Source organism: Hemiscyllium ocellatum, chromosome 17, assembly GCF_020745735.1.
Source record: "Hemiscyllium ocellatum isolate sHemOce1 chromosome 17, sHemOce1.pat.X.cur, whole genome shotgun sequence".
Taxonomy (NCBI): domain Eukaryota; kingdom Metazoa; phylum Chordata; class Chondrichthyes; order Orectolobiformes; family Hemiscylliidae; genus Hemiscyllium; species Hemiscyllium ocellatum.
In genome coordinates this window covers 17161950-17306128 of record NC_083417.1, presented here as the reverse complement: position 1 = coordinate 17306128, position 144179 = coordinate 17161950, and the positions used below count along the sequence as shown (strand labels likewise).

The 144179-nt window shown below is 41.7% G+C and overlaps 1 protein-coding gene across 1 annotated transcript; it reads right to left on the bottom strand.

Annotated features, from left to right (window-relative positions):
* Window positions 1–23526: 23526 nt before the first annotated feature.
* On the bottom strand, window positions 23527–136449 carry dusp22a (dual specificity phosphatase 22a). Its single transcript, XM_060837972.1, has 7 exons — window positions 136207–136449; window positions 119186–119219; window positions 111735–111817; window positions 92121–92170; window positions 61350–61424; window positions 61042–61213; window positions 23527–24232 (listed from the first exon to the last, which is right to left on the bottom strand). Exons 1-7 carry the CDS (start codon window positions 136225–136227, stop codon window positions 24026–24028), a joined length of 642 nt encoding a protein of 213 aa, XP_060693955.1. The 5' UTR covers window positions 136228–136449; the 3' UTR covers window positions 23527–24025.
* Window positions 136450–144179: the final 7730 nt, after the last annotated feature.

The following is a 144179-nucleotide window of genomic DNA, read 5'->3' as shown; positions in this document are numbered from 1 at the left end:
GTTATCTGGCTGTCTGTGGTTCCCAGATTTTAAAATAATCACACTTCTTACTTGAAAAGGTTAAAGCTCTTTGATTTTAATCGAATTTGCCGCACAATCTCCTTAGAACCTTTGGCCAATGCCCAGTTACACATAACCTGATGCTCTACTGCAGTCATGAATGTGCACCTCGAGAAAGTTAAAAATCACACAGCACCAGGTTATAGTCCAACAGGTTTACTTAGAAGCACTAGCTTTTGGAGCGCTACTCCTTTGTCAGGTGGTTGTGAAGTCTTATACTCAGTTTTCTTATACTCAGTCTTATACTCCACAACCACCTGATGAAGAAGCAGCGCTCCGAAAGCTCGTGTTTTTAAATAAACCTGTTGGGCTATCACCTGGTGTTGTTTGATTTTTAACTTTGTACACCCCAGCCCAACACTGGCATCTCCAAATCATCCTCTCCACAACCCTTGCACATACAGTTAGTTCCTGGCTAATTAGTTTCCAACTCTTTTACAGACAGTAAGACAATGTATAATAATTATATAATCTATTGAACATTCTCCAGAGTTAAAGGGTTAACTCAATTGTGGCTTCTATCTGTAATGCAGTTAATCTCAATAGCTACTGGCAAAATTACGTCACATATTTAACCAGTATGAACCTGCTCTGTAACTTTGCACAAATGGCAGCATCGAAGAAATATTTGATCATTGATTAGATAACTGAGAAAGAAACAAACAATAACATGCTGTTACAGGTTACAGCATGACTGAAAAGCAGAATTTAAGTTCTTTTTTAAGAAAGTAAACTATTTTTCTTGGAGGCTGAGAGCACTAGTGCCAGAACTTTCAGTCAAGCTTGGCAGAAGGATACCCTTGACCTTCACTATAGCCTGAAAGCATCTAACATCTAAAGGAAGCAAAAAGGAAATACAAGGTTCTTCGGTTCAAATGAGTTGCACTCAGCAGGTAATTCTTACCCAGTCTCAGTAGCACTACACGATTCAACATGTTCCCATGCTAAGGTTCCCTACTCCCAGGCTTACTCAGCCCTAGCCCTAGCCATGAGCGTTCCTCGACTGTTTCTCCAAAATAATCCCTGACCATCTCTGTGACAACAGCCAGGCCAAGTCCCTTCCTATCCATCCCATGCCATTATTCCTCCCTTGCATTCCCTCAAGCACCCCAACTTGAATGCCTTGCTTGTTCCTGGTTTAATCCTCTCCAGATTCATTGGAATGCATCCTGTATATTAGTGCTTCTTGGCATGATACCGACGTGTTTGTTGCTCTGCCTTTGTTTATTCAGCCACACCACCCAGTTCTCGTAATCATAATATCCCTGTTATCTTCTATCCAAACCAATGGAAAGAGCACGTATGAAAGTCATGGAAAGTGTAGCAAGATAGAGGGAAGGGAAATCTGACACAAAGACTAAGCAAAGAAATAAGCAAGAGAATACAATGACAGACAGCCTGAATGGATGGCAGAGGCGGAAACCATCATAAATTAGTAATTAGATGAACACTTGAAACACTGTAGCATGCAAGGCTATGAACCAAGTGTTGGGAAATGGGACTATAATAGACTGGTGTTTGATGACCAGCGCAGACACAGTCCCTTTCCACTCTGTAAAAGAGAGAAGGGAATAGGATGACAAATAGAAAGACACATAGTGAACTTAAGTGGGGAACAAAGTTGCAAGAAGGCTATGATGCAATAGTTGGAATCTTGTGCCTTTTAATACTAATCTCATTCCTTGCCATGGCACGACAGCCCTGGTAACAGCCCACCTGCCTCCCAGGCGAGAAAATGCAGTAAAACTGGTCAATGGGGGCATATTGGTTCAACTTGTTTCATATACTTCAAAATGAGGGTTCAGGATCACACATTCAATGCCAAGTATTGGATTTTCTGACTGTGTTGTTTTTCCCTCAGGGTTGTCGGGTCTTCCCAGAGGAAGTCAATGAATAGGACTTTGTGAATCAACCTCATTTGTTAAATAATTAATCAGCTCTGAATGCATACACCAGGTCTCTGGCACTGCTGATCCCTGCTGCTGAGGTGCTCGGAGTTGGGAAGGGGTGGAAGAAGGGGATGGGAGGACTGAATGCATTTCCAGACCCCAAGCCTGCCATCTCTTGGATGCCAACTGTGGGCACCCTGCTCAGCGAAAGGCCAATTCATTGTCGTCGCAATCTGCCTCCAAATCACTCAACACAAACAAATGTCTGCAGATGAAAATCTGAAACAAAAACAGCAGTTGGGTGGAGAAACTTAGCAAGTCTGGCAACATCCATGCAGAGAGAAGCAAAGTTAACATTTCGAGTCCAGTACTGATGAAGCATCACTGTACTTGAAACAATAACTCCGTTTTCTGTCTGCACAGATCTGCCAGAACTGCTGAGTTTCTCCAATAGTTTCACTTTGCGTTTCACTTAATCACTCAAGTGCTTTTGGGCAGGTAACCATTGTTGGTCATGTTCACCTCTGGTAGGATTCTCTGGAGGCAGAACATGTTGAGCCAGTTAACCAATTCAGAGCTTCCTGCATTTCCTGACATCAAGCTCCTTCAGTAGGATTGGGAAGATCTTACCTTATTCTTTTTGTCTAGGATCTATTCATCTATTTCCTAAAATTTATTGCAAAAGACAATAGAGACTGAATCAGAAAGTTTCATATTTCAGATGCAAAATGTTGATAATTTCTAATCAACCTATTCAGAAATGCTGTGAATAAAAGTCTCGAACTATTGAATTGGTTTTTGACAAGCAAACAGTACAGCCTAAATACAAAACTAGAGGCAATTCTTTTTTTAAAGAAAGCATTTCACAAGTTCTGTGGATGTTCAGTATTAATTAACTATCATATTCGCACAAATTTAATAGCTACAACAAGGTTGGACATTAATACTTCTCAGATCTGTTACTAATCATCCACTACTTTTTATAACAGAAAGGTTATAGTGTCAGTAATAAAAAACAAAAGATGCCAGTAATGAAGATCAGATCATGATTTCCAGTAAGCATTACATGTACATTTATATTGTACTCCACCCACCTACCTTTGGGCGCCTTTAGTTGTAAATCACTTCAAATAAAATGCTGTAAGTCAACAGCATAAGAAAAGATAAAGTGTAACTTTAGCTTTATAGAGACTGGGTAGGGCAGTGGACTAGTGCAGCTTTAGTATGCAGGAAACGATTTGAATTCAGTCCAAACTGTTGGGATGCCTGCCACCAATCCAATCAGTCATCAGGACTTTAAAACTCAAGGAATGTCAGCAGGATAAATACTGATGCCCACCTGAATAGATTAGATTAGATTCCCTACAGTATGGAAACAGCCCTTCAGCCCAACAAGTCCACACCGATCCTCCGAAGAGTAACCCACCCAGACCTATTCCCCTACCCTATATTTACTCCTGACTAACACAATGGGCAGGGTAAAAACAAGGACTGCAGATGCTGGATTTTTCTCTCGATTAGAATGGTGCTGGAAAAGCACAGCAGGTCAGGCAGCATCCGAGGAGCAGGAAAATTGATGTTTCGGGCAAAAGTCCTGATGAAGGAGTTTTGCCCGAAACGTTGATTTTCCTGCTCCTCGGATTTGCCTGACCTGCTGTGCTTTTCTAACACAATGAGTAATTTAGTATGGCCAATTCACCTGACCTGCACACCATTGGATTATGGGAGGAAACCCATGCAGACACAGGGAGACAACCTCCACACAGGCAGTCACCTGAGGTGGAAATTGAACCCAGGTCCTTGGTGCTGTGACAGCACCACCCACTTGGCACTTATTATCATTTTGACTCAGAGAAGTCACAAGGTGTCTGTTGGAGACCTGCAAAGATTTATACTGGTGGGCTGGATATGAACTTGGTCCAAAAGCATTTTGTTGACATAAAATACAGAATTACAACTAACCCATGCAAAATGTATCCAACTTAATTCATCAGGTGCCGGACATAAAGAAGTGTCTCATATATTTTAAGGTTGACAACTTTCACATGATCAATGCAATCAAATAATGTTTTATTTAATGTCTTTACTTGTGATTAGCAAAGTAAATAAGGAGCAATACAGTCCTCAGCAGAATCTTTTGGGACAGAGTTTATGTGTAATGGCTCACAGTGTGATCACTTCCACATTACTTGCTCAAACACCTCCACTCTATCTATAAGTGTAACATTGGTCAGCCTGTGACCTCCCCCACATTGACCTGCCCATCTATATTCATCCCCAACTCTGATCTTCGACCAGCTCCACCAAGCTCAGTGTGAGTTGCAGGAACAGAAACTTCAGTAACTTCAGACTGCAGCGACATTCACAGCTTTCTGTCTAGCCAGGAAGCTGCTGGACTTGTGGAGTTGGTTTTGTTGACATTTCGTTGAAACTCCTGACATGGATCTTTTTGTGGCAGGAGCCGTGCTCTTGGACGGCGACCTCTCCTTTTTTGCCCCCACTTTGAGAGTAGTGCTTCCAGTCTTAATTTTGGACTCAATCCCTCGCTGTGGTGTTCACATAAGACCATAAGACATAGAAGCAGGAATTAGGCCATTCAGCCCATCGTGTCTGCTCTGCCATTCTATCACGGCTGATAAATTTCTCAACCTCATTCTCCCACTTTTTCCCCATAACCCTTGATTCCCTTGATACTGAAGGACCTATCTATCTCAGTCTTAAATATACTCAATGACCTGGCCTCTACAGCCTTCTGTGACAATGAATTCCATAGATTCACCACTCTCTGACTGAATAAGTTTCTCCTTATCTCTGTTCTAAATGGTCTTACCTTTACTCTAAGGCTATGCCCTAGGGTCCTAGTCTCTCCTACCAAGAGAAGCATCTTCCCAACATCTACTCTGCCCAGGCTGTTCAGTGTTCTGTATGCTTCAATTAGATTCCCCCCTCACCCTTCTGAACGTCATCGAGTAAAGATCCAAAGAGTAGTGAATCTATGGAATTCTCTGCCCAAGGAAGCAGTAGAGGCAGCTTTATTAAATATATTCAAGACACAGTTGATGAGTTTTTGCATGGTAGGGATATTACAGGTTATGGGATATTGCAGGTAGGAGGAGCTGAGACGATGGATAGATCAGACACGATCTTACTGAATGGCGGAGCAGGCTAGATGGGTCAAATAGTCTACTCCTGCTTTCATTACAATGAAACTATGAAAGTAGGCTCCTTTGTCTTTCAACAAGATCCTTGAATTTCTGGTATGCCCAGTTACAACCCTGTTGCACCCCTGGTCCTTGGAGGAATGCAGTCTCATTTTTACTGTATCCGTTTTACATGGTAAAATAAAAAGCTACTCTGTCTCCACTCTCCACTGAGTGGATTTCCTCGGCAGCAGCATCACTGGGCACTGTTGTACAATCCATGTTGTACCATTACCATTAACATGCAGATTTTCCTCTCTGATAAAACAGGATCCTGCAGTTTGTCAAGTACATTTGAGCCTATAGAAAGAAATGTGGTTGATAACTGTCATTTATTAGTTATTTTATTGTGCAAGATGTCTTCTTGAAAAATCATCACATCTTTCGAAGATCTTCATGAAGCAATCACCAGCTTTCTGAGTATTGCAATTTTCCTTTGAGTATTTGTGGTTTCTATCCATGCCAGATAATGAGCTAAACTGACAATGAGATGTAGAACTGAGTTGCACAATGTATCTAGATATACAGTGCAGAGTCATAGATCAATATGCATTACATCATCCCAGTGGTCAAACTAAAATGCTGGAAATTAGTCATAATACATAGTCATAAGTACAGTACTACAATTCAGCATTGGCACAGTGTTCCTTGCATTTTCAATTACATTAGCACATTAGAGAACTAATTCAATCTTCAAATCAAATTGTCATTGTTTCAAGTTTACTGCCACCTGTTTGAGCTTCTCCAAAATATTATTTACTAATATTGAGTCAGAGAGTCATAGGGATGAACAGCACAGAAAAAGACCCTTCAGTCCAACTCATCCATGCCGACCAGATATCCTAACCTAATCTAGTCTCATTTCCCATCATTTGGTCCATATCCCTCTAAATCCTTCCTATTCATATACCCATCCAGATGCCTTTTAAATGTCATGAGGTGGGGGTGCTGGTGTCAGACTGGGGTGGACAAAGTTAAAAATCGCACAACAGCAGAATATAGATCAACAGGTTTATTTGGAAGTACAAGCTTTCAGAGTGCTGCTCCTTCATCAAGTAGTTGGTGGAACAGGATCATAGGACACAGAATATACATCAAAAACTTTGATCTTTTACTATAAATTCTATGTTCTATGGTCTTCTCCTTTACATTCAATGGCAGTACCATCACTGAATCACTCACCATTTACACCCTCAGGGCTAGTATTGACCAGGAATTGTACTGGACCATCCACTTAAATACTGGTGCTATAAGAATGGGTTTGATGCTGAGAATTCTACAGCTACTGACTTTCAAATTTCAATGAAACTTAGTAGACATGTAGGAAATGGCCTAAAAAAGAACTTTGCTTAATTTTCACTGACAATGCAGATCTGGTCTTGATGCTGTAATCTTTAAGATACATTAACGTTGGCAGATAGGGAAAATTGACTTTTTCTTAGAGTGTTAGACACTATTTGATTTAGAATGCTGTTGATTATTTTAGGGTGTTGTAGATTGTCTCAGCTGTCTAATGGAATTTGTCAGTCGTCTATCTGTGAGCAGAGTTTTTAGGGCAGTTTGTTGGACATGGATTGGCCTGAGACCTTCTTGGTGAAATGTATGTAGTTAACATGATTATTTTATTTTTAAACTTTGTGGGAACAGCCCCAAGAAAGAACTACATATTTGTAATAACATTGAGTTAATGTAGCATGGCAAAGGGATACACTCCACTGAATCCCCACTCCATTTGTTTTCGTTATTTTACATTGTTAGTTACTTAGCAGCACGGCACGCACCACTTAATTTTCACACAGTTGTTGCCTATATACGGCCTGACCACCAAATAGAGGAAGTTTCGGTGTGTTGTCAGGAGATGCTCAGAGTCACAAGCTCACACAATAAGCCATAGCTATCAGAAATATCTTCCAACACTCAGATTAGAATTTCAATGGCCAATGTGTAAGACACAACAGTGGCTAAAGCCTAATGTTGACTGTTTGGTATGGAAAGCAATTGATGGAGCTAAAATAATTGAAAACACAAGCTTTTAGAGCCTTGCTCCCTCTTCAGGTGGTAGTGAGAGAGGAGACATCTGACCCAGAATGTATAAGTAAAAGATCAAAGGATCACACAACTGATGCAAATGTATTGAACATATTTCAGATGGGTGTTAAACCTTTTATCAGTTAGAATAGAGATGCAGGTTTCGACTGATTAATATGCAAATCCCAGATTTTGTTTCAAGTCACTGCCCCGAGATAACTTAAAAGTTTTATCAGTATGAAAGCGGTGACATCTCAGGTCAGACAATGCATTTTCCATGTGAGATCTTGTATAAGTCTGTCTGTGTCTTAACCTGAAGACAGACTGATTTATTTCCTAAGTAGGAATTTATAAAATGCCACATATACTGACTGCTTACAGATTTGTGTGCTTTTGGAACAAAATAGAATATATCTACAAATACAAATCTGTGAATTTATAAATTCCTACTTTGGAAATAGATCAATCTGACTCCAGGTTAAGACACAGACAGACTCTAAACAAGGCCTCACACCTAAAATGCATTGTCTGACCTGAGATGTCACCTCTTTTATGCTGATAAAACCTTCTGTTATCTCGGGGCAGTGACTTGAAAGAAAATCTGGGATTTGTGTATTAATCAATCAAAACCTGCATCACCATTCTAACTAATTAAAGATTTAACAACCATTTTAGGTATATTAAATAAATTTGCGTCAGTTGTATGACCCTTTGATCTTTAGTTATAAATTCTGTGTCGAATGTCTCCTCTCTAATTAGCACCTGAAGAAGGAGCAAGGATTTGAAAGCTTGTGTTTCCAAATAAATCTATTGGACTATACCCTGGCGTCATGTGATTTTTTTTTATCTTGTCCAACCCAGTCCAACATTGGCACCTCCATATCATGGCTAATATAATTGAAAAAGCTTTGGAATTGAAATCCAGATTGGCACAATTGCATGACCCTCCTGTTTTTGAATAAGTTTGAGCCCATTTATTTTGTCGAGCTTATCGTTTGCACAACAAAGCACAAGCTGAAATATACCATTACTGCATAGCCCATTCCTACAGGCAGTTTGTCAATGGTAATCTCTCATCTCATGAGCTAGCATGATGTTCAGGTAAAGTGACTGAAGTAGATCAGCAACTCCTGGTTGTATTTCTCTCATACCAATCACCACATGTTTCATTATTGTATTGTAAGTGTATCAGCTAGGGCCTGTGCAAAACAACGCACGCAGAACAAAAGGTTCCAGCTTTGTGTCATTGTCTTGTGTCTTCAAAGGAGCATAAGATTTTAAAAAAATGAAGAATTTGCCATGTTTAGAGTCATAGAGTCATAGAGGTGCACTGCACAGAAACAGACCCTTCTGTGCATCTTGTCCATGCTAACCAGATATCCCAACCCAATCTACTCCCACCTGCCAGCACCCTGCCCATATCCCTCCAAACCCTTCCTGTTCATATACCCATCCAAATGCCTTTGAAATGTTGCAATTGCACCAGCCTCCACCATTTCCTCTGGCAGCTTATTCCATACACGTTCCACCCTCTGCATGAAAAGAATCCCCTATTATATCTTTCCCCTCCCACCCTAAATCTGTGCTCTCTAGTTCTGGACTCCCCACCCAAGGAAGACTTTGTCTATCCTATCTATGCCCCCTCATGATTTTATGAATCTCTATAAGGTCACCCCTCAGCCTCCAACACTCCAGCGAAAACAGCCTCAACCTCTGCAGCCTTTCCTTATAGCGCTGATCTTTCAAATCTAGCAACTTCCTTGTAAATCTTTTCTAAACCCTTTCAAGTTTAACAACATCCTTGCAATAAGAAGGAGACCAAAACTGCACGCAATATTCCAACAGTGGCCTAACCAATGTCCTGTCCAGCCACAACATGATCTCCCAACTCCTGTACTCAATACTCTGACCAGTAAAGGAAAGCATACCAAATGCTTTCTTCACTATCCTATCTACCTGCAACTCCACTTTCAAGGAGCTATGAACCAGCACTCCAAGCAGTACTCCAACACTCCGTAGGATCTTACCATTAAGTGTATTAGTCCTGCTAAGATTTGCTTTCCCAAAATGCAGTACCTCGCATTTATCTAAATTAAATTCTATCTCCCACTCTTCAGCCCATTGGCCCATCTGATCAAGATCCTGTTGTAATCTGACATAACCTTCTTCGCTGACAATTTTGGTGTCATCTGCAAACTTACCAACTGTACCTCTTATGCTCACATCCAAATCATTTGTACAAATGACGAAAAGTAGTGGACCCAGCACCAATTCTTGCAGCACTCCACTGGTCACAGGCCTCCAGTCTGAAAAACAACCCTCCACCACCACCCTCTGTCTTCTACCTTTGAGCCAGTTCTGTATCCAAATGGCTAGTTTTCCCTGTATTCCATGAGATCTAACCTTACTCACCAGTCTCCCATGGGGAACCTTGTCGAACACCTTATTGAAGTCCATATTGATCACTTCTACCGCTCTGTCCTTATCAATCCTCTTTGTTATTTTTTCAAAAAATTCAATCAAGTTCATGAGTTCTCACACATAAAGCCATATTGACTATCCCTCATCAGTCCTTGCCTTTCCAAATATATGTAGATCCTGTCCTTCAAGATTCCCTCCAACAACTCGCCCACCTTTGACATCAGGCTCACCGGTCTATAGTTCCCTGGCTTGTGCTTACCACCTTTCTTAAATAGTGGCACCACATTAGCCACTATTCCGGCACCTCACCTGTAACTATCAATGATACAAATATCTCAGCAAAGGGCCCAGCAATCACTTTGCTCACTTCCCACAGAGTTCTAGGGTACACCTGATCAGGTCCTGGGGATTTATCCACTTTTATGTGTTTCAAGACATCCAGCCTGTAATACTCACATTTTTCAAGATGTCAACATCTGTCTCCCCATATTCTATATCTTCCATATCCTTTTCCACAATGAACGCTGATGCAAAATATTCGTTCAGTATCTCCCCCATCTCCTGCGGCTCCACATGAAGGCTGCCTTGCTGATCTTTGAGGAGCCCTATTCTCTCCCTAGTTACCCTTTTGATCTTAATGTATTTGGAAAAGCCCTTTGGATTCTCCTTAACTCTGTTTACAAAAGCTATTTCATGTCCCCTTTTGCCCTCCTGATTTCCCTCTTAAATGTAAGCCTACTGCCTTTATGCTCTTGCAAGGACTCACTCAATCTCTCCCATCTATATCTGACATATGCTTCCTTCTTTTTCTTAAGCTAACCCTCAATTTCTCTAGTCATCCAGCATTAGCTACATCTACCAGCCTTTCCTTTCACCCTAATAGGAATATATTATGTTTGGAGTCTTAATATCTCATTTCTGAAGGCTTCCCATTTTCCAGTCGGCCCTTTACCTGCGAACATCCACCCCCAATCAGCTTTTGAAAGTTCTTGCCCTAATACTGTCAAAATTAGCTTTTGTCCAATTTAGAACTTCAACTGTTAGATCTGCTCTATCCTTTTCCTAATTTTTAGACTCTGAATTATGGTCACTGGTCCCAAAGTGCTCCCCAACTGACACCTCAGTCATCTGCCCTGTGTTATTGCCCAAGAGGAGGTCAGGTTTTGCATCTTCTCTAGTAGGTACATCACATACTGAGTCAGAAAGTTTTCTTGTGCACACTTAACAAATTCTTCTCTATCTAAACCTTTAACACTATGGCAGTCCCAGTCGATGTTTGGAAAGTTAAAACCTGCTACCATAACCACCCTATTATTCGTACAGATAACTGAGATCTCCTTACAAACTTGTTTCTCAATTTCCTGCTAATTATTGCGAGGCCTATAATACAATCCCAATAAGGTGACCATCCCTTTCTTATTTCTCAGTTCCAGCCAAGTAACTACCCTGGATGTATTTCTGGGAATATCCTCTCTCAGTACAGCTGTAATGCTATTTCTTATCAAAAATGCCACTCTCCCTCTTCTCTTGCCTCCCTTTCTGTCCTTCCTATAGCATTTGTATCCTGGAACATTAAGCTGGCATTCCTGTCCATCCCTGAGCTGCGTTTCTGTAATTGCTGTCATATCCCAGTCCCATGTTCCTAACCATGCCTGAGTTCATCTGTCTTCCCTGTCAGGCCTCTTGCATTGAAATAAATGCAGTTTAATTTACTAGTCATACCTTGTTCTCTGCTTTGTTCCTGCCTGCCCTGACAGTTTGGCTTATTTCTTTTCTCAACTGTACCAGTCTCAGATTGATCTCTTTCCTCACTGTCTCCCTGGGTCCCATCCCCACACCTTATTAGTTTAAATCCTCCCAAGCAGCTCTAGCAAATCTCCCTGCCTGTATATTAGTCCCCTTCCAATTTAGGTGCAATCCATCCTTCTTGTACAGGTCACTTCTATCCCAAAAGAGATTCCAATGATCCAAAAATGTGAATCCTTCTCCTTAGTCATGCATTCATCTGCTCTATCCTCCTATTCCTACTCTCACTAGATGTAGCATCGAGAGTAATCTATATATTACTACTCTCAAAGACTTCCTTTTTAAATTCCAGCCTAACTATCGATATCCTCTCTTCAGGATCTTATCCTTTTCCCTTCCTATGTCATTGGTTCTAATGGGTACAATGATCTCCTGCTGGTCACTCTCCCCTTTGAGAACATTCTGCACCCTCTCTGTGACATCCTTGATCCTGGCACCAGGGAGGCAACACACCATTCTGATTTTTTGCTGCTGGCCACAGAAACGTCTGCCTGTGCCTCGGAATAGAGTATCCCCTAACTCAATTGATCTCTTGGAACCCGAAGTACTCCTCATTGCACTAGGGCCAGTCTCAATACCGGAAACTTGGCTGTTCATGTTACAGTCCCCTGAGAATCCATCACCCCCTATATTTTCCAAAACAGCATATTTGTTGGAAATGAGAATAGCCACAGAAGACTCCTGCACTAACTGCCTACCTCTCTTACCTTTTCTGGAGTTAACCCATCTATCTGACTGTACCTGCAACTTTTCTCCTTTCCTACAACTGTCAACCATCAGTCCCCCTTGTTCTTGTAAATTCCTCATCGCCTCTATATGTATTTCCAACTAATCCATTCGATCTGATAGGATTCACACCCAACAGCATTTATTGCAGATATAAACTCTCCCTAAACTCCCACATCTGACAAGAAGAGCATATCACTCTTCTTCCAATCTACAGACCCAGAAAATAGCACCGTCTTATTCCTCTACAAAACACTGCTCCAGGCTAACTTAATACTTATGGCTTACATTTTTAAGTTTAATCAAGAGACATATATATTTCAAGAGACTTTGTCATGTGTTCAAAAACTGTCAATAAAAACACACACCAAAAACATACACTGTAACAAAGCGTTCATATTGAGACTGCTTCCATTTCCTATTATTTATTTAAAACTATTAAAGAAACAAATGAAAACTTACCACAATCACTCTTCAGATCCTTAAACTCTAACCAGTTAACATTTGAACATGGACTCATCACCTCTTAGCATCCTTTTTTTTGAAGTTTCTGAATGACAGTTTCAAACCACTCCATTAACCCTCTCCATCTGTTGAGACAGGATTAGCAGTTTTACATGCACGCTTAAATTTGAAAGCAATATTGGATTCGATGCATGTTATTCCATCCACCATTTCCTCACTCCTCATTGCAATCTTCCCCACTTTTCAAGTTTGATTAGAAATGCTTCAGCCTCATTTACAGGGGTCAAAGGTCTAATGTGTTTGCAAATTGTACTATAGGATAAAGAAAAAATCATCAACTAACCTCATTCAAGAGACACTGACCAATGTAATAGGGCTTTTCCAGATTGAAAATACTGGGTAGAAAGTAAAATATCAGGAAATACCTACCTGGAAAATTAGTATACTGAGTGCAGTGTTATCCATGGTAATAGAAATGGCATGCGTCAGTATTGAGTTGTAACTTCGTCAATTCTCTGGAAATATTTTATTTTGTTGCACGGTAACTTAGTTTAACAGGAAGCGAGTAAGAAATACGAGGTGTTTTGTTATCTATAAGGAATACATTTTATGATGCAAATATATATTCAAACATATGAGCAAATCTCACGATAGAATAAAAAAATTAAACCTGCCTGGCATTGGGATAATAACAAGTTTAGACAAATACCATATTCAACAGATGTCAGAAGTGATTTATTAAATATTCTTTCATCATTTCTTTGAGCTGATTGTAGGGCTTGATATTCTGGATTGCTTCATAAAAGTAGTTAGAAGTGGTTTCACCTCAATCTGAAATATTTTGTACTTGTGAATTGTGTGTGACAGAGGATTTAAAAACCAAGTTAACTGCAATAAATCTGTTCAGGTTGGAGAGACAAGGAGTACAAAAAGCAATGCATGGCCATGTCAAAATTGTCATATACCAGTGCCTGAGCACACGTAATTATCTTCTACAGGACAATAGCAATTACATTACAGAAGCACATAATTGGCAGTAAAAGAATTCGGGACACCCTAAATCATAAAAAGTGCAATATAAAACTTCTTCGTGCTTCTTCATGGGTTACATGTTAATATTTGTACGAAGCTTCTTATTATTTTAAATTTGCTAATGTGGTTTCAATGTTCCAAATCTTACATCAGTCCATAACTCTAAAGGGGGAATGAAACTGACTGAATTGCTCCATGACGTAGACTCAAGCAGTCAAATGGCCTCTTCTGTGCCATAAATGACTCTATGACCTTTTGCAGGATAAGGTACTCATAGATTTTCAGGCAAGCAATTGTCTCCTGTCCACCTGCAGTGAACCACTATTAGCACAATGTGGAATAAGTCATGCCGTTGCTCAATCTACCAAATGGTCAGCATAAACACAAAATTATTGCAGCTGGCAAACCTGATCTCACAGTCCAGTGAAATAAAATAGTTACAGTCAAGATGTTAAGTATTAATTTTATTTCAGGACTGGGTTCATGACATTGACCTCAGGTGTTTTGTGCTACATTTTCAAAGTGTGGTGCAACAGTGGTCATGTGCAAGTAGGTTAACCCATGGCCTGTGATTAAAATTGGCCTATCATTGACCATAGTTCAACATACACATCTGACCTAGTTACTGTTTGAGGGAACCGGTAGCTGGAGTTTCACAATTCACAGATCTTGTGTACTAAGAAGTGACGATACACTGGAATAATAGCATGAAAAATTTGTCCTGTCGCTACATCAGGGCAAGTGGCTTGTATAATTCAGGTAAGAAGTTTAATATTTGATGCTGATTGATGATTCCATAGTAGGCTATCTACTTAATTTTTTTTTAAAACATCTATCGGCATCCATATGCACTTGTTCTCTTCCCTTTTAAAAGTACCACAATCTACAAACCATTTCCCAGATGTAATAAAGGGTAAATTATTCACTCAGAATTCCTTCTAATATTTTCCTTGGCTAGCTGCTAGCAAAGTGTACAGAGATTATCAAATTCAATTGTTCTTTGAGATTTTCCAGACTAGGATCTGAATATGATTCCATCTGGGAATACAAATGCCAATCCATATTCCTGAGCAATATGCTTACTGCATCAGGATCTCAACAACATTTGCTTACTGCATCAGGATCTCAACTTGCACATTTTACTTCCTGATTGTTTCGTGAGGGTTGAGGGGGTGAGCAGGAGTCTCTTACCACAGTTGTTCAGACCCTGAGCTTTGGAGCCAGCTCACGGTAAGGAAGGAGCTGTGAAAGATGGTTGTGTTGCAACTCCACAGGGCTCAGCTCAATGTTTTTTACAGGAGGTTACCCACGACTGTGTGGAATGAAGAGAAAGAAGCACAACAAAAAAAGGACATTGTGAAACTTAAAAGGGTTCAGAAAACTTCTGCAAGGATGTTGCCAGGGTTGGAGGGTTTGAGCTACAGGGAGAGGCTGAATAGGCTGGGGCTGTTTTCCCTGGAATGTTGGAGGCTAAGGGGTGACCTTATATAAGTTTATAAAATCATGAGGGCCATGGATACGATTAAAAGATAAAGTCTTTTCCCCTTTGGGAAGGGGGAGTCCAGAGCTAGAGGGCATATGTTTAGAGTGAGATGGAAAAGATATAAAAGAGACCTAAGATGGTGGAGGTTGGCACAATTGCAACACTTAAAAGACATCTGGATGGGTACATGCATAGGAAGGACCTAGAGGGATATGGGTCAAATGCTGGCAAATGGGACTAAATTAATTTAGGATATCTGGTCAGCATGATGAGTTGGACTGAAGGGTTTGTTTCCATGCTGTACATCTCTATGAAAGGAGCAATAAATGGATTTTGAATAAAGCTAATTTAGAAATGGTAGTGATCAGGCAGAGTTTAAATGTAAAACAAACCTTACTAGATTTGAGTACATGTGTCTCTCTCAGTGCGCAGAACATAACAAGTATTCTTGGTGATTGTCAGCACCAGTAGTCACATGGAGTTGTGATATAGTGACAAATTGGAGACCTAGCTCCAAGTGAAGAGATGAGCTTTCAGTATTTCTGCCTATAAGAAAAAATATGGAAGAAAATAAAGTAAATGACTTTCATAGCCCCAGTTAAAATGTTCCAAAGTTCTTTTAATCCTAGAATCTTGAAAAATTGCAATGTAACACTGTTTTTTTAAGAAAATTGAAAGAAGGAATCCATGGAATTATCAATCACTTAGCCTAATATCTTTTAGCAGGAAATTGCTAGTGTCTCTAGCAAGGATAGAGTTATTGAAAACCTTGAAAACTGACCAGACAGACAAAGCATAGTTTTGTAACTGATAACTTGTGACTCATGCCTGAAGAACCGGGTTAAATTTTCTGAAGATGTGACAAAAGAGCCAGACAGGTCAGTGTCTAGTGAGACTACTTGTATTTATATCGGAAGGCTATCCTGGCTTCAGTGGACATGGAGCATAAATTTACCAGGGTGACACTTGGACTCCAGAGGCTAAAGTCTGAGGAGAAGTTATGCAAACTGGGGATGTATTCTTTGGAATCCAAAAACTTAGGGACTAATTTGCTGGAAGTTTCAGTAAATTAAGAGGAAGTGATCAGGTGGATTGAAACATTTTCTCTAAAATTGGAGCGTTAGAATTTAAATATAATTGAAGAATTAGTGACTTTTCAAGAGTGATATTAAGGAACATTTCTGTATTTGTTATTTTGTTTTGGTTGGAAGCGTTCTTCATGTTACATTTATCCTTTAAAAGTTAGACTTTTGCTGCCAAAAACAGACAATAGATGGACAAACTGACTGATATCCTGTCTAAACATCTTAAACACAATGCACAGTTTGGATGAGGGGCTCAGAAATAGCATATAGGATGCTACCCTCACTATGGACAAGTTTCACAACAACTAATTCACCAAGTTCAGTACTGCTACACTTGAAATTTAAAGTTTAAAGTGTAGGCAAAAAGAAGAGGAACATTCCAGTGTCGAGAATCAGTAAGAGGTGACACTGACAATGCAAGGAGGAGGAAGATCGACAAGGTACTTTTACTTTCCAATGCACATAATATCACTTCTCTAGCAGTATCATGTACCATTTACAATGAACTTCCACACATGCTGACCGCAATATCCTCCCCCAAAAAAAAATGATCTGAGAATTTAAGCTAAGCTCACAAAGTATTAGTTCAGCAGTGTTTATGAGAATGCAAAACACATCGTCCTTAATGGCCATGTCTACAAACTCAATTGAACCCTTTAGACCATAAGACAGTAAGGGCAGAAATAGCTCATTCAGATCATCTAGTCTGCTCTGCCAGTTAATTAGATCAGAGCTGACCTGATAAATTCACGGTTTCACTTTCCTGCTTTATCCCCATAACCCTTACTGATTAAAAGTCGAGGTGAAAGTGAGGACTGCAGATACTGGAGATCAGAGTCTAGATTAGAGTGGTGCTGGAAAAGCACAGCAGGTCAGGCAGCATCCAAGGAGCAGGAAAATCAAAGTTTCGGGCAAATGTCCTTCATCAGGAATGTGGCAGGAAGCCTCCGGGGTGGAGAGATAAATAGGAGGAGGGTGGGGTTGGGGTGAAGGTAGCTAAGAATACAGCAGGTGGATGGAGGTGGGGACGAAGGTGATAGGTCAGATAGGAGAGTGGAGCAGATAGGTGGGAAGGAAGACTGGCAGGTAGGACAGGTCATGAGAATGGTGCTGAGCTGGCAGGTTGGAACTGGGGTAAAGTGGGGGAAGAGGAAATGAGGAAACTGGAGGAAACCATATTGGTGCCCTGGGGTTGAAGTGTTCCGAGGCGGAAGATGAGGTGTTCTTCCTTCAGACCTTGGTGATGAGGGAGTGGTGGTGGAGAAGGCCCAGGACCTGCATGTCCTCGGCAGAGTGGGAGGGGGAGTTGGAGTGTTCGGCCACGGGGCGGTGGAGTTGATTGGTGTGGGTGTTCCGGAGATGTTCCCTAAAGCGCTCTGCCTATCCTGGCCTTGGATACACTTAACGACCCAGCCTCAATGTCCGTCAGTGGTATGGGTTTCTATAGATTTGCTGAAGACAGAAAGAAGAAATCCCTCCTCATCTCTGTCTTCAATGTGCAAACCCCTTATTATGAAGTTATTTCCTGGTCCTAGACTCTCCCTCAAGGGGAAATCAATCTTTCTGTATTTAGCCTGTCAAGTCCCCTAAGATTCATATACATTTCAATAAGGTCACCCCTCTTTTCTTCCAAGTTCTGATGAATACAGGTCCAACCTACTCAACCCTCTTCATAAGAAAATCCATCCACACCAGGATCAAATTAACGAATGTTCTCTGGACTATTGATTGAAAACTCCACCAACAGTCCCTTATCAACTTCTTGAAATCCAAATGTATCACATCCACATCCACACATCTTTCCATCTCATTAGATCCTCAAACAATTTTAATAAGTTTATCATGAAGACTCTGTTTGCTTATTTTCTGCATTTCTTAAATGATTTGCTACTACACCTTCAATCATAGTCTCTAACATTTTTCCAATAACTGATGTTAAGCCCAACTGGTCTTCAGTTATCTGTATTTTGTCCCCTTCCCTTTTTGAAAAATGCTTCACAAAGGCAGTCTTTCAATTCTCAGGCCCTTTTCCAGACCTGAATGATTTTTGGAAGTTACTGCCTTCTTTTACTTTTGGAAGTCCTTGACCTTTGTAGGCACTTCTTCTATTATCCTTAGGTCCAGGGATTTATCAATCTCTGGCACCATTAGTTTTCCTAGTTCTTTTTATCCCAGCAATAATTATTGTATTTCCTTCCTTTCCAATCTTACCCCTTGATTTCCCTGTTTAGTATCTTTGGAATGCTATTCGTATTGTCTGCAAAGTATTTATTCAACTCCCACTGCCATTTCCAAGGTCCCCATTATTATTTCCCCACCTCACTCTCTAAGTGGCTTCTCACTTCTTTTTATATATTTAAAGAAGGTCTTACTGTCAGTTTTGATATTACTTGCAAATTTACCCTCAAAATTTGTTTTCACATTTTTTTTTTGGTTGAGTTTCATATGGTTTTTAAAACTTTCCCAAACTCTGGCTTGCCACTAATCTTTGCCACATTATATGTGTTTTTCTCAGATTGATGATCCTGCATTGTTGGAAGGAGGTGAAAGCTTTGGAAAGGGTTCAGAGGAAATTTGCTAGGATGTTACCTGATGTGGAGGGAAGGTCTTACGAGGAAAGGCTGAGGGCCTTGAGGCTCTTTTTTTTGTTAGAGAGAAGAAAGTGGAGAGGTGAATTAATTGAGACATATGAGATAATCACAGGGTTAGCTAGGGTGGACAGTGAGAGCCTTTTACCTCAGATGGTGATGGCTAGCTCAAGGGGGGAATTGAGGGGTAATAGATACAGGACAGATGTCAGAGAGAGTTTCTTTACTCAGAGAGTAGTAGGGGCGTGGAACGCATTGCCTGCGACAGACTCGCCAACGTTAAAGGCATTTAAATGGTCATTGGATGAACATATGGATGAAAATGAAATAGTGTAATTAGATGGGCTTCAGATTGGTTTCACAGGTCGGCGCAACATCGAGGGCCAAAGGGCCTGTACTGCGCTGCAATGTTCTATGTTCTGTGATGCAATTCCTAACTTCTTTGGTTGATGGTGGTTACTATATCCTCTTCATAGATCCATCTTCCTCACCGGCATATATCTTTCTTCTAAGCCATGAACTGTTTTCTTAAGTTATTTTCAAGCTACCATTGTTAGGCAACCACCTTTGCTACTGAACACCTTTCTCAGTCCACCACAGCTAGCACTGCCTTCAGTCCTTTATAGTTATCTTTATTTAAGTTTAGCACAGTTATGGCTGGTCAAAGTTCCTCCATCTCAAGCCGAGTGCAAAATTCTAACACTGTTAAAGTTCATGTTTTTGACAAGATCTTTTAAACGTGCCTCATTACACAACACCATAGCCTGATCCTTTGTTGAATCATCAAAAAACTGTTGGAGGAACCTGTCCTGAAAATCTTCATTGAAATTTTCCTCATGACTATGTTTACCAATCTGACTTTCCAATCCACCCGAAAATTAAAAGTATGCTTGATTAAAGTAATCCCTTTTTTTAACGTGCCCTCATTATCTGTTAATTTATTCTTTGTCTTATCCTATAGCCGTTGATGGAGGTCGAGCAGGGGCAGTTATATTCTCCTACTAGTGCCTTTTTTCCCCTTGGTATTTGTTATCTCCACTCATATGGATTCTACATCTTAGTGTCAGAGGCTGAGGGGAGACCTTATAGAGGTTTACAAAATTATGAGGGGCATGGATAGGATAAATAGACAAAGTCTTTTCCTTGAGGTTGGGGAGTCCAGAACTAGAGGGCATAGGTTTAGGGTGAGAGGGGAAAGATATAAAAGAGACCTAAGGGGCAACTTTTTCACTCAGAGGGTGGTGTGTGTATGGAATGAGCTGCCAGAGGATGTGGTGGAGGCTGGTACAATTGCAACATTTAAGAGGCATTTGGATGGGTATATGAATAGGAAGGGTTTGGAGGGATATGGGCTTGATGCTGGCAGGTGGGACTAGATTGGATTGGGATATCTGGTCGTCATGAACGGGTTGGACTGAAGGGTCTGTTTCCATGCTGTACATCTCTATGACTCTATCAAATCTTGTCGCAGTGCTCATTCCAGTCCATATGAACAAAGCTACCCCACCTACCTTTTCCTTCCTTCCTGCCTGCCTGCCATCTCAGGAATCACATACTCTTCCTTATTGAGTTCCTAGCCTTGATCACTGTAGAGACAGAAAACCTGCAGATGCTGGAATCCAAAGTAGACAGGCAGGAGGCTGGAAGAACACAGCAAGCCAGGCAGCATCAGGAGGTGGAGAAGTCAATGTTTTGGATGTAACCCTTCTTCAGGACTAAGGGTGGGTGTTGGGGGCAGGGTGGTGGTGGGGATAGATGAAGACAGGCAGAACGAACGATCTGGTTGGTCAATGGGAGGAATTAATCTGGTTGGTGGCTGGGAGGAGTGGAAGGGAGAGGGAGGGGCTGAGAAGAGAGTTAGCGGATGGAGAGGAAAGTTAGTAGAAATTGGAGAACTCAATGTTGAGTCCTTCGGGCTGTATTCCTGGAGATTGTAGCTATGCTGTAGGGTGCCCAGAGGACTCAACATTGAGTTCTCCAATTTCAAATAACCTCCCTCCCCATCTCCCAACTCCTTTTCCAGACCCTCCTCCTCCCTTCCACTCCTCCCTGCCACCAACTGGATTCATTCCCCTCATTGACCAACTAGTTCATACCTTCATCCTGTCACCGCCATGAGGAAATCAAATGTCAACAATGCCCGACTTTAAAGTTGGGACAGGCACTTGATGACCTGTTCCTCTAGATCACCATCTTAGATACCAGATGTCATCATCTATGGTGACGCTCCAGTGTCCAAAGATGTGTGGTTTAGGTGGACTGATCATGCTAAATTGCCTACAGTGTCCAGGGATATGCAGGCTAGGTGGACTAGCCAAGGGAGTTACAAGGATGGTGTGGGACTAGGTGGGATGCTCATCAGAGGATTGGTGCAGACTTGATGGGTTGAGTGGTCTGTTTCTATAATGTAGGGATTCTATATAGCAGCTGCACACATCCCACATCCATGGACACTGGCATCTGATATGTGTCCACCTTCCCATGCCATTAGGGCATATCTCTGGTTCATTTACTGAACCTTGGCATGCAGTTGCGGCCATCATTGCAACTCTGCTGTGGGAACAGACTGTAAACAAGGGCAGGCACCAACTCGTGGATTGGACCGGTCGGATCGGTCAGATCTGCTGACTTGTTCTCTTGGCCACTAAAACACTTTGGACAGACCTAGGTGCTCACAGCCTCCCTGCCTTGCCGTGCCTGTGTTTGTGTGATATGTTCCCACAGCCAGAAGTACCAGGCTCAGAATACTCCAGTATCATCTTGCTGTTTAGTGCAGGCACAAAGCTGGGAAGTGTGCCCATGTTTGTCAGCAGCCCTCAGTCATGGGAGATAGTCTTCAGCCAGGTGACCCCAGCACAGTCCAGGCACTGACCAGGGTGGTCAGAGTCTGCATCCTCACCTTGTAAAGAGGTAAGGAGCTGAAAGGACAGGCTGTCATCTGTCTTGACTCTTTCTGCCCTGTTGGGGGCTGCTTCCTCGTGCGATGAGAGATAAGGTGTAATCAGGGAAGACAAAAGTGGCTGGTGCAGCTGTTACTATATGTGCAGGGGATAGGAGGAAATTTGGTGGAGTGTTTCAAGTGAGTGAATAGGCAATGTGTAGTTAGTAGCATGAGGGTGATGACAGTAGGTGAGAAAACTGAATGTATACATTGTGAGAGTGATGGAGAATAAGCCTTAGCAGAAAGTGTGTGCAGTCACAGAGATAGTGAGTGTGAGGTAACATTTATGCTGGTGGGAGTAGTAAAGGTCATTGACCTTCTTCCTGCATTGCTGGGTGTTCCTGTAGACAGCTGAGACTGCATTGACCTGAATGGTAACCTCAGACCAGACTGTCCAGTGGCATCACCTCCTCAGGCTGTCCTGAGGGAACAGGATATCCTCCACCCGTCAGGATGTCCAAGTCCTCACCCACAAAGTTCTCCACCATGTCTGCAGCAAATGACAGGAACAGTGCAGGGCAGATCCAGGTTAGCTGTGTTTGTCAGGATGCACAGTGGCCTTGTAAAGATGGCATCTGTGCCAGTACTGACAATTTATTCCAGGATATTCTAGTGGTGACGAGTTCTTCCAGCTACAGTGAGCAGTAGAATCAGTCTAGTATTGGACCAGATGGGTGCAATAGTGGGTGTTAGGTAGTTAATGAATTTGGGAAGACAGCATGAGAAAACTCACCAGGCCTTGTGGAGAGAAACCCACCATGACTTACACTTTACCAAAATATGACAAGATTCAGACCCACGTAAAGATAAGTTTTGTTCAGTTCTGTCACCAGTGACCCAGAAGGGTTTTAAAACAATAATTGTTTCATGGTCACCATTACTGACACTTGTTTTTAATTCAGAATTTATTAATTAACAAACAGTTTATCAACTGTGACTCTGGGATCTGAACCAGTGTCCCCAGATGATTAAAACTGAATGTCTGGATTGCTAGTCTAGGTCAGTATATTATAGTCACATCCCTGTGATAAGACTGTCTTGACAATGAGGAAGTACCCACGGTTTTTACATGGCACTTCAAGCACCTTTCAGAATCCATTTATGATGCCTTTGCACAAAACAATTCTTCCCATGATCAAATATACTGTTACTCTCAACATCTAACGTATAAGGACTGAGGGGGCAATTTAGGTCTTCCAGCAGAAAGGTATCCCATTGAGAGGAAAATTTCAGAAAAAATGTAGACTGCCAGTAAGGGTAGTAGAGGCAGAAATCCCTATAACACTTAAGAAGTATTTAGATGTGCACTTGAAATGTTAAGGCCGAGTATGGCCGAGTGCTAGAAAATGGGATTAAAATACGTTGGTGCTTGTCTTTGACCGGCATAGAATCAATGAACCAAAGGGCCTTTTGTTGTAGATACCTGCGACTCATGACTGTGCAATGATGAATCCCTGAGATATCACCCAGGAGTGAGAACCAATCCCCAAAGGCAGCACCAGTAAACTGACTGCAAACTGCAATAGCACCTTGAATATCGGGAAGCATTCCAAGGTATTCACATTCAGATTGCCTATTAATAAGGTCACAAGACATTGGGTCAAAGAGGTAGTTTCTAAGGAGATCTTTAAAAAAGGGGATGATCATTTGGGTTGGGATTCTGACACAGAGAAGTTTAGAAAAGGGATTCCAGACTAAAGGGGCTAAGTAACTGAGAGCGCGACTACCAATTGTGGACAAGAGGAAGTACCTGATGGGACAAGATGCAAACTCCACAACTTACTTAAAAAGGTACAACACTGTAAACCCAATTTTCCATTTTATTTAATCATTTTAAAATTCAATTAGCTTAATGAGTAAAAGTAAACATTTACTGACACATGCGGCACTGAAAAAACTTATATGGTTTCATGTCCACTTAACAACATTGTCAATGCTTGTAGGTAAAAGTAGCAACTTTATAGACTGTTAAATAATTTATAGCCCTAAATGGCACTGCCCAAAGTTACTGCAGCAAGCATCCATTCTGGATAAAAGGGAGGTGCCAAACAAATCCAAAGCAGCACAATTTAACACTGCAATCTTAATTAGGCACTTTAGTTTAAAGAAAGGCACAACTCGCACACTGTAGCCAATGAAAACACACTTGAAAATGATAAATAGGAAAAGAGAAAACAATGGTATATAAATTATATGCCGTTCTCCTGCTTCATATTGCACAGTTGGTACATATGGCTGTATATATTCTTGCTGATTCGCAAATGAATAAAATGATTCAGCAGTGTTTCTCTGGCAGTCCTCTTATCTGTTCACCCAGCTGCGACTAGTACTGCCATAGGCGTTGTAGGGAAGAGGATAGACCGACGATGCATGGTTTGTCCAGTGGCGCTCCCCGAGTCTCAACTGCTGTTGCTTTTGCTGTTCATTGTACTGAGACAGCAGCTTTTCTACCTCCTGCTTGTCATTAAATCGATTTTCACCATATTCTGCTCGAAGCCATCTCCGATACTGAAAATAAACAAGCACATGTCAAAATTCTGTATTTTTTTCCCCTGATGCCACGAGGACACATTTCTGAGAAGTCACCAATGATCTCCAGAAAGGTAGAATTTCTCATCCCGAACCAAAAGCTATAGTTCAGCCTATATATAAAAAAATAACAAAACCATGTGCCATTGCTTCAGCTGCCCCATCAGCTGGGCACATTCCTGATGAAGGGCTTGTGCCCGAAACGTCAAATTTCCTATTCCTTGGATGCTGCCTGACCTGCTGTGCTTTAACCAGCAACGCATTTTCAACTGTGATCTCCAGCATCTGCAGACCTCATTTTTTACCCCATGTTGTAACATGCCCACATGAAAGTTGGCAATCATTAAATCGAAGCTGACATTCTCGTGTATTTCTGAGGAAGTGTTGCACTGCCATAAGTGCTGTTTATTTTTCTTTAAGATGTTAAACCAGAGCCACACTGCACCCTCAGGTGTGCATTTAAAAAGTCCCATGGCATTACTGTAAAGAATAGTAGGTGAGTTGAAAAGAAAGGAAGCTTTGCATTTATATAGCACTTTTCACCATCCCTGGAACATCTCAAGGAGTTTTACAGCAGTTTTGACATGTCATAACTGTTATAATACAGGAAAACACAAAAGGCCAGTGCAGATGCAGCAAATTGACACTAACAGAAATTTGACAATGACCAGATAATCTGCTTGATTGAGAGAAAAATCTTGGCGAGAACAGGGTGCAGAATTACCATGCCCTTCTTCAAAATAACACAATAGAAATTGTTTACAGCTTCCCAAGCAGAAGCTGGAGACTTGGTCTGATATGGCTGCAAAGGTATCACCTCCAGCATTGTAGCATGCCCTTAAGACTGCACTGAAGTGTCAACTCAATCTCTACACTCAAACCCTGGAGAGACCTGAACCCAAAACCTTGTGACTCAGAGATAAGTATGTTAGCAACTGAGGTAACACTAGAAATTTAAATTCTTCAACCAATATTATTAACATTATAAGGTATTATAGTTATTATCATGACATAGCTGCTGCATTTCATTCATTAGAATAATGGCTACATTTGAAAAGGACTTCATTGGTTGCAAAGTGTTTTGAGATGTTCGGAGGTTTTCAAAAGTGAGTTCCTTCTTTATTTTGTCTGTGGATACATTGCACTGATAAGTGGCAGCATATTAAAGTATTGTGACCTGTCAGAACTCTTGAGACTGTGAGTTTTTGATTGGTGTCAGCAGCTAGAGAATCCCCATGACCTGTAGCTATCTAAGGGCCACAAAGCAATGGTAGAGGCTTGAATATAAAATTTCTTGGGATAGCATGGTGGCTCAGTGGTTAGCACTGCTACCTCACAGCACCAGGGTGTCAGGTTTGATTCCAGCCTCAGGTGACTGTCTGTGTGGAGTTTGCACATTCTCCCCGTGTCTGCGTGGGTTTCCTCCAGGCGCTTGGGTTTCCTCCCACAATCCAAAGATGTGTGGGTCAGGTGAATTGGCCATGCTAAATTGCCCATAGTGTAAGGTGCATTAATCAGGGGTAAATGTAGAGGAATGGGTCTGGGTGGGTTACTCTTCAGAGGGTTGGTGTGGACTTGTTGGGTCGAAGAGCCTGTTCCTATACTGTAGGGAATCTCATCTAAAAGCTGTTGTTATTGGTCGACCTTGGATCTTGCACAGAGCCTCCCCAGGTAGTTCATTTTCCATCCTAAGCCATAAGTTGGGCCTTTATCTGAGTGACTGGCGACCATTATCTCACTGGTCCTACAAGAATGTCCTGCATCATGCATGTTGCTCCCAAGGGAGAAAGTGAGGACTGCAGATGCTAGAGATGTAATCTTCAAAAACCCCAGAATCATCTTAAGGTAATAATTGCTGAATAAAGACTTGTAGTTCTGTGTTAGATAAAAATATAGCCTATTCTAATTAACTAAGAATTCCTGATGAAGGGCTTATGCTCCAAATGTTATTCGCCTGCTCCTCAGATGCTGCCTGACCTGCTGTGTTTTTCTAGCACCACACTCTCGACAGTGCTCCAATGGACATACAGCCAGTCAAGTGACCTCTAAATTAATAATTAAGACCAATCCTGTCTTCATTCCATATCTACACTTTCAACAGGATCACAGCATAACCTTTGGAGCAGCAATTAATTTGACTTTGCTTCTCTCTTTCCCCTGGCACCAGGGGCCTCTGCTCTTTGTAGTTTTTATAAATGACTGGGATGAGGAGATTGAGGGGTGGGTTAGTAAATTTGCAGATGACACAAAGATTGGAAGCGTCGTCGATAATATAGAGGGTTACTGCAGACTGCAGCGTGACATAGACAGGATGCAGAGCTAGGCTGAGAAATGGCAAATGGAGATCAACCTGGATAAATGCGAAGTGATGCATTTTGGAAGGTCGAACTCGAATGCTGAATATAGGATTAAAGACAGGATTCTTGGCAGTGTGGAGGAACAGAGGAATCTGGGTGTGCAAGTATATCGATCCCTCAAAGTTGTCACCCAAGTGGATAGTGTTGTTAAGAAAGCATATGGTGTTTTGGCTTTCATTAACAGGGGGATCGAGTTTAAGAGCCACGAGGTTTTGCTCGCTCTACAAGTCCCTGGTAAGAGCACACTTGGAATATTGTGTCCAGTTCTGGTCGCTCTACTATAGGAAAGAGGTTTTGGAGAGGATGCAAAGAAGGTTTACCAGGATGCTGCCTGGACTGGAGGGCTTGCCTTATGAAGAAAGCTTGAATAAGCTCAGACTTTTCTCTCTGGAGAAAAGGAGGAAGAGAGGAGACCTGATCGAGGTATACAAGATCATGAGAGGAATAGATAGAGTCAATAGCCAGAGACTTTTCCCCAGGGCAGGATTGGCTGGTACGAAGAGTCATAGTTTAAAGATATTAGGAGGAAAATATAAAGGAAATGTAAAGGTAGGTTCTTTACGCAGAGAGTTGTTTTGGATGCATGTAATGTGTTGCCAGCTGTGGTGGTAGAAGTAGATTCTGCTGTACATGCACATGGATAGCAGTGAGTTGAAGGGTGCATAGATTGTTATTATATTTTACATTATGATTAAACCTCGGCACAACATCGTGGGCCAAAGGGCCTGTTCTATGCTGTACTTTTCTATGTTCTATGTAGTATCACCACCACCACTTTGGCTAAGATTAACCATCAGCATCAATCTTGGCATTTCTCTGGTCTGCATGCCACACGGGGAAACATGCTCATCACGTAGTTAATTAGGACAGGCTATATTTTTATCTTACACAGAACTACAAGTCTTTATTCGGCAATTATTGCCTTGTGATAACTCTGGGATTTTTGAAGATTACATCTTCCAAAGTTTTTAAAAATTAAAGCTCATGGTTTGTGGTGCATGAAGAAGTCAATTTAATGATATAATACATTTCACAAGGCTCTTTGGAAAGCAAGTTCCAATCCAGATCGCTATCTAACTTATGTGTTTTGTTCATTAGATGTGGGAAACACTGGTTAGGTCAAGATTTACAGCCCATCTCTAATTGCCCTTGAAAAGATGGCAATGAGCTGTCTTCTTGAGTCACTGCAATCCCCGGAGAGCACCCCACCTGCAAGTTCTCCTCCAAACCACACACCACATTGATTTGGCACTATGTCACTGGTCCTTCATTGTCACTGGATCAATATGGTGGATCTCTCTTCCTAACAATACTGTGGGTGTCCCCACTTCGGTAGCAGTATATGAGGAAGGCTCACTACTGGCTTCACAAGGGTACTTAGGAATGGGCAATAAGTGTTGAACTGGACAGTAATACCCACAACTCATGAAAAAAACTTTAAATCTATTTTTCCGCAAAACCCTCAAATCAACAGTATTTTTTACAATGTCCATATTAATGGCGTGTTTGACAACAATGTCAGTAGTCTTCACAACTGCTCACCAAGGCAAAAGCACTCTACAGGTCTCCGAATATGGTTGCTCATGTGCCAAGTTTCCATAATCAGACAGGTATGGAAGGGCTCACATCAAATGATCTGCAGCAGCTATACCATTCTCAACTTAAATCTGGCCATGTTTGAAGCACTTACTTTGCCTCAAGGATAAATCTTTAAAAACAAATCCACAGAGTGGAGGAGACATACTTGGGGAGAGAGAAAAAGCAGCAGAGGCCATCACTCACTGCAGACAAACTAGTACCGTCAGGCCACATCCTCTTTCTGTGAGAATTATGATTAAGGTAGACTATGGGGAAGCGTTCTGCAGTACCTCCCATGCAGCATCCATTCCTATATTAAATGCAAATCTATCTGCAAATCCACATGAAGCTGTGGTCTCTGCACATAACAAAGAAGCCTCTTGTATTAGTCGTAAAGTTAACTTCTACTAATCTGGACCAGTAGCTCCTTGCCCTACTCCCACTCTATAACTTCACTCTAACACTCTGGATTCATATTTTACTCATCATCTACTTCCTTTACAAAATCACATGACTTTCCTCATTCATCTCATGCTTCCTTCCTACTCTTCCTCCAACCTTTGAAAATATTCAGCAATCTAAACCAGACCCACTCCTGAATAAGTGAGCTCATCAGCATTGTAGTTTAAGTTATAGCCTACTGTTTGATCTTTTTGAGTTTATCAATTCATTAATTGACTGGGTGAATTTCCCAAAGAAGTAGAGTCTACCCAGACTACTCTATCTCTTTCTGTTTTAGCACCATTCATTGTATGTACATATTGCCTGTTTTCCCATCCTATATACGGTACTTTGTAACTGTCTGTATTTAATACCGTTTTCCACTTTGTCCAACTCAGTTGAATATTCTAAGTTGCCTCTTCTGATTTTAGACTCTCCTCTAGTTTGATTTTATCAGCAAACCTGACCAAAATGTTAGTGCTACTGCCTGCCTTTTTCTCTTAACAAAACATCTATATTGCACATAGCCACCATCTGATGAAGGGTTGCACTCAAAGTGGGATGTTGCTGGGAATGGAGGGTTTGAGTTACAAGCAGAGGCTGGATAGGCTGAGACTTTCTTCATTGGAGCATAAAATGTTGAGGGGTGACCTTACAAGGGTCATAAAATCACAAGGGGCGTGGATAGGGTGAATAGTAAGGGTCATTTCCCTATCATGAGGTGTTCAAAACTAAAGGGCATAATTTGAAAGTAAATGGAGACAGATTTCAAAAGGGCATGAGGGACAACATTTTTACACAGTGAGTGGTTCATGCGTGGGATGAACTGTCAGAGGATGTGGTTGATGCAGGTACAGTTACCATGTTTAAAAGTACATGAATGGGAAAGGTTTGGAGGGATTAGGCCAAAGACAGGCATGTGGGAATTGGTTTGCTTTGGGAATATGGTCAGCATGGATTAGTTGGACTGAAGGGTCTGTTTACATGCTGTATGGCTCTATGACCTTGAATTGAGTTTCTGACTCCAAGTCATTTCGTTAAGTAAGAAACAGAAGTGAGAACAATACCAAATCTCAGAGCAGCCCATTCGTCCAACATGATACAGTGGCTAAAGTGCAGTATTTTTCAAGCAGGATTCTTTGGGAAGACAAAGATTCTGTCAGCACGTCTGAATGATTCAGGTTATTCAGAAACTGTACCATTTTCTTTTCAACATTCATTGTGATCACATTTAATGAAAAATAATCAGTTAAAGTGTTTCCATTTTCATTCATTTGTTTGTGCCTAATTTTGTCTTGGTTTTTGTTTTCAAATATATGCAGCAGGAATGGAGAAAGAACAGAAGGTTGGGGCTCTAACAAAATTTCACAATACATTGTAGTGTTACTTTATCAAAAACAAAATATTGAAAACCGCTGGTCTAACAAGGATTCACTCGTATCTACCTTTTGATAAGTTTCTTGTCTATTCCATGGATTTACCCTGAAACTGCGCTGCCTTCCTTTAGCATTTCATCAAATATTCTGTTGGGCTCCTAGTTCCTTAAAGTGAAGGGGTTTGGTTAAGCAGAATTTTCCCCTTCTGTATCCACGTTGCTATTGGTTTAATTCAGTTATTATTGCACAGTTACTCTTTAAACGTGCCCCTCAATCGATTCCACTGATGTCTCTGTGGTTCCCCATTTCCCTTTATTTGACTATGTGACAAAGTCCAAAGACTTCATCACAGAAAAGGACTTGACTTTTGTTTAAAAACTGAGCCAAAAGATAATGGTTGAAATGGAAATCTTTTTCTCAAAGCATTTATTTCATCAGAGAAAGATGGAACAGCATAAATAAACTGTCTTAGCTATATATTCTTGCAAAACTAGAAATGGAGCCATTTTCAATACAGAGGTATGGAGCTTTATGTTAAGGCAATTGAAAAATTAAATTGATCTGGCGATAGCTTGTGTATCTCTTGCTCCTTGTCCAATTTTTTTCCCCTGGATTCAGTCTGAGGAAAGATTTGTTTTCACAGAATCATGGAATCCCCGCAATGTGGAAGCAAGCCTTTCAGCCCATCGAGTCCACAGCATCCCTCCAAAGAGCAACCCACCCTCCTGCCCTATCCCTGTAACCCTGCATTTCCCATGGCTAATCCATCCAGCCTGCACATCCCTGGTCACTATGGGCAATTTTGCATGGCCAGTCTACACAACCTGAACATCTTTGGACTGTGGGAGGAAACGGAGCACCCAGAGGAACCCATGCAGACACAGAGAGAATGTCCAAACTCCACATAGACAGTGGCCTGAGGCTGGTATCGAACCCGGGTCCCTGGTGCTGTGAGGCTGCAGTGTTAGCCACTGAGCGAATATGGAGAAACTGAGTACTGCAGATGCTGGATATCAGAGTCGAGAGTGTGGTGCTGGAAAAGCACAGCAGGTCAGGCAGCATCTGAGGAGCAGGAGAATCGACATTTCGGGCAGGGGCCCTTCATCAGGAATCTGATGTTTCCTGATGAAGGGCTTTTTCCCAAAACGTCGATTTTCCTGCTCCTCAGATGCTGCCTGAGCTGCTGTGCTTTTCCAGCACCACACTCTTGACATTGAGCGAATATGTCAGGCCGTTACTGAGCATTGTTGGATTGTCACTTTGACTATCAGTTCTTGCCATTGGTTACAAGGAGGGAACAAGGTAATGGGTTAAATTTGCCCAGGGGCCAAATACATAGCAAAAGAGATTCTATTTGTGACTACAGTGAACACCATGTGGAGAGGGATTGCTGCTCTACTGAATACAAATGCAAACAACACTCCTGGATACCAGGAAATTTAAGTTTTGAGGAAAGATGAAAGAAAGAGGTCTAGCTTTCTTTGGAAAAGAGGAAGCTGTGAGGTTACCTAAGAAAATTCTTAAGATTATAAAAAGAAAACATAACGTTGACTCAGGGAAATATCAATGCCACGAGGTATTCCAGAAAGAAAATACAATAAAAGGACATCGTATCACTTTCTAATAAGCTGATATAGTTAGTCCTACAGGGATTTCTTTCAATTATGGATCAGCATCAAATATGCTTTTAAAGAAATGTTCTGCAGTTCTGAATGAATCTTGGTTTAGCAAGGCTGAACTTGCAATGCAGCATTTAACATGTAATGGTATAGTGGCCTCAGTAGACCCTTACTTCCTAATGTAAAATCACACAACGGTATTTCCAATGGAATTCCCCTCTGCTAATGTTTGGCTCGATGTCGCATTGTGAGTGATAAATGGTTTAACTTGATGTAACATTGATGAATGCATTCGGACTCTCTCTCATACATATGCTGCTTAAGTTGATAAGCAATAACAGACTGTGAAGCCCCATGAAAAAAATCATTTGCCAGTTTTTTTTTTAAATTGCACCCAGGAATAACATCAACCCCATCGGAAGGTATCATTGCATCATTTCAGAGTTAAATCATCAAATCAACATCCGGAAATATTTTTGAGGGGGATTTTGGGCTCGGAATGGCTCAACAAGAGCTATTGCAGGAGAACATATGTTCCAAGATAAAATTGGACAAATAGCTTAAAGAACTTTAGATACAACCATCCGGACAGCAGAGAGGTAAATAAGGTGGGCCAGCAAATCATAAGACCATATGATATAAGAGCAGAATTAGGCCATTCGGCCCATCAAGTCTGCTCCTCCATTCGATCATGGCTGGTATGTTTCTCAACTCCATTCTCCTGCCTTCTCCCCAAAACCCTTGAATGTCTTAATAGTCAAGAACCTATCTATCTCTGTCTTAAATACACTCAATGATTTGGCCTCCACAACCCTCCACAGCAATGAGTTCCATTGAGTGTAGCATCGTTGCACAAGAAGATTATCTGTTTCTTGTATTAGACTAATTCCCTGTCTATTGACTGTAAATGAAGGGGAGAAGGGGATATTAATCAGGGTGACATTTATCTTCCTTCTCTCCAAAGCAAAATGAGTATCATAACTACCAATATCACATTAAGGAGCATGCCCAAAACTGTGGGAATAATGTAAGGGACATAAAGCTCACAATAATGTATGTAAGGTCAGTACATTTTTTCTGGGTTGAAATTAATAATAGGAGGCATGGAGAGACAGTGATAGATATGCGTGGTTAAGGTGGAATATCTGGATGGAAGGTGCAGATTCTAAGAGAGAGAGAGAAAGAGAAAGAAAGTGTGTGTGTGTGTGTGCGTCTGTGTCTGTCTGTGTGTGTCTGTGTCTGTGTCTGTGTTTGTTTGTGTGTGTGTGTGTGTGTGTGTGTGTGCGCGCGCATTCGTTCTTTGTGATGGAGGAGGAGGAATCTTGAAGATTTCCTGACCCCCTCATCTGCACCAGACCTCATCCCTTTGTACATCTTGATAATGACTTTGCAAGAATAAGTTTGCTGTTAAGACACAGCTTTGAATAACCTATACCTTGTGGCCTGAAAACAATTCAGCAGCAGAAGTTGCTTCAGCTACTGCCACATCATTCGGAGAAATGTTATGGGTAAGTCACATCAACTTACACCTTACAAATTAGATTAGATTACTTACAGTTTGGAAACAGGCCCTTCGGCCCAACGAGTCCACACCGACCCGCCGAAGCGCAACCCACCCATACCCCTCCATTTACCCCTTCCCCCACGGGCAATTTAGCATGGCCAATTCACCTGATTGTGGGAGGAAACCGGAGCACCCGGAGGAAACCCACGCAAACACGGGGAGAACGTGCAAACTCCACACAGTCAGTTGCCTGAGGCGGAAATTGAACCCAGGTCTCTGGCGCTGTGAGGCAGCAGTGCTAACCATTATGCCACCGTGCCGCCCTAAATGATCACTCTGCCCCCAAACATTAGGGGGCAACTCAGTTTCCAACCATAGGGTGCCCACTTGCAAAACTGGCTGAAGCAGCACGATTAAAACAGATCTGAATCTCAAACATGGGGTGGAAAGTCAGGTTTGAGCACTGGTAACTTTTGGAGTCATTTGCCAGGTGTTTTGACTGGGGTTTTGGCAGCAGATAAAAATACAGAGGCTTGCTTTGATTCTTGAGTTGCTAAATTTGTTCAAAATTGATTCTATCTCAGCCATCCCGTTAGCTGAAGGACTATCAGGAAAGATGGGAGTGCCACTCAATCAGCCACAGTGATGGCCATAAAGGCAGCATCTGTATGGACGATCTTCCCCAAGAAAATGGTGATGGAGCCAATAGCCAAAGGGGGTTTACATAGAACTTCCGAAACAGAATGTTGGTCCTCGATATGTGGCAAGGGAAGAACGTGTGAGGGTGCTGTGCCTCGGCAGGTCAGCTGTCACTCACCTCAGTCACATTATGCAATATGATCGGAGCCATATCGTTGTGCACACACTGCATTCTCTGTGACTCTGAATATCGTAGTGAGTGACTCTCAATCTCTGTCAGAGGCTTACTCCACAATATAACAGGTGACATCAGCAACATCAATCAGTTCACAGTCCCTGCACAGCCTTCAGGTGGGTGAATGATGCTGAACATTGTACAATCATCACTAATACCTCCACTTCCGACCTTATGAAGAAATGAGGATCATTGATCACGGTTGGGCCAAGGAGACTACCCTGAGGAACCCCTGCAAAGATATCCTGGAGCTGAGGTGACTGATGTCCAACAACCACAACCACATTGTTATGGTGCCAGCTTTAAATTCAACCAATAGAGAGTTTCCCCCCCCGATTCCCATTTGTTCTAATTTTGCTTGACCCCTTCATTCAGTTGAATGTAGCCTTGATATCAAGGACAGTGACTCTCACACCCCTCAGGACTTCAGTTTTTAGATCCATGTTTGAACCAAAGCTGTAAGTGAGCAGGTTGTCGCTGAGCAAGGGCTGCTTGTTGATGACCTCTTCCACCACTTTACTGATGATCGGTTGTGGACTGACAGGGGCCTAATTGGCTGGGTTGGGCTTTTCCTGTTTTTTGTCTATGGCACATGTCTTAACGATTTTCTGCATTGTTGGGTAGACGCCAGTGCTGTAACTGTACTGGAACATCTTGGCACAAGTCCTCAGTACTATTGTCGGAGTATTGTCAGAGCTTTAGCTGTTGAAGGTTCCAGAGCGTTCAGCTGTTTCTTGAAATCTTGAGAATTGAGTTGGAGAAGACTGATGTCTGCGATGCTTGGGACCACTGAAGGAGATTGGGATGGATCATCCACTCAGGACTTCTGGCTAAATTGTTGTGAATGCTTTCGCCTTATGCTTTGTACTTACGTGATGGGTTCATCCATCATTGAGGGTGGAGATGTTTATGGACCCTCCTCTTCAGTGAGTTAATTGTCCACCACCATTCCCAACTGGATATGGCAAGAATGTGGAGCTTAGCTCTGATCCATTGGTTGTGAAATTGATCAGCCCTGACTATCGCTTGCTGCTTATGTTATGTAGCAGTCAAGTTGCACTGCTTTCTAGCTTCACCAGCTCGACATTTCATTTCTGGGTATGCCTGGTGCTGCTCCTGCCATGCTCTCCTGCACTCTTCATTGAAATAAGGTTGATCCCCTGGCTTGATAGTTACAGTAGAGTAGGGGGATATACCGAGCTGTGTGGTTGCAGATTGTGTTGCAGTACAATTCTTCTGCTGCTGCAGCTAGCCCACGGTACCTTGTGGATGCCTAGTCGAGTTGCTAAATTTATCCAAAATCTATTTGATTTAGTGCAGTGGCAGTGCCACACAACACAATTACTTCACTTTCTCATTCTTCTTTCCTTGGGTGCCATCCTGAATTTGGGACATGGTCCTTTATCTAGGTTTCCTATTGTTATATTGTATTTTTATGAGCTGCTAACAGATTGGGAGCAGTTGAGTATAGCAGTGAAATGAAAGTAGCCAGCAACCACAGAGGCAAATACCTCAATCATCTTTGTTTTAGAATCAATTATCCCCAACATGACAACTGGGCTTTATATCCACAAGGATTGTACGGCGATTAATCTTACTGATGCTGTCAAGGACGGGTGCATCTGCAACAGCCTCATTGGTGGAGATGAAGTGAAGTATGTTTCTCCTTCTCGTTGCCTGCTGTGAAGCCAGTCCAGGTAAAAACAAGGACTGCAGATGCTGGAAACCAGATTCTAGGTTAGAGTGGTGCTGGAAAAGCACAGCAGTTCAGGCAGCATCCAAGGAGCAGGAAAATCGACATTTTGGGCAAAAGCCCTTCATCAGGAATGGAGTCTACCAATGATGTCCTTTCAGACTCAACCACTCAGTAATGGTGCTGCCAAGCCATTCTTGATGACGGATATTGATTACATTCTACACCACGGGAACTCTCAGTGCTTCGTCCAAGTGCTGTTCAACACAAAGGAATAATGATACATCAGCTGAGAGGGTGGGAGAGCTCATGTATTTTATTATCTGTGTCAAAATTGGAGTATTCATAAATACAGTAATATTTTACTTTTACTTGGCATTGGTCTCCATGGTATTTCAGCTGACCTATTTAACATTTTTTCTTTCTTTTGCAAAATTAAATGAGTCTCTTTTAGTACAGTTAGTCCTCCCATTTAGATAAACCATAAACCACTTGTAACTCCTTCACTAAAACAGGAACTGGCTTGAATCACTGTTTTATAATACTGTACGTTGCTTCCAACAAAGTCACTCTCGAGAATCTGTACTGCGCCACTTGACCCATTTTTGCTCTTTCTCAATGCAGACTGTTATGAATCCTCTGGCTGTAATAAACAGCTTCTTCTTATCTGAGGGAGGTATTTTTGCATTAGGACATTTCTGACAGCAGTAGTATTTGAACAAGTAGCTTATATAAATGTGCTTACAAATGCATTAAGATTTCAACTAAAGCACGCACCAGAAGAAAAATACTTTCTAAATACACAAACCTTAGCCAATAAACTGTAAGAATTGCTTATTACTTTTCACAATTTTTATTATTAAAATATTTCGCTACCTATTTTCTCACACCATCAGCCCAGTGCAGGGACACGAGTGACCATCAGCCCAGAGTGGGGACACTAGTGACCATTAGCCCAGAGCGGGGTCACTAGTGACCATCAGCCCAGATTGGAAGCACTAGTGACCATCAGCCTGGTGCGGGGACACTTTTGTGACCATCAGCCCAGAGTGGGGTCACTAGTGACCATTAGCCCAGAGTGAGGACACTAGTGACCATTAGCCCTGAGCGGGGGACACTAGTGACCATCAGCCCATTGCGGGGACACTAGTGACCATCAGCCCAGAGTGGGGACACTAGTGACCATCAGCCCAGATTGGGGACACCGAGTGATCATCAATCCGGTGCAGGGACACTACTGACCATCACCCCAGAGTGGGGACATGAGTGATCATCAGTCCGGTGCAGGGACACTACTGACCATTAGCCCAGAGTGGGGACACGAGTGACCATCAGCCAAGACTGGGGACACCAGTTGCCAGTGTCCCACTGCAGAGTGTAGTGACAGCCAGTGGTCAGAACATGTGAGGATCCCCTGCTTTGGCCTGCTGCAGATAGTCTTTCAAGAGAGACTGTGATGTTTGCCTTTTTAACTTTGTTTTCTCTGATCTATGGTTACACTGTGTAATGTAACTCTTCTTTCATTTCTCTATTCTGGAACAAAGGATTGTACCCAGGTAACTTTGTACCTAAGATGGCACTGTAACTGGTAACTTATAAACATTTCACTGTACTCTTTGAGTTCATGTGACAATAAAGCTACGTCATTTATTCAGGTCCTAAGTATGAATCATTTTGTAACCTGTGTGCCATTTTGCTGACGACATATTGCCCTCCAACCGTCTCAATGGAGTTGGACTCTGTGGAGCCGAAACTCATCAAGACCAATCCAGCCAGGAGTTTTTCCTCCTCCAACCTGATTTACCCAGCGAGGTAAATCTCAATGTACAGACCAACTGTGCTCTCTTATAGTCATGTGCTGAGATCTGCCGAGATTCTGGAGCTCTGTCCATCCAACGGGACCTGCAGCATCATGCACACACGTACACTCCTCACACCAAGCTCATACCTAGAGATGGTCAATGAGGTGGCTGCCTCTCAGAAGATTGCACTTTGTTGGTTTGTGGGGTGGGGGGTGGGATCCTAACTCAAACCTGATCTCAGCATCCTGAAAGCCCTGGGAACATCTGATCCGGAGACAGTGCCACAAAATATTTAATGATGTCAAATGAATGTTCCAGATCTGTGAAAACAAACAATGTATCTGTGGGTGCAGAGTAGCTAAGCAAACTGCAACTTTTTAAGATTCCTGAACAGATACAGCATTGTGAATTGGCAAGTGAATTCATTAGCTCAGTTCCAAATTAGTAAGCAGGTGACATAATCTCCAGATTACTTGGAATACATGATAGACTGGCTTGATCTTTCTTACAGAGGAATTCCAAATGTATTCCTTTATATATGTTCATTGACTTGGTTAGTTCCAATGTTGGCCTAACAATCCTGGCAAGAGTGTATTAAGCTGCAATATTTGGGCTAGAATTCACAGTCTCTCCCACTGGGTGAGCCCATCAAATACATGCCTACTGCCTACCTGCCCACCCCTGCTCCAGCCACAAGGGGAATCGGGTAATCTATCTGCCTGTACCCAATTAAGCTCCTTGAGTGGCTAATTAAAGCCCACTTCAAGTCAATCTGAGGCCAAATTACAGGTCAAAGGAAAGCAGCCCAGGGTAGTCCAGTCAGTACGCGGGGCGACTGGGAACTGGGTGGTTGACGACCAGCATGCAGGAAAGCAGGCCTGCAGAGGGTTGGTCAGTACGCAGGGTGGCCAGAGACCAGAAGGCTGACGACTGTCCTGTAGGAAGGCTAGCCAAGGACGGTCTGATCAGTATGTTGCACGGGCAGGTGTCCGGTGTCTTTTATAGCTTCATTGGGTCTGTACTCTATGCACTGTTTCTGATTTGATTGCACTGTCTTGTCTGTGTTTGTTACTGTTATCTTTGTGATGAATGGAAGTCGGATTTGAGGTTTGTCCTCATCTCCCTGAAAACTGTGGGGTTTGGGGTTTGGCTTTGCTGCCTTTTCCCCTGTGCATAGTGTTTTTTTTGTGAACTGCTGCTTTCTGTTAATTAGGTAAAAACAATGGCAATTCCTCCCCCTCCGCTGTATCTGCTCCCAGGAGGACCAGTTCCACCACAGAACACACCAGATGGCCTCCTTCTTTAGAGACCCCAATTTCCCTTCCCACGTGGTTAAAGATGCCCTCCAACGCATCTCATCCACATCCCGCACCTCTGCCCTCAGACCCCACGCCTCTAACCGTAACAAGGACTGAATGCCCCTGGTGCTCACCTTCCACCCTACCAACCTTCGCATAAACCAAATCATCCGCCGACATTTCTGCCACCTCCAAACGGACCCCACCATCAGGGATATTTTTCCCTCCACACCCCTTTCTGCCTTCCGCAAAGACCGTTCCCTCTGTGATTACCTGGTCAGGTCCACGCCCCCCTACAACCCATCCTCCCATCCTGGCACTTTCCCCTGCCACCGCAGGAATTGCAAAACCTGCGTCCACACCTCCTCCCTCATCTCTATCCAAGGCCCTAAAGGAGCCTTCCACATCCATCAAAGTTTCACCTGCACATCCACCAATATCATTTAATGTATCCGTTGCTCCAGATGTGGTCTCCTCTACATTGGGGAGACTGGACACCTCCTTGCAGAGCACTTTGGGAACATCTCTGAGACACCCGCACCAATCAACCACACTGCCCTGTGGCCCAACATTTCAACTCCACTTCCCACTCTGCCGAGGACATGGAGGTCCTGGGCCTCCTTCATCGCCGCTCCCTCACCACCCGACGCCTGGAGGAAGAACGCCTCATCTTCCGCCTCAGAACACTTCAACCCCAGGGCATCAATGTGGATTTCAACAGTTTCCTCATTTCCCATTCCCCACCTTACCCCAGTTCCAAACTTCCAGCTCAGCACTGTCCCCATGACTTGTCCTACCTGCTTATCTTCTTTTCCAACTATCTGCTCCACCCTCCTTCCCCCCCCCCCGACCTATCACCTTCATCCCCTCCCCCACTCACCTATTGTACTCTATGCAACTTTCTCCCCACCCGCCATCCTCCTCTCATTTATCTCTCCACCCTTCAGGCACTCTGCCTGTATTCCTGATGAAGGGCTTTTGCCTGAAACGTCGATTTTCCTGCTCCTCGGATGCTGCCTGAACTGCTGTGCTTTTCCAGCACCTCTAATCCAGAATCTGGTTTCTGTTTATTGTCAACTGTATTTTGTACTGCTTAATAAAATTTTTTAAGAAGTCAATCTGCTGCTGCCAGGATTACCTAGTGATGTCTTGTTTAAGGAAAGATATCATTCCATTGGAGGCAGTTCAGGGAAGGTTCACTGGGATAATCTGGAGGGATTGTCTTATGTGCAACATTGAACAGATTGGGACTCTACATTTGCTGATCTCATTGCAACATATCGGATTCTCAAGGGGCTTGACAGAGTAAGTGCTGAGAGAATGTTTCCACTCAGGGGAGAGTCCAGGACCAGAGGGCACAGTCTCAGAATAAAGGCATCAATTTAAGACTGAGATGAGAAGGAGTTTCTTCTTTCAGAAGGTTGTGAGTCTTTAGAACTCTTTGCCACAGAGAGCTGTGGGGGCAGAACTCCTGCGTGTATTTAAGGCTAAGATAGATGGTTTCTTGCTCAATAGGAAAATCAAGGGGTATGGGGAAAGGGCAGAAAGGTGGACGTGATGAATGTGATCAGCCATGACCCAACTGAATGCACAGCAGGCTCAAGGGGCCAAAAGGCCAACTCCTCTTCCTGTTTGTTATGATCTCACGGACAGGAAAGACCGTGCTACAGTCCAACCAGATAGTATTCCCTGCAAAGGCTGGTAAGTGGTAAAGAGTTGTGGATCCTCCTTAACAGGAGGTTCCCCATTCCAGGTCCCTCTCTACCCTGGCCTAGTAACAATGGTGACAAAAACCTTTCGGTGGAAGAAATTCAGGAAAAATATTCAAAGAAATTACCTGCTATTTTCATTTTAATATATACAAGAGGAGGTTAAAGGGAGCATTTCAATGACTCCCTGAAGGCTTCTCTTAAGAAAAGCTAAATGGATGTCAACGCACAGGAGTCCCTGAGAAGAAATCAAGTTGAAGGAAACTCCTGTCCGAAGGGATGCAATTCTTTGAGGCTACCATTAAAAACAAGAAGATTGGAAAAGGACTCAGAAAAAGGAATGCCAACCATCTCGAGATCAATGGCTATTTTCATCTCCCAGAAACACCTGCCAAACATGTAATTGGGGATGTGGCTCTAGGGTCAGGCTCATCAGCTATACAAGGACCCACGGAACCCAAGACCAGTGACATGGAATCTCTTGGGTGGAGGGCAATCATACTCAATAGTGAGTGATTGCCGATGATGTGCTCCTTAAAGGAATGCCTCTGACTTTGCCAGTCTGACACAGCACGAAAGTGTAGTGTCATGGACATATCTCAAATCTTTGATCTAAGTAGGCAGCACAATAAATGTAAAGATAGAACACAGTCAAAAACAAAGATAGAGCAACCACAGCTTTAGAAAATCGGAAAATTAATCTATGATCCCTGGTTTGAAAAGTCTATATAAAAACGTACAGAGTTCTGAAATCACCCCATCTGAGTTTTAAATTGTGGGAACCTTCACAAATAATATCACATCAGAGGTGGACCCTTCTGCACGTAAACGTGATGTACTCCACGATGGTGGAGCAGATTCATAGAACATACAACATAGAACAATATAGCACAGTACAGGCCTTTCGACCCTTGATGTTGTGCCAGCCTTTTTATCCTCCTGTAAGATCAATCTAACCTACATCCCCTTTATTTTACCATCTTCCATGTGCCTATCAAAGAGTCACTTAAATGTCCCTAATGTATCTGAACTACTACCATCGCTGGCAGTGCATTCCACATACACTCCCCACTCTCTGTGTAAAAAACCTACCTCTGACATCTCCCATAAACCTTCCTCCAATCATCTTCAAATTATGCCCCCTTGTCATAGCCATTTCTGCCCTGGGGAAAATTCACTGGCTATCCACTCTATCTATGAGCCAAATGGCCTAATTCTGCTCTTATAACTGATATCTTATTATGGGGTATGTTTCCTACTGGTCGCATTGGTGCTGTAGACAGATCACTATTATAGAAATTGTATGGTGTCCATTTCTTTTGACTAGTTTTAAGCCAGGGTGGAAATTGGAAATCCACTCCCATTTCTACATAGAACAGGAGCATCTCCATGCTAAAGAAAATGTCTGAATGATTGCAACGAAATTTGTTTCAGGATAAGATATCTGAGATCAGGATGGAAATACTTGTGGGGAGCTTTGACACTTTGGGGTCTTTTCCAAATTTCTCACTCGATATTATTTCAGCTCTCAGATCATTTATATGGTAAGACTGAGCACCATCCACCTTCAAGACTGGCTATGGCTGCAGTTCTAAGCACTAAGCTAATACTTACTTTCAATATATTCTTTGCTTTAACATTTCTTACCACTATTCCCTGAAAATTCAGTAGCTTCTTGAACAAGAATGTCAGACTAATTCTTCAACTCGGCTCTTTGATTTGAAGACAGAGCAACCCCATTTTATGTTCTAGAAAAAGGAGTTGCTAGACATTTCAGGAATCCATGACTCAGACTCATAAAGTCCTGTGCAAATAATACTAAATCATTGTTTAAATCTGAATTAATGTTCTCTGTTCCAATGGAAACAGAATCTGAACTTGAGTAGTTTTCTTTTTGAGAAATCTGTTTATGATTGCCATGGGACTTGACATTAAGAAAATTGCTACATTGAAAGTAGTCAAAAGTATTTGAAATTGTAAAAAAGACAGTTGTTCATTCAGTTCTGACAGGTGGAATTTCAACCTCCTACAGCCAATTAATCCCACATTAATTTCCGGGATGTAATCCACTCTCACATGGTGAGGTAGTTATAAAATTCTTTTCACTACAAAATGAAGGCAGAGACCAGTTCACTGTCTGTTTTACAATCAGGTTTCTCTATATTCTGTAGATACAGAACAGAAAAAAAGTATATATACTTGCTCTATTGGTCTATTTGAAATAAGCAGGAATTCCCATAAACATTAACTGAATGCTGCAAACTCAAATTAGTTGAACCCATTGCAATGGCACATTTAAATTAAATCTACAGAATAGACTTTACACATTACAGCAGATAATTCTATGATGAAAGCAATTACATGTGGAAAATGAAAAAGATCCATTAATCAATTGCAGCTACTGCAACAATGTTCGGTGTTTATGAGTGAAAAAAAATCAGGTGTTGGGATGAATTAAAAGATTAATACTGAGCCAAAAAAATAGAGGTAACCTTACTACATGAGACATCTTTCATGAAACTAAATTTCAGAGCTCTGTGTAGAGTCCCAGTATGAAAAGAATATTAGAATCATTGAATATACACATCAGAAAGCAACCAGACTGAACAATGAGGTGTAGGAATTGACTATGAAGAAGGAATAATGCAAATTGATCTGTTCACAGCAGGAAGGGGAAGGTTGAAAGGTGATTTGATTATCATTTTTAGGATTGCAGAATGACTGGATAACGTTATCCATGAAAAATTATTCATCTTGTTCAGCATACACAGCCTGCACTTGAAGTAAGGGTATATTCAAAACAAATCTACAAGAATTCCATTGTACACAGGAAGATGGAATGGCCATGGTTCTGCTTGCCCTGACCACACTCTATAGCTCCACCTCCTGTCAAATGGACAGTGTGGCTGATGGGCACGAGAGAACACGCTTGGCATAAGGTGGTAGGTGAGGATAATTGGCAATAGTCCCTGGCAATCAGCAAGTGGGGGAAGACTTGTGATCTGGCATCAGGACAGGGATCCTCAACTGGTAATTGAGAGCTGCGGGTGGGTGGGGTGCAGGGTGGGGGCATTCAAGTTCAAGCGGCTGGAGAGTGGGGAATGGTGAAGGCCCATGGTTTCATTAACAGGCTTCCAGCTCTCCTGGGCCAACAGTGGGCGTGGAAGGGGCAGCTTGCCTTGCAGATGCAGCAGCTCCCTCCTCCATACACTGCCAAGATTCGCAGCCCTCAGTGAACACAAATGGAGTTCAAAACTGACAGCCAGTTAAATTGTTGGAGCCTGGATTCGAACACCAACCAGCATCTTATCTCTGAAGAGTGCAACATTTAGATGCTCTGATTCTGCTAAGCATTCAGAGTCTGTTGGAGCAGCTTCTGCAATGTTTACTTTTCAAACACCTTCTCCCTCTTGCCATTGAGTGGTTAACATCAAATCCACTGTTTCAGTGAAGGCGTTGTCCATCTATAGAGCTGATCACTTTGGGCAAAGATAGAGGCTGCTATTGTTGACTCATTTAAACATAATTCAAATAGATTTCATTCAGAAAGTGCCATTTTGGGAGATATTATGTGACTAATTTGAGGCATTATGTATTAATTATAATGAGTTTGCAAATATAAAGATCAATTTTGATTTGATTTTGATGTGGTTTCCCAAATTTCCCTCACCACTGAGATTTCTTGTCCATAATTTCTGCGTCTGTTATAAATTAATATTGATGGAGTTACTTTTTCTTTATTTGTTCATGGATGTAGCCTTTGCTGGCTAGGCTGGCATTTGTCAGCCATGAGAAGGTGGTGACGAGATGCTTTCTTGAACTGCAGCAGTCTGTGTGGAGGTAGGTATGCCCGTGATGTTGTTCCAGGATTATGACCAAGCAACATTGAGGGAACTATGATGTCATTCTCATTAATGATTGGGCTTGATTTTGTTGGGGGTGGGAGGATTGCAGGTGCTGGAGCTCCCATGCATCTGCTCTCTGTGTCCTCCTAGGTGGCAGAAATAGTGGGCCTGGAAGATGCTGTAGAAGAAGCATTATTTTTATGCAATTCACTTTTTAGATGCACAAATGGAGGAAAAGAATGCTAAAAGTAATGTTTGTGGTGCCAGTAAAGTGGGCTACATTGTCCTGGATGGTGTCAAGCTTTTTGATTGTGGTTGGAGCTACACCCCAGGAAGTGGAGGGTATTCCATCCCACTCCTGACTTATACCTTGTAGATGGTGGACAGGCTTTAGGAAATAAAGAGGTGAGTTATTCGCTGCAGGATTCCTAACCTCTGAGCTACTCTTGTAACCACAGTATTTATAAACAAGACAGAAATTGCTGGAGAAGCTCAAGAGGTCTGATGGCATCTGTGGAAAGAAAGCAGAGTTAACGTTTTGGGTTCACTCAACCTTCTTCAGAATACAATACATACACATATAGCAAGTCCAGTTCAGTTTCTGGCCAATGGTAACACACGGTTTGTTGATAGTGGGAGATTAAGTGATGGTAATAACATTGAGTGTCAAGAGCAATGGTTAGATTCTCTCTTGTTGAAGATGGCACTTGTGTGACATGAGTGTGGATTAGTCAGCAAGTGCGTTATCACTGCCATACAACAGTTAGGATGGTAGGTTAACAACATTGAATTTGTTCTTCTTTCGTCTAGCAGTTCCAATGTTCCCACAGAAATATTATTAAAGATAAGACTTTGGATTGTTTGTTGTACAATGACTTTGTAAAACATATCAGTAAAGCAATTAATATGGCCCTGTGACAGATCCTGGATAATGGAGTTTGGTTTGTATCCTCTGCATTGTAGATCACTTCTTCCAAAAAGGTTACTTAAATAGCTTATTTAATTGTCTTTGTACTAAATATTTACAAAGCACTCTGGTGTTACTCTACAGATCCCCTTGGGAACAACGTATTTACTTCCTCTTTTTAAGGGCTGTGGTCCCACAATACTTCCTTGTAGCTATCCTTAATCTCAGTTTCAGTCAAGACATAAAAGTTCAAGAGCTAAAAATTCATCCACACCATTTTTTGTTGGGCGTGGGAATCTCAATTCCCAACCTGCCCATGTCTCCTGAATTGGAGCTAAGTAAATTCTGTCCTATCATCATTGGACAAGTACATGGATGGGGTAGGTATGGAGGGATATGGGCGAGGACTGCAGATGCTGGAGATCAGAGTCAAGATTAGAGTGGTGCTGGAAAAGCACAGCAGGTCAGGCAGCTTGCGAGGAGCAGGAAAATCAATGTTTCGGGCAGGAGCCCCTCATGAGGAAATCTAGTGCTTGTAGATGGTGGACAGGCTTTAAGAAATCAAGAGGTGAGTTACTCACTGCAGGATTCCTAACCTCTGAGCTACTCTTGTAACCACAGTATGGATATGGACCAAATGCAGGCAAACGGAACTAGTTTCATTGTGAAAACTGGGCAGTATGTTCATGTTGAGCCGAAGGGCTGGTTCCATGCTGGAAACCTCTTTGAATCTATCTCCCTGATCATAACGTAAAGCTAAGCATCTGTCACACTGTGGATTGGCCCAGTGCTCAGCAGTAGTGTGTGCACAGCACACAATGAGCCAGCGTTGTTCTTAAAGGGGTAGTCTGTACCTTTAACAAGGAAGCTACACTGAATTACCCAGGGTATCGCTGAATACTATTGCAGCAAAGGGACTGAGAGGGTTCTGGGTGCCCATCTGCAGTGTTAGGAGTCTGTTAGGATTGAGGTAACAAGAGGGGAGATGAGAGAGGTCTCATGACTTGTGTTGCCAACTGCTAAAGTCTCCCCACTATCCATTTGGAGTCCAGTAGAATGTTGAGATCAGTGCACGGCAAGTCATTGAGCATGAGTGGGCTGTAACAAAGCCAAGATAAAGCAGAATGTGCCAGGAATACTGGGGCACCCCCTGATTGGTCATGATACAGGGGGTTCAGATGAGGATGCCGATATAGCAGCAGTCAGTTTAGGTAAAAATTTAAACCAACTAACTGTTGTGATCAGGAACCCACTGCAGGAAAGGATGATGGAAACAAATTCAATATTAATGTTTAAAATTTAATTCGTAAATACTTGTAAAGAAAAAGAAGGAATGGTAAAAGAGTGAGAGAGTGTAACTCATTAGAAAGCACTTGCAAAGGTTCGAGATAGGCATGCTGGGCCAAATAAGCGGAGGTGGGCACTGCAGATGCTGGAGATTACAGCCCAGATTAGAGTGGTGCTGGAAAAGCACAGCAGGTCAGGCAGCATCCAAGGAGCAAGAAAATCGACGTTTCGGGCAAAAGCCCTTCATCAGGAATGCTGGGCCAATTGACCTTCCTCTGAGTCATATCATCGTATGATTCCCTATGAAGTCATGAAAATACCACCAGGAGGAAAAGCTATCACATCTTTTGGACAGTAAGCAACCTGGCTCAGTGGTTAGCACTGCTGCCTCACAGCGCCAGAGACCCGGGTTCATTTCCCGCCTCAGGCAACTTTCTATATGGAGTTTGCACATTCTCTCCGTGTCTGCGTGGGTTTCCTCCGGGTGCTCCGGTTTCCTCCCACAGTCCAAAAATGTGCAGGTTATGTGAATTGGCCATGCTAAATTGCCCTTAGTGTTAGTTGAAGGGGTAAATGCAGGGGAATGGGTCTGGGTGGGTTGCTCTTCGGAGGGTCGGTGTGGACTTGTTGGGCCGAAGGACCTGTTTCCACACTGTAAGTTATCTAATTCGATTGAACCTGTAGGATCCTTGGAGATATGTTTGACTTCCACTTGCGAACTACCCAGTTACGTGATTCAGATCATGAGCTTGGTGTGCGGGAAATCACAGATCAAGAACAGCACATGGCGCACCCAAAGGTTTCAGATCAGAAGTTTCTAAATTATATGGTTCAATTAAATTTAAGGTAGGAAAGCACCCTGGGATTTTTTTCAATGGATTTCAGTCAATGATTCTCTGGGGAGAGAGACTTTTATTTTAGCTTGCTATGCAAAGTTGAAGGGGGAAGGAGAATTGTCTCTTGCACTTGAGAAGGTAGTGGTGAGTTGCCTTCTTGAACTATTGCAGTCTGTGTAGTGTCGGTACACAATTCTGTTGGGGACGGAGTTTTAGGATTTTGATCCAGCAACACTGGATGAACAGTGATATATTTCCAAATCAGGATAGTGCATAGTTGCATGTTGTGGTGTTCTCATGTATCAGTTTTACTGGTTTTTCAAGGTAATGGAGATTGTGAACTTAGAACGTGATGTTAATGAAACAAAAATACTGCATTTCTGACAATGTTTTATTATTTATTGGATGCGGTCTTGGTAACCACTAGAATAAAGCCTAGCTCCTTTCTCACTGTTTCAGGTAGTGAAAAGGAATATATATATTGACATCTCAGGGTAAGGCAGAGATAGATCCATATTTTGATTGTTGCCTTTCTTTGGAAACTCCTTTAACAGTCCACTCAAAGTATTCAGGCTGGATCACTGAGTCAAACCAGCCCAAACAATTCAAATATGCTCATTGCTTGTGTAAATTTCACAATCTCCAGAGAAAAGGTAGGAGTATCTGACAGCACATAGCAATCCTACAAATAGGTGCAGTGATTCTGTCAGTGGATTTTTAAACAACAAAAAAAGTTGTAATTTCGCTTCTTGATTTCTCCCTGCTCCCAATCGAATGTGAATTAGTGAACTCACACACATGTATCCTGGGATGATACACTCTGAGGACCCAGCACTGATTGTGAATGTAGACCTGCAGGATACTATTACAATGCCCGCATTTGAAGATATAACTTGACAGGGTCGGGAGTGGCAAACAAAACAAAAGCAATTGGCCAATGTCTCCGCATTTTGAAACGCTGCATCTCAATTCAATGGCACATCTCTGCAAGTGCTTTATAAACGTCAGGTTTGCAGGTCAAGGATTTCTCTCAGGAGAAAGTGAGGACTGCAGATGCTGAAGATCAGAGCTGAAAATGTGTTGCATAAGCCGGGCATTCGACCATTCCTGAAGAAGGGCTTATGCCCGAAACGTCGAATCTCCTGTTCCTTGGATGCTGTCTGACCTGCTGCGCTTTTCCAGCAACACATTTTCAGCTAGGATTTCTCTCACCTCTGCACACCTCACCTGGCAACAAACTTCAGGACCTTAGTCTTTGTTTCAAATTATTTTTTAATTCATTTTTGGGACATGGGGGGAACTGGTTGGGCCAGCATTTATCGCCCATCCCTAATTGCCCTTGTGAAGATGGTGGTGAACTGCTGCAGTCCCTATGCTGTCAGTTGACCCACAATAGAATGAGGATGTGAGTTCCAAGATTTTAACCCAATGACTGTGAGGGTTAAGATAGAAATACATGTCCCACCAACAGGTGCACCAAGGTCCAAACGATGACGCGCCCCACAGCAGGAAAAGGGTGGTTCCTTCAGTGTCACTGGGTTAAAATCTTGGAACTCAAATCTTCATACTAGTGTGGATCTACTGACAGCACAGGGACTACAGCAGCTCACCACCACCTACACAAGGGCAATTAGGGATGGGCGATAAATGCTGGCCCTGCCAGTCACCCCTATGTCCCAAAACTGAATTCAAAAATAATCTTAAACAAAGACTAAGGCCCTGAAGTTTGTTGCCAGGTGAGGTCAGAAAGAAATCCTAGACGTACAAAGCTGACTTTTATAAATGGCCTAGGAGAAAGTGAGGACTGCAGATGCTGTAGTATCAGGGTTGAAAAATGTGGTGCTGCTTGGCACAGCAGGCTAAGCAGCATCTGAGGAGCAGAAGAATCAATGTTGCGGGCATAAGCTCTTCATCAGGAATGAGGACCATACCTGGAACAAAGGAAAATGGTGGTAGTTGCTGGAGGTCAGTTATCTCAGCTCCACGACGTCTCTGCAGGAGCTCCTCAGGGGCCCAACCATCTTCAGCTGCTTCATCAATGACCTTCCCTCCATCATAAGTTGAGAAGTGAAGATATTCACTGATGGTTGCACAACATTCAGTACCACTCATGACTCCTCAGAAACTGAAGCAGCCCATGTCCATACGCAGCAATACCTGGACAACAACTGATACGCAGCAAGAACATTGTGTCTCACCAATGTAGTCAACGGCCATCGGACAAGAGAGAATCTAACCATCTCCCCTTGATGATCAATGGCATCACAATCACTGAATCCCCTACTTTCAACATTCTAAGGCTTACCATTGATCATAAACTGAAATGGATTAGCCACCTAAATACTTTAGCTATAACAGCAGGTCAGGGGTTAAGGAGTCTATAGCATGTAATTCAATTCCTGACTCCCCAAAGGCAGTCGACTGTCTGCAAGGCATAAGCCAGAGTTTAATAAAATACTCTCCACTTGCCTTGATCAGTGCAGCTCCAACTACAATCAGGAAGTAATCAAGGACAAAGCATCCTGCTGTATTAGCACCTCGCCCCCATTTTCAATACTCACAGCCTCTGTTACTAATGCACAGTGGCAGCAGCATATACTTACTATCTATAAAATAGACTACAATAACTCATGAAGGCTCCTATGACCTTGTGGTACCTTTCAAACCTGTGGTCTCTTCCAATTGAAAGGACAGAGACAGATGAAGAACACCACCAGTGCAAGTTCCTTTCCAAGCCACACATTACTTGATTTCGCTGACTTGCATCTGATTTCATTGGAGGCAGCTGATCATTTAAGTCATCAGTTACCTCCAGGAACTACTTTTGCAAACTAAGGACCCACTGCCCAATCCTTCCTGCAGAAAAACTGAGAGATCCCGGAACATAGGGCTCCTGACTTCTTCCATCATTTCACCATGGCAAGCAGAGGCTGGGGTTAGCCATTAGGGAAAGGGTCAGCAGTGGGGGTATCATGCCACACCCCTGAATTTAGCACTATAGCGGCCTAAGCTGGTCAGGACAGGTAAGCACTGTTGCATATTCTCCTACATCCTCCTGTAGTCATCACACCACAAACAGCCTTGTCAGGCCTGTTCAATCACATCACTCCTCATCTCCACTTACCTGCACATTCATCCATCCATTCATTCTGTACGCTCTCTCATTAATCACTGTCTATCCACACCCCGCTCCCACTCACCCTGATCCTTATGCAGTGTCAGGTCTCTCTCACTGTAAGTCATCCTCTTCAATGAATGCGGCCTAACAGCCGAGCATACGTCACTATGTCTATACATCTCTCCTCTCCTTCCACAACTATATATCACTGTATTCGGTCAGATTGATTTAATTGCAACAACGAATGCAATCTGATCATCTTCATCATGGGGTTTAACTTCTGGCATATTTTTATTTTGCCAGGACTAATTCATGTCTTGCCTGTCTTGTGGAGTCTTCACACATGCATCAGAATTCAATGGAGGTCATCAACAACAATTCTCCAGGGCAACAGAGTCCTCTTGATCATGGCATTGTGACAGGATCCATTCAGACTATGCACCAGTTCAGACAAACACACACATTAGCGGGCACACATGGGTAGGTTTTTCCTTTGCAACTCACACTGCTCAAACGAGGGAGAGCTCAGACTGGGATCAGGGTCAGCGGTGGAGAATTGGTGTCAAAGGGCACAGCCCTGTCCACGTTCTGCCCAATTAATCACAATGCTGTGCCTTAATAATGAGGCATCATTCAGTATCAACAGCCTGATGCGCAATGCGCAGCCAAACATTCAAAGTAGGATTAGCATGGATTGCTAAGAAGGAGATTGGAGGAGTTCATGTCAAATATGAAGGCAGGCAATCGAAGCATAGAAAGTAGGTGCTGGAATAGGCTATTCGGCCCTTCAAACCTGCACCACCATTCATTGTGATCATGGCTGATCATCCAATGTCAAGTATCCCATTCCCACTCACTCCCCATATCCCTTGATTCCCCTTAGCTGCAAGGGCCACGTCCAGCTCTCTCTTGAATATATCTAATGAACTGGCCCCAACAGCTTTGTGAGAGAGAATTCCACAGGTTCACATCTCTCTAATTGAAGAAATTCTTCCTCAGCTCATTCTTGAGTGGCTTATCCCTTATTCTTAGACTGTGACCCCCTAGTTCTGAACTTCCCCATCACTGGGAACATGCTTCACGCATCTAGCCTGTCAAGTCCCATCAGGATTTTACATGTTTCTATGAGACCTTGCCTCATTCTTCTACATTCCAGTGCTGTTGCAAGTCACTGTGAGCTGTCATAGGTATAAAACTGAGTCCATGCATTCACTCAACATCACTGTGCACATGCCTGATACCAACATATCAGTCACATTAAGTTGGGTGGCAGATACCTTAATTGTGACCTTACAGAACTGCACTGGTCTAAACTAAGTGTTCTCCAGTGCAAACATAGGATTCTTTTACACCTATAAAGCCTTGGGGTCTTTAGTTGGTGACTGTGCTTGACTGACAGTTCAGTCTGTTATGAAGATGAGAGAATCCTTTACAATCTTTGTGGAGGTTCTACTAGTTGACATATTTAGGCACATGATATTTGCATTAATAAATCTGAAGCAACCTGGAATACTTGCTGGTTCCATGTAAAAACTGAGCAAACCAATACAGATTTGCTTCATAGAAAACTGCAGTTACCAACATCTCATAGACTTTGGACATCACCTCGGGTCTGCTGTTCTTCAGCCTATTGACTCGTTAACCTCCTTTATAGATGGCATCTTCAACACAGCAAAATGTATGAAAATACTTCTCATTGGCATTAACAAACAAAAGAGGAAATTTACAAGAATGGTACCAGGGATGAGGAACTCTAGTTATGAGGACTGATTGGAGAAATTGGAACAGTTTTTCTTGAAGAGGAGACAGCTGTGAGGAGATGTAATGGAAGGTTTCAAAACCATGAGGGGGCTGGAGAGAATAGATCGGGGGAAACTGTTCATGCTGGCGAATGAATCGAGAAACAGAAGATGCAGTTTTAAAGCTTAATTTGCAAAGGAAGCAAAATGTGAGATGGGAAAATAAAAATTTCACAGAGCTTCCAAATTAGAGCCTAAAATGCACTGCTTCGGAGTGCGGAGGAGGCAGGTCCAATTGAGGCATTCAAAAGGGCATTTGATGATTATTTAACAGAAACACGATGCAGCATTCTGGGAACAAGGCAACAAATTGGCACTAAGTCAAAACACTCTGAGATCCAGTGCAAACAGAACAGATTGAATCACCTACTTCTGAATTCTAACGATTCTGTGATTTCATGAAAATTCTGACACTGAGCTACATGCAGGGAGTTTTGGGGTGGTGACCAAATGTTTTGTCAAAGAGGTAAGTTTTAAGGAGCACCGTATGGAGCTAGAGGGAAGAGCAAGATCTAGAAAGTGTACTCTGCAGGACGTTGATAACTGAAGGGTGGAGAGACTGAAATTGGCCAAGTGCAAAAGGTTTGAACTGGAGGAGCATTGAGATCTTGTGCTGTTGAAGCATCTGCACAGGAACCACTTTTATGAACCAAGAGAGATGACTAAAGTAATACTGCATACAATAGCAGCAGCTAGGATAAGTATTTGACCAACCTGCCTTTGTTCAATCTCAGGCAATGCCTTTTGCCTTTCTTTGAAGTTCATCATCATATAATCGCGATAGTGTGGAAACAGGCCATTTGGCCCAACAAGTCCACACCGATCCTTCAAAGAGTAACCCGACCAGACTGATTCCCCCACTCTATTGCTCTACTTTTCCCCTGACTAATGCACCTAATCTGCACATTTCTGAACACAATGGGCAACTGAGCATGGCCAATTCATCTAACCTACCCATCTTTGGAGTGTGGGAGGAAACCGGTGCACCCGGAGGAAACCCACACAGACACAGGGAGGATGTGCAAACTCCACACAAACAGTCGCCCAAGGCTGGAATCGAACCCAGGTCCCACGCGCTGTGATGCAGCACTGCTAACCACTGAGTCACCGCGCAGTTTATAAGTTGTTCCTAAAATCAGTCATGAACAAATATGTTGTATTTTAAGGAACCGAACTGTGATTAAAATCAGATATATACTGGCCCACATTCATCTCAGTTATCCACGTCTATGCAATTTCTCACCAGCTGTGCTCATATATGCCATGCCCTATACCTTACAGTGTAAAAGTAAGGCTTCAAATATTCCATTCATGAACTGTCAACTTGCACATTCATGTAGTTTTCTATTAGTGGGTGTCTGCTGGGGGAATATGAGCAGCCAGGGGCTAAATTAAAAAGCAGAAGCAAAAAAGGAAAGAATCTCCAGATTATTACATGAGCTGCAGTCTAATTGGCACAACATCAACAAGATTAAAGAAGTAAAACGTGTGGCTCAAAGATTGATGCAGGAGAAACAGGTTCAAATTCATAACTTGGAATATTAGCACCATACTGGGGAAATGGGAAGCTGTTCCAATAGGACGGGCTCCACTTGAACCATGCTGGGACCAGAGTCCTGGCGAATTGCATTACTAGGGCTATTGAAACAGCCTTAAACTAAATAGTGGGATGGTGGGTTCAATTGCGTGGAAAATTACTAAATCAAAGTTAAAGAAGAAGGTAGGCATACAAAAAATAGAGGAAGGGACAGACTGTGTGAATGTCATATTGTACCAAAGAAACATAGGATTATCAGGAAATTTGATATCAGAACAAACTTAAAGATGTTGTCTCCTCATGCACAAAGCACTCAGAATAAGTTAGATGAGCTGATGGTGCAAATCAAGGTGAATGAATATGATCTCATAGCCGAAATGGAAACATGGTTACAAGGAAATCAAAACTGGGAACTTTTAAGTTCAGGCATATTTGGCCTTCTGGAGAGACAGGAGAGATGAAAAAGTGGTGAGGAAACACTGTTAATAAGAAATGAAATTAGGACAGTTGTGAGAGATTACCTAAACTTGAATAATATACAGTACACTTGGGCAGAGGCAATAAACAGCACAGAAAAGAAGATGTTGGTAAGAGTAGTGTACAGACCTTCCCAAACAGTAGCCATGCCTTGGGAGAGGATGTAATTCAACAAATAATATGAGCAAGTACAAAGAATAGAGCAATAATTCTGGGCAATTTCAATCTTCATGTTGATTGTGTCAGTCAAATTGGAAAGTGTAGCTATAACAATGAGTTCATAGAATGTATTAAGGATAGTTTCCTATAGTAATACTGTATATCACAGAACTAGGCAGCAGCCTATCTTGGATCTGAGTAATAAGACAGATTTAATAAATGACCTCCGAGTAAAAGATTCCCTAGGAAGCAGTGATCATTACATGATGCAATTTAACATTCAGTTTGAGCGTGAGAAAGTTGAGTTGGAAACAACTGTGTTTAACTAACATAAAGGGCATTACAATGAAATGAGGTTAGAGTTAGCTAAAGTGAGCTGGACAGATTAGCAGTAATGTCAGTAAATAAACAATGGTATACATCTAAAGAGGTAATTCATGATTCTCAGCAAAAATACATCCCAGTAAGGAGGAAAGATTCTAAGAGAGGGATAAACCAACCATGGCGAAGCAAATAAGTTAAGGAGAATATTAAGTTGAAACAGAAAGCATATAAGGAGCCAACGTCAATGGAAGCCCCAAAGACTCCAGAAAAGGAGGACTGAAAGGATAACAAAGGCAAGAGAAAATAAACTATGAGAGAATTAACGAGAAATATAAAAACTGATAATACAAGCTTCTTTAAATATATAAAAAGGAAGAGAGAGGCCTCTGAGAAAATGAATCTAGGGAGACAGTTTTGGACAACAAGGAAATGGCAAAGGAGTAAAATAGATATTTTGCATCAGTCGTTACAGTGAAAGGTTCTTCAAACATTGCATTAATACTAAAGAAACCAGGAAAGGAATTAAGTACTATCACCATCACAAGAGAAATATTATTAGACGATGCTGGAGGGCTAAAGGCAGATAAGTCTTTTGGCTCTAATAGATCGCAATCTAGAATCCTAAAAGAGGTAGAAACAGATACAGCGGATGCATTCGTTGGAGTTTTCCAAAAATTATTTGATTCTGGATAAGCACCAGAGGATTGGAAAACTGATAGTGTGAAATTCCTATTCTAAAATGGAGGGAGGCAAAAAGAAGGTAACTATGGGCTGATTAACCTAACATCTATTGTGGGCAAAGTATTGCAATCAATTCTTAAGGAAGTAATAGCAGTACATTTAGAAGATAATCAAGCAGAGCTAGCATGGCTTCATGGAAGGAAAATCATGTCTTACTAATTTATTAGAGATTTTTGAGGAAGTTTCAACTAAAGTGGATAGAGGGGAACAAGTAGATGTGTTATATTTGTACTTCCAAGGTATGTGACAAGGCAGCTCACAAAATGTTAAGTGAGCTTAGAGGCAATGGTGTTGGAGGAAGTATATTGGCATAGACAGAGACTTGGCTCATGGGTAGGAAACCGTAGGAATAAGAGATTCTTTTTCAGGTTGGTGACCTGTGGAGTTCCACAGAGATCAGTGCTGGGAACCAACTGTTTGCAATATATAGAGTCATAGAGTCATAGAGATTCACATCATGGAAACAGACCCTTTGGTCCAACCCAATCTAGTCCCACCTGCCAGCACCCGGCCCATATCCCTCCAAACCCTTCCTATTCATATACCCATCCAAATGCCTCTTAAATGTTGCAATTGTACCAGCCTCCACCACATCCTCTGGCAGCTCATTCCAGACACGTACCACCCTCTGTATGAAAAAGTTGCCCTTTAGGTCTCTTTTATATCTTTCCCCTCTCACCCTAAACCTATGCCCTCTAGTTCTGGACTCCCCAACCTCAGGGAAAAGACTTTGTCTATTTATCCTATCCATGCCCCTCGTAATTTTGTAAACATCTATAAGGTCACCCCTCAGCCTCCGACGCTCCAGGGAAAACAGGCCCAGCCTGTTCAGCCTCTCCCTGTAGCTCTAATCCTCCAACCCTGGCAACATCCTTGTAAGTCTTTTCTGAACCCTTTCAGGTTTTACAACATCTTTCCGATAAGAAGGAGACCAGAATTGCACACAATATTCCAAATGTCCTGTACAGCCGCAATATGACCTCCCAACTATTAACGACTTGGAGGCAGCAAGTGAATGTATTGTAGCCAAATTTGTACACAACACAAAAACAGATGGAAAGCCAGGTTGTGAAAGGGAAGCAAAGAGTTTAGAGAGAGATACTGATAGGTTATGTAAGTGGGCAAACATGTTGGCAAATGAAATATAAAGTGGGGTATGGCCAAGTTATTCATTTTGAAGGAAGAACAAACGTACAGAATATTATTTAAATGAGAAAACCTGCAGAAAATTGCAACGCAAAATGATTTGGAGGCACTTGTGCATAAAACACAGGAAGCTAGCACATAGGTTATCAAGAAGGCAAATAGACTATTGGCCCCTATTTCAAGGGGGTTGGAGAGTGAGGATAGGGAACTCTTAATGCAACTGAACAAGGTGGTGGTGAAGCCACGTCTGGAGTAGATGAGCAGTTTTAGGTCCCTTATTTAAGAAAATATTTAATTGGAGGCAGTTCAGAGAATGTCCACTAGGAAGATCCCTGGTACGGAGGGATTGTCTTGGGAGCAAAGGTTAAACAGTTTGGGCCTCTACTCATGGTGTTTAGAAGAATGAGAAGTGATCTCATTGAAACAAGGATTCTGAAGGGACTTTACAGGTAAATGCTGAGATGATATTTCGCCTCATGGGAAAGTCTAAGACCAGAGGGCCGAGTCTCAGAATGAAAGGGCGCCCAATTTAAGATTGAAATGAGGAGGAATTTCTACTCTCAGAAGGTTGTAAGTCTCTGAAGCTCCATGCCACAGAGAGCTATGGGATATGCTTCTTGTTTCTGGATTAAAAGGTGCTGGAAAAGCACAGCAGTTCAGGCAGCATCCAAGGAGCAGTAAAATCAACATTTCGGGCAAAAGCTCTTCATCAGAATCTGGTTTCCAGCATCTGCAGTCATTGATATTACCTAGTTGATATACTCCTTATGCATGTTTTAGGCTGAGATAAATAAATACTTGGTCAGGAGAGGAATCAAAGGTTACAGGGCAAAGGGCAGGAAAGTGAATGTGTGACTGTCAGATCAGCCATGATTCTACTAAATGGCAGAACAGGATTGGGGGGCCGAATGATCCATATCCTGCTCCTATTTCTTGTGATCTTATGATGTTAAATACTTTCTAAAGCCCTGTTCAGATCAGTATAACAACTTTGTCTGCATTCCATTAATCTTTCATAATGACACATAAAATAGTTCAGAGTCACTACGATCTCTGTCATTAATGTTGGACCTTAAATGGACTTCACTAACTCAGCTGAAGATCATTCATAATTTGAGAAAGGAATCACATCTAGCCTGTTGTGTTGAAACAGCTATTGCCCAACAGAAACATATAATGGTTTTCTCTGAGCACATTCTCTATTTCAATTCAATACATTCTTATCTGACTGTGTGCATTACTGCCATATATATCTTAAAAAGTCTTTCCTTTATTTTTCTGTCTTACTTCACAACCCTGAAATCTAACAGAGTGTTAATCAAGTTCTGCCCAAGATGTTTGCTATTATTGTCAGTCGAGAGCACCTGCTAACCCTTGCGTTAGTTTCAATTCTGCTGCTGCTTATTTTGGCATTCATAACTTACTATGTGTAAAGGATCTGAATTTCCATTCCCACAACGAAAAAAAGAACACAGTTTGGACATTTTCAGCGTTGGGGGAGGGTTAGCACAATGGTGTGAGGTAATAGCAGATCAAGTGAGGTACTGATCCACTGATGCTCAGAGCTCTTGATTGAGAATATTTTTTCTGTCATGGATGGGGAAAGCTTATGCAGCCATAGAAATGATGCAGCCAACTCCTTCCATAGATCACATACAGAACTCTGCTAGCGTCGTCTCTGTCCTCCCGACTTAATCATATGTGGGCAAGTGTTTAATACTGGTTTCTGATGACCAATGGTAGTCAAAGCAAAATACTTTTACATCCTGTATTTTTCCTGTTCAAACCTGGACAGTTGCTTTTCACAGATGATCCTCAGAATTCGCTCTACCTCATAACCTAATAACAAAGAAACCATTCCAAAACCTGAGAATGTTAGGATGTAGAGAAAGGTTATTTGATCCATTAGGTCTGCACTGATGTTTTGCACCTGCTCCAAAAATCATTTATTCTATATCCTAAATTCAGCTCTTCCCCTGTACATTTTAACATTTCCCTTCTTCAATCAATCTTCTAAGTCCCTTTTCAAATATTTCCCTTTCCAAAGTGGCTTTCCATCACCAGTTTGCAACAGAGAATTCCACATTCTGGCCAGCATCCTGTAGCTTGAATAATTTTGACAACCTCTGCCAGCACTCATTAAAAAGCTGTAGATTCTCAAGGTCATCCTCATAATTGTAATCAGACACCTTAGTGTAATAAAACACTAACATACCATACCATTCTTCATCAATGTGATGTAATTTATACAGCAGTTTAATAAGCAATGATTGCAGTACACTTCCTGCATCTGGGATCACATTCATCACAAACTAGAAGCTATGTCTCCACATTTTCCCACTCGACCAGCTTTTTAGAATCCCACCATCTTAGATTGCTGCACCATACAATATTTCTCTCCAGAAGATGAGGATCACATTATGAATGCATTGGATTAAGATTTAGACTTAGCTACAAAAGTTAAATACCAAGGATGGTGACCAAGGTTGACAATTGTACAATTACAGTGGTAAATGTCATGACCCTTTCTTAAAAAAAAACCCATTCAATTACAGACAGTACAGCTAGAATCCATTTACCAACATTGAAACACATTCACCATTCACTCTATTCTCATTCCACTCGAGACTATCACTTCTTTCCACATTTCCTGGCTCAGTTTTTCTTCCCCTCTCTGATCTTTCAATTAGAAACTTAAATATGTTCCATTAGCCTTCAATGCAGAAAGTCTGGAATGCAGAATGCAGGTAATGTGCACATAAGAAAAATGAATATTGATACTTTCTCTGGCAATCCTGTCTCAAGGTTGAATAAGTCATAGGAAGCAGTCATTTACAAAATCCAAACATTGGTTTTCTGGTCTAATTAACACTTTAATACTCAAAGGAACCCAAACACATGAGCCATGGGCAGAAAACTAAACACTGGAAATCCAGATAACCATCTTCTACTTTCTACTGACTTAGTTTTACATTTATCCTGAATGAAATGGAGAAGGATTTGTTTGTATAGCCTCACTCTGAGCAGCACCAAGCAGACGTAAATCAGGACAAATGTAATGATATAATGAGACAAAAAAAACCCCAAAGAACTGCAGAAATCAGTAACAAAAATAGAAAATGCTGCAAAAACTCAACAAAAACCGAAAAGAAGAGTCACTAGGCCCAAAATGATGACTGTGGTTTCTCTCTACAGATACTTCTAGACCTGCTGAGTTTCTCCAGCGATTTCTAAAAGTAATGAGACATGCTGTACAGAAAGTGGCCAATGTTGCTGCCTAACCCCACAGATTCAATGTTCCTCTGTACAGCATTGCTAAATGTTACCCTTTAATGTATCAATTTATATTTATGCAAAGAAATCTCGCTCTGTATCTATTCCTCAGTGATAATATCATGGAATCTGACATACTTATACCAATAAACCTGCAAAGCATCTTGCTTTTGTGTCTTTTCTAAGAGAATTCCCAAAAATGTGCCTAATACCCAAAGCACACGCTTCTCCAATGGTCTTTATCTCACATCTGAATATTCTGGAGACCGACAGAAGCGGATTGCAACGATGAATTAGAAAATGAAGAATCGGTGTACCATACAACTTCCAGCATTTTAGGAAGGAAAACAAACTGATCCTGTCAGAATTAAGGATTCTTAATAAATAATGTTTTGGAGATAATAAAGAATTCTTATCGAGTTAGCTGGCACACATTGATTTTTCTCTCTTTAGAAAGGCATGAGCAATTCTAAGTAGCCAGGTTGGAAAGGTTCAAACAAATGATTGACAGAATGTGAACGAACAGCCCCTGGGGGAAATAAAATATACTAACACGTCCTCATCGGGAACACAGCTTCTTCAGATGGAAGGTGTACCCAGAAATATGGAGGATCACCAAAGGATCCATCACAAATGACTAAGTTCGATACCCTGTGTGCCAACTATCTGTTCAACTTCAGGTATCAGTGAATCGCCCTCAACTGTCACATCTTATATATGTTTCCAGTTGATTCATGCATCATATTGAAACTTTTATTCTATGCTAAACTTAATAAACAACCTTGAAATTACATAGAAAGTCAACTATTACCTCAGGTATTTGTGATTCCCTCAAAATCTTACAAGCCTTTGCGATTTCATCCAGTAAATCTTAAGTTGTTTCTTCAAAATGAATAAAGCATTTATTATTTTTTTTTCTGACTCTAACTGCAGTAACGTCTATTTAATTAACAGTCAATGGATGTCTATACTTTGAATTCTGTTGCACATAAATTCATCAATCTGTACATTGCATTGGACTTATTTACAGTGGTTATTTCAGTCTAATACTCAGAGATGCAAGAACATTGCTCCTGGGCTACAGTTACCTCTTTTACGAGAGTTGCCTCAAACTCTTGGAGCTGTTGCTGAAAGCCAAAGTTTGGGCTGACAAACGATCGGGCAGCCTTCACCGCAGACAAGCACTCTTCCCAGCCATAGTCAGTTACAGTCATCAGATAAGCCACCACTACTGTTGTGCTGCGTGAGACTCCCGCCAAACTGTGCCGAGGAAGGCAGAGGGAGGAACAAAAGAGAAGACATTTAATAACACACTTTACTACATGATTCCTTGAAGAAAGCAGAAACAGATGTGGATTCATTTACGAATTTGATATCGCTAAGATGTTGTACCTACCAATGAACAATGCACCCTCCTTTTTCCAATCGACATTCATGGATAAACTTAATGCACTCCTTAAAGTATTGGATCCTAGGAGACACAAGTCAATGATTTACATTGAACATTTACAATATTTTTTAAATACAGTTCATAGACAAAAATACAAGCCAAGCACGTAAACATGTAGTCCATTTCCGCCAAGAGTTTTCTCCCTCTGTATCCTATCATCATGAGATTATCTTAATGTGACATTCTTTTAGCAACAACATTGACTTTTCATTAGTGGTGTAAAACACACTTCCTTACATTGAGCTTCAGACTCAGTTTTCAAATTAATTTTGAACAATTTCACAAAAATTGTAATTCTGTCGCATATGAAACCAACATCTCCCAAGGGTAACCTATGAACAAAAGAAAATATAATGAATTTGCTTCGCGTTTTGAGCAGAAAAAGGAACAGCAGATACCTGCAGGTACAGCAGGCAGTGGCAAAGGCAAGTGATATTTTGACCTTCATAGAAAGAGAATTCAAGTAACAAGACCAGGGATGTCTTGCTGCAATTGTAAAGGGCCTTGGTGAGATGACAGCTGGAGCATTGTTTAAAGTTTTGGTCTTATGAGAGGAAAGCATTTCTGACTATGGAAGACATGCAATGAAGGTTTACAAGATTGATGCCTGGAATGGCAGGATTAATGTATGAAGAAAGACTAAATCAGTTAGGTCTATATTCACTAGAGGTTAGAAGAATGAGGGGAATCTCATTGAAACCAAGAAAATTCTAACAGTACTGGCTAGGGTAAATGCAAGCAGGATGTTTCCAATGATTGGGGAATCCAGAGCCAGGGTCATAGTTTAAGGATAAGGAGTAAGCCATTGAGGACTGAGATCAGGAGAATGTTCTTCACCGAGAGGGTGGTGAGCCTGTGGTATTCACTGTCACAAAAAATTAGCTGATGCCAAAACATTGAATGTTTTCAAGAAGGAGTTAGATTTAGTTCTTGGGTATATCAAAGGGTATTGGGTAGCAGTTGGAACAGAGTACTGAGTTGAATGAGCAGCCATGATCATAATTGATCAAAAAGGCACAAATGGCTTAATGGCCTATTCCTGTTCCTATTTTCTATGCTTCTATGAATATGCAAAGCATCTTGAGTTCATGTTCCCAACTGTACTATCTGGGCTAATAGACAATTTACAACACAGTGTGTTTTTGATTCCTAAACCCCAGGGTATGAGGAAGATATTTTGCCATGATACAACAGTAACTAGTCACATTATCATTTACTGGTTATCAGTTCTGCTTCACCCGGCCATGGGGCTCAGCAATTGTTCCTTCTGTGGTCTCATTGTCAAAATATCCCAGTTCAGTTCTGTACACAAAAGGAAGGATGGCAAGGCATCTGAGAGAGAGTGGAGGGGGAGGGGGGATGGATGAAGGATTTCATTTCCAAGGAGGGAATGGAGAAGCTGGAGCTGTTCACCGTGGAGAAGAGAAAGTTGAGAGGACATCTGATGGAGGCATCCAAAATCATTAGAATCTATTGAGTTGCTACGGAGAAATTGCTCATATTGACGGAACAGTTAACAAGTGGAGAATTCTAGGTGACTGTAAGGTGACAGGCGAAATTAAATGGCAACATGAGGAAAAACCTGTTTACCGAGCAAGTGGTTAGGATCTGGAATGCTTACCAGCTGGTCATTGTGATGCAGACATATTCAATTGTGGTTTTAAAAAGGAATTTGGATAAGCATCTGAAGATGAAAAAAAAAGTTGCAGGACTACTGGGACAAGTTGGGTTGGAACATGAATTCCTCTTGCGAAGTGCCAGAAGAAACATGAGGGACAAATGGCCTCCTGCTGTGTTCTAACTATTCTATGATTCCATGTTAAAATTAGTTACAGAAAATGAACAGCTTTTATTTAATATTAAGAACATAATTCCTTTCAGGAAATATGACGCTAACAAAAATATTTACTGAAAACCATGAATCAAATAATTTGTGCAATCCACTGACAAGAGCTCTTAAAAGATCTAAGCATAGACAGTACAGCTGGCAACAAGAACACAAGATATTTTGTACATTCATGTGGCATTCCTTTTCCCATTCAAAATAATATACAAATGAACTAAGTTTTCTGCTGCTGTTAGCCTACCCTTTTGGAGAAATTGGGTTTGTGCTCTGGAAAATTATTCATTTTGGGGAATTGTCCAATTTTTCTGAACGAATTTATACTTACAATAAATCCTCTCAGTCTATGAATAAAAAGTACTGTACTGGTGACATTAATGTAAGAAAGCATTTGTAACAGAATTTATCTTTTTCCTCAACTGCCAAGTCTGTCCTCCTCACTTCTACTATCCCCGTCTCTAGAAGTAATTTTGGTTTAGGTTGAATTTATGTTTTAACTAGTTTAGACACAGATATCCCTCTTCCCTTAGGAAGTGTCTCTGCCTTGGGAAAATAGCCTCCAAGAATGGTCTTAAATACTGCCCACCTCTGTGGGGTGAGTTGATGAACTTTGATCCAAGTCCATGCTGAGGAAGGCATTCTAGAGGCTGGAATGTGCCAAGGGGTCACCATACACTGGTTCCTCACAATTTCCCTCGACACAATGCTTGGCTTCAGAGTTGTTTACACACTGCCAGGGACATTTCAGCCCAGAGACTCCTACTGCACAGGAGCAATCCATTCTTTCCAGTGTGCTAATACTAGCTCTTTTACTGAACTACCTAATTATTCTCAATGCCCTGATGTTTCCCAGTAGCTTTGCAATTTTCTCTACTTAAAGGATTTATCCAGACCAGCTTTAAAACTATTTCCATTACCCTTTCAGGCAGGTGTATTCCAGATCACGATGGGTCACCAACACAAACCTGATGCAAGGGCTTATGCCCGAAACGTCGAATTTCCTGTTCTTTGGATGCTGCCTGACCTGCTGCACTTTTCCAGCAACACATTTTCAACAACACAAATCTCCCAATCTCCCCTCTAGCTCTTGTGCTATTTAGCTTCTTAGTATTTAAATAGTGGGGATCTGCCACTTGTTTTGCTAAAAGCTGAATTAAACACTGACTCACTTAGTCTCTCAACAGTTTCCCTTTTTGAAATTGTCTATCGCTCACCATCAAATCCCAAAAGTAACAATTTGATTTTGTGCATAAATCACTCTCCTCTTTGAACTGAGAACTGACAAGCAACAACTCACATTCTGTAGCTAAAGAGATTGCCTCACCATTTCCTGATGTATTACTAAATGACATTACATACTCCTTTAGTTCTCACTTTAAGAATTAATAGTTTCTTTCTCATTCAGAGGCATATCTTTTTAACCTTAAAAAGGTTTCTCTTTTAAGCACCTGCTCAGACCAGATGCCCAGTACAGTGATTGCAATGGAGTGAAGGGTCACAGCGATCACATATTTAAAGATTCAGAAGCAATGCACTTCCAAGCACATGTAAAGCAAACAAATCAGCTCCAGTGGGAGTTGCTCCACCTTAGGAAAAATGTAACACCTCTTGGTTGGGATGGTGGGGTGGTGGGAGAAGGGCACCAAAGAATCGGAGGATGGAGAAACACGAGCATACTAGATTAGATTCCCTACAGTATGGAAACAGGCCATTTGGCCCAACATGTCCACACCGACCCTCAGAAAAGCAACCCACCCAGATCCATTCCTCTACCCTATATTTACCCTTGCATAATGTACCTAACACTATGGGCAACTTAACATGGCTATTCACCTTACCTGCACATTTTATTTGGATTGTGGGAGGAAACCAGAACATCTGGATGAAACCCACGCAGACACGGGGAGAACATACAACCTCCACACAAACAGTCGCCAGAGACGGGTATTTGAAACTAGATCCCAGGCATTGTGAGGCAGCAGTGCTAACCACTAAGCCACCGTGCTGCCCCAAGTAGCAGCTCCACTAGCACCCATCTTTTTTTCAGGCCCTGTGCCAGACATATTTCCTGGCCTGAGATAAGAGGCCTGCTCTATGTTAGTCAGCTAACAAGCAGCTAAGGAATCTTTCTTCATAAGACAGCAATAGGGTGATCAAATGCAAAATATTGCATTTTGGTGAACAAACAAGAGCAGGACTTATACAATTAAAAATAGGGCATTGTTAGTGTTGTAGAATAAAGAGACCTAGAGGTTCAGGTACATAATTCTTTGAAGCTGCATCACATATAGACAGAATGGTTAAGAAGGCATTTAGTGTGCTTGCCCTCATTGTTCAGATCTTTCAGTAAAGGAGTTGGGACATCATGTTAAGGTTGTTCAGAACATTGTTGAGGCCTCTTCTGGAGTACTGTGTCCAGTTCTGGTCACCCTGTTATGGGAAGGACATTATTAAGCTGGAGATCACTGACAAGAACCAGTATCGCCCACAGAAGTCAAACAGTTCACCCAAATAGAAAACCATTTTTTGCTAGACTCGGTTGGCATTTGAGAATTGGGGCCAGTATCACCACTTGCCACCAGTTGGCTGTGCTTTCCAGTTGGTCACCAATAGCTACAAATCACTTCCATTCTAGTTACAGGATCAGAAAGTAAAACTATGAGTGTTACAATAGCTCTATGGCAACTGGATTCCCTAAATGTCTCATAATTCAAACACATGTAAATTTAGTTCCCACAAGTTTAACATTTAAGTCACTTATGTAATCTCACTGTAAATTGGAAATTTGGATTTTTGGAACATTTGCATAATAACTGTTTTTTTAAAAAAACACTTAGTTCTGTCTCACACTAAGCGTGGTGCAATTAAGTCTGCTACTTTCTTTCATATGCTTCCAATAGCATATCAAATGAGTATCTACTGCTCTAGAAATCTGCATAAAACAAGAACTGTATGCATTCAATACAACAGAATCAGTTCAAACACCTTCAGCAAAAACTGTTGGTGCTTCGAATTCCATCCATCCTCCGCTTTCAAAAGGTAACACTTTCAAGTTGCAGATTGTCTGCTTGACATTGTCAGCCCTCTTTTCATTTTGGTTCGAAACGGTACATAAAAATCCAATTTCAAACAGACAGATGCCTCAAGCTCTCCTTGCCTGGCTTGACACAATAGGCTAAATATTGGAAAAGGCCTATTAGCAAACACAGAGTTCACATACACGATTACCCAGCAGCACAAGGAAGGTAAACTCATTGCTTCCTGTGTGGCTGTTATGGCATAGATATGAGGGGTTCTCAGAGCAGCCCGGTAACCTATTGAGGTTGAGTGTTGTTAAATGTGTCCAAAACCCTTCCAGGGGATCTTATTTTTCTGAAAATGCTGATGTCACACATTGACCTGCTGGTTTAACCCGTGCAGAATAACAATCTGGGAGTCATTTCACATTATCACCAAGATTTTCTTTTCCCTGTTCAACCACGTGTGACTCCCTGGCCCAGTTTGTTGATTGTCAGGGCAAAGCAGTCAAAATGCAGTTCTCTGCATCTCCAGGATCCAGCACCACAATCAAGGACTCTTACCTGAACCACAGTGTGCAGTAAAAGAATCTACACTGCCCTCAAAATCTACCAAATCTTTTAAAACTTTTGTATATGTATGGTACCTTACCATATATGTCAGTCCAGTTCAATGCACTTCAATTATGGAGTTTCAGAACAGTATTGGTGCCATATCAAAATACTGCCCTTTACCTGCACTTCTCCTGTTGCCATTATTACTCTACCTCTACTCACTCCATTTTCCCTCCACGAGGCTTGGCATCAATAAGAAAACTGGCAACAATGACCATCAGCACAGTCCACATGCAAATTTGCAACACCCAAAAGCAGTTCAGGAATGGTTCATAATATTATGCTCCATGCTATTGCAACACCAGCTGCAAAGTGTACTTGCAATGCGATGAGATCACTGTTTTGATGAGCTTAGGGTTCCGACACAGCTTCTGCATGAATTATACAACAGGATTTGTTCAAAATATTGCTAATAAGTCTCCCAGAATGCTTTCCTTGTCCATTGGGAATCTAGTGGCAGTCATTCTGGGAGGAGTGGTATCCTAGCTGAGGTGACGTCCTAGGGCACTGACGGTGGTGGAAAGGTTATGATGCCTTCTGTCAGTATGGCAGCCTTCACCACTCCACCACACTGTCCTTGTATTGCCAGTCAGCCAGTCCAGGCTGCTTCCACACATGCCAACATTTTATGGTCTGTAACCAAGCCCTCAAGACCCAGAGCTACTCAAGAGCATCCTGCAGTCTCCTTCAGAGAACATCAGCTGTCTTCCCCACCCACCACCCTCCAGCGTGAAGGAGCGCTAGGCTATGCAAAGGCACTCACATGGTAGGCACTAAGTGAAGGTCAATAGTTCAAATTGTTTATATTATTGCAAGTGAACAAAGCAGATACAGTGGACTGAATGGCCTCCTTCTATGTCATAACAAGTCTGGGAAATGTTGTTGAATAAAATTGGTGTGCGTGATCAGTTTGCTGCATCTCTTAATTCAGAATTTTAGGTCAGTAAAATTTTTGAAGGCTCATGATAGTGGCACAGAGAAGTTTGGACAATCTGAGACATGGGGATTTTCTATCGTGTGTTGGAGTCTGATGAGGCTGTTGTGGTCAGCCTATCTGGACTGACGATGCTCCAAATACTTTCTTCTTTTCGGATCTGTCTTCTTCTCCTCTTTCTTCTCCTTCTGAGCTTCTCACCAAAGGCTGTGCTGTCCTGATGGCTCAGTTGTGCAGACTGTACCATGTATCGACACCCTCCAGCAAGGAATGGAGGGCTCCCATGAGTGGTCCAATCATTGTCACAGCATGTTAATGGTCTACTCCACAAGGTGACCAGTTGCATCGTGTCATTCATTGGAGTAGCACCGTCAACTCGGTCAGTCAAGAGCTGCATTGAGAGCAGGGAACCCCTGTTGCTAAGCGACCACTCTCTGGTTTGACACGGTGGCTTGGAGACGAATGGAGTAAAGCAAGATGGCAACATGATGATAACCAACACACGCGTGAGAATCCACAAAATTGAGGGTCTGTGCAAGGTCACCCGCTGTCTGCATATTCAAGGATTGGAACTCTCTAGGTCTCCAGCTTCATCTCTACATTGCAATGTCACACCTGCCGACTAAGCAAATGTAGTCAGTAACCTCGGCACCATTGAATAAAACCATGTGCTCACTCTTCATGCTTGGACCAAAGGCAAATGAAGCTCATTCCCTGGTGGAACCAGTCTTGATGTCCTCTCTGATGCATGACCAAGTGGGGAACTCATGTGACTCGACAGGCCTTTCAGCCCATCAGGCCTGTACCACCACAGTCCTTCCACAGGTCCAACACAACTGCCTGAAAGCACTGTCAATTCCTCCAAAAAGATTGTACACGCTGATTCCAATAACACAGCAACAGTGGAAGAAAGTCAAAAGAATCCCACCTAAGGGTTCCCCTAAATGGGAGATGGATGGTCCCCCTCCTGCAGCCAATCACATACCCAACTGCAAGAGATGGTACTAACACGAAGTATGAGGTCCAAAATGGCAGTGTTAGACACAAGCAGATGTCTATATCTGCCCATTCCCCCTGCCACTGCTGCATGCACAGGGCATTGGTGTTCTTGGTGTTTAGTGTCAACCTTGTTGGAAGAAATAGAAGGAAACTCCATCATCCCTATTGTCACCAGCTCCCAGGATTGATGAAGCTTTGCATGTTTTGTAGCTGATGTTCGCAAAATGGCCTTGGTGTTAAACCAACTTGCTCTCCATTACTGAGTAACACCTGGCCGATAGAAATAAGGATGGACTTAATAAGAAAAGGCATTTCTTTCCATCTTTAGTCTTAGCTCTGTGTTATCCATATTCATCTGGATTAAATTTAACATATTCGTTTCTCACAAGAATGATCCTTGAGTAGTGACACAAATTATGAATCAGTTCACAATTTCTCAAGTGAATATAAACATCCCCCTGGCAAAAAGAAGAGAACTAAGAGTTAACCCTCAATGTCCATGTGAATATTTATTCCTCATCCATCATCGTGAAGACAGATCATCTGGACATTATCGCACTTCCATTCACTGGACCCTGCTGTGTACACTTGGTTGCCATGGCTGCACATCAAAATAATTCACTGGTTGTGAAATCCTTTAGGGCATCCTAAAGTCACGAAAGCTTCTGTCTAAACATAAGTTTTTATCAGTTCTTCGGAATCTTCCTTTGCTCATTTTTTAAATTTAAGCGAGGTCATGTAGCGATCTTAGGGTCGCAAAGTCATACAACACGAAAACAGACATTTCAGTCCAACTCATCCATGCCTTGTGAGTCTTCGCAACCAGAAAACTTTATTGTCTGTGATACTTTATGGGTGGCATAGTGGCTCAGTGGTTAGCACTGCTGCCTCATAGCACGAGGGTCCCAGGTTCGATTCTAGCCTCGGGCGACTGTGGAGTTCACACATTCTGCGTGTGGGTGCTCCGGTTTCCTCCCAGTCCAAAAATATGCAGATCAGGTGAATTGACCATGTTAAATTGCCCATAGTGCATTAGTCAGAGGGAAATGGGTCTGGTTGGGTTACTCTTCAGAGGGTCGGTGTGGGCCAAAGGGCCTGTTTCCACACTGTAGAGAATCTAGTCCTTGGTAATGAGCGAAGGCTCATTTGTTTCAGCATTGGCTATTTATACTCAATTGCACAACATATGGTTTGAGCACCAACTGCTCACTCCCACAGAAAAGAGGAATTGGGTTTTTATTGAACTTTAACCAAGAAAATGAGAATTGGTAAATATTCAGTGGGTTGGTTTTGAATCTAACTGCAAAGGGGGAAAGAAAAGTTCAAGAGAAACAGCAATGTGTTGGTGGGGCACTGCTGCTCCGACAGGTCAGCAGCTACGTGAACAGATGGTGAGTTGTCGATTGGGACCGTGCTGTCAGAGGGGAGTAGCTCAAAGAGCAGGTGCTTCCTGACAGCCAATGAGCAATAGTTCAAAGAGCGATTCCAGTCAGGACGGCTCTGGTGACATCTCTTCCCAGCTGTTCCAAGATTGGAGAGGGGCTTTGGGACCAGGGTCAGTAGGCCTGCCTTGTCAGGCAAGGTCATGTCAAGCAGGAGGAAAGAAAATCAAATGAAGTGAACTTTTAAATTGAAATGGAAAAAAAAACTGACTAAATGTTTGATAACAAATAAATAAAGAAAGACAGATTAATTAACTACTTGGGGTTTTAACTGGATAAGACTCCATTTCTCAGCGTAATCTCATTGACGTAGGGTGCGCAAACTACATGCTATCTGCTCATCTCATCCACTCCATGATGCCCTGCTGACTAGGACCCACAAGGGACCCTACCCCTATCTTCGTAATGTACATATAGCCTGGGCCCTAAAAAAGACTTGGCCTTCTTATGCGGAACTGCACACATGCAACAGGAAATTCTGCAGTCTTTGGCTGGAAAGAAAATCACAACAGATGGAGCAACAGAAAAGGGGTAAAAGACACCAGGTTTTCTGATAGCAATGCTGGAGATAATGACGATGGGGATGGAAAGGAGCATATTCCTATAGGGGATCAGGAGATAGCTTATGCTCGAAACGTCGAATTTCCTGCTCCTTGGATGCTGCCTGACCTGCTGCGCTTTAACCAGCAACACATTTTCAGCTCTGATCTCCAGCATCTGCAGACCTCACTTTTTACTCGGGGATCAGGAAATAGTCAAGGTATGCACTGAGAAGGGAAAGGGAGCAGCTGATCAGGAGAATGAAATTCAAAAGTCTTATCCCCCCAAGAACTTGGCTGTAGTGCTGAGGAATATTCAATGATCTAATATAACTAGTTATGGGCAGTGACTGTTTCTCATAGACACCACACCACCAAGCTCTCCTGCTGCTCAGTGCAATCACCTCCACCACTCGCAGGGCAGTAAATGTAGCTGAGGGATCGGAAGATGATGAATTAGGGAGCAATTCTGATGTCAGGATGGCAAATGTAACTCCATCAATCCTCCCAATGTTGTGAGCCTTCTAACGTCCATTCACAACTTCCACTTGTCCCAAACTGTTAAACGATGGCAAGTACTTGACCCAAACACATTGGAGCATACACTCCATTTTCCCGCTTTCTTGCAAGGGAAGGTGGTTCGCAATCTCAGCAACCGAGGGGACACTGACACACTTGCATCATCCAAGCCCTGTGGTCTTCTGCGTCAAGGGATCAATTACAACTGAGGCCACTGTATTCAGCAACTCTAAGAATATTCAGGATGACAGAAACTTTCTGTAATCTCCCCTTTTCCAAAACTCCTCCCACTGATTACATGACATGAAAGCAAAAGGTGTGACCAGGAGCCGCTGCCTTTTCAACGAACTGTAAGCCCCATCATTTTACCGCACCCAACCTCCCCTTCTGTGTATCTGGCATCAGATACTCACGAATGCTGCCTGGCCAGTGGCAATAGCCTCATCATACTGTTACACCAGGAACATCATCACTTGCTTTGACAATCCATTGCAGAGAACTCAGATGGAATACATTATAGAATGTGGATGGACAGGTACAATGTGTTGTTTGGTGTATTGGCACCAATGTTTTCCCTAAGCCACATGGACCAAGCAGCCACTGGTAAGCTCCGAGCACATCCATTGGCATGCCAATGCATGGCTTCCACTTCAGCCACTGCCATTCTCACTGCCTTGACAGGCAAAGGCAACAGGTATAGTGATACAAAGTTGAGTTTTGGTATGTATCGTTGTGATAAGACTATTGTGGAATTTTTTTTGTTGGCGGCTTTATTTCAGTATTTTGGCCATGATGTTATGCAGCAGAGGGATTGGAAGATGATGAATTAGGGAGCAATTGTGATGTCAGGATGGCAAATCAACAAAACCGAATCTGTTCGAAGTCCAGAGGTGAAGGGGTCCTGGATGTCTCCACCTTTTCCTAAACATCCTTCTCTTCCTTCTCTTTATTCCACTCAGCTCCCTTCCACACTGCCTGAAATTAATCTTCAAGTCATACTGCAGCCCAAGAGGAACTGAAACCATAGTCTCCAGCATCGAAGCAGACTTTCTTTTGACAAGTTTTCCAACTCCTCTGAGCTCTTTCTCAAGGCCCAGCAGCATTCCCTTGAAAAATCCAAAAAGCTTGTAAAATTCTCCCTGATAATATTTTGCCAGTAAGATATGCAAGTTTGGTGCTCTTTGGAAGGTGCCAATCTAGGTCGGGTACATGAACAAAGGAGTACCCGAGTATAAATACATCGATTGCTTCAAGTTACACCATAAGTTAGCAAGGCCATAAAAATCAAACCAAGATCCCCGCTTTATTTCTACATGAATAGAATCGAAAACCACAGAAGTTATGCCAAACCTGTATTGAACCTAGCTTGAAAGATTCAGCAGGTCTATGGAGAGCGAGTCAAGTTAACGTTTCAGTGATCCTTCTTCAGAACTGGACAAGTCCAGCATCTGCAGTTCTTTGGTTTTTCTGTATTGAACCTTAGTTAGACCACGTTCAAGGTACTGTGTGCACCTTGTGATCAGCCTGTTATGAAAAGGATATCGTGGAAAAGGAAAGTTTCGAGGATGATACATGAAATGCATGGGGATACGTACTAGGAAAGGACTGGCCAGCTGAGTCTGTTTCCTTCCTAAAAAATGTGGAGAGGTGACCTACTAGAGGCCTTTAAGATTATGAAAGGTTTTTTTATAAGAGTGGATACACAGAGAGTTTTGTTTTGCGCTAAGGGGCTTGACAGGAAGCTATCACTGTAAGATAGTCATCAAAAAATCCACTATAGATTTCAAGAAGAAACCTTTTTAATCCAGGGACTTGAAACTGAGGAATGGTTGAAGTAAACAGTCTAGGTACAGTACAGGTGAGATTAGCACTAGGGCAAGGGGACTAAAAGGTTACAATGATAAATTCAGAGGAACAGAACTCAGAGGAAGCTTGAGTGGAACATAAGCACCAGCATGGACTGATTGGGCTGAATGGCCTGCTTATGTACTATACATCCAATGTGATCTTCTGTAAACATAGAAAACACAGGAAACACAGTGCAAAGGATGTGCAGAGAAGGTTCACTGGGTTAATTCCAGAGTGAAGGGAGTTGGCTTATGGGGAGAGATTGCATAGAGTGGGACTACACTCATTGAAATTTAGAAGAATGAGGGGGATCTTATAAAAACATATAAAATTATGAAGGGAATGGATATGATAGAAGCAGGGAGGTTATTTCCACTGGTGGGTGAAACTAGAACTAGGACTAGGGGGCATAGCTGAGGAGGAATTTCTTCACCCAAAGGGATGTGAATCTGTGGAATTCCCTGCTGAGTGAAGCAGTTGAGGCTTCCTCGTTGGATGTTTTTAAGGCAAAGAGAGATAGATTTTTGAACAGTACAGGAATTAAGGTTATAGTGAGCTGGGGGTCAGTGGAGCTGAGTCCATGAAAAGATCAATTGAATGGTGGAGCAGACTCGAGGGGTCAGATGGCCTACTCCTGCTCCTAGTTCTTACTTTTTATTCCACTAACTCTACAACAACAAAAGGAAGTCAATAGCCCCTCCCCTAGAGGCTAGATGGTTAGCACTTGTGCAGGGGGTTTCAGGGTGTGGCTCCCTCATGCCGAGCTGGGATGATCTAAGAGGATGCATTAACTGCTCCAGCTGATCCAAGCTTTTACATCAGGTCAGAGTTAGAGGCTGTTTGATGTCACAATCTGTCCACTCTGAATCCTTCACATATCATCCTCACCCTTCACGCTATCAGTATGGAGGAACTATGGCCTGTGCAGAAAGTGGCTGACACATTTTTGTGTTCAGGACTGCGGTACTTACAAACATAAGAACAAGGAAAAAAGTATTTTTCCTGCTCGGCCATTCAATCAGATCACGGCTAATCTGAGATTCCACATCCCTGCATAAACCCAATAATTATTACTGGGCAGGGAGAGGGCATATCTTCATTAGAGCATCTTCTTCACTTTCTGCAGAAGTTCTTTAATGAAAACCTCTTTACCAAAAATTGTGTATGGTCAGAGGATCAGTACATTGATTTGCCATTCACCTCCAGCTATTTCCACATTTCTCAATTGCACAAGAGCCTTTGTTCGGATGTTAATCTTGTCATGTCTTCAATCTTTCCATTTACTTTAGTTACTTATTCAACATGCTGAGATAGAAATTTCAATGTTGCTAATAATGGTTGCTTGCTATTGGAACTTAACTGAAATTCTCCTGGAAGATATATTCCCCTATAATACCAAGTCACATATTTCACCTTTTTTTTATATACTATGAGTCTTGAAAGTTGACAAAAATTATCTGCAAGTTTCTGAATGTGCTCAACAAGTCAGAGCAAGCACCAAAAACTGATCACCCTTTCCATACCCTCAATATCCGATCTTGGATGTATAAGCGAGTAAATGCTTCTGAACAAATTCACAGTGCTGCCAGACGTGCTTTCTTTCATGTTCTGATCATAATCTTGGAAACTTGGCAAGACCAGTGAGGAATCAGCTGAAAATCTAGAAAGTTAAATCACTGGAGAGCAAAGGTGAAAGAAAAAGTGAAATTAGCTGCTCATTAATTGGAGGGATTTGAGTTCTCAACAGTTTGGCGTCTTCTATATGATATGGCACTAAAATAAACAGGCCACTTGGTTCCAGAATCAGTCCCCAGTCTGTGCTAAAGTTACTGAGTTCTCCTGATTTGGCAGTTGGTCTTTTATCACGTGGTCTTAATTCACATCAAAAGCGTTTGTGTTCAAGACTATTTGAGAAGACAAGATCAAGAGCCAGCTTCAGGCTTAGATTTCAAAGTAACATCATTTATCATACATTAATACTAAATACAGTTAAGACCATAAGACATAGGAGCAGAAATTAGGCCATTCACCCCATTGAGTCTGCTCCAACATTCAATCATGACTGATAGGCTTTTCAAACCCATTTTCCCCTTTCTCCCCATAACCTTTGATAAGACTATAAAACACAGGAGCAAACTCAGCTGCTCATGGCAATCACAGATATACCAGGCTCTGATCTTACGTTAAGTAATGACTAGTCTACTTTGTGTATTCATATCCATGTGCTCTTTCAATTCTACTAACTTTCTAGCCTAGTGTGATGAGATCTAACACCACTACATTGTGCTACATGGAGGAAAGTCCAGTAAATAAGCAGTCATACTTGGAAACGCATGTACTGCTCACACTGGAAGGCCAGTTTAAGATACACAAGACAAGTTGGATCTGTATATGTCATTCACAGTTTTCATGACTTCTCCTGTGACGATAGATACCTCTGTGACATATCTTCACAAGGCTCGTTGAGGGTCCTCTATGCCTTGCACAAGTTGTCACCTTCGAATTGGTATCAGAACCCTGGGCTAGGAAAGAATTCTGCAAAGGTTCCTGTGACTGATCACTTTGCAAGCCCCCATAAGAAACTCTGTATGTGTGAATATCAGGGAAGATCAAAGGCTGTGCTGTCTCCATTGTTAATTATTTTCCTGCTCAGCTTCAATGATCCTATCGGTAGAGTACCAGACGGTCTTCAGTACCCTTCGGTCTGTTCTTTCGTTTAAGTTAGAGTTAGCTGGTAGAAAGATGGATATTGGCAATCGGTATGGAAATCAACTCCAAAATCAAAGTAAAATCTTGTGGGTGCTGGAAACTGATATAAAAAGAGAGAGAAAGTGCTGGAGCAACTCAGCAGGTCACTAAGCCAAGAGAGGATGAAAACCCCGACTAAAAGTCAACTCATTTCCAACTCCTACTTTCATATGAATGTCACTGTGACCAGCTCAGTGTGTGTATCATCAGGGAAAAACACAAGGTCAGTGTTCTTTAAATCCAATCCCTGAATTCAGCCCCATTACCCATCCATTGACCAGGATTTTGGACCCTGTCTGTGTCTCTGTAGTTCTGCTTCATAAGAAAATAGTGTCTTGGTGGCTCAGTGATTAGCAATGCTTCGTCAAAGTGCGAGGGACCTGGGTTTGATTCCAGCCTCAGGTGACTATGTCGAGTTTCCCCATTCTCCCGATGTCTGAGTAGGTGTTCTCCAGTTTCCTCCCACGGTCCAAAGATATGCAGGTTAGATGGATTGGCCATGCTAAATTGCCCACAGTATTCAGGGGTGTGCAGGCTAGGTGGATTAGCCACGGAAAATACATGGTTACAGGGATTGGGTGGGATACTGTTTAGAGGGTTGGTGTGGACTCAATGGGCCAAATTGTCTGCTTCCACAATGTAGGGATTTCAGAAAAATGATTTTTATGTTAGCTCTGCCTCTAGACATTTTTAAATTGTCATCTTTAAAATGACAATTTATTGCTTTGCAATTAATTATCTTTTGCTCCACAAATTGATTAGATTTTTTTCCTACCTTAACTTTTGTTTCATGTTTAATGACCCAATCTCAGGCAGATGCTGTTGGGTTTCTTGCTGAAGGGACTAAGAAAAAGAATTGATTGCTTTTTTGCAGGGCAGACAAAAGGGCTCATTTTTGCTCCAGCAAACCCAAGAAATGTTGAAAATGGTCAACATATCTGGCAGCATCTGAACAGAGAGAGAGAGAGAGAGAGACAGACAGACAGACAGAGACTCAAGTCAGTGAGTCTTCATCAGAGTTAGTGTAGATTATGAAGCACCAATTCTGCTTCTCTCTCCACAGATGCTGCCTGGCCTGCCAAGTATTTTCAATATTTACTGCTGACATTTTAGATTTCCACCTTCTGCGGTGCTTTGATCTCCTAGTATAAGCACCATGCTGGGCGTTGGTAAGTGTACTGTGTTCCAATTTAAAGTGAAACGTTTTCTTTTGTCAATTGAAAGAATAATTTTCTGTTAGCAAAGTCCACTTGAGTCAAATAAAATAGCACATTACTGAATGTTGGTTGGTGCTAGTTTACTAGAATGTTCTGCCACTTCTTAAATTTGGAAGTGAAATTAGGAGTCATGTGTCAATAGAATATGTCATTGCTAGTTCAAAATATATCCATTTGTACATTGGATCGTTTGTCGTGGCACTTGTGATGTTTGAGGCTTTTAGAGCTTACTGTCTAAATATTGCATACAGCCAGGTTCAAGGACGCAGAGCTGGCTGCATTATATAAATAAGCAAGTTGTGTGTTATTGTCCATCAAAGCTGTCCTTATAAAGTTATTCGTGTGAAACCTGAGCATTGATGTACTGAGGCACAGAGTACAAAAGACAATAAGACGTAGGAGCTGAAGCAGGCCATTCAGCCCATCAAGTCTGCTCTGACATTCAATGAGATCGTGCAATAGGTTTTGCTCAACCTTCAAGAATAGTTTGACCCCACTATGACTATGGTACACAATTCAAAGGTTATGAGGGATTGGGTTTGTGGGAGGAGACAAAATAAACTGCTCAGGAACAGAAGAGTCAGGACTCATGGTTTTCATCCCTGGCCCTGTTTGGCTGCTTAGCAATGAACTTATCTGCACAATATGGAGTGTTGTAAGCTTCAAATGATTGCTGTAGCTGCCACTCAGATTTACCAGCACTGAGTCGGTGGAGCTAATCTCCAATAAAGATATAACTTTTATTCTGAGCTTACTTAAACTAGGAGGCAAGTCAAAGTGGGTCCAGAGAAAAATAAGTCACAATCCATGATGCAAGAGGAGCTAAAAAGACACCAGTAAATTTGAAATATATTTGAATTAAAAAAGAACAGGCTTAGACAAGTTTCAGTGCTTTCACTTGGACAAACTCCAACATTTTGCTTTATTGACCTGAAGCTGCTGTGATGCAGCTTCTGACGCCCATTACATAAAGCAGCAATGACCAGAGTTCATGTTGACAGAACTTGAATAGTTTCCTGTAAGCTGCGGAAAATTTTCTAGCAGCTTCTACAGCTTGTTTCAGTACTGCCCTACGATGTTAAAAGATACAATTTCACATCAGTGCAGGAGCTGATATACCCAAATCAATTGAGAAAGGTTGAGAAAGCTGTTTAGCAAAAGGTTACGGGATCCTTAGCTTTATAAATAGAGGCACAGGGTACAGAAACAAGGAGGTCCAGCTAAACCTTTGTAAAACACAGCGTAGCCCTCAGCTGAAGTACAAGGGACACCATAATTTTAGGAAGTGGGTCAGGAGGAGATTTGATAGAAGTGTTCAGAGTTAAAAAGGGTTTCGATAGGGCAAACATTTCCAGTGACAAAAGAGTTAGTAACCAGAGGAAACAGATTTAAAGCCTTTGGTAAAAGACCCAGAAGCAATATGAGGAAGCAATATTTGATGCAGCAACTTGTTATAATCTGGAATGCACTGCTTGAAAGGGCAGTAGATGCAGATTCAATAATAATTTCAAAAGGGAACTGGATCAATATATGAAGTCGAATCATTTTCAGGGCTAAAGGGAACAGGTGGATGAGATTATTTCTATCACAGATTCAATGGACCAAATGGCCTTATTCTAAACTGTATCAGTCATCATCCATGATCCAATGGCACTGGTTTTGGAGAACACAGTTGCCTGTGAATGGGAGATAGATCATTAAATAATATGATGTCTAAATGGTATTCTACATGTTGCTGCTTAAGGTCATTCACCTCTTAAATTCCAATGAGAATCTCTCTGAACCCGACAGCTAAAATGTACATCAGGACAAAACCACCCCATCTAAGTTTAATATCCTTTTAGTGAAGAAATGTCTTGCCTTCTTTCTAATGGTACAGCCCAGAAGCATTCTGTGGTACTGAGCCTTCATTCACCCATCAGTTGACCACACCACCCAGTGGGCTTCTAATGCCCTTCATATTTATCAGCATTGAAAAGATTATAATCTGCCTAGCATCAATCACTATCTTCAATGTGCTATACTCTGCTCTGTTAGAACGAAAGTAGGTCAACAGCATCTTGAACAAAGAAGCTCAGTTGACCCTTTGACGACCTTAAAAAATTCACTCCCTCCATCACTGATGCAGAGTGGCAGCAGTGTGTGTTATCTGTTAGATATACTGCAGCAATTCACCAAGATTTCTTCAACAAGGAATATGTGCTGATAGTGAGATTAGTTCAGATGGATCAACATAGACTCGCTAGGCCAAAGGGCTATATTACTCTTGACGCTGTAACAACATATTCTCAACTGATTCTCCATATTGCTCCTCTGAACCCAGATCATTTCTCTTTAGCTGTACTTATCTCATACTTATTATCACAGCTACCCAAATTCTTCGTGCTGCAATAGATTATTTTATGAAATAATCTCAGGAGCCTCAAGATACAGATCAATGGTTGTTATTGTTTATGAAGAACCCAGTGCCGAAAAGATTCCACTGACTCAACTAGGATGCATCACATATTTATATATTGTAAGTCATAATAGGCAATACATTGCTTGAATTCTGAATTGGTCTGTTATGGACAAACACTTCATTTGTAACACCTTGCGAAAGTTGCAAGGTGCCTGTTTCCCATGGTCTCACCACTCCTTATCTTCCCAGGTATCATTCTTCCTCCTCTGTAAAGCTTGTACATCGTTACCATTTGAATAAACCCCATTGCTTTGTCTTTCTTGGCATTGTACTGGATCATCCTCACATTCCACTAATGCTGGTTCAATCACCTTTCATTCTCACAGAAACCATCCGTCTACTTCATCAGCGTCTGAACATGTTTGTGCAGTTTAAATAATTTTCTTTTAGAACCTGACTACTTTCTTGAATAAGAATAACCGAGAATGAACCTTAAGTGATTTATTTGATTATTGCTTGTAAAGTTAATTAAAAATTCCTCCTCATTCTAATCCCAGCTGGAGTTTCATGTGGATTTATAGGTTAATTTATGCCCGAAACGTTGTATCTCCTGTTCCTTGGATGCTGCCTGACCTGCTGCGCTTTTCCAGCAACACATTTTCAGCTCTGATCTCTAGCATCTGCAGACCTCACTTTCTCCTCTAATTCATGTCATACCCAAATAGCCCCCTAACAGGTGTGCTCTATGATACTTTGACTCTCTAACAACATATTTCAGGCTGATTCTACACCTTAGTCCCTAAACCAAGGTGACGTCTTGCCCCTGTCCTGATCTCTTCCTTATTACCACAGTGGTGGTGAGTTTAGCTCAGTTGATTTGTGAAGCAGTGTGATGCTGACAACATGGGTTCAATTTCTGTACCAGCTGAGCTTATCATGAAGAACTCTCCTCCTCAACCTCTCCCCTCACCTGAGAGATGGTAGCCCTCAGGTCAAACCACCACCAGTTATGTCTCACTAATGAGATAGCAGCTGTCTGGTCTGGTGAGACTATGGTGTCTTGAGTATCTTAAATCTTAGACACTCAAAGATGAACTGATCAGCCAATGGAATTTTAGATTAGATTAGATTAGATTACTTACAGTGTGGAAACAGGCCCTTCGGCCCAACAAGTCCACACCGACCCGCCGAAGCGCAACCCACCCATTCCCCTACATTCACCCCTTTACCGAACACTATGGGCAATTTAGCATGGCCAATTCACCTGACTTGCACATCTTTGGAATGTGGGAGGAAACCGGAGCACCCGGAGGAAACCCACGTAGACACGGAGAGAATGTGCAAACTCCACACAGTCAGTCGCCTGAGTCAGGAATTGAACCCAGGTCTCTGGCGCTGTGAGGCAGCAGTGCTAACCACTGTGCCACCGTGCCGCCCTAATTTTGTTGTTTATTAACTAAAAATTGGAAATAACAACTAGATGGAGAACTGAACGGGAATAACGTCTGTCTAAAAAACAATATTAGCTGATTTAAATATTTGCAATATTGACTATAATTTAAAGCACTCAAACTAAAGTGTAACTCTGAGAACCATTTCAGCGGATTTGATTTGTATAATTTGGTATCAAAATCAATGCTAAAATACTGCAGAAATTTGCCATTTCCTATTGCAGGGTGGTTGACGAGGCAACACTCCTGTTCTTATCACCTGCTATTAGCCAACTGGAAGGATTTATAGGCTGAAAATCAATTAGCTTGACCACCACTGGAGACCATCTTCTATGATCAACAAGTACCAGTGTTGGACTCGGACCCAAATAAAATACCTTCCTCTCTCTGCCCCCTTTCAAAAGCAAACACCAAAGTTAGTTCAAAGGTCTGGAGAGGTGGTGGGCTAATGATACAGAACTGCTCAATGTCCTGGGGGCATGGGCTTGAATTCCACTGTGGCAGATGGCTAAATTTGGATTCAATAAAAACCTGGAATAAATTGTAAGCCTAATGGAGACCATCTCACCACTGTTGATTGTCATAAAAACCCTTATTATTCACACATGTCCTTTAAGGAAGTAAAAATGGGGTGACACAGTGGATCAGTGGTTATCACTGCTGCCTCACGGCGCCAGGGACCTGGGTTTGAATCCACCCGTTGAACGATTGTCTGTGTGGAGTTAGCACGTTCTCCCCTTGTCTGTGTGGATTGCCTCTGGGTGCTCTGGTCTCCTCCTACAGTCCAAAGATGTGCAGGTTTGGTGGATTGGTGAAGCGTCGGTCTGTGGGCAGGATGTTCTTTTGAGGGTCAATGTGTGACTCAGTGGAATTCCAGGCACCTTTGATCTTAGCTGATTTTTCCAAAGAGCACAGGTCTCTAGAATGCATTCAATTATCCGTCCATTGTCGATTGTCAGGGAAAAGTCCATCTGATTCATTAATGTCCTTCAATGTTATGCATTTGTTAAAAAATAATCTCAGATGTTTCAAGCTGAAACAAGCTATATGGAGAGAGAAGAATGAATTTCTGGGATGTCAATTAGAATTTTAAAATCCAACCTTGTATCAGCTTATCTTTGCCATCCAGAATAAGCCAAACAATTTAAGTCGACATATTTCACTTCAGCTTCTTTTCTGAAAGCAAAAGCTCACAGCAATTTCTCAATTCAGTGCCATTCTCAATGAAATTCTTTGCTTTTTACTCTCATTCAAATAATTGCGTGTTAAAACTAAAACAGAAAACTGTCACCACTGTAAACCCAGGGAACCTGAATGAAATATATGAAACTTCTGTATCACTCAATTCTAGATTAAGCATTCAGAGAGCCTGACAACAGTATCAGAGGAAACCCCTGATCACACTCTTGTTGATTGTTTCAGTCTCTTCACTTGACTGCCCTGAGCTAGCACAACATCATAGGCATTGGAGTATGCCATTCCACCCCTCTAATCTTTTCTACCATCCTGTTAAATTGTGGCTGATCTCAAACTTTGCTGAGAGCTTTCACATTTTGGTAACTTAGCTGAGTCATTGTTCACCCTCACTGTGGTGTGAAGGGTTAAATTATACCTCTACTCTATTGAGCATGAGCACAAGGAGCTTTGTCACAGTGAGATCAGAGCAAGGAACTAGAGCCTGATTCTGTACAGTTCCAGAAAAACGTTCTCTCTGACTACCTCTTGAATATCACTTGGGTTCATAAAACTTGTTAATATTCCCCTCGCCAGAATAAAGACTTCACCTTATTAAACAGTGGTGGGATCTGGACCAACATCTCTGGAGATTCTCACCTACGCTATCCTCTTCAAATCATAGAATCCTTACAGTGTGGAAGCAGACCGTTCTGCCCATTGAGTCCACACTAACCCTCTGAAGAGCATGCCACTCAAGCTTCCTTCCCAATCTTATTTCTATAACCCAGCATTTCCCCTGGCCAATCTACCTAACCTGCACATTCATAGAAACCCACAGACACAGGGAGAACAGGCAAACTCCACACAGACAATCACCCAAGGGTGGAATTGAACTCAGGTCCCTGGCGCTATGAAGCAGCAGTGCTAACCACTGAACTGCCTCTGAGTAGTATTTGTTAGCACTAATCCCTTAATTCTTCCAGGAATATGACAGTTTTCCTTCTCTAAATGCTTGACTGAAACCAAAGGGATCAAATCTGGGGTGAGTGGGGAAACAGGTCGGGACGGGCTTTGATTTTTGGGACTCGCTGCCAATATAGCAAAAAGGTCAAGATACTAGCAATGTACCATTGGATTCACACATGGAGAACTGGAGTTTAAAGATCAATGTGTGATTGAAACTTCCCAAATATCAATTAAGCAATCTCAGTCACTGAAGGGGCTACATCTTAGCAGAGCAAAGGGTATTAACAATCCAATCTCATTCTCTACCCAAGTGAAAATATTGCTTTTCGTTATGATCAAATCATCTGGTAAAAATGAGAGAGAGAGAGCCACAAAACTCATATTCCATTAGCTTGTTTGGAAGGAAAGCAACATAATGCGTGAAAAGCTGCCAAACGGGTTCACCCTCTCGTATGGGGCCTCTCTTTCATGCTTAATACACAAATAAATAATCGTTTGGCTGTGGTGGTTTATCAGGGCAACACAATGTGCCCTTGCAGTTGTTATGAAGCATTTCCTGTGCAGGTGCAGCCCTTATCCAAAGTGACTTAAATCAGTAAACAGCAGCCCCTCTCCCCTCCCCACCAACCCTCTGAGTTTCAAACCTGCACCCTGTATCTCCACTCTCCTACACCCATGCCTTCCTGTCTCCTCACTCGATCGACCTCAACTCCACATGTGCTTTCAGAAGCTCTGTGATAATGTGCCACCTTTTTTTGAGATAACTATTGAAAAGCAGTGGCTGATGTTTTGTTACCTTTTGGTTCGTTTTTCTCTTGAATTATATCTAATTACAACAGCTACATAATGGAATAAGAAAAGAAATGTATTTGGGAAACAAGACAAAATACATGTGAGAATAAAGATTAATGGGTTTAGCATAACTGGACACAAGTGAAATTGAAACACGGCAGTCTAGGCCATTCAACCCTTTTAGTCCTCCTTTGACATTCAATTAGGTCAGTGCTGATCTGTGCCTCAACAAATAGTAAAAACACAAAACACTGGCAAAGTTGCAAAACTGATGGGCCAGAACTTCCTGTCAGACTAACACTGAGGCTAACAATGTTCACAATTTCTCACATGCATATCGCAAAACAGTTTTAGGCACTTCAGTGCGATTAAACGAGAAGATCTATCATTTGCAGTCCAAGATACACTGATTCATTGTTGATTTCGTGAAAATTCAAATGCACCAGATATCAAGTTCCTATACTGCTGCAGTAAATACAAACTAAACTCACTAAACCAAAATTGGGGCTTGTCCATTTCAATCTAAGTATCCTTCTATTTGCGCAATGAGTCTGAATTCCTGCCAAATCATCTCTACGGCACTAACAGTTAAGTATTATAAATGTGTTGTCATATTCCCGCTGTGTTTAATAGTTGGAAATGCTTTTAAAAATACGTTGACCCAGCATATAAAACAAATTCATTTCTTTCGCTCCCAAAATCATGTTCATGCGTATATTCCAGTTGATATATTAATCAAAATCCCCTAACCTACCTTTGTCAGTCAGGACACTGCATTAATCATCAGCAGCAATGTTTCGCCCCACAAATGGATATTTTACTCACTGGTACCTTATCACTGGATGCCAGGGGGTGAACACAGTTCAGGTTCTGTTACAAAAATGCGCAGGAGTTTTAGACACTCCCATGCAGGACATTGCCCCCAGGTGGTGAATGACAAAGATGCCAACCACCCACATCATACCAGCAGTTCATTTTTGCATTTGGCATAAACATCAGCCCCAGTTTTAGGAATGATTATTGTAAAGCTTCAACCAGTGCAGGCAAGATGGGACAAATGGCCTCTTCCCTCGCCATATCAATTCTGTGATTCAAACATATGATATAATCTACACTTACTTATATTTACCATTATGCCACCCCACCCCACCACCAGCACACCAAACAAGTTCTGGTCCACCAAGTTTTCTTTCTTGAAAGATTTTTGGTGAACCTTAATGCTCATTGCAGAAGCAGAGGTCATTTTGGGAATAGAATACTTTTCCATTTCAGCTAACCTACAATTTCCAGGTCAAGTTTCATGATAATTAAAGACATTCTTCCACTCTTATCCAAAACAAGCCTTGACTCTACCTGTAACCCAACAACATTCTGATTTGTAAAGGTCAACTCTCCAGATTTTCTAGATACACATCTTAAACGTGGCTTCATAGCATGTATATTTACTACTGAACACGTTTCATAACATTATAGATGAAACCATAAAATGTTGGATATCGCTGAGCAAATCAAGCATTACCACTGGCAAAAGAAACACAAGTTGACATTTCTGATCAATGAGCCTTTGCAAGAGAGAAAAGTGCTAATGAACAGGGATGATTTTGGAAAGCTGTTGATTGGGGTCATTGGCCTGGAGTTTCACCAGCGTAGCAGCTAGTGAGAGTCGGGAGAAGTCCCACAGTTGCACACTCACCTCAGGAGATAGTGTCTACGAAGTCATTGTGGACATGGAGGGTGGAAGATGTCAGGCCGGCTGACCCAGAAAAGAAATCAGAGGCAGCCACAGAGTCTGTTAGGAACTGAGACAGTGTGTTTAAAAGACCTGCCTCAGTGATGTGAGACTTCTTTCCTACTAGAGTGAAAAATCTAATGCCCTCTTGCCTTAATCTCTCACACTTCTTAACCCTCTCCCCATGCCCTATCCCTGCCATCTCATGCCACATTTCAGGCTGTACCCCTTCACTCTCCCTGTCCTTGGTACCCTCATGACCCCATGCCAGGCCATGCCCCTCCACCCACCCACAACAGCTCCTCATCCATCCTATGCCAGGTTATGGTGCTTCCATGACCACTCACCCATTATATACTAGCTGGAACCAATGATCTCAGGTGTTTCAACACTGTGAGATAATAATTCCAAATGAGATTTGGCTGAGAACCGAGACATCTGTTAGACTGCTGAAACAACTGAGCCCCAGACAACCAAGGCTAGATTGATAGCTCTGGATCTCTGGATCTCTGATATTGCACTTTTCTTTTCATGAGATTAAAAGGTTTCAAGTCTTTGCAGCTTTTATTATTGATAGTTTAAATGGTTCAGATGATTGACACAATTATTGCTCTCCTTAAAAGGACTGAATTTTTAATCTGAGATAGTGGACATGAATGAATGAATAATTTTAAATTTTTTAACACATTCTCTTATCACTAGAGAGTTCACTGATTCCATAAAGTGTATAAAAATGGGCATGGGCATACATTGATTGCCTTGAGGGACTATGGGGTGTGTGGATGGCATTACCTGAAGGCAGTGGGAGGTAATTGGAAAAGCATTAGGAAGACTCTTTGGACTTACCTTTCCAAAGGTACACACTGCAGACTTTGTTTCATTACTTCTTTGTGGTGTCATGAACTACGACTCTTCCAAAAAGACAACCAAATTCTATGAAAATTGGAAAGAATGTCTATCTCAGCCACATTGGGAGTGCTGGGCACTGGCTCACAGTGCAAATTAGACTACATCTTTGAAAGGATGCGGAATCAGGATAATCAGGATGCAGAATCTCGGAATCAGGACATGCCCACCATTTTGAAAAGATTCCAGGTATTAACTCTGTTTCTTTTTCCATAGGTGCCTCCTGACCTGTGTTTTCACAGTGTTTTCTGTTTATACTTCAGATTTTCAGCACTAACAATATGACCCTCCTTGAATCTGTATCATTCAGATTTCTCCATTTTTTCTTTCTCCTTCTTCTGAAGATGAAAGCATAAGGCATCTGTGCTATCCAGTGGCTCATTGCTTCTGTCTCAATGTGATATTCCCATTCCATCTCCCACATTATTACAGACTCTGGTGACAAGACTGCCCATTCATTCCAAACTACAAGCAAATTGTGCTGTAATTCTGTGAACACGTTTTGAAACTGCCCTAAATCTACATAAGGACCTACCAAGTCAGGAAAGTATTACTTCCATCTAAATCAATAACTACTGGAGGACCAAAAGACAATATTTTACTCCCTTTACAGCCAGTCTTCCAGAAAGCAATGTTGGCAGAGCTCACACTCTGTGCAAATTTCTTCTTTGTGAAAACAATATTTCTTTGTGGTTGTAAATTTGCTCGCTAAGCTGCTCACAGATGTTTCATCACCATGCTAATGAGCCTCCATTGAAGCACTGGTGTTCTGTCTGGTCTGTTAAGGTGGGTGATATCATTTCCGGTTCTTTTTCTCTGGTAAATGAGGTCCAAATCGATGCGTTTATTTCAATCATGGGGATCGCTGACAATTCATCATTAATAAACACCCCCTCTCAGTCCCCCACCACACCCAACTCCCCAAAGGCCCTTTTGTCATTCTTTGTGTTTTAACTTTGGATGCTCCACCATTTCCCTCAAAGATAATGCCTGGTCTGTACCTAAACTATCTCTTCCTTGAATGGTGTCCATTGTGCTATTACTGTTTTACCCTGGGAATTACTTTTCTAATCTACTTATGCTGAAATTAGTCTTTCTCCACTTCAACATGTTTTAGCTTTGATAGCTTCTGGACTCTGTCTTATTTTAAACCAAATTATGGTGCACTCAATGTTAGTTTAATCAGCTTGCATTATCCTACCTTATCCAATTTCAAGTCTCACAACCACATCCAATACTGCTTTCCTTCCCTGATAGTTGGCAAACATATTGATGAAGAAAATTCCACATATCTGAAAATCTTTTCCTCTCTACCAGTCTATATCAAAAGAATTAAAGTTTCCTAACACTCTATTTTTGCTACATATTGAAATGCGGCAATAAATTTTATAACAAGTTAACACATAATCCCATCCTCAACTCAAGCCAAATAGTTTCATCCTTAGTAAATCCTTTATATTTAGAACTGTAACATCAAGCCAAGCAATAATGCCAACTCCTCCTCTCTATCATTCTTGGAGGTCGCCACTGATGATGTTACCTAGCCAGGTTATGAAACGTCTGGATATCAAACCTACAGCTCAGCGAGCAAACCTCGACCCTAAATTCTTGAATATTTGGAAATTAAAAATATTCGGAATTCTAAGCTGACATTTTATTAGTGTCATTTCTCTGTTAAACCAAACATACCACGATTCCTTGCAGCAATTCATGCATACAGCTCACCAAACGTGCTAGTTACATTTTAGGTTGCCCCTCTAGTTTGGAGTAATATACTTTACATGCAGTACTTTGGGAAATATTTTGTGAAGTGAAAAATTTTGTACAACTGCCTGGTACACTGCAGTATGTTTTTGACTGCATGTGGCTGAGGGCGTATGTTATCCACAAGCACTATAGACGCTTGCAAAATACTGCCCACTTCCACCTCCATAATATCATCCATCTCCAACCCTGCCTCAGCATATCTCCTGCTGAAACATTGACTCAATCCCTCAGTACCTCTACAGTTGATCATTTCCATGTTCCCCCATGTACCACCCTACATAAACCCAACCTCCTCCAGAGTTCTGATGTCCATTTCCTGGACTTCGTAGCAAGTCCTGCTCATCTACGACCACTCTGCTCATTGACCGACATTGGTTCCCTCTCTCCAGCGATATTTACATTTTAAAATTCTTACCCTGGTTTTCTAATTCTTCCACAGCCCCTCACTTTATATCCACGTAACCTCTCCCATCCCTACATTTCTCTGAAAACTCTGGACAGCTCCAGTTGTGGCCTCTTACATGTCCCTGCAAGTCACAGTGGGTGGTGTTGTCTTCATTTGCCTAGGCCCTGAGTCTGAAATTACCTCACACACCTCTCTATTTTTCTCTTCGCCTTCAAGCAACACTTTAAAGTCAAGCCTCTTAAACAAGCCTTTGCTCAAATATCCCCTGATACTGAGGCTCTCTGCCCAGTTGTCTGATATCAATCCTGTAGAGTGACTTGAGAGGTTTTACTTCATTGAAGGTGTCATGTGCATAAATGTGCAATGTAACTGTGATTAAACAAAATGTCTTTCTTTTTACAATTCACTGTACAACTCAATGGTTGCTAACGTCTCCACAATGACAAGGAATGTGACATTTAATAGATATCCATCCTTTTATCAAAAAATGCCACTATTGTCTCAAGTAGCCTTTATTCATTCATCTTTCACACATCACACAGCTGCAGTGACAGCAGCTCGGGAACTTTAGTAGACACTGTGTGGCTAACACATATACGTGCCCAGATAGAGAGTAACCTGCTTTCAGCACATTTTGCAATGCACCTTTACCCAACCCAGACCTCTTATTCCACCAGCAAAGACGTGTGCTCACAGTGTTAATACTGCAACGCATTGGTTTAAATGTCGAGCTTTGGAAACTGATCATAGTGCTTGGTGTCAGCCTCTTTAAAATCTTCTTTGTGTCGGCATGATTTTCAATTGTGAAATCAGATTTAAAAATACACACAACTGCAGAAAAGGGTCACTTCTGTTAAAAAACGACCTTATGTCTTCCTTCCTGTGGTATTTCTCCTGGACACATTCTGATTGCAAAAAGGAATCGAATTGTGCATTGACCAGAAAACCATTTCTTGTAAATAGAGATATTAGTTCTGTATAATCCATTTCAAGATTCACTTTATTACTTTAGGTCTGGTAGTCAATGGGAGCACTTGAAAATCTGTTTGTCTATTGAAATTGACAGTCAAGCCTAAGGAGAGTCAGAACAGACTCAGCAAAACACGACTGGAGTTAAATTTCTTTATGTCATCAATCACGCTCATCACGAGAGAGGTCACAGAATCACAGAAGTGTTACAGGGCAGAAGAAGATCATGTTAATCCAAGACAATACCTATTATCCAAACAGTTCAAAAATAATTCCAAAATATTACTCTGACCCAATCAACTTTTTGCAATGAGTCATGATTTTCTTAAAGATCCTCCATTGTTCCACAACCATCTTTGATGCTAAACTCTTTTCCCAATCCTCTACAAACAACTCAGCCTTCATTCCTATGTATTTAACAGTTGTTTAATTTTATCATATTTGTTTGCCCATGTTTCTCACTCTCAAACTTAAAACTTAATTTTGGGGATCTTTTACTCTGAGATCATTAATTAAACCTGGCTCATTACAGATTACCAGATTCAAAATAAATTGATCCCTGGTTGGATGCATAACATATTACTCTATGAAATTACCCTGAATACATTCTCTGAATTCTTTCTCGTGACTACCTTTACCAATTTGACTTTGCCAGTCTACATGAAGGTTAATGTAGCCAACGATTAATGCATTGCCTTTTTTACATGCTATCACTATCTCCTGATTTATTCTTTGTTCTACAAAACAGTTAGTGTTTGAAAGCCTATAGACTAGTGTCTTTTTCCATTTATTATTTCTTATTCCCACCCATGGGAGACTACATCAGCTGATCCAAGATAACTTCTTGCTATTGCACTTATTCCATCTAATATTAACAAAGCCACCCGAACATCATTTTATTCCTGCCGTTCCTTTTGTAAAGTCACATACCGCTATTGATTTAGGTTCTTCTAGACACAAATGAACTTGTGGAGGGATAATACTTAACAGTTAGTTCTTACTGTGATAAAGATCCAGGGTACGCATGAGTCATAAATGGGAAAATCATAACACATTTCTTCATAAGTTCTGAACATTCTCGGTGGTGGAAGTATGATGAAGGAGATGTATTTTCAATCTAAAGCACTCCTGTTCAAACAGGTTGTTCCATAGTTTTGATTGAGTAGAAGAAAGACATCAATTACATTGAGAATGCTGCTATGCTAGTTTTTGCTCTCCCCAAACTAACTCATCTCATATTTGCAGCATCTCAGCTACACATAGTGTTCACTCTGTTGAGCAGAGCTTTAAATTCTCCCTGGGATTCAGATGCTGGTGGCAGTCAGAACCCTGTCTCCTGTGAACACTGAACATGAGAAACTCTCCACTTGCAAATGGTTCAGTTGCCATTTGCTCTTTTGTTGATGAGGACAATGTTTCCTATATTTGGCCAAATATTGGCATTGACACCTGGATGGACAATTTTGTTTCAGGCAATAAAGGCCTGTTTATGAAAATAATCAGGAATGAAGAGGTTGCTAAGTTTACAGATGGGTTTACCCTTCCTGAATCCCATAACAATTAGAAATATTAATGAAGCAAGAATTGTTGCTCCTTAATTTTGGGTTTGGATAGCCTGATTTGGGCAGGTAGTCCAGAAGCCGGACAAATGTGATGGGGTGGGATAAGGTGGGTGGGTGGGGAGTACCATGAGTTCAAACACCCCTCAAAGCAGCTGATGGAAATTGAATACAATTAATAAACTGGGAGGAAATGTAGTAATGGCAACCACAAAGGCTGTCACTGACTGTTGTAAAATCCCAACTGGTTCACTAATGCCGGTTAGAGAAGTAAATGTGCAATTCTGGCCAGCATGTGACTCCAGACCCACAGCAATGTGGTTGACTCTTATTTGTCCTTTAAGGTGGCCTACAGCAATGTCGAAATCAAGCCTCAGTCCACAGTGTCTTACTCAAACTTATTCTCTGCCAATACTCTCAAATAAGAAACTTCTCATTGCCCTCAGTTTCCTTTCTCTTGACCATCTATAGGTCTGGCTTCTCCTCACCATTATTCCGCATCCTCTTTGCTATTCTTTGCAAATCTGGTTGAAGCCCTTAACTCCTTCCCTAATAACAAACAAAATCATAAGTCGGACGGTACCATGTGGATGCTTGAATCATTTGAAACTATCGGCCGATGATGCATGACAGGAACCCAATTTATCCTAGCAGTATTTAATGCCAGAGTTATCAGCTTGTTAAAATCAAATTCAGATTCCTCCTCTTCAGGAATGAAACTAGAAAGTAAAGATTCTGGAGTAAAGAATCAATGTTTCCCCAAATGCACAACAAGCATGTTAATGCTTTCACCAATGACATAATGAATAGGATTCCTCAGTTAATTGCTCTGCATTCACCCTAGCTCTATGTATTCATCATGGTTAATACTTACAGATTTTGGCTTGAAGAATCAGCTGCAGCAATACAAAGGTATTTCATGTCCTGCCAAAAGAAAAGAAGTTCAGTGTCATTGAGGCTGACAAAGACTGAACTTGCCTGTGTTTTTGTTATGGTCCAGACCAAATCCCCTCAAATCTTCTACTGTTTTATATTATTTAAAGGCAAGTGTAAGATGCTGTGTCCCAGTTGTGATTCGATTGGCCAACTAGTAGGGTCTAAGCAAAACACACTTTATACTTACAACACAAACAAAAGAAAAGAATAATTGGCATAATTTGAATGCTGTTGAAATACTTAATAAACATAGAACATAGAAAGATACAGCGCAGTACAGGCCCTTCGGCCCTCGATGTTGCGCCGACCGAATCCTACCTAACGTACACTAGCCCAATAACTTCCAAATGCCTATCCAATGCCCGCTTAAATGACCATAAAGAAGGAGAGTTCACCACTGCTACTGGCAGGGCATTCCATGAACTCACAACCCGCTGTGTAAAGAATCTACCCCTAACATCTGTCCTATACCTACCACCCCTTAATTTAAAGCTGTGTCCCCTAGTAACACCTGACTCCATTAGCTGTAAAAGGTTCTCAGTGTCGACCCTATCTAAACCCCTAATCATCTTATACACCTCTATCAAATCTCCCCTAAACCTTCTCTTCTCCAATGAGAACAGCCCCAAGTGCCTCAGCCTTTCCTCATAAGATTTTCCTACCATTCCAGGCAACATCCTGGTAAACCTCCTCTGCACTCATTCCAATGCCTCCACATCCTTTCCAATGCCTCCACATCCTATTCAATGCCTCCACATCCTATATATTATGTAACTACTACTCATCAACTGTTCCAATATAGCAGATCCCATGAACACACTCTTGGCAAAGGCAAATTCAGAAAAACAGATTTTCTTCACGTGTCATTTTCTCTGCAGTCCAGGAGAAAAGAACACTGACAGAAACAACCTAGGGGGCAGAAAGTGAACTTAAGTTTTTCCTGTAGCTGGGGGAGAGCTGTATCTATCAGCTTCAATGAGCCAGCTCCAAACTCCGACTGAAAGCAAAACTAAAATCCTGAGTCTATGTGAGTGCGATTCATGCCTCTTTCATCTAATTTTTAAAAACACTCAGGAAGCTTAAAACTGTTTACCCACTGCTTCTGAAGCAGGCATTCCAGCACCACTGTGGCAACACCTCACTGCAAAGGAAGCAGGAAAGAACAAATCTCTCCTAAAGGCACAGTACCATCACACTTTACAGTCATGGAGAATGCACTGTCGTTTTATCCTAACTCAACAGATTAGTTGCATGGTGTCGGGCTTACACTCTGCTTTACATTACCCCCTGTTGATCCTAATGGTGAGAATATTCAGGTAGGCTTTAAAATCAGCCTTGCACCTGATCCTATGGCTTTCCTAATGGTCAGGTTAGGTTAGATATTTGAAGCATTTTCACCTAAGGAATATATTAACCAAGTTCCCACAAACTGGAGCATGATGATCACTAGATTGAGCTGCTTATTTTCGGTGATGGCGAATGTGATGTAAGTATTAGCCAGATCAGTGGGGACAATGCCCTGTTCTTCAAAAATAGTGCCAGGGTTCTATTATACTCACAGGAGAGGGCAGATATGGCTTCATCTTAAATGTTAATCTGAACAGTTGGCACCACTGATAAGCACACCTTCCTTATTACATTTGAGAGTAGGTATGGACTTTTGTGCCACATTTCGTTCCAAAACTGTGTGTTTTAAATTTGTATCCACTTGTTCCCTTTTATTAAGTATCTCATTAGAACATAGGACATAGACCAGTACAGCACAGAAACAGACTCTTCAGCCCACGATGTTTTGCTGTACATGATGCCAAATGAAACTGATCCCTTTTGCTTGCCCTTGGTCCATGTCCCTCCATTCCTAGCATATTCATTTCTTTATCTAAAAATCCTTTAAATATGCCTATTGTATCTGTCCCCACCACTACCCTGGCAGCGCTTCCCACACTCCTACCACTCTCTGTGTAAAAACCTTGCCCCTCATATCTCCTTTGAACTTTCCCCTCTCACCTTAAATGCATGGACCCTTGTATCATTCTTTACCACTTTGCCTATTCAGCTTATTTTATAAGATAATGATTGGGTATCCCTCAGTCTTATGGTGCAGATAAATGTGAGGTCATCCACTTTGGCAGAGAGAATAGAAAAGCAGATTATCATCTGAAGGGGAGGTGCAACAGAACCTCTGTGTCCTTGTACATCAGTTGCTGAAAATAAGCTGGTAGATGCAGCAGGCGGTGAAGAAGGCAAATGGGTGCATTGGCCTTGAAAGTGAGAGGATTCAAGTATAAGAGCAGGGATGTCTTGCTGCATAGTATAGGGACTTGGTGAGGCCACGTCTGGAGTACAATATGTCGTTTTCATCTCCTTATCTTGGTCAGGACTGGCTATGGAGGGAGAGCAATGAAGGTTCACCAGACTAATTCTTGCAATGGTAGAATGAAATGGGAAGAAAGCTGAAAATGTGTTGCTGGTTAAAGCACAGCAGGTTAGGCGGCATCCAAGGAATAGGAAATTCGACGTTTCGGGCATAAGCCCTTCATCAGGATGAAGGGCTTATGCCCGAAACGTCGAATTTCCTATTCCTTGGATGCTGCCTAACCTGCTGTGTTTTAACCAGCAACACATTTTCAGCTGTGATCTCCAGCATCTGCAGACCTCACTTTTTACCCTGAAATGGGAAGAAAGACTGGGTTAGTTAGGGCTATATTCACTGGAGTCTAGAAGCATGAGGGGGAAATCTCAAAGAAACCAAAAAAATTGTGACAGGACTAGACAGGGTAAAAGCAGGAATGATGTACCCTATGGTGCGAGAGTCCAGAACCAGGGGTCACAGTATAAGGATATGGGGTTAGGCCATTTAGCACTGAACTGGGAAGTTTTTTCACCTGAGAAAGCAGTTGAGACCAAAACACTGAAAGTTTCCAAGAAGGAGTTAGATATCATTGTTAGGGCGAAAGGGATCTCAGGGTATAGAGAGAAATCTACTGTAATATAATTAGATTAGATTACTTACAGTGTGGAAACAGGCCCTTCAGCCCAACAAGTCCACACCGACCCACTGAAACGCAACCCACCCATACCCCTACATTTACCCCTTACCTAACACTACGGACAATTCAGCATGGCCAATTTACCTGACCCGCACATCTTTGGACTGTGGGAGGAAACCGGAGCACCCAGAGGAAACCCACACAGACACGGGGAGAACGTGCAAACTCCACACAGACAGTTGCCTGAGGCGGGAATCAAAGTCATAGTCATAGGATCATACAATGCAGATATAGGCCCTTCGAGTCTATACTATATAACTACTACTAAGGGCGCACTCATCCCAATCTCCTGTACTTGTCCCATATCCTTGAATGTTACGTTATTTCAAGTGTTCATCCAAATACGTTTCAAAGGTTGTAAGGCTTCCAGCCTCCTCTACCTTCCCAGGCACTGTATTCCAGATTCCCACCACCCTCTGAGTAAAAATGTTTTCTTTCTCAAATCACCTCTGAATCTCCTGCCCCTCATCCCAAGGATTATACCCTCTCATGATTGACTCCATAGCCCAAGGGGAACAGCTGCTCCCTACTTATCACCCTATCCTATACTACGTTTGATCATAGAATCACTACAGTCCAGAAACAGGTCATTCAGCCCATAGAATCCACACCGACCCTCTAAACAGTATCCCACCCAGACACACACCCCTACCCTATCCCTACAACTCTGCATTTTCCAAGGCTAATCCACATAGCCTGCACATTCCTGGACACTATGGGCAACTTAGCATGGTTAATTTGCCTAACCTGCACCATCCTTGGACTGTGGAAGAAACTGGAGCACCCAGAGGAGACCCACACAGACACAGGCAGAATGTACAAGCTCCCAAGGCTGGTATTGAACCCAGGTCTCTGGCGCTGTGAGGCAGCAGTGTTAACAATTGTGCCACCATGCCATCCAATGATCAGCCATGATCCTATTGAATAGTGGAGCAGGATCCAAAGAGTCAAACGGCTTACTCCTGCCCCTATTTTCTACATTCCTATGTTTCTCCCGAATCATCCTTCAAGAAGTAAGATCACTAAAAGTACAGAACTACCCTGATCACTCTTTGCTGAACTCTGTACTTTTTGAGACCGGAGTTAATGTATAACCAGTGAGAGCAGTGTGATGGGCAAATGGCAACTGCACAGCAAATTGGATACGAAGTCTGATTGCCATAAAAAGTTTCAAACAATGAAGACAGAACAGCCACAAAAACATTAGGAATGCACAACAGTCCATTGGCACCTGGCGCCAAATTAACCATATACTGCTGAAGGCTGAACACAGTTCTCTAGATGGCATATGACCAGTACGCGATATAACTCAAACACTGGATTATTATTTTATAAGTCAATCCAGTTAATATCAAGGCCAACATTCTAATAGTCATTTTAGATTTTAGTTATGGGGGCTCACAGCACTAGGGTTCAATTCCTGCCTCGGGCAACTGTCTGTAAGGAGTTTGCACATTCTCCTCGTGTCTGCCTGGATTTCCTCCCCCAATCCAAAGATGTGCAGGTCAGGTGAATTGGCCATGCTAAATTGCCCATAGTGTTGGGAGTAAATGTTGGGGAATGTGTCTTTGGAGGGTCGGTGTGGACTTGTTGGGCCGAAGGGCCTGTTTCCACACTGTAAGAATCTAATCTAATCTTAATGTCTGTACATTATTATTATACACGCACAGCTAAGTCCCATTGTTTTTCCACAGATACTTGTCCCTTTTTAATTAAGAAAGTAGTCATTTGCATGTAACTAATTTGAGTATTGCTGGAAAAGACACATTTTATCAAAACTTTTCAGCTTGCATTCATCAAGACATTTCAGAAGAATACCAATTCAAGGACAAAGCTGCATGAAAAGAGAGTGCTGATTAGTCACCAATTGGTGTAATTTTTGTCATGGAGAATGCACCCACTAATACTGATTGACAGTCAACTGTCAAGCTTTGTTTAAATTTAAAACCAGGCATGTTGTGTCTGATTGCTCAGTGCATTGTCCTGAGAAAAGAACAAGCAAATGGCTGTCACCTACTTTGTTGAGTTAAAACAGTATACATTCATATACTTTCTGTCTGTAAAGCACAGGGCCCTGTATAATAATACATATAGCTTCAAGTACGTCCAAGTACACCACACTGTGAGCTGGCTAACAAGTCTAAATTGGTACCCATCAAACATCTAGCATATTCAGGATTATCCAGAAAATGTTGTCCAACTGCAGAATCACAACTAATGTAGGACAGTGTGCAGTGACTTTTGTAAGTGCTGTTTGGTTGGGTACAGCAGTACATTTCTTGTTGCAAACAGCCAAAGGGACATGTTGCTTGATATGATCATCACGCCCATCACACACCTCCACCAATCAGAACCCATTTGCCAACCAATCAGCATTCTCTTCACAAACAGAATAAATGCTGGTTTTCTCCATGAGCTGAGATTCTTGCAAATATCCTGATGAGTACAAAGCAACAAGCTTCCACAAAATGTGCTATTTTTCAGTAACATTTAAGGAAATATGCCAGAAACATTGCCTGTGGATTGGAACATTTCAAATGTCACCCCTCCGACCCCCCCAAGTTAAGAAGCAATTTGAGAAGAATGAGGGGGATCTTATTTAAATACTTTCGTGAATCTAGCCTCTACAACTCTCTGGGATAGAGATTTCCAGACATTCACTACCCGCTGGGAGAATAAATTCCTAACATCTCAGTTTTAAATGAATGGCTCCTTATTCTGTAAAAATGTCTCCTAATTCAAGATACCCCCATTAGTGGAAACATCATCTCACCACCTAGCCTGTCAAGCCCATTTAGAATCTTATATGTTCAAATAAGACCACCCTCATTCTTCTGAATAAAGGCCGAATCTGTTTAGCTTTTTTTGATAAGTTAACTCCTTCATCCCCAAAATCAGCCAAGTGAATCTACCCTCAATGATTAGATTATATTCCCTACAGTGTGGAAACAGGCCCTTCAGCCCAGCGAGTTCATACCAACCCTCCGAAGAGTAACCCACCCAGACCCATTTCTCTTTGACTAATGCACCTAACACTATGGGCAATTTAGCATGGCCAATTCACCCTGACCTGCACATCTTTGGACTGTGCAAGGAAACCAGAGCACTCAGAGGAAACCCACGCAGACACGGGGAGAATGTGCGAACTCCACACAGACAGTCGTTGTGAGGCTGGAATGAAACCTGGCGCCCTTGTGCTATTAGGCAGCAGTGCCAACCACTGAGCCACCATGCCTAACCATTCCTTCAATGGTAGCCATACCCAGGAAGTATTAATGTTAATATTGAATGTCATTAGTTAATAATATTTTATTAAATTCCTAAGAGGATAAGAGACTTTGCTGCCCTAATGTCTTCCTGATATGGTTGAAATTTGTGGTAAATTAAGGCTTCACTCACATGGAAAGCAAGTTGGAGATTATCTTTGGTGTCAATTCCTCACAAACATTAAGAAAATGTCATTTATCCAAATCAGTGAGCTTTGGTTTGCATTGTTATGGCAACTTCCCACATCGGAATATAATTAAATAACTTAGTAAGTCACGGAAGAAGGACATTGTAGCTCATACAGCTTTGTAGATGAAATGTGCAAAGGGAATATTCGTCATTAAATAGTCACATTATACCATCACCAAAGGGAATTAAATAACTTAAGAGTCGATCTTCCGCTGTGTTGAGTAGAACTAGAAAGCAGAAAAAATAGAATTAAATAACATTGGTCTATGCACGCTGTCTGCCACCTTTCTATATCTGACCCAAAGCTCCATTTAGCACAAATGTCACTTGCCATCTGAAGTCATAGATCCCTTTTCAATCCCTGAATGGCTTTCCTTACAAAATGAACTGATTGCTGCCCCCTGCTGTGCAATAATGAATACATTTCAAAAGCACATTGGCTGAAAAATGTTTTGAGACACGTTGGGTTTATGGAAGGCTCCATATAAATGCAACTTGTTTCTTTTTACTGACTGCACCCATTCTACCTATTGTCCTCCTTCATTAAGATGCACCTTTTTAACTGATACTTTGGTCACCACCATCACAACATCTCCTTCTTTGGCTCATCACCCACCTTTATCTCCACAGAGCACTTACCATGTCATTGAACACAAACTCTTTCAAAAGTCTGATTATCGAATCCAAAGTTACAGCATGTCTCATTCACCCTCACCCTCTGCCTACTGACCTACTGGCTCCTCAATCCGGTCACATTTTCTGAGCTCCTCTGATTCTGTATTCCTATGCATCTGTGCTGTTCATTTTTTGAGCATAGAGTCATAGAGATGCACAACATGGAAAAGGACCCTTCAGTCCAACTCATCCATGGCGACCAGATATCCTAAATTACTCCAGGCCCATTTGCCAGTACTTGGTCCATATTCATCTAAACCCTTCCTATTCACATTCCAACCAGCTGCTTTTTGAATGTTGTAATTGAAGCAGCCTCCACTACTTCCTCTGGCAGCTCATTCCATACACGTACCACCCTCTGAGTGAAACATTTGTCCCTTAGGTCCCTTTTATATCTTTCCCCTCTCACCCTAAACCTATGTCCTCTAGTTCTGGACTCCCCAAACCCAGCGAAAATACCTTGTCTATTTATCCTATCCAGGCTCTTCATGATTTTATAAACCTCTACAAGGTCACCCCTCAGCCTCTGATGCTCCAGGGAAAACAGCCCCAGCCTGTTCAGCAGCTCCCTATAGCTCAAATCGTCCAACCCTGGCAACATCCTTGTAAATCTTTTCTGAACACTTTCAAGTTTCACAACATCTTAACAATAAGAAGGAGACCAGAATTGCACGCAATATTCCAACAGTGGCCTAAGCAATGTCCTGTACAGCCGCAACATGACCTCCCAACTCCTATACTCAATACTCTGACCAATAAAGGAAAGCATAGCAAACGCCTTCTTCACTATCCTATCTACCTGCGACTCCACTTTCAAGGAAATATGAATCTGCACTCCAAGATCTCAGCAACACTCCCTCGGACCTTACTATTAAGTATGTACGTCCTGCCCTGATTTACCTTTCCAAAATGCAGCATCTCACATTTATCTAAATTAAACTCCATCTGCCACTCCTCAGCCCATTGGCCCATCTGATCAAGATCCCACTGTACTCTGAGGTATCTGTCCACTGCACCTCCAATTTTGGTATCATCTGCAAACTTACTAATTATACCTTCTACATTCAAATCATTTATATAAATAACGAAAGATAGTGGACCCAGCACCGATCCTTGTGGCACTCCACTGGTCACAGGCCTCCAGTCTGAAAATCAACCCTCCACTACCACCCTCTGTCTTCTACTTTTGAGCCAGATTTGTATCAAAATGGCTAGTTCTCCCTGTTTTCCATGAGATCCAACCTTGCTAATTAATCCACCATGAGGAACCTTGTCGAACGCCTTACTGAAGTCTATCCAGACCACATCTACCATTCTGCCCTCATCAATCATCTTTGTTACTTCTTCAAAAAACTCAATCAAGTTCGTAAAGCATGATTTTGCATGCACAAAGCCATGCTGACTATCCCTAATCAGTTTTTGCCTTTCCAAATACATATAAATCCTGTCCCTCAGGATTCCCTCCAACAACTTGCCCACCACCGATGTCAGGGTCACCGGATATACGGTCATGCCTTCAGCTCAAAGCTCTTGAATTCCCTCCCTAAAGCTCCACCTCTCTCTTCACCTTTCAGAATGCTCTTTGTGACCTGTCTCTTTGACCAAACTATTGGTCACCCTATTCAGGTATTCCTTTATGAGGTTCAGTGTCAAATGTTAGCTGGGAATGTTACTGAGAAGTGCTTTGAGTCTTTCACTATGTTAAAGATGCTATAATGTAAGTTGTTCTTGTCATTCTTTCACGTTGAAGACAAGTTATTATTGATGGTTCACCCATTACGCACACTTACCCAAATGTCAATTCTAGATGGGCCAAGCCGCACATGAGATTCAGCAAGATTCCCAATTTCCAAGGATGCCCGTTCCCAGCTGTCAGTCACTGACTAGCGATCAGAATAAGCTCCTGCTCATTGCACATTCCTACCTCAGCACTGATGCAAACAATCCTGTCTCACTGCTTTTTCTGATGAGTTGTGTACTGGATAGGAGGAGGGACCACAAGGGCACACAGGGGTATGTCCATGTGAAAATATACTTCAAAACGATGCATTTGAGTGCATTTTCATTTGCAAATTTCCCTCCTTGGAGTGAGTGTTTCCTTATCCATTCAATTGCAGAAATGCCTTACAATAAATTATTGCTCAGTGCACTCCCAAATGCCTTAATCCTATAATGGCGAAGAAATCAGAGGCTTTAACAAACTGTAGAACCTGACTGAGAGCTACTCCAAAGTGAAGAAGATTTAATCTCATAACATGATGTCACTCTGACAAAGTGGTAGTACTGCAATGTATTACTATGTGGGAAAGATAAATAAATTAGGGCAGATTTTACTGTGACAAGGTATCTAAGTTCTAGGAGTTTTTTTAAGGCAAGTTGCTGTGAGCTATGAGGGGAAGGGCAGCACCTGGAATTTGAGTGAATACAAAAATTCAGATTGAAGGATTGTGAAAACCTGAGCAGTTTCATTCAGATAAAATTAATTCCAAATTAGGAACCAAAACAAAGGACGGAAGGAAAGGAGGATGGATTAATTAAAGAAACAGGCAGTAAAAAAAAAACTTTATTTCACATTCTTAATTCTGCAGCAACAATTAATATTCAAAGGGTGAAACTCCAAACTTGTAACTGTTCATTTTTAGAGCAGTATAAGTTGCTTGGTAGTAATTGACACTGATCACAAAGTTTAAATGATACAGAGTCTGAAATGTGACAAGTTTAGTTTGTACCGACAACACAAATGCAGCAACATCACATTGTTCAGTGAGTTTCAATCAACAAGCAGGCCAAGGCACTGCACCTGCGAAAATAATGGCAGAGCAGCACAACTCAGGTTTAACCATTTGGATATTTTAACACTATTAGCGTCACCATTAAATTAACAGCAATATATGCCTCAACAGAGACAACTATGGGTGGAATAGCCAGTTAGCCCATCCTGTTCATGCATGAAATGAAATCTATTTTTTCTATGCTTCCTTTCCTCCACCTTTACTGTAGCATTAACGTATGTCTGAAATGTTCGACAGATTTCCATCAAGCAATGGATGAAATGCAAACATAAAAGGTTATGTTTCCATAAGTTCCACTTATGGAAATTTCTTCTCAAATCTAGGAATAATAGTGGTCATTGTACGCTGGGATAATGAACCATAATAGTGAGCTTACTTAAATCCAGTATTAATGCAACTTTGAACACTTCCTTCCTGCTGTCAAAAAACAAAATCTAACACGAACATAAAATATTTTGTTAGGTTGTGGAGTTAGATAAAGATGAGTGAGAACAGGCAGACGTGCAGCTTAAACACCAGCACGTACCTTAAAGCCTGAATGGCCTTTTATTGTGCTTTAATGCCTGGAGCTTTACAGCTTATTTTGCTGGATGGTTACTTTCTCAAACTGATGCAGTGAGATCCTGTTACAACAACATTAACAACCTGCAAGTACATAACGTAGAAAAACATTTCAAAGTAGTTCAGGGGAGTGTCAGTACACTTTGACCAGTAACCCACGTGCCTATTGCAGCAGGAAGGTAAATGTGTTGGGGGATTGTAGTTTCTAATATGCACTGTCAACAGTGTTGTCCACAAAGTGCCCTGCATTGCTGCCCAGTGCCGCCCAGTACCCAACGACCCAGCTTTTCACCTTTAGTGGACTACACAGAATCCCAGGGCTGCAAAAGTTTGCACTTTCATTTTGCCAAGTTGATACTTGGGCTGCAGAACAAAATGATTCAGTTAACATTTGTACTATACTGAGGAGATGATGTTTCTTCTGAACTATGTGCAGCACTGATGCACTGAAGGAAGGAATGTGCTAGGGGAAGGGTCTGTCACTGCTCAGGATGTATTGGGAGGGAAGCAGATCTGCTGACTGACTTGCAATTAACGCTGCTGAATGCTGCATATGCTTTGTACTACTGTCCCCTAGTGTCTTCCTGTTGTAATACATTGGCAGTAGTTTTTAAAAATCTGGTTTTGTTCCACAGAAATTGCATTTGATCCCTCCTTCAAAACATAGTTTTTAATTAAATGCAAAACATCATTTCATTCAGAACCAGATGGATATTTCCCTGTGCCAGTATTCCTGATGTAAAATGTTAATGCTACCCTTCAGTAAAATGGTATGGAGAGACCTTAGTGAACTGTGGAATCAAGGGTGCCATGGTGCAGTGAGTTTCCATACCACTACGGTACATTTGATCAGTGTTTTTTGACTCATTCATGTGAGGAGGAGAATCACTGGCTGTGCCAGCATTTATTGCTCATTTCTAATTGCCTGGCAGGTTATGGTGGTGGCACAATGGACTGGATTGTAAGTTAGAGTGGACTCCCCACCCTAGAGTTAATGTGAGAAATGAGGCCAGATCTACTTGGCTGGCTCAGTCCACTTTCACCCGGTGAAAGCCCAAGACCGTGCGCTTTGTGAGACTTGTGAGAGCAGTAGGAGGGCAGGCCTCATAGTGCTGCTCGAGACAAAAAAACGCAGATGCTGGCATTCAAAGCAGAGAAACAGGAGGCTGGAAGAACACAGCAAGCCAGGCAGCGTCAGGAGGTGGAGACCTAGAGGTGGAGACCTCCTGATGCTGCTTGGCTTGCTGCATTTTTCCAGCCTCCTATTCGTCTACTGATAGAGCTGCTGGCCCGTTGAGAGAGTGGACACGCAGTGGACCCTCTAATTGTCTTTGGGGACCATGCAAGGGCCATCTTCTTCATCTGCTCCCTTCCCACCCGCCAACAGGGTTAAAGCTGCCATCTATACTTTCAGTCTCAGCCCCTCCCATCGCCTATTAAATCAGCATGGCACTATTAATTACCATTAATTACCTAATTAAATCCCCCATTGGGGCACAAGTGGGCAACCCATCAAATAGTACCTGTTGCTTGTAAAATCACAGTGGGGATGCAGATGGCCAGTGTGGGCATGACACCAATGGCACTGTGTCCAAATGTATGGGTCCACCTGCCTGCTTTCACACCCATTATGTGCCTGATTAAATGTAGCCTTATGTGTTCTGAAACCACTATGACAATGTACATCAACTAATTCCTACAACAGTCTGCATGCGTTCATTCAGCATGAGTCAGCATGGTGGCTCAGTGGTTAGCACTGCTGCCTCAAACTCCCTGGGCAACCCGGGAGTTTGCACATTCTCCCATGTCAGCGTGGGTTTCCTCCCACAATCCAAAGATGTGCAGGTCAGGTGAATTGGCCATGCTAAATTGCCCAATGTGCTAGGTGCATTAATTAGGGAATTGGGACTGGGTGGGTTACTCTTTTGGCCTGCCTCAGTACTGTAGGGAATCTCATCTATTCACATTCATAAATATTAGCAAGTTGAACATCAGATCCTACTCAATGTCAGAATTCTCACTGACGGCAGGAATTAACCTCTAATTAATCTCAGCTCAGTTTTGGACCTTCTGGATTTAGCATCTTGTACATAGTCACATCCTAGAAGCAAAGAATACCTATTTGATATATGTTACAATACTCCTTATAGAACTGAGCAGCTAGAGACTCACTAGAACAGTCAACATCACATGAGATCTACAAGCATTTGTAGAAACTCAATTCCAATTAATGGTTCAATCAAAGACAATATGAAATGCACACGATGAGATTCCACCTGTTGAAACAGTTTGCAATCGGTATATCCAATGAATAATCGGAAATCGCAAAACTGTCTCAGTAATTGTTTCTTTCGGAAATCTACTTCAGTCCATGGATTCTAAATTATGAATGCTCACTTAAGATGAAAATAAGATTCCAAAGAACTGAACTGACTGCAGACTGTACTATATTTTAGCAGCACACAGCGCCCCAGACAGACAACATAGTGGCCCTGACGACTCAGGTTAGAAACAGGTTGCTTGTCCCCAAATCACAGCATCATCCTTTTAGTACACTGTCCGAAATTACACACTGGCAAAGCGCAGGAAACTAACATCAGTTTCAAAAGATCATTCTCCAATCATGGCTGATTTTGTGAGTTTGCTGTGTGAAAACTGGTTGCTGTGTTTTCTATCTTTGCAACAGTGGTATTTTTATTACTCAACTATTAATGCAGAAACCCATTCTGCGGATCTGAGTTCAAATCCGACCATGGCAGATGGTGGTATTTGAATTCAATGAAAATTTGAAATTAAGATTCTAAAGGTGTTCATGAAATCATCATCAATCATCAGAAAAAAACCCATTCATTAATGTCATTCAGGGAAGAAACTGCCCTCCTTATTTAGTCTGGCTACATTTGACTCCAGAACAACAACAATGTGGTTTTCTCTTAATTGCCCTCTGGACAATTTGGGATAGGCAATAAATGTTGGCCTAGCCAGTGATGCCCATCTCCTATGAATGAATTTTTTAAAAGTATTTGAAAATTGTTCATCAGCTGTAAAATACTTTGAAAAGAGGGAAGGTGCTAAATAAATGCAAAAGTCTCGCTTGTGGTTATTGTGACATCGTTCTTTTCAGGCAGGTTCTGGGCGCTGCAACTTTGAAACAGTGAGAAGCAAGCCCAGATCTGTGGAATTAAAATCATAATCTGTGGACAGTAAAGAAAAAAAATCACTGTGAAAGTTTGTGTCCTCCCCCCACCCCTACCCCCACCCCCTCAAAATGGCTGCCAGAAGTTGTCACCCTGTTCAGACTCAGAAACTGCTCCTGTCTTTGTTGATGCTGGTCAGAGCCATGCTTTGTGATTCTGTGTGATTCCAACTTACTCTGAGGCTCTGTCAGTGTAAAAGAAGGAAACTCTGAGCTGCACAGTGACTGCCTACATTACTGATACTAGATTAGATTACTTACAGTGTGGAAACAGGCCCTTCAACCCAAACCGACTCTCCAAACAGCAACCCACCCAGACCCATTTCCCTACATCTAACACTATGGGCAATTTAGCATGGCCAATTCACCTAACCTGCACATCTTTGGATTGAAGGAGGAAACCGGAGCAAACCCACACAGACATGGGGAGAATGTGCAAACTCCACACAGACAGTTGCCCGAGGCTGGAATTGAACCCAGGTCTCTGGCGCTGTGAGGCAGTAGTGCTAACCACTGTGCCACCGTGCCACCCAGAATGGAACCACTAGGGAGTGACTGGACAGTTCACTTTAAGAGACAAAATGACATGACAGAGGCTGGTGTTGGTAGAAGGGAATCAAAGTTGGGGCAGAAAACAGCTTCCTCTTGACCCATTTAGTGAAGAGAAAATTACTTGTTCTAATGATGTGCTATGTTTACATTTAAAACAGCATGGAAATTCTATACTACAAACTTTATTAGCTTGTGGTAAGTCATTGTCAAGAACAGAATTCCTCAAAATAGTGAGACCTGTCTCATGCCTGCAACCAATATTAAATCACAGACAAAACCTCCAGTCAATGCTGACTTGCACAGTCTATTGGGTTTTCCCAATCTTGTATTATAAATGGGACCTATTTAATTCATTAAACAGTGTAGAACTGAACTGAACTGCACACGGCCTGAACCTAAGGCTCGAGACACATCCAACCCTTTTCATGAACATCTATGTGGCAACTTAAATCCAATTACTTTTATGAATAGCCCCACATACTACCCAGCACCTCACCATAACTGACACTTGGTCTGAAGCATAAATCACCTGCTTTACAGCTCATCTAAAATCAATCTCTTTTTCTCTTGCGCTCACACATATGTCTTTATTTCAGCCTCTTGCGGTATCTCAAACATTCCACTGCTTATTAAAAATAAAATCAAACCTACTTTCCATTTATAGGTGCCTACATTGAACAACCTTTCCCAATTTCACAAAGTCAACACTCACAACTTTATTTAAATTTGACATTGCAAGAAAAAGGCTTTGGTGTTTCCTTTAATACCTTCTTTCAGAATGTAACTGCGTACCCGGGGGAGACATATTAATTTGTACATTTGGAATCATGGAGGCCCAAATGCAGAGAGTGCCATTGTTCACTAACCCGGGATTTCACTGTCAGACTTAACCACCAGTCTTGGTTGTCCTGAGAAAAGCTGAAAATGTGTTGCTGGTTAAAGCACAGCAGGTCAGGCAGCATCCAAGGAACAGGAAATTCGACGTTTCGGGCCAGAGCCCTTCATCAGGAATGAGGAGAGTGTGCCAGGCAGGCTAAGATAAAAGGTAGGGAGGAGGGACTTGGGGGAGGGGCGATGGAGATGTGATAGGTGGAAGGAGGTCAAGGTGAAGGTGATAGGCTGGAGTGGGGTGGGGGCGGAGAGGTCAGGAAGAAGATTGCAGGTTAGGAGGGCGGTGCTGAGTTCGAGTGCAGGTTATCTTAGCCTGCCTGATCCCTACCTTTTATCTTAGCCTGCCTGGCCTCCTCCCTACCTTTTATCTTAGCCTGCCTGGCACACTCTCCTCATTCCTGATGAAGGGCTCTGGCCCGAAACGTCGAATTTCCTGTTCCTTGGATGCTGCCTGACCTGCTGTGCTTTAACCAGCAACACATTTTCAGCTCTGATCTCCAGACCTCACTTTTTACTGTCCTGAGAAAATGTTTGTGAGCATTTGATATCCTCTCCAAACCAGGAGATACAAGTCATCATTTTCAATATATAATGGCTGCCTGTCTAAACTTATAAATTGGACATTTTAACAAGTGCCAGATACTCTCAAAATGCATATTCTTCCGAAGCAGTGATTTTTCCCTTCCCCTATGATTTTTACTGTGTGCACAATACTATGCCCATTGGCTGGCAGATTGGGTATAAGATTAAGAAGAGTTCAAGGGTAAAAAAGGTTAAGAAAACAGGGGAGGGGATGAGAGGCAGATGGTGGAGAGGTGGATAGAGAGAAAGAAGGATGGAGGATAGAGACACAGAACCGAAACAGAGAGAGAACTAGAAGAGAGAGAGAGGTTGGAGAGAATGAGAAAATGTGAAATGGAGACAGGAGGGAGAGGCTTGGGGAGAGAGGAGAGAGTCTGGGTAGAGCATGCCTGCTTACTTCCAAAGAGACCTATTATGTTTTTCCTATGTATTACATTATACAATCCATTCCAATACAAATCTATTAATCTAAATACAATTTAGTTACCCTAACATGTGCAATGAAGCATGATGCTGTGCACTGGAAACTGTCAGACCACCCAGCTGATGTGCCCTCTGGTGTGTCAAGACAGGATGAGAAAATTGTGTAGACAGGGTCCTAATTGAACTGTTTATACCAGATTGATTCAAATCAATTTGCTTCTGCATTTGCTTTTGACCAGCATCAGGAAGTGAGCAGTTTTGCTCCAATCAAATGTTGCCGCAAATTGACTTGCATCCTTTTTATTGTACATTTGATTCAAAACAGCTGCACTTCGGAAAACCATAGACAGGTCTTTAAAATCCTGAAACTGTGTGGTTCTCAACTGATGTGAAATAAATCCATCACAAGCAATTTGACGCTGGGATGGGAAGCTGTGCTTATAAAACAGCCCAGGAGTTGTACACCTCAAAGAAACAGGAGGAAGTGAGGACTGCAGATGCTGGAGATTAGAGTCAAGAGTGTAGTGTTGGAAAAGCACAGCAGGTCTGGCAGCATCCAAAGAGCGGAAGAGTGGACGTTTCAGGCAAAAACCCTTTGTCAGGAATCACCACAGCCGTTTCCATGTGGACTCTCTCAGTGCCTCCCAGTTTCTGCCAATGTCAGAACAACTTATGGTCATTGATCATGATATTGTATCCTTGAGAGGATATCAAATGCTCACAAGCGTTTTCCCAGGAAAACCAAGACTAGCAGGGTTAAATCAGACAGTGAAATCCCGAGTTAGTGAGCAATGGCACTGACTCCATTTGCCTGAAATGTCGATTCTCCTGCTCGTCAGATGCTGCCTGACCTGCCGTGTTTTTCCAGCACTACACTCTTGACTCTATCTCAAAGAAATAGCAGTTGTACTGGAATTTAGCTTCTTTCAGCAAACCCCTGGACCAAATTAGCAACCAACTAAATATCTTAACATCTTATCTTATTATGTGCAAGGTAGAACATTAAAAATCGAAAGGCAAGGAAGGAACAAGGGACAGTGATTCACTGGATGGGTCTTTCAAAGAGCCAGCATGGTTGTGATGGGCCAAACAGCCGCCCATTGCATTGTATCACCCTCAGACTCTGTGAAATTGTGGGGTGGCCCTTTTCCATGTAGGCAATAATGGGTATTCTGCTTAAAATGACTGAAATAAGATTCTTCAAAGGGTATCGAAAAGTGTGGCGCTGGAAAGGCACAGTAGGTCAGGCAGCATCTGAGGAGCAGGAGAGTTGGTGTTTCGGGCATAAGCTTTTCATCTCTTCAAAACGTGTGCTGAGTGATGATTTATGGATTTGTGGCTGTTTCCATCACACAGTAAAATGTCCCCACTCATGTCAGTCTTTCCAACCTGGGAAGACACAGCATGAGACCCTTCCTTCCCTCGGAAAATGGATGAAGGAAACAACATAATGATCAATGACCATAAGTTGTTCTCACATTGGCAGAAACTGGGTGGCACTGGGAGAGTCCACATGGAAACGGCTGTGGTGAGATTTTAATCTGAAAAGGGAAAATAGTTTGCAAAGAGAAACAGACACTTTTTTTTAAAGATTTTAAATCAGGTTGAATTGTATTAAATATTCTCATCAGCTTCTGCATCATTTTTCAGAACTGAAAAGAGTTATAGATTCTTGAGCTCTGTCATGAGACACTCCATTCTCCTTTTCTTCTGACCGGAAACTGTAGTGAACTCAATGTCCACTCAAATTCCTCAGCCCAACCCCAACCCAACCTTATTGTTAATCTACCCTTATTGACCACCTCCTCTTCCAGTTAGTCAGGGACCACTCTATAAATGCCCCATGGCCGTGTGAATTTGTCCAGTGCATGGAGATGACGTGCACAGGTTGGGATGCAATGAATTGGTTGTCATCAGTTCCCTTGAGATGGATATACAGATTGCAATGGAGCACCATGTGACTTGTTTTGATACAAAGTCTGAGTCATCGACAACACTCAGGGGCCAAGGAACTAAATCTCAGCGCAAATCAAATGTGGACACCTTCTGGTGAGGCTGAACCTTACATGAGTATATAAACAGATGGGTAGCCCTGTAGGTTAGGGTACCATGCTATCAATGCCACACAACCCCTTCTTCGCCAATCTGACAACCAACACAAATTACAATTTTGCTTTAGGCAGGCAAAGCATTGGGTGAGCCACTTCTGGTCTCATTCCCATCATCACTTGGATCTGAGTTGATGGAGAAAGGGACCCAAACTGAGCAACCAAGCTGGTGGGTTTCCCTGCACAGGTTGGTGCTGGGCACTAGGGGTCCCAATTATTTAATCTGGCCCCATTGGTCCATCAGTGGGCAAAAATATAGGACTCACCCCCAAACCCTTCCCCATGCAACCCCCCTCCCCATCTCCTTGAGGCTTGCAACATTTTAATCAATCGCAGTTTACCTCATGAATAAAAACCGAAAGAACTGTGGATGCTGGAAATTATAAGCAAAAACAGAAATTGCTGGAAAAACTCAGCAGGTCTGGTAGCATCTATGGAGAGAAATCAGAGTTAATGCTTCTGGTCCAATAACTCTTCCTCAGAATGCAGTTCATCTCCTCCTTGCTTGAGTATGGTATCACTAGAGGCAGCCACCTGAATGACCAGCAGTTCTTTGAGGTGAGATTGGCTATTCCTGAAGGGGAGAGGTAGCCATCTGAAAGGCAGCCAATAGTGTCCTCAGCAGACTTCCATAATCCCCCCACCCCACCCAAACTATTCGGGTGGGTTGCCGTAGATAGTAGCCAGCATTATGTTAAGGTGACATTTTGAACAAGAGGCAGCTATTCAAAGGAAGAACCTACATACTGTATGTGTTAAGCCTTTCATTACCTTAGAATGTACCAAGGTACTTCAGAACTGTTATAATGGAGGAACCATAGCAGCCTGATTGTACACAGTAAGTTCCCACAAAACAAAATATGATAATGACCGGATAACGATTTTAGTAACATCAAAAAAAAAGATATTGGCTAGGACACCAAGAGTAACTCTCCTGCTCTTCTTCTAGATTGTCATGGGAGCTTTTGAATCCACCTAATGCCCAATCCCAAAGACTGTCACTTCAACACTGCAGTACTGTCTCAGGGCACACTAGAGAACCATCCTCAGGCCTTGTCAAGCTTTGTACTCAAACTGCTGGAGTGGTACTTGAACCAATAAGCTTCTGAGTCGAGTGAGGGATCTTCCCACTGAACCACAGGTAACACTTAATCACAAGTCAATCCAATCCAAAACCCATTTTATAGTAATACGTTCACATTGATGTCAGCAAACTACTATAGGACAAATATAACTGTTGCAGCTCTTGCTAATTGTGATGCTTACCTCAAGTACAGGCTTGGCATTGTGGCAGATAGACAGGACATGGGAAACTCCATTCTTTACAAGGTTATCTTTGTCCTGGGAGTCTGTGGGTGACAGCAAATACAAAAACCACATTCATAATGATTAAACACCCACATAAGCACAACACTGTGCAAAGAATAAGAGTGAGTTGCAATTTTGCGAATCAAATTCTACAATGTGGGATGTGGGTAGCATTATAATTAGTGAAAGCATCCATCAATTTGGAGACATTCTACGAAAATTAAGTGTTAACTCATTTCACAGTTTGCAGTAAAGAGAATAAGCCAAGATCAAAATAGGCAATAAAACAGAAACACAAACACTGGAAATCTCAAAAATAGAACTGAAAACTGGAAATACACAATGAATTGATGACCTTTGAAGGTATGTGTTTTGGGTGGGACCCTTTGTCAAAATGAAACATCCCACCTAATCTGTGTCAGAAGACAATGGGGCTGCAGACAGATCTTCCTGTTGATCCTTGTATGTTAGTAAAATGCACCAAAAATAAATCACAACGAGAAGGGATTCCTATTCTCTTGAGCGTTTGAACAGAAGGCAACAACATTGCTTGTTCCAGGAGTCTCCTGAGCTAATTGTTTACATGGTCCCATTTCATTAATAAATGAAGACAATTGCATAATGAAAACAGCAAGAAATAACCAGAGCCCAGGAGAACAGTGTGACCCTTAACTCTAGACGCTGTGCAATGCATCTAAAATTCTGTGGCTGTCTTTTTCAAAGCAGACGTGAAAGAAATTGTTTCCTTTTCCACTACTTCTCTCTGCTTCTCTCCTGAAGCCACTAACGTTTGACTGGGGATCAGTTCTGAGGGTATGAATCACTCTCTCCCAATATTTAATGAGGAGCTAACAACCATGGGGGCCAACTCAGTGGATCCAAAACCTGACAATCTAGGGGCATTGGCCCTCTTCAACAGCCATCAGAGGGTGGTCAGGAGCAAGACTTCAGGCTGATGTTGTTTTCCTCCTATAAGACTATGAGGAATAGAAGTAGGCTATTCAGCCCATCAAGTTTACCTCACCATTCAATTGGATCATGGGTAATTTGATAATCCTCCACTCCACTTTCCGGCCTTTTCCCCATAACCCTTGATTTCCTTATTGATTAAAAATCTATCCCATAGTACGTGGCGGTCCTTTTTGAACTGTTCAGACACAGACTTGTGAGCTATATTGGTCAGGGCCTTTGTGTAGCCATGAGAGGTGTCTGGCAGGCCGGGGGCCCCTGGGAGGAAGAATTCCAAACAATTACGGCTTTGCCAAATGATGTTCCTAGTAATGGGGAGCTTTGGTGGGATTATGCTGAGTGTTGTAACTTAACACACTTTAATTTACCTTGGTTCAATTCGCTTTCATTTAGTTGCTTTTTGACTTAGTCATTTATTGAAATGTAGTTTGTGTAGGTTTATATTTCTCTTTATTCTTTTCTTTCTTCTAAATTGTTTGGGGAGTAGACTAGTAGTTTGGTTACTGTTATTGTTGTTATATTATAAGATTTTTTCGCTTTTTTGTAGTAATTATGTAATTTTGTAAAAAAAATTCAAAATCTTTTTCTCAATAAAAATATTTATTAAAAAAACTATCCCAATCTTGAAATTATTTAAGCACTCAACCTTCTATATAAAGAATTCCACACATTTTCTCCTGGAGGGTAGTGAACATATCTCTCTCCACCTCCGTCTCAAATGGGCCACTCCTTACTTTGAGATTATGCCCTCTGGTCCTAGACGCTCCCACAGAAAAGTAACCTTGTTGCATCTGCCCTGGTCAGGTCCCATAAGATTGAAATGTCTAAGTTCATTTCAATGAGGTCTCCTCCCATTCTTTGAAGCTCCATTGATTACAGAATGAATGAAAATCCTTCCGTACCTAGGATCAGACTCACGAAACTTCTCTGGGCTGTCTCCAATACCAAGACATCTTTGCTTAGATAAGGGGACTAAACCTTTTCAAAGTATTCCAGCTGCAGTCTGACCAATGTCTCTTGCTTAGCTCAGGTGTTCTGTGGCTTACAACAAAATCCAAACAATTGTAAGCAACTCTTTCTCATTCAGCACTTTGGGAAAAGAAATGTTGCAATATCCCAAAATATAGGTTGATAATTCCTTGAGTGTAGAGAATTAAGTGCTGATCCTATTGAAATAGTTAGAACGATTAAGGGATTAAATGGTGTAGAGATAGAGAAAGAAATGCTATTGTTATTATTATTTAAACAATTACATTATTATTTAAGTGATTTACGCTGAAAATAAAATGTAACAGTGGTGTGTATACTCCCTGCATTACATTTCCATTACTGAGTGTGTTTTTAATATTGATCAATGGGAGTATTTGATCAACCTGCACACTCCTGGTCCTATATGTACCAGTTAATAAAAAGTTTGCTATATTTATTATAGTGGGGAAATCCATGTGAGCAGATATTCTCTTAACATTAGAGTTAGCCCATTAAAGGGTGATATCAGGAAACGGTTATTCTCATGGAGGGTAATGAAAATCTAAAACTCGACAAGCTGTGAGGCTGAGGGTCAAATGGAAATTTCAAAACTGAGTTTGATAGATTTTTGTCAGGTTATGATATGAAAGGATTTTGAAGGCAGGTAAATGGGACAAATGAACCCCAAGCTAACTGAATGACAGAACAGACTTGCAGCGCTGAATGGCCCACTGTACTTTAGGGAGTGACAGCGGATAGAAAGTTGACAAAGTAATGTGGAGTCAAATAGGGTTGAGCTCTGATTAACATCCTGTTGTTTAAAGCTGACAGTTGCACAATAACACTAAATATACACACAGGAAGTACTGAAAACCTCACAGGACAAGTGGTGAGCTTTCAAAGTGAAATATAGCTAAACGGGGAGCCTCCACCATCTGTCTACATGAATTTCTCCTCAACGTAATTACCACTTGCATTTAGCATTTTATTCTGAGATCTCCCACTAGAGGAAGTAAATGCAGTAAACATTATTTATCAATGAAATGTGGAAAGTGACAAAGATTGATCTAAAACTAGATGAGGCAACCAAATACCTTATTTTTGTATAAAATGAGGAAATCAATTGTTCACTGTGAGCCTGGTACAAGATTAAAGTGGGGTATCAGAGAATAATGGTGATGTTCCTGTACTACCACCCTGGGGACATGAATTCAAATCCCACTATGGTAATTGAGGAATTTAATTCAACAAATCTTGCATTAAGAAACTAAAGCATTAGACATGGATATGCCTTTAAGTACAGCACAAATAACCAAATGCACATTAAATGGTAACCATGAGTTAACTCATTTCGTGAAAATGTAGTTCACTAATGTTTGTTTACAGAGAGAAATCTGCCATCCTTTCCCAGTCTGACCTACACATGACTCAAGACCCATAGGTCGACTCTTAACTGCCCTTTGCAAAAGCCAGCAAGCCATTCAATGGATATACTAATGGGCAGTAAATCATGGTCTCACCAACATCCCAAGAATCAACAAATTTTTTAAAAAACACCCATCTGTTTTATGGAGCTGCAACAGATGGTGCTACTCTGAGTTAGGGACAGCAGAGAGAGGTTAGTGTAGATCTTCACATATTATTTCTTGAATCATATACAGAATACAGCACAGAATTTTTTTTTAATCATTCACAAGAAGACAGCATCGCTAGCCAGGCCAGTATTCAATTGCCCATCCCTAATTGGCCAGAGGATAGTTGAGAGTCAGCCACATTGCTGTCAGACTACAGGCACATGTCAGCCAGAGCAGGTAAATATGGCAGTTCCCTTTCCTATAGTTGTTAGGGAACCAGATGGGTTTTCTTCCAACAATCATCAATGGCTTCATAGTCACCATTAGGCTCTTAATTCCAGATTTTTATAGATTTCAGATTACACCAATTAGCACAAACCCAAGACCACAGAGTCTCTGGATCAATAGTCTAGTGATAATACCACTGGGTGACTGACTTCACAACATGAGGCTGTTTGGTCCATGGTAAAAGTGCTGGCACTTGAAAGTACCTATCCAATCGATCTCACTCCCCCATTCAGTCCTCATTGTCCTATAAAACACACCCCTTCAGGCACTTATCTGATAGCTTTGTGAAAGTTATCACTGACTACAATTTCAATTATGCTTTCTCGGCTATGTGTAAGATCAGAAAAACCTGATGCTTAAAAAATCATGCCTTCAAGTTATGTCTGTTATTTTTAACTTCTCTTTGAGGGTCCCACCTCAGCAGATTCACTATTCCAATATGTGGCATATGCTTCTCTCTTCAAATCATCCCAGTACCCTCTAACATCCATCGCTGTCTGCAATATTCTGATAGACTCCCGACTGTGACAGTAACCAGAGTCTAGATTACAGAGGTACTGGAAAAACACAGCAGGCCAGGCAGCATCCAAGGAGCAGGAAAATCGATGGTACAGGCAAAAGCCCTTCATCAGTATGGAGCATTTCAAATTGTCACAAACAAAATTGCCTTTAGTCATAGAATAGTACAGGTGTACAGTTCCTCAGTCCAACTTGTCCATATCAACCAAATTATCCTAAATTAAACTAGTTCCATTTGCCAGCACTTGGCCCATATCCCTGTAAACCCTTCCTATTCATATACCCATACAAATGCACTTAAATGTTGTAATTGTACAAGCCTCCACCACTTCCTCTGGCAGCTCACTTCATACACCAACCTCTGCTTGAAAAGAATTGCTCCTTAGTTCCTTTCAAATCTTTCCCCTCTCACTCTAAATCTATGCCTTCTACTTTTAGACTCGACCTACCACTGGGGAAAAAGGCCTTAGCGATTCACCTTATCCAAGATCCTCATGATATTATAAACCTCTATAAGGTCACCCACTCAGCCTCCGTATCTCCAGCCTGTTCAGCCTCTCCCTATAGCTCAGACCTTCCAGTCCCGGCAACATCCTCATAAATCTTTTCTTTCAAGTTTAACAATAGCTGGGAGACCAGATTTAAATGCAGTATTCCAAAAGGCTATCATAGTCAATTTCATCTTGATGGTTTAGCTCAAGTACCCACTAAAAGAGAGGTCTGACAGGAATTATAGCATTTACTGCTGATTGATGGGCTTGTCAAATGTATACCTCTTCAAGTAAGGTCATCCCACAACAACCTTGTTCTGCTTTTAAATTAACTTCATTTCATTCTGAATTCATCTGCCTGCAAAATTTGGGGGGTTGTTTTTGTGGCAATATAAACATTTTAAAATTCTCCAGCTCTTCAGTCATATATGGTTGGCTGAAAACACAAAACCTCCTCTCTCTGTTTCTATAGCATTTCTCTGAAATGGAGACTGGGTGCATGCCATAACAGAACAATTAAGTTATACATATCTTTTTAGCTGTCCAGTCTTCAGCAGCCCAATAACAATTAAGCATTGAAAAATACTTGAAAGATGTGTACATTGCTACTACATGCATTTTATTACATAGAATGTAAAGCACAATTTATATCTGGTGTTTATGCTCCTTCTGCTCTACTGCATATTTTTATTCATTCATGAGACATGGGATTCTCTGACTGGCCAGCATTTATTGCCCATCCCTAGTTGCCCTGGAGAAGGTAATGGTGAGCAGCCTTCTCGAATGGCTGCAGTCCATGTGCTGTAGATAGACCCACAATATTATTAAGGAGGAAATTCTAGGATTATGATCCAATGACACTAAAGGAATACATCTTCAAGTCAGGATGGTGAATGGCTATGAGAGGAACTTGCAGTTTTTTTCCCCATGTACCTGTTCCCCTTGTCCTTCTAGGTGGAAGTGGTCGTGGGTTCGGAAAGTACTTGATGAATTTGTGCAGTGCATCTTGTAGATAGTACACAATGCTATGGAATGTCGGTGGTGGAGGGAGTGAATATTTGTAGATGTCATGCTGATCCAGCACGCTGCTTTGCTCTGAACAATGTAAAGCTTCTTGGCTGTTGTTGAAGCTGCACCCATGTAGGCAGTGGAGAGTATTGCATCGGACTCCTGACGTATGCTTTGCAGGTGACGCACAAGGTTTGCGAATTCAGGAGGTGAGTTATTTGCTGCAAGATTCTTAGCCTCTGACCTGCTCTTATAGCCACTGTATTCATGGAACAAGTCCAGTTCAGTTTCTGGTCAATGGTAGCTCCAGTATGTTGATAGTGAGAGATTCAGTGATGGTAATGTTGTTGAATGTCAACAGTCAATGATTAGTTTATCTCATATTGAAGATAGTCATTGCCTGGCACTTGTAACCCTTTCAGCATTACCTTCTAATCCTTTCTCCTTGGATACCCATCTTATTTCCTCTTAAATGCTCCTACACTATCTACCTGATCCACTTCATTCACTGTCTATTTTGACAATTTCACCAGTTTTTCAGTAAAGGAGTTCCTCCTGAATTTGTTATTGAATTTATTAGTTTAATCTAACAGTACATCCATTTTAATCTAGCACTTATTTTCACTTATGCCAACAAACGTAAGAAGGAATCACTCTAATACTCAACACACATTCTAAATGGAAATTCAACTTTGAGGTTGAAATTGACATTGACAAAACTCTGAGTTATTATTCCTCCTGGCTGAGGTGTGATTGATCAATACTGTGATGAAGAATCAGAAAGTAGTATTCTTACAGACAGATTATTGGAAAATTAGGTACTTTGCCACAGAAAGTGGTTGAAGCAGAGATAGTTTTAAGGGAAGACTGACTAACTACTTGAAGTGGAGGAAGAATCACGGTGACTGGAAAGGAGCTGGGAGCTGCTATTAGTTTTGGATGGTTCCAACAAAGAGCAGACTCAGACATGATGGGCCGAACGGTCTTGGAGCATCCATGGATCTATTGACTGAAATACTATTAACTTGTAAAAAAAAATGCACTGGCCATTGTATTTTATAGCAGTTGGTAGCTCTGTTCTAATGATGGGCAAAAGAACTTTTTTTTTAGATTAGATTAGGGAGGTGATGACCGAGTGGTATTGTCACTTGGCTGTTAACCCAGAGACCCAGGTAATGTTCTGGGGACCCAGATTCGAATCCTGCCAAGGCAGATGGTGGAATTTGAAAAAGTGGGCGGCACGGTGGCCAGAGACCCGGGTTCAATTCCCACCTCAGGCGACTGAGTGTGTGGAGTTTGCACATTCTCTCCATGTCTGCGTGGGTTTCCTCTGGGTGCTCCAGTTTCCTCCCACAGTCCAAAAATGTACAGGTTAGGTGAATTGGCCACACTAAATTGCCCGTAGTGTTAGGTGAAGGGATAAATGTAGGGGAATGGGACTGGGTGGGTGCGCTTCAGCGGGTCGGTGTGGACTTGTTGGGCTGAAGGGCCTGTTTCCACGCTGTAAGTAATCTAATCTTAAAGAACCAATAATGCAGTTTAAATCCATGGTAACCATGATAACAAGTTAAGAAATGATAGCCACACTTACCTCTAATATTTCCAAGATAGAGACCATCTAAAACCTAGTAAGAGAAGAAGATTTCTTTATTAAATCAAGAATGCATAGTTGCACAACTTACAGTGAGTTCAGTGATACAAGTAAGTTAATTTCTAAGCAAGCTCAGCTCTGCACTGCACACCAAACACATCCATCAGAAATAAGACTGATATGCATTGTAGTGTGGTTTTCAGCCTGACAAACAGAAACGTGGCACTAGCTTTGATTAACCAGTCTGCACTTTGTTAATGAATCCCAGCAGAGACAATGTTCCAGGGTAAATGTCGGTTAGTGTTGCATGTTTTGCACTTCTGATGCACTTTATGCCACTCTCTGTATGATCGTGTAGTTTGTGCTGTTCATGTAGCACTTTTTGTCCTGGAGGAATGCTGTCTCACTTTTACGTATCGGTTGTATATGAAAAATAAAGCTCCTCTTGATTCTTGGCTTGACTCTTGGTGGCAAGAGGAATAAAGGAACAGCTCGCAGTGTCTATTCTCACTTGCCAGAGGGCAACTTCCACAAAAGATGGATCTACATACGGATCAGGTGAATGAAACATCAAGTTCAGCAATGATTACCTATGTGAATGAACAGACTGATAATGTCAGTGCCCAGGTTCAAATCCCAGGAATGATCATTTACTTAAGGCACCAACTGGGTACTGGCAGCTCAAGATGATGGTGTGTTTAAGAGAAGAGCAGAACTTCGTCAAAGTGAACATATCTGACAGAGAAGTGGGAGTGAATTAAACACTCAAATAAAGGTAAGATACTGTGGATACTGGAAATCTGAAATGAACACAGAGAATGCTGGAGAAACTCAGCAGGTCTGGCGGCATCTCTGGAGAGAGAGAAACGGAATTATCGTTTCAAGTCAGCAATGACTTCTTCAGAACTTCCGGACTTGAAACATTTCTCTCTCCACATGATCTGGAGATGCCAGGTGTTGGACTAGGGTGTACAAAGTTAAAAATCACACGACAAAAAGTTATAGTCCAACAGGATAATTTGGAAGCACTAGCTTTTGGAGCACTGCTCTTTCATCTCTCCACAGATGCTGCCAGACCTGCTGAATTTCTCCAGCAATTTTATGTGTTTGCTTGTGAAAGTCTCTTGAAATTCGTTACTCAATTCAGCAATCACATTTCTTTGATGATGGAAAGCTCAAGGTTTGTATACAGAACATAATCAACAAAGATTGAGGAAGTGTAAGTGAGAAAGCAAAGATTGTGCTCAGGTTAGAAGATTCAATTTCAGTTTTAAAATTTGGTGATTAGTGGCAGAACTGTTGGGAGTGAGCAACGTAGTGTGTTTTGAAGCTCTATGATAGCTACCACTATGCACAAGATACCGACTACTCAAGACAGGATCAGAAACATTATAATGTGGAGTCTATGTTCAACGATGATTCTGTACAAAGGCACATCTCCTCACTGCACAGTACGTTCTTTTAGACCACTACCATATAAAAGACACATACCTTACATCTGCTCTACGTTAGAAACATAGACATAACTCTTTAAGGAATACTACATCAAAGCTGGGACTAAGGTGTTTTACACAAGTGATCCAAACAGTCCTTGCCATAGGAGGTGAAGCGTGAAACAAGGAATATTGGTAACTTCAGAGAAAACAGCCCTTAGAAACAAACTTTCTAAGTCATGATTTCTAGTTGGTTGACTTAAAATTTTGCCCTACGCCTATCCTAATCAATGGCTGCCTGCTGCTGACAATTCACAGCCACACAAACACTGAGCAATGACTTGACGTGGATTTGAAGATATTTCACATGCAGCTCGTATACCTCAACAGCTGCTCACATCTATGGCTTTTGTCAAATCTCATAGATTCAGCTCTTTTGTGAATGGCTTGACATGGATAAGAAACAGGTACAGCTGACTGAACTAATCCTTCACACATTAAATGTCTTCTGTACCTTTCAGGACTGAATGTCCTGATCCATCATAAAACACATGCAAAGGTAACTGCTTTAGCTTAAATACAGAAGTGGCACAGAGATTAGTTTTAGCATCAGCACCTACATGCAATGTACTCACTCCTCTGTGTGTCACACACTGAGCGAGTCTCAGAGTATCCTCAACTGCAGGACACCACCATGGAGACAAGGGAATGGATTTTCAATCTGAGGTCAGGAACCCAACACCTGGAACACCTTTAAGTCCCAGCCCCACAACAAATCTGCAAACTTGCAGAACTCCCAGTTGAGCCAGAGGCCAACTCAGCACTGATTTGTGGTGCTGGGCAGTGTCTGGGAATAGGAACTGACTCTCAAAGCAATGCTAAATGGCAAACAGCAGGCATTACTCAGCTTGCCATCACCTTGCTGAATGGAGCAGACATGATGGCATACATCAAGCAGCACCACAGTGCAATAAATGGAAAAAGAGGCAATCCATTCAAATGATGACCATTTTGTGCCATTAACTGACCTCCTAGGTTTGAATAACACTTTTTGCTTTCAATACTTTAAGTCAGCAGCAACAATGGCTCCCTGCTGTGTTCCTGACAAGTACTAAGGAACCCCAGCTTGTTTACTCTTCCTGTTTGCTGGTTTTTTTGATCACCACAGTTTCAAATCAGAAACAAATGGTACAATTAACAGGGCCAGCAGCAAGCACATGAAACACATACAATTCCATGACCGTGGTAGGTTGCTGTTGGAAGGTCCCACCATCAATCTGGGTTTGTAGGGACCTTTCAATGCTCTGAAAGCAGCAGAGCTCTGCAGGACCACAACTGAGAACTCCTGGGGAAAACATGAGGATGACTGCAAGGTTCATTGTCTGTGGTCGCAAATCAATTAGATGGCTAGACAATGGAAATCCTTCCAGTTGACACCGTCTTGAGGGAGAAAATTCTATATGTCTGCAATCCTCTTGAGGGAGAAAATAAATGCTTTCTGATTTATCTCCCAACTCATCTAGCTCAGATTTTATGTTCTTTGTTCTTAATTCACTCATTAGGGTAAATAGTTTATCTGTATCCAACCTTTGAACTCTTATGACACTTTAAATATCTCAATTACCTCCACCCTCAATCTTCTAAACTCCAGGCAATACAAGTGAAGTTTATGAAATTTGCCCTTATAATTTAACTGCTATGATGGTCCTGTATTTTCAACTCACACATTACACCTAAAAATCATAACGTTTGTTCTGATCTTCCTGAACTAAGTCCTATTATGGCCTCAGGTCCTATAAGTATCGTATTGTTCTGTTACATAAGTACACTGATACCAAACTAAAATGTTGATAATGTTATCAAGGAGAATTCAGAATTTCTTGTATAATCAGCAGCCAGTGATTTGCACAGCAAATGTATGTCCTTAACGTAAGTGTAAAATACATTATTCAGTTGTGTTCTTCCAGAGAGAGAAAAAATAAATTCTCCCAAGATTGTGGCAAAAAAAAAGGGTGGCATGTTAGCTCAGTGGTTAGTATTGTTGCCTCATAACACCAGGAACCTGGGTTTGACTCCATGCATGGGTAACTCTGTGTGGAATTTGCACATGTTCTCTGTGTCTGCGTGGGTTTCCTCTGGGTGCTCCAGTTTCCTTCCACAGTCCAAAGATGCGCAGGTTAGGTGGATTGGCTTTGCTAAATTGCCCATATTGTCCAAAGATGTGCAGGCTAGCTGGAGTAGACATGGAAAATGCTGGGTTATAGGATACAGGGGTGGGTCAGTGCAGGATCCTTTTGTGGACGGTCGGTGTGGACTCAATGGACCAAATGACCTGCTTCCACACTGTACAGACTTTATGATGTCAATGATTATTTACTGATGTTGCTCGTGGTTCCCAGGGAGTTCTAGTGGAGACTTGAATACCACCTACTCCAGGGAATGGCTGTGAAGCCCTTTGCCCTGGTAACGGGTGATCCTCATCTGTAATGATACTGTCAAATTCTTTGGAACGATGGCAGAAAACACCAGCCATCCCTTTGAATCACCTGTGAATTCCAGACCACAAAATGCCTCTCTTAACTTTGAGGTTACTTTATGACAACTGTGGGCATATCATTGAAATTCCAATCATCACCTTGGACTCTTTCACCATGGAGATGGACATACTATTGCCTCTCAATGAGCCAAAACCTAACTCATCAGCATTCCTCCTCTAATCTAAGCAAAATCTTCAAATATTCAGACTGACGCTGTCCCATTAATAAATCAAACTGTCTTGTGACTGAGCATTCCATCTGCCTGACAGCATCTTGATTTTGACTCAAACACGACTGTATTAACCGTGCCCTACATTTAATTAACCTTCATTAATAACTCCCATCATCAGAATCAAGACCCTTCCCACTCAGTGATCGGTCACCCCAATCCCAGCTCCTGACCTCCTTCACAGCCCAGTTCCATTCCTCCATGCCCTGAGCCGACCTGCTGTTCTTCCCAAACCTTACTGGTTTTGCCCATGGCCCTAACTGAACCCTCCTCATTCCTGATTTGCTCTTGACTGTCCTGACCCCCTCATTCAATTTGTCATTCTCCAGGTCCCCTCCCTTGGTGCTGCTGAAATTAACAATTTCAACCATTCACCTCAGGCACAATGCCAATTAGTGCCCACCATTTTTAATCATGCCATCATCCCAATGAGTTTGTCAGCTTCAGCACAGTTATGAGTGTCATGTGGTTCCTGTGTGATACTGACTTAATCTGAAAGGTTTGTAAAGTTTTAAGATAATGAACATTCGCATTATGCAAACATATTACAGGTCAGCATCTGCAGTAGTACAGCATGAACCCTGATCTGTCATGTGGCACCATTAAGTTTACTTTTCATACCAGCATATTCAAATTCCACCTCCCACACAATTACTTCACCTCACTCGCCATGTATCCCATCTCATTAAATTCAGCCCTATGAGTGAACTTTGTCAGCATTAAATATTTGCAGTAATCCTGGCTTCATGTATCAACTTTCCTCTTCCATAGGGCCAGATGTGAAGTCCTGCATTTAGCTAACCAGAAGTAACATCGTCCAATCTTGCTATGTCTCCCAGTTGAAAACTAGAGTTGATGCTCACAGTCTATTCCTAGATTGATACTCGGGCTTCTCTTCATTTGCCACGAAGTTATAGCTCTGAGGAAGAAAAAAAGAGGGCCAAGGAATCCATAAAAATGCTCTTTTGGTCTTAGAAAAATAATGGATGAGGTTGTGACTGAATGTAAGGTGTAGAGTGAGTAAAGGTGTAGAGTAAGTATGTTTTGTGTCTATGTATGTTACCTTGGCAGTGAGCAAACAGAGTGTGTCAAAGAGTAAACGCTGAGTATGCACGTGTCAGTGTGAACAAACATTTCTGGATTGGGATGAATGCTCACTCAATACATGAGTACATTGGCGATTCATCATTTTCAATCAATCAATGTAGCAGATTCATTAAGGACCAACTCCAAGTTATGTCATTTCTAAATGCAAAGGAAATTATTTTGTGTTAAAAGATCATTTTGCTTGATTTATTTCAACATGCATTGTGTGCTATCACCTGCAATGTATTAAATATGTCAGATCCAAACACACTTCCTTTTACCTATTCACACATTTCCTAGTAAGGCTGACGTAAATTCAACTGAATCAGATGAATTAATAGGATACCATCAGTCTGTTATCATGTTCGGTCTCCTTTTTTAGGTCCATTTTCTCCTTAAAAATTCTCATATCCACATTTACAATGGAAACTATCTGTTGAAGATGTCATTACAATAATTACAATGCACTGACTGTGGTGGAACTGTAGCCCCTTGATTTGTGTCTGCCAATACTCCATCTTCAAAATACCTTTCGTTTATATCCCTAACTTATCATATGTTCCTCCATTTAATATTTAATATAAAATAAGAATATTAACTTTAAATTCTATTTGTACATCCTAGTCCATTTAGTCCTTGTCCTCTAATTACAATTGGTGCAACATTAAAAACTGCCACAATAACACAATGCTACAGAAGGTAAATGTCTTCTGTCTAGCATTGAAGGACATAACCCCACAGATCTTTGGACTGAAGATTTTGATTTCAGTTGTCAGCTAAACAAGGAGTAGTTTTATGGTTGTACTGTGTTACACCTGTCCCCCCCCCACCACCCCACCCCCACTACACCTTCATATCAATGCAGTGAGTGACAGGTCGTATTGCACTTCACAGGAATATGCTAGTAACCTAACAGATGTCAAACCCTCACTTTAATATCTGACACCTCACTCCCTCAGCAGCTAGAGTTCATTTTACACCATATATTTACCCACACAGCATGCTAGGTCCTGCAGCAACTTGTAATACATTAGCGTCCAGCATGGTATCTGAAGCTCAGATTGGGAGAGGTTTATAATGATGTTAAAAATGATCCAACCTGAACAGTGTTATCAAATATCAGGCTTTCTCAAATACTTTTTGGGCAAATCTAATTTATGACTGTCCATAAACACGAGTTAATCAAAACCCTGTGCTTGGAGACAGTGAGGTCTGCAGATGCTGGAGCTCTGAGTTGAGTGTGTGTTGCTGGAAAAGCACTGCAGGTCAGGCAGCATCTGAGGAGAAGGAAAATTGACGTTTTGGGCCAGAGCCCTTCATCACTCTCAAGTTGAAATCCTTTGCTGCTTAATTCTCACTAAGTCCTGCTCATCCGTCACTCTTGTGCTCACTGCTCCTAAGTAAAGCCTAATTAAGCAATAACTTGATTTTAAATATCAATCCCTGATTCCCAATCCCTCCATGACTCCACTTCTCACTATCTTGGTTACCTTCTCCAGCTCCATCAAAATCCTGCCATCTCCATGCTGCTCTAGTGCTTGACCAAGCTCCTCATCACCTGTCATAAAGTCTTTGTTTATGGCTCAGTGTCAAAATCTCCCTTATTACATTCCTGTGAAGTCCTTTGCAAACATTTCCTTATGTCAATGGTGCCATATGAATGTTTCATATCTTGATTCCTATCCTGTTCCCAGTTTGCTGAGGTCAGTCAGAACAGTAGCGTGGAGGAACTACAATTGGTCTCTGCTCTCCTGGTCAAAATGTGAGATGTAGAATTACCAAACATCCAGGAAGCCCTGCTGCTAAATGCCTCTGGGGAGGAGCCAACTTTAATGAGGTTATTTTTCCCACCACAGCTTAAAAGCACCTGTGATTTGTGCTAATGCCCATGAATGGCCATGGACAGGGAGCCACAACTAGTTGCTGTGGCAATGCACTCATGTGAACAGTGCATCTTTGAGGAAGCATTATGGAAAGAAGCATCCTGTCCTCAATATGCAGGAGCTGCATACCCTGTGAAACAGACACTTCTTGGCTAATGCTTCAGCAACTTCTAGAACATGCATGGCAGTCTGACCATAAACTGACCTTTACAAAGAAATGCACTTAACTTGCACACTTGCCAAGAAAGGAGAAGATGTTTGCAGTCAGCTTTTATTATCACACCCTGGATGGACTTCCAATCATTATAAATGCTCTCAGTTTTCTCCCTTGGCTGTATATTCCGAGATGCAAAGAGTTCAGCCAACCGCACACTGTCAGCAAGTAACATAGTTCGTCTACTGTAACATCTATCTAAACTGGGATGCCAGGCCTCTATTTTCATGTCACTGATTTGAAAAATGAGCTTTCTGGCCAGTTTACAGGTGAAGTTTAACAAATGTTTTGTGTTCATTGTGTGTAAGTTGTGCATTCTGCCATCAAACAAAAATCATCTGCTCCCAACTGCTAATGACAAGATACATATCTGTCTTAGCTCAGGTGGGAAAACAAGCATCAAGATGCGTTTATATGACACCTTTCACAATGTCAGAATGCCCCAAAGTATTTTACATTCACCCAAATATTTTGAAGTGTTGTCAGAGTTGAATCCTACCAGTCTCACCTCTGAATCAGAGATTAGGAGTACAGATCTCACTTCAGGTTATTGGGTAAATAATCTAGACTGACACTTCTATGTAGTACTGAGGGACTTGTGCCTTAACAGAGGAGTCATCTTTTCAATTAGACATTTAATCAATATCCTTCAGACTTCCTCAGTAGCCCAAAGTGAAATGGTCTATATTTTTAAGCATTATTATATCCTATCAACAATGGAGTTGGAAAAACTGCAGTTTTTCAGCTGCAATATAATTAGCAGCCTGTTAAAATTCAGCACAGGAGGTCTTGGTGGTGCAGTGGCAAACATCCATGCCTCTGAGTCAGAAACTGCAGGCTCAAATCCTACTCTGGGATTTGATGGATAAGGAATGTGTATTCATAATTCTGGCCCACAGATTGAGCATCAATCACCAAATCCTTCCATCATACACTAATGACAAGTAGTAAGAATAGGAGAGATTCTTGGTCAGCTATGTGGTGGAAAGATTGTTGGAGCATTGACCTTGGCTCCAAACTACAACATGTATTTGAAAGGGCATGTTGCCCTGTGCCACAAGTTCAACATACCATCACTGTTTTTGTGTTCTGTGCCTCATGATGTAAAACCAAATGTAATGTTTGTCTTTCTCCAGTTAGAAGGAGAAAGTGAGGACTGCAGATGCTTTCTCCAGTTAGAACAGAGAACAGAGGACATTACAGCACAGTACAGGCCCTTTGGCCCTCAATATTGCAGCAACCTGTGAAACCAATCTGAAGGAGAAAGTGAGGACTGCAGATGCTGGAGATCAGAGCTGAAAATGTGTTGCTGGAAAAGCGCAGCAGGTCAGGCAGCATCCAAGGAGCAGGAGAATCAACGTTTCGGGCATGAGCCCTTCTTCAACCAATCTGAAGCCCATCTAACCTACACTGTTCCATTCTCAGTCATATGCCTATCCAATGATCATTTAAATGCCCTTAATGTTGGTGAGTCTACTACTGTTGCAGGCAATGCATTCCACACTCCTACTGCTCTTTGAGTAAAGAAATGACTGCTGACATCTGTCCTATTTTTATCACCCCTCAATTTAAAGCTATGTCCTCTTGTGCTAGCCATTGCTACCTAAGGAAAAAGGCTATCACTGTCCATCCTATCTAGCCCTCCGTTATCTTATTTGTCTCAATTAAGTCACTTCTCAACCTTCTTCTCTCTAATGAAAACAGCCTCAAGTCCCTCAGCCTTTCCTCATAAGACCTTTCCTCCACACCAAGCAACATCTTAGTGAATCTCCTCTGAACCCTTTCCAAAGCTTCCATATCCTTCCTATAATGTGCTGACCAGAACTGCACACAATACTGCAAGTGCAGCCGCACCAGAGTTTTGTATAGCTGCAGCAAAACCTCATGGTTCCAAAACTCAATTCCTTTACTAATAAAAGCTAACACACCGTACACCTTCTTAACAACCCTATCAATCTGGGTGACATATTTCAAAGATCTATGCACCTGGACACCGAGAACCCTCTGCTCATCGACAGTACCAATAATCTTTCCATCAGCCCCAGTACTCTATATTCCTGTTGTTCCTTCCAAAGTGAATCACCTCACACTTTTCCACATTAAACTCCATTTTCCACCTCTCACCTCAGCTCTGCAGCTTATCTATGTCCTTCTGTAATCTACAACATCCTTCGTCACTATCCATAACTCTACGACCCTTAGTGTCATCGTAAATTTACTAACCCATCCTTCTATGCCCTCATCTAGATCATTTATAAAAATGACAACAGCAGTGGATCCAAAACAGATCCTTGAGGTACACCACTAGTAACTGAACTCCAGGATGAATATTTCCCATCAACACTATCTTCTGTCTTTTTTCAGAGAGACAGTTTCTGATCCAAACCACTAAATCACCCTGAATCCCATGCCTCTGTATTTTGTGCAATAATCTACCGTGGGGAACCTTATCAAATGCCTTACTGAAATCCATATACACCACATCAACTGCTTTACCCTCATCCACCTATTTGGTCACCTTCTCAAATAACTCAATAACGTTTGTGAAGTACGACCTACCCTTGATAAAACCGTGTTGACTATCCCTAGTCAACTTATTTCTTTCTAGATGATTATAAATCCTATCTCTTATAACCCTTTCCAACACTTTACCCACAACTGAATTTTTTTATGAGCAAACTATGTGTTGAAATTAAAAAATGAGTATTAATCAGGGATTTCTTTTCTTACCCCATGTTCAAATTTTTAACTCTTTCACAGCTTTACCGGTTTGAAGTATTAAGAATTTGACTGCCGTGCAGAGTATCGTACTTGACAATATATTCAGTCAGTCTCTTGGCTAGTAAGTAATAACTGTAATTTAAATAACTAGCTAAGATTTATTCCTTTATTAAAGTAATTATTTTTAAATCCAGTAGCCTGTGTGGGATGGTATGCTTCTCCTGTGAGATGTGGGAAATCAAGGCAATTCAAACACCTCTGACAACTACATCTGCAGCAAATGTGTGCAACTGCAGTTCCTGTCAGACCACATGGATTGGTTGGAGCATCATTTAGACTTAGGAGCATGTAGAAGGTAGAAAGTGTCTTAGATGGAAGTTTCAATCCCAAGGTTGAGACAGATAGATGGGTGACTGTAGAAGGGGTGGGAGTCAGTGGCTATCCCCCTCTCTAATATGTATACCGTTTTGGGTACTGCTGGGGGGCATTCCCTATCATAAGATGGTGACAGCAACAGTCAAAGCAGTGGCATGGCAGCTGGCTCTGTTGTACAGCAGGGATGCTCAAAGTGCAGGTGAAAGGTGGTAGTCAGGAACTGTGTACTCGTGATTATTCCCTAATGAGGCCAGAAATAAGAAAATAGTACAGCTGATCACACTGATGTACAAGGAAGGGCTTCAGATATCTGGATCACTGGCAACTCTTCCAGGATAGGTGGGACTTGTACAAAAAGGACAGGTTGCAGCTAAATTGGAGGAGCACCAATATCCTTGCTGGGAGGTTTGCTAGAGCCACACAGGAGGGTTTAAACTGGTGTAGAAAAAGGGTGGAAACTGGAGCAGCAGGTCAGCTTGTGATGAGATGGTAGAGGTTAATAAGATGAAGAAGCGGAACCAGTATAATGAATAAGATAGGACTATAAAAAATGTATCGCGAAAGACAGGAGGGAGAAATAATAAAAAGATGCCGAAGGTCAGAACAGACTGCACAGTCTACATTAAGGTTCTTTATACAAATGCACAGAGTGTATGGAACAAATTAAATGAGCTACAGACTCAGCTTCAAAATGGAAACTGTGGTATTGTAGCCATTATGGAGACATGGCTGCACAGTGGTCAGGACTGTGAACTAAACATACCACTTCATAAAGGTTTACAGAAGGGATAGAGAAAAAGGCAAAGGAGGTAGAGTTTCATTACGTGTTAGAAACAGAATCACTTCTATGGTGAGGGAGGATGTAATGAGGGGAAAGCCCCCAGTGAAGGCCTTATGGGAAGTGAGGAATCATAAAAGAACTGAAACCACAATAGACCACCTGTAGCAGATCAGATAAATGTTGATGTTAGGCAATCGTGAAGCAAAAGCAGAGCAATAATAATCAGGAATATTAGCATTGACCATTGACATACTGGATAATGGGTGACATGGTGGCTCAGTGGTTAGCGCTGCTGCCTGACAATGCCAGGGACCCACAATCAATTCCAACCTTAGGCAACTGTTTGCATGGTGTTTGCACATTCTTCCTGTGTCTGTGTGGGTTTCTACTGGATGCTCAGATTTCCTCCCACACTCCAAGCCTGTGCACGTTAGGTGGACTGGTCACCCTAAAATTGCCCTGTGGTGTCCCAGGGATGTATAGGCGAGGTGGGTTAGCAATGGTAAATGCAGGGGTTACAGGGATAGGATGCGGAGCTAGGTCTGGATGGGATGCACTTTGGAAGGTCAGTGCACATTTGATGGGCTGAATGGCCTCTTTTCGCATGATTATTTTATTTCAGTATTTAGAGCAGAAAAGGAGGACAATTTCCTGGACGTTTCAAAGAAATTAACAGAGGATCAGGAACAGGGTTAAATAAAATTAGCTGAAGTAAATCATCAATAATGGGGAAATTAGTGAAAGTTAAGAATAAGAAGTCTGCAGGACTTTAATGCCCAACCATGGGCATTAAAGGTAAGGGAAAACATTACTAATACCCGAACAAGAATCTTTCGGAGTTTCCTAGATTTAGACGTTGTACCTCAGGTTTGGAAAGTTGCTCACATAGCTCCACTCTTTAAGAAAGGTCACTGAGGGAAATCAGGAAATTACAGACAAGTTACCTTGACATGTGGTAGGGAAATTGTTGGGATCTATAATTAAGGATAGCTGAACTGATCACCTCAAAAATTTTGGTTAATTAGGGAGAGTCAGCATGGATTCATGAAGGGTCAGTCATGTCTGGCAAACCTTGTAGAGTTTTTTGAAGATGTAACAAAGGTGGTGGACAGAGATAGGTTGATGGATGGTGTTTATGTGGACTTCAAGAAAGCTTCTAATAATGTGCCACACAAAAGACTGTTAGTTAAGGTTGAAGGGCACAGAACTGGGGGCAAATTACTGATGTGGATCGAAAATTAGTTGAGTGGCAAAAATCAGAGATTTGAAATAATGGGTAAGTATGCAAATTGACAGGGAGTGACAAGGGATGTTCCACAGTGAAATGTGTTGGGGCCTCAGTTATTCACAATATTCATTAACGTCTTGGATAACTACGTTAAGAAGTCAAACATCCAAATTTGCTGATAAAATTGGGCAGCATTGTAGACAGGATTGATGGCAGCATAAAATTACGAGAAGATATGGATAGATTTGGTGAACAGGCAAAGCTGTGGCAGATGCATTTTAATATAAGCAAGTGTGAGATTATCTATTTCAGACCAAAAAAGGATAGATTAGGGTTTTTTTTGAAGGCACAAAGTCAAACATAGTGGATGTTCAATGGGAGTTGGGGGTTCAGGTGCTTAGGTCTTTAAAATGCCACAAACAGGTCCAGAAAGAAATCAAGAAGACTCATGAAATGCTTTATGTCTAAAAGGCTGAAGTATTAAGATGTATACATTGTGCTGCGGTAATCAAAAATTTAGACTCCACTTAGAATACTGTTAGCAGATGTGGGCTAACAGTATTCTACCTTAGGAAGGATATTTTGACCCTGGAGGGAGTTCAACACAGGATCACAAGGGCGATATCTGGACTTCAGGGGTTAAGTTATGAAAAAAGATTAGACAAATGAGGCCTTTATTCTCTAGAATTTAGAAGGTTAAAAAGTGATCTAATCTAGATCTTCAGTAAAGACAGGGTAGTTAAAGATAAACAATTTCCACTAGTTGAAGATCCTAGAATGGGGAGTATAGCTTGAGAATTAGGGTCAGACCAGGGGAGATCGAGAAAGCACTTCTACATTCAAAGAAAGATGGAGGTTTGAAACTCTTTTCCTTAAACAGCAGTCGATGCTAATTCAATTTGTTAAACTTAAATCTGAGGTGAACACATTTTATTAAGCAATGGTATCAAAGGATATGGAGTTAGGGTACAGATTAGCCATGGTCTTTTGAATGGTAGAGCAAGCTCAAGGGGCCAAATGGCCCACTCCTCTTCCTGCATTTCTAATTCTAATAGCTGAGTAAAAGGCTTGCTGATATTTTTGGTATCCAATATAGATTATTACCTTTTGATCCAAAAACTATGACTGCAGCACTTTGACTGAGGGACAAGGGCTCACTTTTGCTACATGCATCAGGCAGGAGGTCTAATAGGCGTGCCTCACAACAGCTGAGCACTGTTCCCACAATATCCCCAAATGGTTAGTTTTTAGATTAGATTACTTACAGTGTGGAAACAGGCCCTTTGGCCCAACAAGTCCATACCGACCTGCCAAAGCACAACCCACACAGACCCATTCGCCTACATTTACCCCTTCACCTAACACTATAGGCAATTTAGCATGGCCAATTCACCTCACCTGCACATTTTTGGACTGTGGGAGGAAACTGGAGCACCCGGAGGAAACCCACACAGACACGGGGAGAATGTGCAAACTCCACACAGTCAGTTGCCTGAGGCGGGAATTGAACCTGGGTCTCTGACGCTGTGCCACCGTGCCACCCACTGTGCCACCGTGCCGCCCACATATAGGATTTAATAACTGAATTCCTCTGAGTTTCATTAGTTAGTTTGGTTCACAGATCCCTGTAGATTGCCTAAAACTACAAGTAGAGCCAGAGATTAAGTACCAATACCAGACTGGACATCTTTCAGAAAATTATCTGGGAACTAACAAAGACTATTTGTGCTGGAAATCATATAAGCTGAGATGTTTAAAAGTATTACAAACAAATACTCAAAACTAGAGTCATCAGTGCATTGTTCTAAGATAATTCAATCATCTAAGATATGCAAAATCAAGACTAGAGTGGTGCTGGAAAAGCACAGCAGGTCAGGCAGCATCCGAGGAGCAGGAAAATCAACATTTTGGGCAAAAGCCCTTCATCAGATATACAGAAACCTGCTGAAAACAAAACAGACAGGAAGCTTTAGGCAATTTTCCCATTGTACTATTAATAATTGAGTCCACCGTCTGATAGCATGGGCTGACAAAATTAATACCCTATGCATTGCTCTTAAATAATAAAAGCAAAAAGTTTTATTTTACAATTCATTCACAGGATGTGAGCATTTTGAGAAATGCTTGCATTATTTTCCATCCTTCATTTCTTTAAGGATATGGTGGTGAGGAAGCTTCTTAAATCGCTGAAGTTTTAATGGGAAGGGACAGCCAAGGTGACGTTAGGTAGGGATTCCCCACAAAAAGCACTATCAATCATGGATTAGTGACATGCTTCCAGGTCATAATGATGGATGATTTAGACAGAAACTTGATGCTGTTCAAATAGGCCTGCTGCCCTTTTCCATTGAGATTGGAATTTTCACAATTTCTAAAGATGCTGCCAAGAAGCTTTGGTGTAGTATGTCTTGTGGATGATAATATTCTGCTGCTGCAGACTGTCAGTGGTGGAGAGAGCAAGGTCAAGGACAAAATGCCAAGAAAGCAGGCTACTTTCTCTTGCTGCGGTTGAACATGTTGGATTACATTAGAAAGGTGCTCATTCAGGCAAGTAGGGATTATTTCCTCACAGTCCTCACTTTTGCCTTGTAGGCAGTGGAAAAGGTTTTGGAAGATAGGAGGTGTACTAGTTGCTCCAGAATGCGCAGCCTCTGATCTGCTCTTGCAGCCATAGTATTTACATCTGGTTAGTCCAGTTCAGTTTCTGATCAATCAATCTTTTGTACAATCAACTATATAAGCAACCCCATGTTTTTTTTTGCCAAAGAACAGTCCCATGGATGTGATAACCTTGATTGATAATCCAGAGATCCAGGAAGTGTTTTGGGGACCTGGGTTCAAATCCCACCATGGCAGGTGGTGGAATTTGAATTCAATACAAGTCTGAGACTAAGAATCTAATGACAACCATGAAACCATTATCAATTGTGAGAGTAAAACCTATCTAGTTCACCAAAGTCCTTTAAGGAAGGGAAACTACTACCATCCTCATCTGGTCTGGCCTACATGTGACTCCAGATCCACAGCAATGGGGTTGACTCTTAACAGCCCTCTGGGCAATTAGGTTTAGACAGCGACAGCCTCATCCCGTGAATGAGTAAAAGAAGTTTAGCACTGATCACAGAAGTGTTACAGTGTAGAAGGAGGCCAATCGGCCCACCATGTCTGCACCAGCTCTTCAAATGAGCACCATTACTTATTTTCCATTAACCTGTACGCTGTTCCTAATTACGCTGGGCTGATAAAATGTGGGCTCGTTCAGGTCTTTGAAGATCAAAGTTGTTATTACTGCACTCACAGTAAGTATCCCAAGGCCTGAGTACATGGAGATATATTTAAACAGACCAAGCTCCCAGAATAGCCTGCCGCATGAACAACTGCCAAGTCGCCTGCTGGGATCAGATGCAGCACCACAATGGCGTGCTAACTTCCAAATACATTCACTGAAGAAATGCTAACAGCAATGTTGACAACAAAATTACTGCATATCGTCTGTGCAGCAGAGAAACGCAGAGGAGTGAGGCCAGTGCACTCATATTTTTTATTTAAAAGGCACAAAACACTTAACCTCGTTTCGTTTTGAACAGAATGTGAAGTCTGTATTCCCCCACTGGTTGCTCCTGGAAACACAAGAGCCTCCTGCCTCTTTTAAGACAGGTGGGTGTTCATCCGCTCATCTCTGAGGGAGCGAGAGGGGAGTGGGGTAGAAATCGAGGAAGAGAGTGTTGGATTGGGGTTGAGATTCAAGGACAGCGTGGGTCAAGACCAGTGTGTTCCCTGACTGACACCAGTCGGACTGTCCTTGCCGTCCACCGCGGGTCACATTTCAATCACCACCTTGACTGGATTCTGACCAAAAACGCAGGTCCCTCGGGCGAAATGGATAGAGGGGTTCAGGCCACCCCCAGCGAAGTCTTCTCCCTCGCCTCGCCCCTTAAAATACATCAATGATTTCAAACTTAACCTTTCCTGTGAACTCTCGGGTTTTATTTTTGTTGGTTGCTACAACAAATCCCATCCGAGGCAACGCTGGATGAACATGTTAGTTTCCTGTCTGGGACATTTAAAGGGGGTGGGTGGGGGTGAGATCAGTCTCAAAGCAAATCCTAAATTTAGGGTGATTTAAAAGCACTGTTTATTCCCCACCCACCCAGATCGTTTCGACCGACCGTCACAAACTGTTATTTGAGTTTTTTTGGGGGGGGCAGGGTGGGATGGGAGAGGGTGAGGGGGCAATTGGTGAACTTTTTGCGAGGCTCCTTCCAGCGGTGGTTCAAACACGCAGCGGAGACACCCTGTTCACTTCCGATCAAACGCCGTGGTGTTTTGGAAATGTCAGCAATTGCTCTCATTACATCGGTGGGAAACGCGAGCCGCCAAAGGGCAGAGCTTGCAATTTCACCCAAAGGAATCCATTCGATTTCAGCAAGTTGTAACAATCTGTCTCTCCCATCTCTCTCCACCCTCTCCCTCCCTCTCTCTCTCTCTCTCGGCAACACTGTCAACACACACACGCCCCATGTCTACCACATACCTTACTCATTCCAGTGCCCATGACACACAGACTCGGGCTCCTACAGGAGCTGCGGTTACAAAAATAAAAGGTTTCAAGGCTACGGCCGAGCTTTCGGTGCAAAGGGAGCCCGGCGCTGAGCGGTGGAGAACTGCTCTCGTTAATGGACCGCTCTGAGACCGGTGCCGGGCTGAACTCGGATTTGCAACGTGCCAATGCCACCCGTTTTCCCTTCAGCTGGAGCTGGAATTCCGATCCGCTTCCGCACTCCCTGGAAAATACATCAGCGCGGTGACATCACCACTAGGTGTCTCCAACTTCAGTTAAAGGGGACACAACATTGTCTTCATCTTTCCCTTGTCTAACACTTCTCACTCATTCCTTCTCTTCATCCTCTCATCCAGCCCCATGTTTTACTCCTTCTCCTCCCAATCCCTTCTCCCAAAGCTGTGTAACCAATCTGCCTCTGTACATCCAGACAATCTGCTGGTACATCTCTCTCTAAACTTTTGAAAACTTCTATCAGACCTCCACTTAGTCTTATTCTCCCAAGGGGAACAGCCCCAATGTCTTCAATCAATCCTCATAACTGAAGTTCCTTAGTCCTGGAATTATTCCTGCAAATAGCTTCTGGGCTCTTTAGATCAGATTCCCTACAGTGTGGAAAAAGACCCTTTGCCCCATCAAGTCCACATCAACCCTCCGAAGAGTAACCCACCCAGACCCATTTCCCTCTGACTATTGCAGTCTAACACTATGGGCAATCTAGTATGGCCAATTCACCTGACCTGCACACCTTTGGACTGTGGGAAGAAATCCAAACCCACACAGACATGAGGAGAATGTGCAAACTCCATCCACCTGAGACTGGGATTGAACCTGAGACCTTGGTGCTGTGAGACAGCAGTACTAACCACTGAGCCACCGTGCTCTCTCCAATGTTTTCTCATCCTTTGTATAATGGGGTGTCCGCATGCTGAACAGGAGTTAAAACAAAATGCAAAGATCATGGACCTGAGACATGAAGTTTTATCTCTTCTCTCCCTCCAGATGTGTTGACCAACTGTCTGAGTATTTCACAGCACTTCCCTGTGTTTTTTTTTAATTCCTGTTCAGCACATGGACATCCCATTATAAGAAGGATATCAACACATTGGAGAGTGCAGAAGCGATTTGCAGGAGGAATTCCAGTAATTAGTCTTATGGATTGATTGAAGAAGTTGGGGGGTTTTCCCCTTGCAGGGAAGAAGGCTAAGTGGAGATCAGATACAGATTTTCAAAGTCAAGACCGGACTTGATGGAGTAGATAGGGACAAACTGATCTCACTCATAAAAGGATCAAGATTCAGAAGGCATGGATTTAAAGTCATTTGCAATAGAAGCAAATGCGATTCCAGAAAAACTTCTTCACTCAGTGAGTAGTTAGGGTCTAGAATACACTTTGGAAATGTAGGGAAGGCAGGTTCAACTGAGGCATTCAGGGGGGCATTGGATGACTATTTCGAAATAAATAATTTGCAGCAGTAAGGGGGAGAAGCAAGAAATTGACACTGGTAATGATGCTTATGTGAAGAGCTGGTGCACACATAATATGCTGATTGGCCTCCTTCTACACTGCAACACTTCTATAACATTACTGCATGAAGAATGCATTATGAACAATGCTACATATCTTCAAAGTTTTATTACTATATGCCTTGCTCCAAGTATCTTCTCGATTCCTGAAGAAGGGCTTATGCCCGAGACGTCGAATCTCCTGTTCCTTGGATGCTGCCTGACCTGCTGCGCTTTTCCAGCAAGACATTTTCAGCTCCAAGTATCTTCTGCCTTCTAACTATACTTGACCTGAAAAATACATTTTGTCTGTGTGCAGCACTGTGAATAACTAGCCCAAAGTTTTAAATGTGCGAACCTAAGGGAAGAGTATTTTAGAAAGTAATTCAAAGTCCAGGGTTATATCCAAGTGTTTGATACCAAATCATTTCAATTGCGTTGCAGATATTGAGACTGGTTTAATAATACCCGTCATAGTGAGTTTTGAGAAGATTTGTAGCTCAGGTTGAAGTTCTGGATGTAGATTTGCTCGTTGAGCTGGAAGGTTCATTTTCAAACGTTTCCTCACCCTACTGGTAACATCTTCAGTGAGCCTCCGGAGGAAGCTTCGACCAAAGGCTGACTCACTGAAGATGTTATCTAGTGTCCTGACAAAATGTCTGAAAATGAACCTTCCAGCTCAGCGAGCAAACCTACACCCAACACCCGTCATAATAATGAAATTAAATTTATCCACAAGTTACAAATAAAACAACCTACTATGGCTTTATTCTATCCATAGTCCAATACTTCAGGATATTTCCTTATGTAACATATGTTAAATATATATACAAATGCAAACAAGCACTCAGAGACTTAGTTCCACCAGTAAGACAAACAAGAATCCAAGGCCTTTACTTCTTTATTATTTTGCACAGTAATATATAAAGGTATAAATTTGGCTTGTATGTATGTAAAATAATAAAGAATACAGGTGAACTTTAAAATCTTAATTTTGTTTGATATTAATATTCACTGAAAGGGTACAGTTGATGTTCTACCAAGGAAATCCAATGATATGTCTGAGATAGTAAAAGTGGAAATGATTAAGTCTTTTTGCCTTTCCAGCATATTTTGTCCAGGTCTCGCCACTGTAGAGGAGACTGACAAGGAAAATGTTTATTTTTTTTTAGTCACTTTGCTATTGGTCCACACTCTTACTCAACGGGACATAGCAGCTCCAGTTTTTATGATATATCTGTTGATTTCAGCAACAAGAGCCATACAGTTGAGAACTGTGGAGCCTACATATGTGAATATGTCTAAACAACCTCCAGTGTCATTTTGTCAATGCTGATAAATAGCACGATGCCAACATGTTGGACCATGGCCTCTCTTGTCCTGATGCTGTTGATGTATTTTCAGCATCTTTCGATAAGACAACATCATCACTCAGAGTTCCTTGGGCATGCATATTTTATCAACTTACAGTCATTGCCAGGCTAATAATGGGTGATGGCTGTATACTTAGACCTTCTGTATGGTGAATTAGCCACTGAGTTATGACCTCCTAGGCATCTAAATTTCCACTACAAGGAAGATATTAAGATGACAGATATTGACAAAAAATGTTATCATAGAATCGCTACAGTGTGGAAACAGGCCCTTCGGCCCAACAAGTCCACACTAGCCCTCCGAAGTGTAACCCTGAACCTATTACTCTACATTTACCTCTAACTAATACACCTATCCTACACATCTCTGAACACTATGGCAATTTAGCATGGCCAGTTCACCTTACCTGCACATCTTTTGGATTGTGGGAGGAAACCAGAGCACCTAGAGGAAGCCCACATAGACACAGGGAAAATGTGCAAATTCCACATACAATCATCCAGGTCCCTGGCGCCATGAGGCAGCAGTACTAACCACTGAGCCACCGTGCCACCCTGGATACACCACTGGAGGCAGACTATTTGGAAGGGTACTGGAAGAGGTGACCAGAAACAAACAACTCACATGGCTGAGCTAATGGCCCAGGAAAACAGAGTCCAGTGAATCATGCACTTTCTCATCCCACTGTCTTCCTCTTCAGCAGCTGAGGCAGACTGCAGCCACTCCAGGTGATAAAAACTAATAAAGGACCGTGAACACGGTAAAACAAAAACAAAAATAGAAATTGCTGGAAAAGCTCAGCACGTCTGGCAGCGTCTGTGGAGAAAAATGAGAGTTAATGTTTCAGGTTGAGTGACCCTTCCTCAGAACTCAGACTACACTACGTGATGCTCAATGCAGAGTCACCACCACAATACTGAGAGAGGAAAAGGCTACCACAAGAGCATCTTTTTTAATATAGAGGAGCTTCAGATACACATAAAGATGAAAATGACAGTTAGAATCATTTCCTGATTTGACTCTAGGATTGCTTGGAAAGAATGCCTCATACTATCTAGTAGTATGATCATATATTGAGCATGACTTCAATCTGGTATCAAGTTCAGAATTTTAAGAAAATCTTCAGAGATCCTTGGCCCCCTGGAAGTTAACTCAAACTATTTTCAAAATTTTGGGAATGCATGAAAAGGTACCAATAGAGCTCTCTCCTGCATAATGAAGTGCAATTCATTGCCAGGCATTTTACCAGCTGCACTTACCATTCTCCATCCAATGTTTCAGAGTTAGAATCTATTTCTATCATAACCACAGGATGGAAATTATTGGAAGTGAAGAGTATTGTATTGGCCACAGTACATTAACATTTCCCACCCACATGCGTAAAGGATCCAGAGCTGAGAGGCATCACATGATTCACAGATCATTTTAGGCATGCAGGATTATTTTATTAATATTTTATTCATGGGTTTCTCTAATATACCTCTAAGAGGACTGAAGGCAGTCAGCCAGAATTTATCTACAGGGTAACTGTTGCTATAGGAACAAAGGGAAGCCATTTGGCACATTTTAATGACCGAAATAAATTGGCAAGAAGTACTAAAAGGAATACAGAGAATTGAACATTTATGCTAGATTGTAGCACGTAGACTGTAGTTATCCTACCTGTAATGTAAAACACCCATGAGAGGGAACACCGCTGGATCTAATGATAGGAAAAGAAATGGAAAGTGTAGGATGCATTGGGGACTATGTGGCTATAACAATAACAATATTTAAGATAAACATTAAGATTAGACATTTCAAAAGAATAAATAAGAAACAAAATAATCGGCCATAAGGCCATGACAAAGTAGAACAGGAGTACACTGTTCAGCCCCTCAATACTGCTCTGCCATTCAGTAGCATCTTGGCTGATCTGACTTTACTCATGTCCACTTTCCTGCACTTTTCCTGTAACCCTTGATTCTCCGCTGATCTAAGCCATAAATATACACAAGGACTCTGCCCTCGCAGCTCTCTTTGCAAGGAGTTCCAAAGACTGTCAATCCTCTCTGAGATCTTAAATTCACACCCCTTAATTCTGACTCTAAGTGATTCTCAGGGATGAGAACGAAACTAGGGAAAATAAAAGAGGAAGTATTACAGACAAACAAAGAAATTAATCAGAAGTGGAAACATTTAAGGCGATAATCAATAGAGTTCAGGAGAATAAATTCAGTTTCTATGTGTGGGTGTGTGTGATGGAGAGAGTTTAAACTGAGTTTAACTCTGCGTCTCTGCTTAGGGATTCCCTGTCCTTCATATATATGACTGCAACATAATAGAAAATGTAAGTATCTGCCTGTTTCTCTCCCATCTTTCAGAATACATGGAAACCTCCACATAGAGCAGTTGAATCCTGTCTGGCTCAGCTCATTGCTGAGTTGGTCCATGGTGGGTACTTTCTCCTCTGCTTTCTTTCCTCTCGTATCTCATTGCTCTGCCTATAGATCACCCAATCCCCTAAATTTGACTGCAGTCTGCATCTCACTCCTGAGTATCTGTTATTCTACACATAATCATCCTGAATCCCCTTGGTAAAATTCCAATCTGTAACTGACTTCCATTTTTAAGGGACCCTGTACATTAGCCACCTCAATCCTTTGATTAGATTCCAGTCTGTATCACACTCCTGGATATCTGTTAGTTTGTATATTAAACATTCAATCCAAATCCTGTTAAAATTGCCCACAGTGTTCAGGGAAGTGTAGGTGAGGTGCATTAGTCAGGGGTAAATGTGGGGAAATGGGTCTGGATGGGTTATTCTTCTGAGGGTCAGTGTGGTCTTGTTGCGCTGAAGGACTTGTTTCCCCACTGTCGGGATTATATGAATCTCTCAATTACATTCCAATGTGTAACTCACTCCCATGTATGTATGACTCGCATGTTTAAAAAACACCCCAAAACCTTCAATTCTATTCTATTTGGTGGAGTTTAATTTAGATAAATGCAAGGTGCTGCATTTTGGGAAAGTAAATTTTAGCAGGACTTATACACTTAATGGTCAGGTCCGAGGGAGAGTTGCTGAACAAAGAGACTTTGAAGTGCAGATTCGTAGCTCCTTGAAAGTAGAGTGGGAGGTGGATACGATAATGAAGACAGCGTTTGGTATGCTTTGCTTTATTGGTCAGAGTTTTGAGTATAGGCATTGAGAGGTCATGTTGCTGCTGGACAGGACATTGGTAAGGCCACTGTTGGAATATTGCGTGCAATTGTGGTTCTCCTTCCTATCAGAAGGATGTTGTGAAACTTGAAAGGGTTCAGAAAAGATTTACAAGGATGTTGCCAGGGTTGGAGGATTTGAGCTACTGGGAGAGGCTGAATAGGCTGGGGCTGTTTTCCCTGGAGCATCAGAGGTTGAGGGGTGACCTTATAATGTTTATAAAATCATGATTTGGAGATGCCGGTGTTGGACTGGGGTGTACAAAGTTAAAAATCACACAACACCAGGTTATAGTCCAACAGGATTAATTGGAAGCACACTAGCTTTCGGAGCGACGCTCCTTCATCAGGTGATTGTGGAGGGCTCGATTGTAACACAGAATTTATAGCAAAATTTTGCAGTGTGATGTAACTGAAATTATACATTGAAAAATTGATTGTCTGTTAAGCCTTTCATCTGTTAGAATACAGTGATAGTTTCACTTCTTTCATGTGTAAATCACAAAACCCTTTTTAAAGTTGCATTCTTGGGTTAGCTGCTAATAATGGTGATAGCGAGACAATATGAAATGGGTGGGATATGGGCTAAGTGCTGGCAAAAGAGACTCGAGTAGGTTAGGATATCTGGTTGGCATGGATGGGTTGGACCAAAGGGTCTGTTTCCGTGCTGCACATCTGTATGACTATGACTAAATAAATTCCACTTGATGGCAAGTACTAGCCAGTGATGACATACTAAGGATGCACAGGAAATAAGGTTAACAGTGAAATCTTAAAAAGGCAAACACTTTTCAAAAAAAGAAGGCTCAACAAAAGGGAATACAGAGAGGTCAGGAATAAGTTTTAAAAATTGAAGATAAAGAAACCACAACACAAAATGATACAGGAGTTCAAAAAGGTATAGCAAATTATTTAACGAGCACAAAACTAACTAAGGGAAAATGGGAATAGGTAAAGGACCACGGATAGACATACAATTAAGTAATGACTGTGAAAAGGCAAAAATATTAATTATTTTGCCTTGATATTCACCAGAAAAATAACCTAAATGGTAGGCATTTTTTATATTGGTTCATGGGGTGTGGATGTCATTTGCTAGATCAGAATCAGATCCCTAAATGCCCCAGAGAAGGTAGTGCTGAGCTGCATTCTCAAACCACTGTATCCCTGGCATAGAGGTAGACCTATCGCGCTGCTAGGAAAGGAGCTCCAGAATTTTAATCCAGTGACAATGAAGGATATAATCCCAAATCAGTACGGTGTGTGGTTTGGAGAGGAATTACCAGGTGATGTCCTCATGGATTTCTTGTTGCCTTTGTCATAAATGGGAAGCGAAGAAGAGATCAAAAGGAATAGAAATGCACTTAAGGGAGAACAGGGAGAAATCATTAATAAATCTGGATTGACAGAAATCTTGATCTGAGTGAATTACCTCCATACATATTAAAAGTGAGAGAAATGTTTGCAGAGGCATTGTTAAAACATATTTAAGAATCATTAGAAAAAGCAGTGCTAGATGACTGATAGAACAAGTCCAGTAAATTATAGACCAATTATCTTAACTTCAATGATCGGTGTTATGAAGTTGAAAATATGTACAAGACCTTTAAGAGAGAGTGAATGCTATTATGATCTGACAGATTACAAGCAGCTGTACATATATAACTAGATAGCAGTCTCATATTGTACTGGAAATTGAAAACATGTAACATTTGGCTGTGAAATGGATACCTGAGTTTTGGTTGCTGTTTTGACGACAATTCAAATTTAGGCAATCAATTTAAATGATATTCAGGACATTAAAACCAGTTGAGATGGATTTATTGTCTTGCCAACATCGAATCAATGAGATGATTTGATGTTGG

What these genes read in the sequence shown, in the direction of transcription:
- dusp22a (XM_060837972.1), bottom strand. Translation starts at nt 136,227, where the DNA reads ATGGGCACTGGAATGAGTAAG. An exon ending in TGGGCACTGGAATGAGTAAG is followed by an intron (nt 119,220 to 136,206) that starts GTATGTGGTAGA and finishes TTCTCTTACTAG; the next exon opens with GTTTTAGATGGTCTCTATCT. An exon ending in CTATCTTGGAAATATTAGAG is followed by an intron (nt 111,818 to 119,185) that starts GTAAGTGTGGCT and finishes TGTCACCCACAG; the next exon opens with ACTCCCAGGACAAAGATAAC.